General features: G+C 40.0%; 4 protein-coding genes across 9 annotated transcripts in view; 1 reads left to right on the forward strand and 3 right to left on the reverse strand.

Moving 5' to 3' along the window:
* The window catches only part of LOC120797645, an 11,224-nt gene extending 2,814 nt beyond the window's left edge, over positions 1-8,410 (reverse strand). The window contains exons 1-13 of one of the 2 annotated variants that reach the window (XM_040141486.1): positions 8,100-8,409; positions 6,786-6,866; positions 5,927-6,007; positions 4,804-4,884; positions 3,878-3,958; positions 2,779-2,859; positions 1,933-2,013; positions 1,580-1,699; positions 1,119-1,211; positions 913-951; positions 734-754; positions 352-396; positions 157-198 (exon numbers count right to left, since the gene is read on the reverse strand). In XM_040141486.1, the coding sequence (XP_039997420.1) occupies positions 157-198; positions 352-396; positions 734-754; positions 913-951; positions 1,119-1,211; positions 1,580-1,699; positions 1,933-2,013; positions 2,779-2,859; positions 3,878-3,958; positions 4,804-4,884; positions 5,927-6,007; positions 6,786-6,866; positions 8,100-8,160 (907 nt within the window). In that variant the 5' untranslated portion in view covers positions 8,161-8,409. Of the gene's footprint in view, positions 1-156; positions 199-351; positions 397-733; positions 755-912; positions 952-1,118; positions 1,212-1,579; positions 1,700-1,932; positions 2,014-2,778; positions 2,860-3,877; positions 3,959-4,803; positions 4,885-5,926; positions 6,008-6,785; positions 6,867-8,099 lie in introns of both variants that reach the window. The other variant, XM_040141487.1, reaches the window with a different exon arrangement.
* Positions 8,411-10,978: 2,568 nt separating this feature from the next.
* Positions 10,979-73,365, reverse strand: LOC120797395 (serine/threonine-protein phosphatase 2B catalytic subunit alpha isoform). Of its 2 annotated transcripts, XM_040141027.1 has the most exons (14): positions 73,052-73,365; positions 48,002-48,202; positions 38,019-38,143; positions 37,345-37,456; positions 36,768-36,913; positions 35,835-35,974; positions 32,218-32,295; positions 31,227-31,321; positions 23,093-23,218; positions 22,290-22,361; positions 20,505-20,531; positions 19,428-19,512; positions 18,534-18,631; positions 10,979-12,096 (listed from the first exon to the last, which is right to left on the reverse strand). In XM_040141027.1, the coding sequence occupies exons 1-14, from the start codon at positions 73,110-73,112 to the stop codon at positions 11,897-11,899; spliced, it is 1,566 nt and encodes a 521-aa protein (XP_039996961.1). In that variant the 5' UTR covers positions 73,113-73,365; the 3' UTR covers positions 10,979-11,896. The 2 variants fall into 2 exon arrangements, with proteins under 2 accessions (XP_039996961.1, XP_039996962.1); XM_040141028.1 differs by lacking the exon at positions 20,505-20,531.
* A 2,927-nt stretch (positions 73,366-76,292) lies between these two features.
* LOC120797697 (B-cell scaffold protein with ankyrin repeats-like) lies at positions 76,293-95,057 on the forward strand. The gene is made up of 15 exons (XM_040141546.1): positions 76,293-76,305; positions 76,853-77,248; positions 79,258-79,397; positions 79,497-79,635; positions 79,772-79,914; positions 81,678-81,792; positions 82,649-82,845; positions 88,210-88,273; positions 88,517-88,732; positions 90,633-90,703; positions 92,148-92,318; positions 94,244-94,307; positions 94,514-94,543; positions 94,785-94,864; positions 95,025-95,057. Exons 1-15 carry the CDS (start codon positions 76,293-76,295, stop codon positions 95,055-95,057), a joined length of 1,872 nt encoding a protein of 623 aa, XP_039997480.1.
* A 37,450-nt stretch (positions 95,058-132,507) lies between these two features.
* Positions 132,508-144,179, reverse strand: part of LOC120797052 (nuclear factor 1 B-type-like) — a 64,785-nt gene continuing 53,113 nt past the window's right edge. For 2 of the 4 annotated variants that reach the window (XM_040140303.1, XM_040140302.1), the window contains exons 9-12: positions 143,699-143,837; positions 143,111-143,193; positions 137,633-137,721; positions 133,663-133,795 (exon numbers count right to left, since the gene is read on the reverse strand). In XM_040140303.1, coding sequence (XP_039996237.1) covers positions 133,663-133,795; positions 137,633-137,721; positions 143,111-143,193; positions 143,699-143,837 — 444 coding nt within the window. Of the gene's footprint in view, positions 133,796-137,632; positions 137,722-143,110; positions 143,194-143,698; positions 143,838-144,179 lie in introns of all 4 variants that reach the window. The other 2 variants (XM_040140305.1, XM_040140304.1) reach the window with 2 other exon arrangements.

Genomic DNA, 144,179 nt, shown 5'->3' on the forward strand with positions numbered 1-144,179 from the left:
CTAAAAGGGCCGGTGCACAGAGCTGCCAGCACGGTTGTAGACCCCTTAGTCTTGTTAAACTTTGAGAGGCTGCGGCTGCAGCATCACTGATTTTTATTTGTGGGGTATGATCAACAAGTTCGGCCGAGTACAGTTCAGTAGAGTTCAGTACTTTACCTGATTGGGGGAATTTGGTTTTCTTATCATCCATCTGAGAATCTTTCAAAACAATGTCTTTGATTAGTTTCCTGCCCCTTTTATCGCCAATCAGCATGATTAAAAATGATATATTTTTTAACAACATTCATTCCTCAATCATGGCTTCATAAGCAGAAAAACCATAATCAGGTATGGTAGTACAGTATAACTTACCAGCACCATTATTTCCATTCTTTTCTGTATTGACTTGAGGTATCTCTGGAAGTGGAACGGTTTGACGGGTGATCATATTGAAATAAATTAATCAATTAATGACATAGGAAAACACAACAAGCCAATCAAGAGTTCTGTATTGAACTATCCACACAAATCAATGTATCGCAGATTTTATTCATCATTATGGATACCAGCTTGTGGTTATGATGTAGTTCAAAATTGACATTGTCATGGACATGTGAAGATGCTTGTTTGTAATTATATGGCATATTATGTTGGCATTTAATTTTTTTTTAATGACTGTTTATATACATATATATAAAGAATAAAAGAATAAGAAACATGTACAAACATAATGTATACAAATGATATACTGTACCTGGGACTGGAGTATTTGTGCCTGTGGACAATAAGGATCAGTACATCTTAATTTGATTAAAACCTTAAATGCTGTTTATGTCTACACTATTCTTAAATGAACTTTTTAACAATTCATTTGAAATGGTTTTGAGACAATCATGAAAACAAGAAGTGATCTTATTTTATGTTGGTACGTACCTTTGCTTTTTTTTGGTTTTTCAGTGCTCTCACTGTGTCCTAACAAAATTTAAAGTAGTTTAGATGCTGGTTTAAATACAGATGTCTTTTAAAAAAGATGACATCCAGGACCATCATGTCATGCTCTCATGCCAGGAAAACCGATAACATATTAAGTGTTACAAACATTAATCATCTCTCTTCTGCTATTACTGATGATGTACTACCTGGAGCAGATGAAGTCTTTATCCCTGTCTCAGAGTGGTTGCCTTGTTTTGGAGTGTGAGACAGTCTTGGTTGCCAAGTGTCATTTTTCAAAGCTAATAGACAAAAGAAAAAAAATCTCATTTTAATATAACAAATCTCAAATAGTACTTTGTTACTTTTTGTAATTTTGGCCAATATTTCCTAGTCTGCCACATTTTTTATTACTTAAACTTTTTATAATTCTGTCACACCGAGTAACAGGAAATAAGGCATAGTTCTTAAATAAAGGGAGCTTAGATTAACTAATTTTACATACATGATGGACCCAGACACACTTTAATCTGCTACCATCACACTAACTTTGCAAAAGCACATTTTGTTTGGGTTACAAATGGAGTTCGCTCATTTACATTTTCGTACAGCTGCATATCATCACCAAACAAATCTAAAAAATGCAAAATAAATTCAAGGAATGTCTAACTTTCATCGTCTGTCCGGGGAACAGCTGGAGATATAATGGTCACGTTTGTCCTGTGGTTTGTAGGCTTTTCTGTAGGTGGATGAGGCATCCCAGTGGTTGGTGCTGAAGGGTTAGTTTTTGCTAGGAAAAAAAAAAAGGGGGGGGGGGGTTGAGTACCCTCGCATCAGGTGCAGATTTTTTTATCTTCGGACTGAGTCCAGTCATTGTGCTAAGCTAAGCTGACAGGTTGCTGACTGTAGCCTTATATTTAATTTACAAACATCAGACTGGTATTGGTCTTCTCATCTTACTCTACGCCAGAAAGCAAACCAGCATGTTTCCGAAACGTAGAACTGTTGCTGCAATAGACTTACCTGTTGCCATTCCCGCCTCTGCCGTTGTAAGCACCTGTTCTGGCGTCTTGTTTCCTGCGTCGACTGACTCATCTGGTGAACCTATAACGCAGAAACACATCTGTGAGCTTACAGACATGTTACACTACGGTCGTGCAGCCAGTACCCACTTGCATGATGTGCGCTGTGTGAATATGAAAAGAGATTTTAGAATATCATGTCTTTTTGTGAACTATGTTCATTCACAGAGTGGTGTTAGACGTTTTATGAGCCCGTCTCGTGACATTTTATTAACTGCTGCTAACTTTTTGCTAGAGCTATTTTCAGAACTTTAAGGGGAGGTCCAGGTCAAGTCTCAAGTATTTTGGAGCAAGCATCTTAGAGGAAGTCCCAGGTGAAGTCTTGTGTCCCTTACGTCATTTGAAAGAAGCCCAAGCCAGGACTCCTGTATTTCAGAGCCAATCTCAAGTCATTTAATTTATTTGAAATTAGTCCAAGCAAGTCCGGAGTCCTTTACATCAATCAAAATATGTCCAAGTCAGGTTTCAAGTATTAAAGTGCAAACATCAAGTCAAAACTTAAGTCCAATAATTCATTTGAGACAAGTCCAAGTCAAGTGTTTTGGAGCAAGTCTCAAGTCTTTTAAGTCATTCGAGACGAGTCCAAGTAAAGTCTCAAGAGTTTTGGTGTAAGTGTTAATTAAAGTCTAAAGTCATATCTATAGTCCTTAGGGACGAGTCCTAGTCAAGTTGCAGGTTTTCACAAGCAAGGAACATCAGACTGGTATTGGTCTTCTCATCTTACTCTACGCCAGAAAGCAAACCAGCATGTTTCCAAAACGTAGAACTGTTGCTGCAATAGACTTACCTGTTGCCATTCCCGCCTCTGCCGTTGTAAGCACCTGTTCTGGCGTCTTGTTTCCTGCGTCGACTGACTCATCTGGTGAACCTATAACGCAGAAACACATCTGTGAGCTTACACACATGTTCCACCACGGTCGTGCAGCCGGTACCCACTTGCATGATGTGCGCTGTCTGAATATTTGAAAGAGATTTTAGAATATCATGTCTTTTTGTTTCAGGTGAAACCAGAATGAACTATGTTCATTCACAGAGCGGTGTTAAACGTTTTATGAGCCCGTCTCGTGACATTTTATTAACTGAAGAAGAGTTCATTTGTCACTGAAGAGTAATTTCAGTCACATGTCAGCAGCAATGAAGCTGAGTCCAGTTCTGTGCTTACAGTCACTGAGTACCACGATCACTAAACCACCCTACTTGCTCTTATGCCCTATTTCCTCACTGTCTGAAGTCAGAGGGCAATATTTAAAACCAATGTGTTATCTAGGAATTCAAATGCTTCATGAAAAAACACCAGCAAAACCCAGTCTGTCTGCGTAAAAACATTTCCTCAGACATCCTCTATTTTAGGTTCAAAGTTGTATGCATTTCATCATCAGCTAGGTTTCAAGTTTTACAAAGTGCCAGCTGGGGATCAAGTCAAAGTTCTTAGTGGGGGAGAGGCGACGGCGTTTTGAGGTGGATATCCTCTGCTCACAGTGCTGCGGCAGTGTGAAGCTGCATCCTGTCCCAGACACACTATTGTTGTCCCCCCTGACCTGTGCAGTCACGCTTCCTGTCTTCACTGTTGTCAGCTGGGGTCCTATTCAACATATTTCACACCAGGGAACTCACCGAAGGGCTGAAGTGCATGTTTGCGCTCTGACAACATGCAGCTCTGTCTGGCTCTGTGGTCCTCATCAGGAAAAGAAAAAGCAGCTCTTCTTGCCGGAGATGTTTCAAGTCAAGCTTCAGGTATTTTAGTCCTTAGGGACGAGTCCTAGTCAAGTTGCAGGTTTTCACAAGCAAGAAACATCAGAGTGGTATTGGTCTTCTCATCTTACTCTACGCCAGAAAGCAAACCAGCATGTTTCCGAAACGTAGAACTGTTGCTGCAATAGACTTACCTGTTGCCATTCTCGCCTCTGCCGTTGTAAGCACCTGTTCTGGCGTCTTGTTTCCTGCGTCGACTGACTCATCTGGTGAACCTATAACGCAGAAACACACCTGTGAGCTTACAGACATGTTCCACCACGGTCGTGCAGCCAGTACCCACTTGCATGATGTGCGCTGTCTGAATATTTAAAAGAGATTTTAGAATATCATGTCTTTTTGTTTCAGGTGAAACCAGAATGAACTATGTTCATTCAGTGTTAAACGTTTTATGAGCCCGTCTCGTGACATTTTATTAACTGCTGCTAACTTTTTTGCTATATAATTTCAGTCACATGTCAGCAGCACTGAAGCTGAGTCTCAGAAGTGCTTACAGTGAGAGCAATCTAAAACCAATTTAGCTCAAGTTCTTAGACTGTCTGAAGTCGAGGTGAAGTCTTGTGTCCTCTAGAATTCATTTGACAAATTAGTCAAAACACAAGCCAGGACTCCTGTATTTCAGACAATCTCAAGTCATTTGCATCATTCTTGTTTGGCAAAGTTTAGAAGTCCGGTCCTCACCCATCAATGTCAAAGTCAGGAGGTTTCAAGTATGATAGTGCAAACATCAAGGTAAAACTTAAGTCCAATAATTCATTTTGGGACCTGTCCAGTCACGGACTGTTGAGCAAGTCTGGGGTCCTAGTCAACATATTTCAAGTCACCGAAGGGCTGAAGTCCATGTCAGCGCCTCAAACATGCAGCCTGTTAAGCAGTTTTGCCGTAGTGTTAATTAAAGTCTAAAGTCATATCTATAGTCCTTAGGGACGAGTCCTAGTCAAGTTGCAGGTTTTCACAAGCAAGGAACATCAGACTGGTATTGGTCTTCTCATCTTACTCTACGCCAGAAAGCAAACCAGCATGTTTCCGAAACGTAGAACTGTTGCTGCAATAGACTTACCTGTTGCCATTCTCGCCTCTGCTGTTGTAAGCACCTGTTCTGGCGTCTTGTTTCCTGCGTCGACTGACTCATCTGGTGAACCTATAACGCAGAAACACACCTGTGAGCTTACAGACATGTTCCACCACGGTCGTGCAGCCAGTACCCACTTGCATGATGTGCGCTGTCTGAATATTTAAAAGAGATTTTAGAATATCATGTCTTTTTGTTTCAGGTGAAACCAGAATGAACTATGTTCATTCAGTGTTAAATGTTTTATGAGCCCGTCTCGTGACATTTTATTAACTGAAGAAGAGTTCATTTGTCACTGAAGAGTAATTTCAGTCACATGTCAGCAGCACTGAAGCTGAGTCCAGTTCTGTGCTTACAGTCACTGAGTACCACGATCACTAAACCACCCTACTTGCTCTTATGCCCTATTTCCTCACTGTCTGAAGTCAGAGGGCAATATTTAAAACCAATGTGTTATCTAGGAATTCAAAATGCTTCCATGACAAAAACACCAGCACCAGTCTGTCTGCGTAAAACATTTCCTCAGACATCCTCTATTTTAGGTTCAAAGTTGTATGCATTTGCATCATTCTTGTTTGGCACAGCTTTAAAGGCCAGCGTCTGAGACAAAGACGTGTCCTCACTCCAAGTGTCAGACTGGGGATGCAAAGTCAAGATAGTGGAGGAGGCGACGGCGTTTTGAGGTGGATATCCTCTGCTCACAGTGCTGCGGCAGTGTGAAGCTGCATCCTGTCCCAGACACACTATTGTTGTCCCCCCTGACCTGTGCAGTCACGCTTCCTGTCTTCACTGTTGTCAGCTGGGGTCCTATTCAACATATTTCACACCAGGGAACTCACCGAAGGGCTGAAGTGCATGTTTGCGCTCTGACAACATGCAGCTCTGTCTGGCTCTGTGGTCCTCATCAGGAAAAGAAAAAGCAGCTCTTCTTGCCGGAGATGTTTCAAGTCAAGCTTCAGGTATTTTAGTCCTTAGGGACGAGTCCTAGTCAAGTTGCAGGTTTTCACAAGCAAGAAACATCAGACTGGTATTGGTCTTCTCATCTTACTCTACGCCAGAAAGCAAACCAGCATGTTTCCGAAACGTAGAACTGTTGCTGCAATAGACTTACCCGTTGCCATTCTCGCCTCTGCCGTTGTAAGCACCTGTTCTGGCGTCTTGTTTCCTGCGTCGACTGACTCATCTGGTGAACCTATAATGCAGAAACACATCTGTGAGCTTACACACATGTTCCACCACGGTCGTGCAGCCGGTACCCACTTGAATGATGTGCGCTGTCTGAATATTTAAAAGAGATTTTAGAATATCATGTCTTTTTGTTTCAGGTGAAACCAGAATGAACTATGTTCATTCAGTGTTAAACGTTTTATGAGCCCGTCTCGTGACATTTTATTAACTGCTGCTAACTTTTTGCTAGAGCTATTTTCAGAACTTTAAGGGGAGGTCCAGGTCAAGTCTCAAGTATTTTGGAGCAAGCATCTTAGAGGAAGTCCCAGGTGAAGTCTTGTGTCCCTTACGTCATTTGAAAGAAGCCCAAGCCAGGACTCCTGTATTTCAGAGCCAATCTCAAGTCATTTAATTTATTTGAAATTAGTCCAAGGCAAGTCCGGAGTCCTTTACATCAATCAAAATATGTCCAAGTCAGGTTTCAAGTATTAAAGTGCAAACATCAAGTCAAAACTTAAGTCCAATAATTCATTTGAGACAAGTCCAAGTCAAGTGTTTTGGAGCAAGGCTCAAGTCTTTTAAGTCATTCGAGACGAGTCCAAGTCAAGTCTCAAGAGTTTTGGTGTAAGTGTTAATTAAAGTCTAAAGTCATATCTATAGTCCTTAGGGACGAGTCCTTGTCAAGTTGCAGGTTTTCACAAGCAAGAAACATCAGAGTGGTATTGGTCTTCTCATCTTACTCTACGCCAGAAAGCAAACCAGCATGTTTCCGAAACGTAGAACTGTTGCTGCAATAGACTTACCTGTTGCCATTCCCGCCTCTGCCGTTGTAAGCACCTGTTCTTGCGTCTTGTTTCCTGTGTCGACTGACTCATCTGATGAACCTATAACGCAGAAACACACCTGTGAGCTTACACACATGTTCCACTACGGTCGTGCAGCCGGTACCCACTTGAATGATGTGCGCTGTGTGAATATGAAAAGAGATTTTAGAGTATCATGTCTTTTTGTGAACTATGTTCATTCACAGAGTGGTGTTAGACGTTTCATGAGCCCGTCTCATGAGATTTTATGAACTGAAGAAGAGTTCATTTGTCACTGAAGAGTAATTTCAGTCACATGTAAGCAGCACTGAAGCTGAGTCTGGTTTTGTGCTCACAGTCACTGACTCTGCTTGGTGAGCAGTCGCCAGGGTGAGGGTGTTTCCTCCAGATGTTTACGGCTAAATGTTGGAAGTAGTTTTGTTGCCAGTTGGGACGTTTCGGTCCCCGGACAATACTCTGTTGTCTCTGTGAGAGAGGGGGCAGTTTGGTTCCCACTGGATATCAGCTGTTAGATCACCTATCTGCCCTGTGCAGAACAGTTAAGAGTTCTTTTGGCTCTGCGTAAGGAAAACAAACAAATCAAGAGCCACCCTCTTTTTCCTCTTCTTCAACCAAGAGACCCTCATTAGTCACTTGTGCACTTGAAGTTTTTCTTTCCTGATGTTTAGATGTGCGCTCAATAAAAAAATAAATTTTTCCTTCACTTTGATTAAATATGGCTGAATAATAAACTACTTGCAATCTTTTTTTCTTACTTGTTAGTACATAAGTCTATAATAAAAGTGGAGGACAGCTGAAGGAATGCACACACAAAGCTTATCTCTTCCTTGATAAATGGAAATAGACTCTTTGAGTGGATGTCTCCGAGGTAATGTTCAAAGTGTGAGTATCTTTTGAACAACACTGTGATCTTTATCTTTGCACATACCACAATAAAACTAAATTACATGAGAAAAACCACGAGTAAGGCATGTATCATATTCAATCTTGAACAATTCTTGCTGCGCGACACAGAACCAATACCAATAATTAGTCAAGTCAGCTCGATAGAAAACACCAAATGTGGAAATGTTTTAACACTATAAGATATTGGATTCAGTTTTTCTTTTATACACAGGGAGGGAGGCCATTTTTTAAAATAATCTTCCCTGTACCGTTTATGCGCAGACACAAGGCTGAAAGAAAATGATCTTAGTTAAGGAAAGCTGAAGAACCCCGAGAGCCCTCAGCTCTGTTTCTGTGGATCTCAAAAGCATGTATTCCGGCCAAAAGCAGTTTGAATGGTTTCCCTACCTGGCGTGAAGACATGGACAGATGCTAGCAGTAGGAGGACAAGAACCCTGGCAGTCTTCATGGTGATTCAGCAGCCGCGATCCCCTCTGACTTTGCCCTCAGACTCCAACTGTGTCGCCAGTGGAAAAGGTGTCCAAGCTCGGGCGCTCGGCTGCTGGTGCTTATTTTGGCACTTCCTTTAGATAAAGAAGGGGAGGAAATACACTGGCTTCCCTTCCTGACGTAAAGTGGGTGGCTATGGAGACACAGAACAAGGCAGCCAGTGTGTGAAAACCTAAGTCCATTTAATAGGAATTACATTTTTGAAATAATGTGTTTGACCGCATCGAAAAGTCCCATCACTTATTTTTCCTGCTCTGTGACTAGTTGACCAGTTGGGCAGAGACTGGGACGTACCAAAGACAGAGGAAAAACAAATTCATTTATTATCACTCAGATTAAAGATGTAAACAAAGAACAATTATATGACAAGAAAACATAAACAAGATGTGACATGATAAACTTTGTGACAGTAGCACTGACTCAGTAGCCTCATCCAGGGAAAACAGGAACCACTTGCACCATATGCAAACGCACGCACTGGCACACACACACACACACACACACTGTCACATGTTCAGGATTCATGCATCAACAAAACAAACCCAAAAATATAATCACAAAATGGCAGTTTGTTTTGTTAAAAGCGATTGGAACAGCCCAAGGGAGCTCCTCAAATTCCTGCCATGACGTTTCACTATTCTCCATTGTTTATGGAACAGTTTCTCCAGAGAGCATGGAGGTGACCTTAGATGGATCAAAATGCAGACTTTCTGAAAGGTTCAGTCTTATTTCCACTCATAAGTTAAATGGGTCCTTCAACTCTTGAATGTTTTTCAATAAAGGAAAAAAAAAACCAAAACAGGACAAAAAAAAAAAACACCCATTATTTTATATATGTCAGATGATCGTGGCTTTTAAGCAGTTGTGTGACACAAACATTAAACATTGGCTGCTCACTACTAGTCTCGCAGCTCATGGCATCGTCTCTCTGACATCGAACTCGCTTCGTCTTCATATTGTGGTCGTCTGGGGCCACAAAATCTAGATCTTGTTTTTTGCCGGTCCCAAAAAAAAAAAAAAAAAAAAAAAAGCAGGATGTCAGAGTTTACTTCCTTTCATTTTAGCATTGTTTGATTTCAGTTGAAGAGACCAAAGAAAGACACACCAGAAACCAGGGAAGAGAAAATGTAGGCTACTTTGTTAACGTATTAAGTTACTTCATGTTAGAGTATTTGATTTATTTGGTCAACTAGTTTAGAGAGTAGGGGTAGGTTGTAAATAAATAATGTAAATAAGTAACATGTAATAACATTCTTAGCTTAGTTGATATTTTAACATTCATGTATTTGGAAATTGGAGGTTTAATTCTACAAACTACATAATAAATAAATAAAAAACTATAACATTTTAGTTCTAATCCAGATTTGATCTTTGTATAAAGAGGAAGCCTGTAGATCTTTGTCTCTTTAGTATACAGGTACACTTGCACAATCTTGGCTCTGTCTTCCAAGTTTAATCAAAGAAGTCACTAAGGTTGATATAGAGGAAACACCTTTGTCGTGAATTTGCCAGGGAACAATTTCCTACATACTGGGCAGTCAACGCCAAGTTTTACAGTTGAGAGGAACTGTACACAATCTAGCAAAACACTGATTATTTTCCGGAAACCGAACTAATAACAATGTAAGGGTCTATATGGATTCACATGGAAGAGAGTTAAGACATGATGTGTAGTTTTGAAAATCCTTGAAAGCTCTCTCCCACCCCAGGCATCTTTTCACCTCTTTAACTCCGAGGTGTGAACGAAAAATTGTGAGTCTTCTATCTCTGTTGTCCCAGCCTTTGGTTTCCTTGCAGGTTTGAATTCTAAGTGTAAGTGTGTTTCCTGCAATCTTGTTGAAAAGCAGACCACCACGCAGCTCTATAACACAGTTTTATTGACTTGACTGACCGATGCAGAAAACGCCCAGAGGATTGTGTGTAATATGTACTTGGTTTTATTGTACATGGTTGCATATATATTGGCGGAGGACTGTAGGACAGCCTGAGTCGCACAAACACACACACACACACACACACACACACACACACACACACACACACACACACACACACACACACACACACACACACACACACACACATATATACAGGAGAAACAGGTTCCTTTTAAGTTGAAATTCATGCACATTTTTATTGAACAGTTATATAAAATACTTTTCATAGTTGCAAGTGCATGCCTCATCTGCCAACAGTTTTGAAGTTAAATTACAAAAGCAAGGCTTCATGTCGTGTAGTGAATTACTTGGGCACTTAAGCAGTTCTTAAAAAAGATTGAAGTATTTTTTGTTTCATCTTAAAGTATTGAGCAGTATCAAACCTGTAACTGATATACAAAGCAGAGTTCCAAATAATAATAGTAATCATAATCAAATTACACTCTCTGTGGCACATTTACAAAACAGAACAAAACCGATTTACCTGTTATATGACACAAACAGCTAATCATGCATTTTTGAGTTTCACATGTAACCACACACCTCACAAGAATTGTCAAACATGCTTAATTGGACTGTGTGCACTTACAAGCGCAGGTTAAAAATATGATTTCTCATCCATCTTCGATAATTAAATGCTTCAATTACAAAAAGAAGTTGAAGGCATAGAGCATCATGGTGTTAATTGAAAGTATGCAGGTATATGTTTCCAGTATATGTTCACTAAAGCGCAATATATTTCAAAACAGGCCTCCACAGCCATGGTATTCAGATTTTCTATTTCCTTTGTTTGATTTTTATAAAACATGCATAGGCAGACACTTTAAGTTTATTGTATTCTTTTTTTTTTTTTTTTTTTTTACACAATATAGGTTCTCTATTTTTACTTTGTTCGCAATACTTAAAAAGAGAAAAATTAACACTCAGTTCCAGCAAGCCACAATAAATCTGCCCCCCCCCCCTTCCAAATGAGACAAAAAATAAACATATTTGCAAATGATAGATAGGTAAATGTAAATTCCAGTTATGAAACTCAAGAAAATAGGTATTCATTACCGAGTTATTTAGCCATTATACAGAAAAATCAGGTCAAAGCACACACCAAAAGAACCTGAGGTAAGCATAATATGTACAAAACCATAAAACGTTCCATTATTTGGCATTTCGACAACATTGCAACATTCTTTTTAAGACTGCCTAATTAACTTCAGAGCTATTTTATAAGAGTAGCAAAAAAAAAAGTTATCAATAAATAGTCCTTATTTAGTTTGTACACCCTTATATGTTAAAAACATTATCTCATGTTCTGTCCTTTTTAGTGCTGTATTTTTGTAAACGTACAATAGTTAGTAAGAAGTTACACGACTTTCCATTTCGGTGTAAATGAGCAAGGGTCTTTCAAGAAATAAAAGAAAATAAATCACCTTTAGGATCTATCTATCCCTCTCTTTCTCTTTCTCTCCGACATACTGTGGTGTGGTGTAGCATCAAGCACAATAAAGGCCTGACTGTTCAGAAATGTGAACCGGCAATAACTTAGCAGATTTGACTATAAACTAATATTTTGAAGGCATATCCAAAGACTAGCAAGTGAGATGTCCCCCTAGTGTGAGCCATAGATGCCTCCTTCCCTCCACACTCCAACACTCCCCCTCCTTTCCGCTCCTTCACCCTTTACCCCTTTTCTGCGGTGGTGGGCCAAGATGAGGCATGGGGCGGGGCAGCCCCGTGGGCCAAGGTGACGCCTGCCGCTGGTCTTCACTGGATGTTGCTGCCGCTGGTGCTTCCCTTGGCGTCCGTGCCGTTGGTCTCTGAGGACAGGGCCTTGTTCAGGGAGTTGAGGCTGGCGTCGGAGGGCAAGGCATCTCGCCGTGGTGGCATCCTCTCATTGATGCGGTCCAGACCCTTTGCCTCCTCGAAGCTAGTGATCTTGTGCTGGGGTGAGAAGCCCTTGATGGCTGTTGAGATGCGAGAAGAAGGGGATAAGGGGAGGAATCAGGAGTGATTTTAGAGGGGAGAGATTAAACGATTAAAGGAATGGGCTCACGCTCACATTCACCCACACATCACCAGATCTGGCTTATCTTTGGTTTGATCTCGGTTCATGGAATTCTTGTAAGAAAAACTTGTTTTACTGAGAAAATGACAACATAAAGACAGCATCTGAGGAGCTATTGGCTAATTCAGCTGCAAGTCATCCATAAAAAATGAGTAACTGAAGAGCCTGATAACACTAATGATTACTGCATGATGCCGATCCCTAGAGACCTTGTTTTAAAAGGAATAGTTTGACACTTTAGGAATTATGCTTATTTACCTTCTTGTGCAGAGTTAATTCTCCACTCCACTCTCCCCTCAGTCGGTTCAATACAAGGTTACAGCCGGCAGCCAGTTAGCTTAGCTTAGCGTAAATATTGTAAAGCGGGAGAAACAGCTAGCCTGGCTATGTCTGAGGTAACAAAATCTCCCAACCAGCACTTTCAGTGTAAAGCTCACTAAATAACATATTTTTGTTTTCTTTTTACTTGTTTGTTTAATATGCACAAAAAAAAAACAATGTGTGAAAGAAAAAGTGTGATTTCATGTGTTTCATGATTTAAATGAGGGATTTGTTGGATGTTAGCTAAGCAGCTGATGACTTTGGCCTCATTTCGAACGGACATATACGAGAGTGGTATCGATCTTCTCATCCAACTGTACGCAAGGAAGTGAATAAGCGTATGTCCACCTATTCCTTCAACTGAACATAACAGCTGTATATATAATGTGACATGAATCTTATAATATTAATAAGGCTGAACTATTCAGCTTTAGATATAATTGTTCAAATATGTAATGTTTTTAATCAACACCAGCATATATTGTACAACAGGTTTACATATTGAACATTTTGAATGTTTAGTGGTTCAACAACAGATGAACAATCACTATAAAGGATGTAACTCATTTTTATGATATGACAACACATTAACACCATTTATCAGAGTCTCCAAATAATGTAACTTGACAGACAAAAGATGAAAAATGATCCTTCTAAATCTAAAAAGGCCACTCCTGGCATCAGGGTCGACAGGTTTTCACTGTGCCATCAATCCATGCTGTAATCAGTATCTGTGAAAAGACACCTACAATACTGGACCATCTAATGGCCTTCTTGTACTGCTACTTTGTAAATCTTAAACATTGTATGCACTATAAAATATGAGTTAAAAATATGGCTGATATTCAAGAATATCTTGACTCAGGCACATTCCAGAACACCTGAGGACCCCAAACATCCACATCAACCCAACGTCACGGCTTAAAACGACAAAAGGGAAGGGAAGGAGGAGAATGATCAAAGAGACAAAAAAGAACGAGGGGAGGAAAAAAAAAAAAAACACTAGAGTGGAGCCCACTAAGACATTCACTTCCACAAAATAGAACCACGCTGAGACTGAGCTCACGTACAAAGACACTACAAAGGTACTTGGGATGCTAACGACTTGTTTAGTCTGCTTGGAGCATGCAGCAATTAAGTGTTCACTGGAGGTTATGAGGGGTGGAGGTGACAATACGAAATAAACTGGAGTTAAATAAAAACAGGATCAAAATACATTGAACTGAATAGTGGAACCAGAATCAACAGATCATTAACTGTTGTGTTAAAATACCACTGAAATAAAAATAAAATAAAATCAGGCTAATTTGCTTTAATAGCATCTCATTTGTCAACTCAAGTCTGTTTTATTCAATTCAGTTGGGTAATCTTAATATTTAAATGCAGAATCATTCTCATATTCAGCTTGATTGAATTTCATTTCAGCCCATTTTTCCTAAAAAAAGTAAAAAAATTGTTACTTCCACCTTTCATAAAGGCTGGGGGTCTTGATGGTATTAAAAACTCTGATTGGAAATAAAATGACCCTTTACTAGAATGAGCGCAGGAGGGAAATGGGAGGGGTGGGCCGGGGAAGGCGTAATTTTAGAGGACAAATTGGGGTGCGTGGAGAGGGGCATGATGGGTAGCGTAGTTGTGTTGCTGCATAGCACAGGTCAGACACAGGTTATTAGCAGCTCACAGTAAAGAACACGACACAGCAGGGCCACAGAGGATCCACATGGAGAGAGAAGCAGAGAAGTGTCTCGACACTACAATGGACTGTCCTCTATGGGGCTAAAGAGGAAGTACTGGACAATTTTTTATGTAAATAGCAGCTAGCAAACTACTATTTAGCTCGCAGTTGAGGTTGTTCTTGCGCCAAAGGCGGTGTAAGAAAAAAAAAAAAAAAGAAAAAAAAAGAAAAAAAGATTTTAGGGAGAATCCAATTTGGATTACAAAGCCTCCTGTGGAGTGTTTGTCTCTACCAATTTAGATCCAACTCTAAGGAAAACTATATACTTACTATATTCAGAGAACTGCAACAACAATGCACAACTGCTTCAGCTGTTTCAAAGGGGAAATACCATTATAAGCTTTCATAGCAAGACTTCAGTGTTGTGTGAGGGTAGAGCAGCGGGTACACTATCTTGGAAAGTAGATTAACCACGGTAAAATTACGATGTTGAGTGATTTAAGTGCAATACTCGTTTGTTGAAGGGACTCCTTTCCTCTGGCAAACTTCAGACAGCTTTAGATACGAGAGCAAGTGCAAGCAACAACACAATGTAACACTATCTTTGTGGGTATATACTATTAGACACAACATCAGAGGTGTCTAGACATGATCTACCAAGCACTGTGTGACTTCTAGCTACATGTAGCCTGACCAATACTGGATTTTTGAATGCTGATAATCGATTATAAGAGTGGCACTGTTTCTAAATGACCTCAAACATATTTTGGCATTTCCGGGACACAACTTTTTGTTACTTATTACCTGAAATATACATCGATATGCACATACCTACAATGTCAAATATATGGGCCTGGATTGTCTGAATTTTCCGTTAAAGACGCATAACAGTGATATTTAAACTTCTAAAATGAAAAGGAAAGTAGAACTCATCTGGCATTATAACATGTTGTCTATACTATTAAAACATAGTCTTAGGATTTTTCAAGGAAATGTAAAAATACATTCTTGATACCTAATATTTATTTTGTAGTGCTAGCTAATAACAACACATAGTGTAGCATTTGCTTTGCACTCACTCAAAATCACAGTATGCTCTCTGTGATTAGGAAGTCTGTGCCATGAAATCCATTCCCCTTTAAAACAAGTGTGACCACAGGATTTCCTGATTACTTACTTCTTTTCCTCTGTTAATACTATGCCACATTTTGTTAGCCCAAACACCCAACACACTCTATTCAAGCACCAGCGAGATGGATGAAAACCCAGCGGAGCCCCCTGTCTATTGCCATGAAAAGCAACAGAAGAGGGCAGCCAGACCCATTTACCTTCGTCAGCCTCAATAGCTTCAATAGTAGCTGAAGAGAAGAAGAGGGGGGTTGCAAAACGAATGAGAGAAGTGAGCAGGAGAGTTCATTTTGTCCCAGGAACAAGTCAATGAGCAGCAAAGACAGCCAATGCCGACAAATAAGGTTAATGTCATCTCCACTTTTTATGACAAAGGACACATGGATGTTAGCAAAGAGGAGAAAAGGAGGAAGAAGAGGAGAGGGATGAGCCTAACTTTTTAATGGGTTCCAGATCTGTAAAGGGAAGGTGACATGTTTGCGGCAGCGAAAGACCTCATGGAGAGTAATGCATCTTTGAGGTACTTTGAAAAAGTCTGACAAGGTCTGACAAATGAGTCAATGTAGAGATAGAAAAAATGATTGCGGGGACGAAGAGTGATAGCAAACACAACACCATAAAGCTGGAAATATATTAGTTCTTTACTAATAAGAGCATACATGAAGTTCAAAATAGGACGAATGGAAACAGGGATAAGGTCTAAGTGCGTGTGTGGTTGTGGGTTTTATGGCGGTAGCTTCATTGCTAATGTAAAATTGAAGCGCTGTAGACATACAAAGCAGTGTTACTGTTGTGTTGTGTGCAGTATGAAGCAGTATGAAGCAACATCTGGAACTGCAAGATTAGCATCTTTTGATATGAAATATCAAAAGTGCTGGCTTTTTGGTGAAGTGTGAGGGGAGGAAAACATTGGCATTTTAACCACTTACCAATTTTTTACGGTCATCTTTCAGATTATAAATTAACATACAGTACAACTGCGTAAATGAGAAGGTGACAGCAAAGTAACGGCTATACAACACTGAAGACTACAGAACATAGTGCCATGAGGATGAGAATAAATTACAAAAAAAGGCACGAGAGCAACAGACAAACCTTAAACAGAATGGCTGATGGAGTCAACATTACAGTAGAAGCACACTAGCATCTACCTAAAGGAGGGGAGCAATGTGATTCTACCAATGTTGCAACAGGAATCTCCGAACATCACTCTGCCTCCATTGGGGTTCTCTTTAGTGTCAGCTGCTTCCAAATGGCTTAAAAACATATACTCTTCGCTGTCCATATCCATCTATGTTAATTCTTAGGACCGCTACTGTCATGCAGGTCATCAATACAAATCTAGAAATACCAGTGTGTTTAGTGCTTCCAATGCTCTTGAGGAACTCCAAAAATACAGTTAATGTTGGCTAAAAGGCTAAAAGCGTAATAGATGTTATTTGTGTCTACTGCTAATTTTGACTGGAGAATTTAGTGTTTAAATAATGTAAAAAAGGATGTAATAGTACCCATGTCTTTTCAGCCTTAATCAGTGAGGCAGCAACAGGGAAGAGCAGCAAGAGAGAAGAGCTCCCTAATCGAGATATGCAGAATTGCCAGCTTTGACCAGATTTTATTTCGTTCCAACTTGGTAACTTCTCCCTCCACAGGAGGTCACAAATCAAACTGGCCCAGTTCTCTTCTGCTGTCTGCAGCTAAGAATTCCCCATCATTCTATCTGCTGCCTGCGTCTTACAAAAGGATGTAAACTTCATCTTTTCGAGCTGAAACTAAACGGCATGCTCTGTTAAATTGAAACTGTGTAACACGTTCTTCATGTTAGAAATAATAATAAAATGCACTCTTGGTCAATTTCATAAACTCAGAGGTTTTGCAGCTGAAGCCTTACTTGGTCTGGTATGACTGGTGGATAATGTTAGCAAAACCTAGGTGGGTTTTTCCTATCTAACTGACTTTATCACTTTATGTGTACCAAAGTACACTTACTATACAATAGTTTAACATACTACATTTTAGTTTTTATCATCATCCTGTAATGGTTACTTGTAGTCACTGTTCAACAAACATTACATACACTTGCTTTAACAAAGAGAGATACCTATTCTTGAAATATAAGAAGTGGCTTTTTAATGTGAAAACTGTGAGTTTATGTGATATTTCTGTGTGCAATGTAACATCGTGTGTATTCAGGAAAGAGCTAGCTGATGTTTTGTGAGAACCTGTGAGAGGAGAGGGAAGTTACTTGGATTTCTGCTTCATTTTGTGAATGAAAAGGCAGAAAGCAGCCATCCCCCTTTCATTCACAGTTGGTTGTGTCAATTCCAATTCATCCTTTGAATCACAGAGAGTCCCATGTCTATCCTGACAGAGCATTGCCCAGATCCACTAGCACACAATTTTTGACAATAAAGTGGTCATTTCTCTCAGGAGTCCAACTAAATTTGAAGTGTCTGTAAAGGCTTTTCCAGAAAGCTTTTACATCCTTGCTACAGCAGCTTATTAATCTCATAGGGAGTGTTTGGAATTCAACATGAGAGGGTGAGCTGAACTCTAAACTCGTCTTACAGAAAGAAAAGAAAAGAAAATAAGACAACAGAATACTTGCACAACCGATTATACCTGCAGTTTCTAGGGAGAAAAGAGAAAGAAAAAGATACAGGTAATATTTGAGATAAAAACCAGTGGAATACAGAAAGAGACGGGGACGGGAAGACAGCCTATTAATGCGAGACATCAAGAGGGAGACACATTTGAGAAGACAAAGGGACAAAGAAAATCTGCTGAATGTATTGGACATTGTTTGGGAAGAGGGGACTGTGTGTAGGAAATATAACTTGATATTTTATAGTAATTTATCCAGGAAAAATTACTACATAAAAATTACTACATCAAACTATACTAAAGTTGAAGGAAAACTGCACAGAGCAGCTGTTTGCCTTGTAGTATTTAATTAAACATGTAGTATAGAAAGGATATTGACTGACACTGCCAAAAACATTTAACTACACTTACAGTATTACTCTGAGGCAGCGATTTGAAATTCCAGGACCATCGATGAGGTTAAAGGGAAGAATGTGGATATACAGTATACCCTAAACACTGAGCTATCACTTTATTCAGGTTACTGCTGTGTAAGGAGAATTTGTGTGTGTGTGAGAATCTGTTCTGGGGGCCATAGCATGGGGTCTTAGGGTACTTGTTTACAGTCTTACCATTCTGCAGCTTTTCTTTGCCACCGGACAGCACTCCGCTTGGTAGCATGCCTGTCGGGGTCAGTCCCTTCAGTGTCAGCACACTCTCACTCTCCTCTCTGAAATTGAACAAAGAAATATTGACATCATTTACTGTGCATCACTTCCCTAAAGCTCAATTTACTGTAAAATATTTAGAAACGTGAGTTTTGGACATTGTAATACTAAATGACTGAAACAAAAACTACTAATTTCTACATAATACTGCCAGATGTAATTTAAGCTTGCAAAACACACTTGGGTGCAATGTAACAAGCTGACAACACTGAGATACTGTCACCATAAAAAGTCGTTATGATGAATGAACAATTGCTTTATAACGCATCCACCAGACACATGGAAACATCAACATCATTTGGAGTCGTGTTTCTGGCAACCTGGTGAATGCAAGTCCAATATTGACTGCCCTTTTAGTTCTGTTTTTGGTCTCCACCAACTCCAGGGAAATATCTTGCTCTTTAGCTGCCAAATTCTCCACTGAGTTCACAAGCCAGTTGCTAACTTGGTCAGTCTGCCGTTAGGTGCTGGGCAGGCTGTGTATCTGGGGTTTATGAGGTTTTTGCTGAAAACAACTACACTCTGCACCTGGAGTTGATGACAATGGTGACAGTAATCCAAGACAGGAAAGCTGCAGGTTGTAAAACCAAAACAAAGAGCTGAAAGATGCTACAACGCTCCATAGAGCTGAGGGGACCTGCTGAGTCGGGTGGGAATTCGGCCCACTGTTCATATAAAAATATTGATTAGTGCAGCTTTAAATATTCAGTATAGTCTTTTGTAATACAGTAGTATTGAAGGTAACATGACAAATGTAGAACATACAGGACACAAGGGAGTTTTTCCACGTTAGAATACCTGAGCACAGAGAATACTCTGGCCATCTTTCCAATGGCACGGATCTTGTTGCGGATGACCTCCTTACGGGCAGAAGCAGTGGCACCTGAAAAGGTCATACAAAGTGTGACTCGTGTGTACAAAACCACATCCTTTGAAGTGTAATCTACACTGCATTGCCTGTGCGTAGGTGTGTGTGTTTTTGTGTTTGTGCGTTTGTCTATCTCCAAGCGCCTTTATTATTTAAGTATCATAAAATTTAGTAAATGTGCTGAGACAGAACATGGTTGTTGCACTATTAGTTTTATTCAGAGGTGCATCAGAAGACCAAGATGCAAACACAATTTGGTTATTGAAGCCCAAAGTTCAGATTATGCAAAATAGTTTAAATCCATCCACACATCACAACAACTGAGTAATGCTCAGCATTCACTGCATTCATGCTACTTGTATTACATCTCTAGAGGTATTGAACTGTAGACCCTTTAAATCATACATACCATTTTCCCCAGGCAGTACTTAAAAATCTTAGAATTTGTTACATCTTCTGTATATACCCTGTTTCTTGTCCAAACATGTCTTTTCAGCAAGTTTGATGAGCACACACAATATGAATTTTCCTGTTCTGTGTTTTTGTGGTGTTTTGCGGAGACTCAAACAGGACTTTTCCTGGACTGGAAAACAAAACTTTGCTTTAAGAGACCCTTTTGCAAAATAACAGTTTTAAGGCCCCAGGGAGCCAGTGTGGAAAATGCATGAGTATGAAGGATGGAAATGAAGTTGGTGTGTGGTGAAAGGTCGGGTAAAGGAACGAGTTGACCGTCTGAAGTCTTGTTTGAGACTCTTTGTATGTTTGCCCAGAGGACTGATCTCCTGTAGTAGTAGTAGTAGTGCTTATTTTAATGTGTACAGCAAATACATTCCTTTGGCTAATGAGAATGACCTCCCTGAAGTTGTTTTCTGTTGTTATGTCAGTTTTGGGCTCAGCTGAAGCAGGAGCATGTAACTGTGACATTAGTTAGTTGACAGATTGAAATGCAGCAAGCACAGGACAAAACTATCTACCATGGCACACACCGATATGGCTAGTGTTTGTACCTTTTTTGGGGGGATATATTAGCTGTCCTTCTCATGAAAACACCCCCAGAAGAGAAGACAAGAGAAAGGACAGAGAGAGATCAGTGGATGGCTGCAGAATGAAAGAGGAGGCGGTGGAGAGGTGGCGCATGGTGAAATAAGAGGCAACAAAGCAATTGTAAAGAAAAGCGATGCCTTGAACACAAAACTCTGGAAAACATAGAAAAGAGAAATTAGATGAGGTAAACCAAGGTAGGGACTACATCACAGCATGAGATAGAGAAACAGAGAGAGAGAGAGAGAGAGCAGAGGAGGATGCAAAAGAAATATTTGAAAAAGTAGTGAGGTTTGAAATCACTGAAAATATCAGCAGATAAAGAGCAGGGCAACAAAATGATTATCAGAGATTCAAAGGGCACAGAAAAGGAGATCATGAGCGAGAAAGACATAGGAAAGAACAATCCAAATGTCAACATAATGTACATTAACAAATGATATGAAAGTGGAGATGGCTGCAAAACCAAAAAAGAAAAAGAAATGAGCTCAAGAGGAGACACAAAAATGAAAGTTTGAGCAAAGAAAGGTGAAATTAAACCAAGTGGATCAACTAAAAGCAATGAGTGAATGAATCGGGTGAAAATGAGGAGATGTTAAAGGATGGCTTATTATTTGAATGACTATGAGTCTTGCCACTTTTATCTGCAATCAGCTGCCACTCCTAAAGACTTTGATGTTACTACAATGATAGAAGATTGATTTAAAATGATAGATTGTGAAGAAAAATTGGTTTCACTAATGAACCGACAGTATGAATTCATAACACAAAATTCAAATTCAGAGGACATTATTTAAAATCAATTATACAGGTTGTACAACTGTGACACGGTACATATGTGGACCTGAATTTACTTTTCACTTTTCTTTTTTCATATACTACCTATTTATATTCCCTGATGATGCATTAGCCAGTCATCTTCATTTAATTCAAATTAACCGAAGGAACAGGTTGCATTTAAAATATCTTTAAAAAGTGTAACATGTGGTTGAAATCTGGCCATATCCTGACACTCCACCCCTGGGTGCTGTTTACAGAGTCAAACCATGTGCATCAGTAAACACGAAGTGAGAAAGGGAGAGAGGAGGAGGAGGAGGAAGGGGAAGTACTGGTGAGATCATTTCCTGTTTGGCACTGAGGGCTGGGACAGGCAGAGGGAAAATGGTCATCTCATTGTAGATAAGATGTAACTTGGGATCAAACAGATGACTTGAACTTGCCACTATTATATGAGGATAAAAAGCATGAGCAGTGTATGGCTAACCGTGCTGTTTGAACTCATAGGCACGTGTAGTACAAAGCAATCTTGTGAAAATAATACATTCAACAATGATATTTAAGGCATTTCAACACCTTTAAAGGCCTTAAATTTAGATGCTTTTAGACTTTTTCAGAGTTTCTAAGGTTTCCCGGACATCCTGTATATCCTGGTTTATCTAACGAAGTACTTTCAAGTGGCTGAAGGCAATACAACAACGATTCATTCATTCAGCTGAGTCATGTGTCAAATAGATTGGATTGTTGACTGGATGGTTTCTCTGTTGACAAATACGTTTAAGAATGTTTAAAATTGAATATATTTAAACTGGATGTTAAGAAAATAGAGCAGCCCAGGAATGTATGAACACACAAAAACTGTGTATATGAGATTTTGAGTGTGTGTCTGGGACTCCTATTAGCAGAGGACTCCCTCTAGTGGATTTAGGGCAAACTGCAGTGAGAACTGTTGTGTGTCTGTCTGCTGTACTTACCATCCAGCTCCTCGTCAGTGGTCAGCTCATCATTGGAGCAGATGCTCAGTACGTTCACTAGCATCTCGGTCACTGCAAAATAAAATAAAATAAAATAAACCAAAAAAAAAACAAAACAAAAAAAAACCTTTTATTTTATAACATAGCACTTATTTTTTTACATACCACTTCATGAGTAATCTTGAGTCTGGGGAAGGTGTCCAGCCATAAGAAGTCATGTTAGTTAGACAGACAAAGGTTCACCTGATTGACCCCTCCACACACTCAGTGAGCAGTGACCTTGCAACACTGCTGGTAATGGCCCTGTACGGAAGGGTCACACCCAAAGTGGGCTTCCTGGAGTGAGTGCGTCACACATAGTTACTGTATGTGTGATGAATTGACGCCGATGTGTCACAGAAATGTCAGTGGGATACTTGAAATGCAACAACAAAACTAAAATTTCTGATACAAACCTCAAGACATCTAGAGAATGCAATCCTCTGCTCATGTTGGCATTTTTTAAACTGTCATTGACTTATTGATTTACAGTATATAGACCTTTTTAATTAGCACGCCTAACTTATTTGGTAACTTTGCACATTAGCGGGTTTCTGGCTCATTAATCATTTGCAGTAAGTATTGTATGTATGAACTGTAACTGACTATACCGCACTGAGTATCTGTGCTACATTTCTCGAGGCTGGGTCAGTTTCATTACTGACTCAGAAAACTGAATATTTGAACAACATTTGTTAAAACTGCTTGTAGTCAATGTTCTCATTTCATGTATATTACTACTGCATGTGTGTACTGGTGCTCACCCTTCTCGCCGACAAAGGGCAGGGACCAGGTGAAAACGTCCATGAAGTTGGGCAGCCAGTAAGGGTGAGGTGAACAGTTGAACTGTCGGATGTTCATCACATTGTTCTCGTATTTCAGCACTGCCGCTGGGGAGGGACAGAACAGACAAGGGAGGTGGTTGTTCAAATATGTCCAAATGTGTAAGGTTAGATATAATGAAACTCTGCTTTCTCTCTGGTCCTTGAACACATGAGATGAAATATGGTTACGGAAACCATCCTTACCACAACTTTAGCTGCTATAATGCGTCAGCATTCACATGTCCCACAGAACTTCACCACCTCTGCTACTTGATTGTGCAGCAAGTGCATCGAATGCATCACAATGAAAAATGCCCACAATTTTTAGGTTTCTTCTTATTTACTTATTATAAAGTCTCAGACAGTACGCAGCAGACTGAAATCATGACTTGAGTCCGTACTTCACCAGTCCAAGAAAAAGCACCACATCAAATTGAGGTCCAAGTTCATTACCAGCCTGCTTCCTGTTCCCAACTACCAATTAGAAATACTGTATCAAATATCAATAATTAATCAGGAATTTAATATCAAATAAATTAATAAAGACTCTGTGGCTTAGTCTGAAAAGTTCCTGGGTGTCCCTGTTTTCACCCCTCTGGAACATTTCCTCTGCGTATTGATTACGGCCCCCAGATGGTGAATCATTATCTGTCATTTATGGGATTGGACACATGACTAACATCACAGAAACACATGGCTCAGCATTTGGGCTCTTTCAGCCTGAGCACTTTTCATTACTTAACAGAAAACTATCAATTTCTGGTGAGTAGGTTAGGAGAGAGTTGGCAGAGACAGGAAGCTAAGCTAATGATTGGCAGAGCTCGCAACAGTAATACACACTATATGATGATCATTAGCATATTCTCATTTTCCAGGCAATCTGTCATGGAAATGGGGATCTGCTTTGTCAGCATTAAAGTGGTCCTACTTATGATGTTTCATAAGTTAAATTTAAAAAAATCTATGTGCTGCATCATTTCAGGAATTTCTACCAATACTTAAAGCCGAGAGCTTTAGAGGAATAGTTGTACATTTCGGGAAGTTTTCTTACCTTACTTTCTTACTTAGATTAGAGGATAGATAGTTAATTTAATTGTAAAACTACAGCTAGATCCCAGTACGCTAAGCTTAGCACAAAGATTGGACACGGGGAAATGGCTAACTAGCAGTGACTTCCTTGGAGAGTCCAGTGGTTGTCTGGCAACCTCACAATGACAAAAAAAGTCCACGAAATTAGTGCGTTAAGCCATGACATACCGTAGTTTGTAGACATACTGTAAAACCACAACTTTGGTTTGTTTAAGGATTAAATAAACGAAATAAAACATGCTGATTAGGGAACTTTAGAGGTGCTGGTTGGCGGCTTTTGTTACCTTTAGACAGAACCAGTCTAGCTGTTATTGCCTATTTCCAGTTTTCATGCTAAACTAAGTAACTAGCATCTGGCTGTAGCTTCATATTTAATGGAAAGATCAGAGATTGGAGATTGCTCTTGAGTTACAAGGAAAGTAAGTGTACTTCCCCAAATGCCCAACAATTTCTTCGATGTTTTTAAGACTTAACTTGTAGTTGAATTACATTTTTTTCTACAATTTAAAATTATTAATAATAATAATAGGATGCTACACTCACATAAAATTCCACACAGTGGAGATTCCAATTGGTGCGTTTAAGCTGCCGTTCACAGTAAGGGTGAAGAGGGAAGAGCAGAATAAAAGCAGCAAAGCATCCATTTGACAGCAGCTGAAGCACAAGACAGCTGGAATGGCAATTTACCCTCCATATGTACTTGCAGTCATGCTGGGATATTCATATAGTATTAAATCAGTCATAGGGACACATTATTTGGAACCACTTTCAACCCTCAGCATGCATATATATATCAGTGTACATCAGTTTATTTTATATGATGTCTTCTCATAATCACATGGTCTCTGTGCGCCATTGACATAGAAACCACCTCCCAAATAGTGACCACGGCATGACCATGTGACCTCACCCATGATCAAGGCACAGTGTGAACGTGCTTGTTGAGGAAAACATGAGAGCCGCCAAACACAAATAAATCCATGCTGTATATAGAGGCCCCTGCCTCTCTCGTACACAGGGCAAGTCTGGTGGCCTAGATCTGCGGAAAGCGGACACCTTGGCTGGGTCATCATGGGGGACTTTCCTGCCTTGGCCCCTCTCAGGGTCGGGAATAGCAAGTCATCAAACCTGGCATCCCAAGCAGCTGTAACATTGGTCGCAACACAAAGCGGGTCAAAAAACATCCCGCTACGGTAGGGTTTGCCTCAGTGTGTGTGTGTGTGTGTAAAATCAATGAGGCATGGCAATGCATATAGTGCAGTAACTATGCAATCCAAGTGGTCCCGTAAGTATTGCAAAGTATTACACTCCGTTGCCTTCACCTCTTTATACCGCGCTGCACAAATGAACACACACAGACATCCTCCAACACAAACAGAACATTCTCCTGCAGGGGAATATCTATATACTGTACAATTAATTTGCCATTGTTATCAATATCAGCAAAACACTACTACCCAGTCCAATAAGAAAATCACTGTGTTAGTCTGACACACTCCACTCAGAAAGGGCTGCGGTGTTTATGCATGTGTGTCGATGTGCATAAAAGCAATCGTACGCGTGGGCTGCCATTGCATGAACATCGCATACTGCATAAGCAGTGTCGAGGCACTTGATTGAATGTAGCCATGGAAGCCCAAGGGAAAAAGGCAGAGTGGGGGAAAAGGTCAGCTCCCCTGCCATCGCTCCTTCAAATCAGATTCCCTTTAAAGGAACAGAGACACCCACCAACCTCCCATGTACAAACACAACAAACATGTTTGTCGAGCTCTGGGTGCGAGCAGGTCAAGACCCACTTTTCAGGATATTTCATTAGACATGCAGAGGAGGGTAACAGGAGCAGGACCGTGCGTCCCTATTATCATAACACTCATTACTTAAAATGCACCATTATATTAGTTATTTCTCTGTGGTGACCAGCGGTGAGTTCTGTGAGACACTGCATGACAGCCACTAGATGTCTCTGCTGCTCTGATGGTGGTTAACAGGGTAGCTGAGGCCAAGGCCTGCTGCCACGGTAACACAGATACTTGCGAGGTGACGCCCACTCATTAATTATTCATAAGGGAGTGCCTCGAGCCGGTTTCCCTGGTAACGAGGACTGTTAAATCTGCTTTGAGATCAGGGGGAGATTCCCACTGTCCTGCCCTGACACTTAATGCTGACTGCATATCTGTCTCTGAGGCCTCTTGTATGAAGTTTCACCGGGTTAGTATTCCCCGCCAGATGTGTAGACATTCCCAGTCTATTAAAATCAGTGCTTTACTTTCATTTGATGTCAGGCATGTGAATGGTAGGGACTGAATGGTTTCTAATTCATTTTAAGTTAATGATACCATTTACAGAAGCACAGAAAACTGCAGCACCCATTATTCTGGTCTACTGTGTTCACACAATAATATACTGTAGTCCAGCGTCAACTCTTGGTTCTGAATTCGAACAAGTTTCTTATTTACAAGTCCTGGGGACTTGCTGTGAAACTTACTGGTTCCTGAAAGCAAAATGTCGACCTATTGCGCTTCCTTCCACACTGACACAATGACAATATGGTGACCTGGAGCTACTACACATGAGTGTGGATAAGTTTCTCAAGACAAAATGATATGGAAAAAAGCCGTCACTTTGTCAACATGATTTTGTGCGACAGTAGACGTCTTCCTAAATTGACAAAGAATTTACTGCAGAATGGTATAAGAATGCAGTACTTTTGATTTCTCCACTCCACATTGTCATTCTGTCCAACATCAGCTAATGCAAGTGTGAGTTTCTTAAGTAATACACTGCATGATAGGCAAAATTTATACCTTTCTAGATTTACCTAAAATAATCATTAAATATCTTGTTGTTTGTTTATGGTCCACTTACTAGCATTGTCTGGAGATTAAAAAACAAATTCCAAAGTCTTAATCAGTTTATGTAAGTGCTTCCTCAACTCAAGGTCAAATTGTTAGCTTTTTCTTGAGCTTTCCATGACATCTCATGGTCTTCCTCAGTGGATAAGGGGTCAAGCTTCTGATTTCAAAATATTTTGGTTTGAAGAAATGGTCCTCCTCAGTGGGTGATGGAAGTTTTTGATGTCAAATTATTTTGGGATGAAATTTTTTTTACTTTTTTGCTTTCCTATTAGCTTTTTCTAGTGCTTTCAACTGCATTCTAATGGTTTTCCTCGTTGTCATGGACATACTGTAGCTTAATATAAAGTATTTTTGGAAGTTTTCTTATTCAAAAATATGACAAAATGAAACCATGATACTAATCACTTAGAATCAGAATTGATAAAATTTTAATGTCCAACTGTAGACATGGATACTTTAACTAATGTTCCATAACTGATAATATAGTCTAATGAGTATATAATGGCCCATAACTGATAATATACTCTGAGGCTCTTCTTGTTACATACCATTTCACCATCCCTGTTAATATTTCTTGTTTGATGCAGCACAAGAAGTTCTGTAACTTGCACATGCTTACAGGAAACTTAGGGGAAGCCCAGTAATGACCAGAGTGATAGCATACTCTTCTCAGTGGCACTCGTGACGAGGGGGAAAAATGAATTCCCTGCTGCGCTGGCGTCATCACTGCCCTAGCTTCCCTCCTGCTATTTATTCCAGTGGCGGGGCCAGAAACCAGTCATGCCACTCCATTTCCCTTCTCTTCAAATCACCCACCTCTACTACCTACCAATAAGCGCATGACCGCTGGCAGGAAATGGTAAAAAAGTGCTCTCTGTCCAGTTTGACCTGTGAGTGAACCTGATTGATGTCCTGGCCCTCTCTCTTGGTAGCAGCCCATTCCTCTTAAAAAAAAAAAAAAAATTATTTAAGTTTCCACTTAATCCATTCCTTTTTTTTACCTCATCATGAAACAATAATTTGGTTATATAAGGTTTAGCAGGTGTGCAAACGATCTAAACCAACCAATCCTTCACTGTCTTAGATTAGCGTTGGCAACATCATTGTCATTCAGCTTTTATTCCAACCAAGCCACATAACCGTTAGGATTCAGTTGCTGGCTTTCAGGACCAGTCAATAATGATGCAGCAGAAAACATTCCATTAATACAAAACCGCAAGCAATCTGCAAAGTGTACAACTGCCAAATACACCCGCCCTCTCCGTCTCCCTCTCTCCACTGCAGTCACTTCAGGACTCAAACAGTGAAAGTTCAACAGTGCAAACTGCTAAATCACCGCTGCTGTGTTTTAATTTACCACAGCTTCCCTGCCAGCTCACAAGTGTCTGTGCCACTTCTCTGGCTTCTTTGAAGAGTTGCAGAGGTCAGAGCTGTGACGGACAACTGGTCAACGCCTGACCCTTAGTGCAAAACCAACAGTTTGACTTGAAAGAAAAAGGAAGGATGAATGGCATTTTAAAGCTGGACTTTATCTTTATAGAATTACATCATGAGCATCATTCATGTGTTAATTATCCTGACTCAGCTAAAAGTTCAATTTACTTCTAGTGGAGGTTTTCCTTGCCTGTTTGTGTTGCCTCATAGATATCCTCTGCCCCCTCCTCTCTGACAGGAGGTGCACTTATCAGTACTTTTTCCGCCCACGTGGAGAGGTCTCAGTGGTTAATCTGGCCAACTCCCAGCACTAGATTGATGGGACCTGCTGATGCCTCCTCCCTCCCCTTTGAGATTTATGTGCCCACTCGATTGGCCATCAATCACAGGACATGCTCAGTGGGCTGAGCTCCAGCAAGAAGCTAAGAACAGAGCAATTCATTACAGAAGCTTTGCCTTTACCAGTGAACCCCACCCACATGACTGATTAGAAGAGCATCAATGGGATTGATAGGACTGTATTGGTTAGCCCTGCCTGTTCCATGGAATTGTGTAACTGTGGGATGGTTGGAATGGGGGTCGGGATTGGGGGGTTAAATACATAACTACAATATGTTGAAGTTTTAAGAGCTTTAACATAAAATCTCTGGCAAGACCTTTAGCCTGAGGGATGTTTATTTGTTTGGAAATTGGTCTTTCCCTGCTATTATATTTGTATTTTAAGCCAATGATCTTGAATCTCGTCACCTTAAGACAGATTTAGCAAAAGAGAAAAGTGTGTCTTATTTTCAAACAGACAGTGAATGATGAGAGAAATAAAGAACATGTGGTCCTGCTGGATAAGATGTATCCGTGTGCCTAAATGAAGTCCCTTCTAAAAACAAACGCAGAGTAATCTTTTTCTTTCTGATAACCACAATTGCTCTCAAAGGATTTTAATAGTTTAGCTGCAGCAAAGACGAGGGTGCAAACCAAATCATTTTAGATGCTTTTACTGTTCCATAGTGAGCGCAAGAGGTCCAAATGATTTGCGATGCAAATGTTTGTCAAAACTAAAAACAACATACATTTGACATCACTTTGTTTGTTTGTAATGTGTTGTGTTGTGATGACTGTGAGCCCTAGGAAGATTAGTTGGCATGGAACAAATGGGGCCCTAATAATAAACAATGAACCAGACAGCAACACGGCTTTGCTGTTTCTTGACTATCTTTATTGTGCAGGGTAGACATGGAGGCAGCTCATGGGGAAAAAAGTAAACAAATACAACCTTATCTCAAATCAAAGAAAACACACCTCCAAATGGGCCAAAACAAAACAAAAAGGACAGCCCTTGCTCCCTTGTATTATGTGCTCACGCCAGCAACACTGCAGTATAAAGCTCGGTTATGGCATTTCCTCTCGAGAGGAATTGCAAAACAGCATGCACCAGCACCATCACTCTTTCCTTCCCATTTCCATTTCCTGTGGTTTGCCTAAAACCACCCCCATCCAAACATGCCCCCACAGCCAAAGCAGATACAGTCTGTTCTCCAAGGAAAAGTGCTGACTCACAGCCCAAAGGCGAGCCTATGTTGTTGTGTGGGTACCGTAGCGCAACATAGGGCGCCACCAGGTGCCAAGTGAACCAGCACCAGACCACTTCATTTCACACCAGCTCTGTCCCTGAATTGTCCCCTTGTTTTGATGTAGTTAAGTGCCAAACATGAAGCGATGCCTTATCAATGATTTTTATCAAATTTTGTAAGACTCCTGAAAACCTTTTAGATACCATATTCAATTAGATATAAACTATCTTCAGTACAGAACTATAGGTACAATGCAAATTGATCAATATCACTGCAAATGTGCCAGTGTTAGCCAAAAGGCTAATTTTCGACTGTTGCCGCTCATCCTCTGAACAAAAGACTTGATTTTGAGGGCTTTTAAAGCTCCATTCAGCAACATTTTGGATTTTGATAGTGACACAAAGGAGTTTCATAATGTAAAAAGGTTGTTAGTACTACCTATCTGACAACACTCCAGTTTGTAGCTTGCAATCACGTTCATATTACTTTTTGATTTGCTTGTTTTCTGTTTGAGTTCTCAAACTCTCATAATCCCACAAATATAAAACTATGTTTAACAATTCCCAACAAACTCCTGCAACCCAACTGTATGCTGCTTGACCAGTGCAATATGGCAAAGAGCTGAAGTAAACAAGTGACAAGAGAAGAGATTCAAACATTTAGCAACCCAAAGACCCAGACATTTTTCTCAGAACTGTACTATACCAGATATAAAACAGATAAAAAAGAGAACTCCATGGGTATTTTTTTTTTCAACAAATATTTTGACTTGTTACTGTCACAGGCTCCATTCTATTGTAGTGTCCCAGTACAACATGTCAGCCAGCACGCACAATACCTAGACCCTGAAGCTCTTCAATGGGATGAAGCCATTCATAATGTTATTAATTACATCTGAGCCCTTCCTGGTATGATATCAAAATGAAATGAAAAAAAGGCATTTTGGGATGTCCCAGTGCTGTAATTATATTTTTGCACAGATCTGAGACCAACTGTAATTCTCCAGCCTGGAACCAACTGTCGGTAAGTGTGATGTCGCCCTGAGGAAACTTGTGAATATGACACTGTGGTATTCATGTTACAAGCCACTGGAGATTGATACTGATACAGTATATTCTTACTACTTACCTTTGTTGTTGTAGACATCTAAATAGTTGGGTGCTGAGAAGATGGTGATAAGGGATGGGAAGCCAGTGGTCTGACTCTTTCTGTACATGCGATATCTGGTAAAATGTCCGAATGAGAAGTAAGAATTAGTAAACATTACAAAATTTAACTCATGGATTACTCATTGGTGTTCAACCTGTTTTCATTGTGACTGTGTGTTTGTCTTGTAAGCTGATGCATCAGCAAGAGGGGAACTTGGCATAGCCTCAGGAGAGCAAATCCCTGTGTTACAGGTGAAACGTGCCCTTAATTAAACATCATACTGAACAAACTTAGCATTCAAACCCAACTACACTTTGTTTCTTTGGTCTCCCAGTCTGTGCTGTGTTTGGTGGTTTGCATAGTTGGAATGGAGTAAGCTCTAGGTAAACAATGCACTAACTCAGGTGATTTATTTGCTACCCCACATCTTGCAGCAACTATCTACATTTACATTTACTAGTTACATAGCTTTAAAAAGAGGTACCAGCTACAAAGAAAACATAAAGTTTAACTCAATAACCTTATTACATTTGTGGTCTGAAGTGGCTTGGGGCTGCAACCTCATCTGAGACATAGCGAGGTGTCCCATGTGACCACGCTGTAGGAGTGCAATGGTAAACAACTGTGTGCTGTGCCTCCCACCGCCTTAACCTTGCTTAGAGGAAGATCAGCTTGACACATCCACCCACCTGCCTGTTTTAAAAAACTAACTTTTAAAAGAGGCTTTCCAGCACCTTTGTTAGAAATCTAAGGTGCACTGTTACTATACCTTCTGTTGCGCCCAAATTTCATTTTCATTTCTTGGATAAACACGACTTCTCTCAAAGTTCAGACTGCACTGAATCTGCTCTCCAGACAGCCTCAAGCAAACCCCAAGAGCAACCGGGAAGCTTTTCATTTAATACCCTGGTCTGAGTCACTCTGCTGTGTGACAGTGTGATGGAAGAAGATGAAGTGCCACAACACTCACCCAGCATCCTGTGCTTCATGGGCCCGGATGATAGATAATAAGTTATTGTGTTGTAGAAAGTCACAGACTGCAGGGTAGCTGTAAAGAGACAAACATTTGGTTTACGCGTACATCAAGAAAAATCCCAGAAAGATCAAGTAAAGCCATCAACAGACATAACTAAATGAGTATTACTGAGTGTGGTCAGAGAAACAGTGAATATAGAACACTGAGTTAAAGCTAAATTTGTTTTAAAACCAACTGTGGCTCATGAAGGGGTTTATTGCCTGAGACAGTTGGATGTAAATGAAGGTTTTCATATCGATTTTAACTTCCACCTGAAATTTAAAGCAAGCTCCTTAATTTCTAAAGAGCATACATTTTTGTGAGCAAAGGTATGATGACTCAATCTAAATAATAACCCATTATAAGCTTTTTTTTTTTAAAAGCTTTTAAACAAGCTTTCATATTGTAAGAGGAGTAGGTGTAATCCTTCTCAAATGGAGCATTTTATTTTAGAATGAACCACAAAAAATGTCAAGTATGACAGATGATTCATAGCAGACTGTTTCTTTAAGAAAAAAAAGAGTGATTCCTTGGGAGCGTATGCTCATGCTGATCTATTCGGTCTTTGAGCAGAGAAACTAAAAAAACTTAGAGCCAACAACCAAACTACGGAATGGCTTCAGTTTTTTCCATTCTACAGACTTTCATCTTCCAGCACCAGCCTCCACTCAAAATTTCTTTTGTTCAATTAAAAAGGTATAAAATAATTCACAAACGGCATTTCTTAACTAAAATGTCTTAATCTAAAAAAAAAAAAAGCTATGAAAACAGCATTATCATGTTACATTTGAGACTTGCTTCTAATAAAACATGATTGAAACTCCAATAGTTGTCAGGATCTATGAATCGTGGGATGCTGTATAATGAACAAATGGAGTGACAGCTCACAATGAATGAGTGACACCTTTGCATTACATCTGAAACACTTAGTGAATGTGGCAGGACTTCAACAATAACAGAGGCTAAATTCAGGTGTTTTTTGCTGGTTCATCTCAGATGTTCTGCCTGATTAACATACCAGTCACTTTACAGCTTTTGCAGCAATGGGGATAAAATTCTGCGACATCTCACAGCTCTCTTGAGACAGAGAGTAGATAAATCAATCGAGGGCAACTCCATTATAATTATGTTTTTTTTCCCTCCATGTTAAAAACAAAACAGCACAATTAAAATGCATAAACAACCCGAAAATAGCAAAAACCTTTGTGGTTCAATCAAGAAATGTGATTAATATTTTGTACTAAGTTCTGTAATCCTAGCTTAACGCCCCTACAAAAATCAGAGAACAATAATGAAAAACGCCCACATGCTCCATTCAAAACTAAACTATACATTTTGGCTTCCAACCTTTCAACAAAAGTACCAAGAGGTTGTTTTTTTTCAGCAGTTGTTGCACAACAAAACCAGTTGCAGAGTTTTGGTCAAGTTTGATACAGAGTAGACTATTATGGACGCTTTATTGAATCTCCGATTCTAATGTCCTTTGGGGCAGGCTTGTAATAAAGAGTTATATAAATAAATAAACTTTAATTTGACTGGCTTGTTTTTGTATGCATGTTTATCAGATACGGCGTTTGGTGCAGAGGTAAATCATTTTAAATTGAAATTGTGGTGCTTGTAGACATGAGAACACATGCAGTCCTGACAATCACAACAAACATCTGCTGGGAGGGATGTGACAAGTAGGGAGCGGTTGCCAAGAGGGAATTAAAAATGCAATGAGGTTTTTTGTTTTGTTTTTTTTTTACTTTGGAGGGTAGAAGAAATTAAGAATGATGTTTTATTTCTCACTTGATTTCCTGTAGCAGATGTAGATACGTGCCATATAGAGCCGTTCGGTACACAAGATACATTTTGGCCTAGTTTGTCTTTTCGCAGTTTGCATTTTGAGTTTAGAGCATCTCCCATCTTTCCAACAACAGGACACAGATGTTATTGAGCGGCTTGGACAACATCAAGAGTTGTGCAGGAAATGACTTCATAACGTGGAAACAAAATGGCACTTGGCATGTTCACTATGTTGAAACTGAAGCTTTAAAGTTGATTTAATAGCAGTAGCTTGAATTAACACCAGTGGTAAAAACAAAAAAACAAATCACTTTAGGTCGATTTATCTATGCTGCTTAGTGGAGGCCAAAATGAAAGCAACCATATTAGAAACGTGCAATTACATGCCTGAGTTGTGTTTGTAAGAGTGTTACGAGCATGCCTACGGCACAAGGGGAATATATTGGTTGCTGCAGACAGAAGCAACAAAAGAGTTGATGGTTTTTGGGGAGGGGTGTTGAGGAACGGCGCTCTCTCAGTCTGGCTTTAACTATCTCATAAATCCTGAATACCAGTGTGATGCCAATTAGCGACCATCTGACTAATGAAAACAAGACTCCAGAGGAATTCTGACCAACTGGCAGAAGGTTAACCAGGATGCTGGTACAACACAAACATGTGACAGTCAAATCAGTTGGTTGAGGTAAAAAGGCCACATACCTAACATTTCTGTTCGGCCTCTTGTCAGTAGTGACAACATTAGTGGGAAAACATTATTTTAACACAGAACCAGTAGTGGATCCTAAGTGTAATGTTGTGGATTTGCAGTGTAATAGCTCACATAAACTGACAATCAGGCAAAATATGCCCTCACAAATCCACAACAACAGCAGTGCTGGGAGTTCATTTCTAAGCATGGACATTAAAATACCATTAAGTCAGTAGTTATGAAACACTTGCTATTAAAAAACAAAACAAAACAAAACAAAACAAAAAACTAAAAGAGAAAATGCATATCATGAGCCTCAGGACATTTCTGACTACTTCAGCTGGCTTGCCCCAGGCATGCCGGAGCTGAGTAAGCATCGCTCAGGCCATAATGAGCGGAGGAACTGCAAACGCATTCAGAGGCTGGACTGTGCCTTGTGGTAATGCGACAGTCCATTACATTTTGTGACAGTGTGAGCTGCCTGCTCCGAGCATTTCCTCTGTTTGTTCAGTTACTCAGCTCCATTGAAGGTAATGCGGGTTACATAAATACTGGCAATGGACTAAGGAGTCATCTTTGGGACTACTCGAATGCACGCCATGTTCTCACAACTGTTGCTCTCCTCCTCACAGTTGAGGAGTTGCAGGGGTAAGAAAAAGTAGAGATGAGAAATGGAAATTTACCAGGAGGGTTTCTTGATTTATCATCTCTTTGACAAGATGATGGTTATTTTTTCCTTTTTTTGTTTTCCGACAATTGTTGATAATTACCTGTCTTTATGTTCAAATAATCTTGGAAAATTTCAACAGATTGTGCAGCCAAAACTAATTAGTGGATGATTTATTTTTCCTAAAAGTAGTCATGGGACCAAATGAGAATACAGGCTTTTTGAAATACAGCTACTAAGATCATGCTCTTAATTCCATGGTCCAATACAAAACAGTGTTGGTTTAATATGAAAACTGTCATATAGGCAGCGGTGAATAGCAGTAGTTATCTATTCAGTTGTTACCTGGAATCCTTTATGCAATTTTCCCAAAGTAAAAAGTAAAAAAACGTTACAGAAATTATAACATGTAAGAGAAAACATACTCACCTGTAGAAGTAGGAACAGCCTCGCACTGTGTTGTGTGTGAAATGCTCTTGGCTCTTCTCATTCCCAAAGTCCTCCAGGGGGTCGGACCACAGCAGATCGCACATTGGTCCGTATGCCGGAGGCTCTTTGAATCTGTCTAGCTGCGGAGGAAAATATGAGCATTCTTGTCAGCCTGTTTGACTGGAAAAATTGCACACGAAGTGTGCATACTCCTGCAGAGAAAAAATGTTGCTTCTTCTGTGAGAGTCATGTTGGCTGCTGCTGCCATGATTATTATTCAATCATGACTCCAACTAACACATTCGCTGAACAGATTTTAAGTTCTACTGAATGGAAAAAAGGGGTGGAATATAGGATATACAGTGTGGATGACGTGAAGCACTCATCTTTCAGTATCTGTAGGGCTTCTTTTTTTTTTTTGGAAAGATGTGAAAACTTGATGGCAGCCATTCCTTTGGAGCAATGAACATAAATGACTTTGCTTTCAGCCAAGGATAGCTCTTTCTCAAACAAAAGCTTGTGGATTACTGGATGGGTAGCATGACGGACACTTCAATAGACCAAATTCTATTATGCATGCCCTCTGATTGCAGCCACAAAATCCATTTGGAATTATTGAATTACTTTGAAAGCAGGATCCAGGATTTTTTTTTTTTAAAAGTGGGAGGACCAGACCAGTACTTACAATCCTCCATGTCCAAGTCCTGAGTAGTATTTGAGACAGATCTGGGAGAATCACTTCATAATTGCACATGATAAAATGAATATAGTTTTTTTTCCTAATTAAGTTTGAATGCAGAAATTACATGAAGCTCCAATTTCCAACAAATGATCTGTATTTTTTAAGCAATTAAAATTAAGCAATTAAACAACACACACACACAGACTGTAGCTTTATGAAATTATTGATAAATGGTCGCAAATCAGACATACTTTCCTGATGTCATCAAGATTTGTGATTTCTGGAGACAGTCCTCCGTGTACACACAGGAACTGCTGGTTCATAAGTGCAGCCAGGGGAAGGCAGTCGAAGGCGTCCATACATGCGTCATACACCCTCTCTGAATACTTAATTCTACCTGTCATGGGGGGAAACAGGGCAGGGAAAAGAGAGCATGCCAAGTCAAACAATGCAGCTCTCATACATTTGGCCAGTGTACTAGTCTGGGGCGGGAAGGCTTTTCAAAGTGCCAAAAAACTTCACAAACACATTTTTAAAAACAGCACAATTTCACAGCACTTTTGTGTTTTTTCCTACTCTGTCTGAGTCCAACAGAAATAGTTCTGACATGTGTAAATATCAAGAAGGACAAAAATCTGACTGAATATTGTACCAGGCTAGAGGGCACTTTTAAGTGAGCCTTTGAGGTCAGTGGCTTAGTTGGACATATAATAAACAGCTTTTGGAAAGCATAACTAAATTCTCCTTCCACTCTGTACAGATCATCACAGACTTAGACTCAATTTAAATCAAAGGTAAGAAAAAAACAAGTGCAAAAGCATTACTTACATTCCTGCTTAAATGTGAAATACTCTGTTAAATGTCTACATTCATGATTCCCACGCAGCAAAAACAGTGTTTTGGGGTACAGGATCTTTAAGGCCCACAAGTAGAGCACACACTGAAATAAAAAAGAACAAAAAGCAGTGGGGAACAGTTAGCTTGTCATCTTTTGATAACATTGGAAAAATAAAACAGCAAGTCAGACCTTGTGAATTTCAAAGTGTGGCATAATACAAGCAATTCTGTTTTTAATGAAACATTCATGCAGTACATTTTCTCACGTTAGCTCGCTGGAAGATATGACAAACCTTCAGAGGAACCATCGGAGGACAGTTACAGCACACTCCATTAAAATGTATTTTTAATAAAAGTATAATATTTCAAGACTGAGATGGCAGGAAACATATACAGTAAATTCTTAAATGCTGACACAGATTAATTACATGTATTTTGCTACATATTAAAATATCTCTTTCTACATAACCCTAAGCTACACCGTGAGATTTGCTATCCAGGCTACATTTGAAGTTATTACAAAGCCTATTACCACTCCAATATCTGCAGCCTGATTTGATCTACACTCAAAGAAAGCTATTAATAAAAACAGCTTCAGCTGGGCACATGGTGTGTGTCAGACTTGATTAGGCCCTCATGAGGACAAAACAAATACACAAACTCACTTCAATACTGAAATACCCTCTGTCAACGTAGTCCCCCAGGAAAAGGTAGCGTGTGGATGCTGGTGATCCTCCTACTTCAAAAAGCTTCATCAGGTCAAAGAACTGCCCATGGATGTCTCCACACACTGGAATGAGGTAGAAAGAGGAACAAAAGCACAACAGCTATTTTTACAGCTGAGAAACAACAGATGAAAGCCTCTATATAGGACGATGGAGCATGTCATGGTATTTTGTACCCTGGGAAAAACCTACTTCAGTGGCCATTCGTAATAATTTATCTGGCAGTTTACTATATAAACCTTAAGTGGTTATTATTAGTTTATTTTATTAAATAATGTAAAATTTACTTGTAACTGAAAAAGGCATTGTGATGGACCACTGTTGCTTGTCAGCTCTACAGCCCATACCTACTCCAGGAAATTATGTAAAGGATAGACCAGAAAAGAACATAAAAACAATACTGGTTTTTGCTATATAGGACAAATAACAGATGCTTTTCCCAACTCAAGCCAACAAAGATGGGAATATAATGGCAAATCAGAGTCTGTACCAGACATTTGGCCTTGCATTTCTATGGCAGGAACTACATGTCAGAAGTTAAAATAAATAAAATTAAATTCAGTTTGATGTCCTGTCATAAATGAAATTCCAAACAAGATCCGTCAAACTTGTTGTTAGAGTGCTATTGCCATCTTTCACAAGCACGACCTTGAATTCTTCAGCACACATTATTTTCTATATAAAGTCATTATCCCCTATGGAAGTTAATCACAAAAACTGGCTTCAGTGTCAATATCCATGCCTTGCTTTACCACCAAATCCTCTTCTAGCCTGTTTATTACCTTGACGTGTTTCAACTGGATAGTAAGGCTTAATTTGAACACCAATAAACAACCAAAAACTTTTTTGGCTCAAGCCACTGAAAAGCTTTCATTGGTATCTATTTCTAAACAATGTCCTGTTAAAAGTGATTACAAATCTGGCTTGTCATGGCAATCCCAAACAGATAATTGTGAAGAACATGTTTACCTCATCCTAATATTACTGACAGTCTGTTACTCCACTTGATTTCTCAGGAATCCCAGTACATTCGGCACAGTTACATTCACTATATCGCTTGACTTATTCAATCTAGTGTCATATCAATTCTGTACAGCACAGCAGGCAGCTCTTATATAGTGTCAGGGGAGTGTTCTGGGATAAACGCATCCACGTCAGAGATCAGCAACCGCAAATAACTCCACCTGGATTGGTTTCCTATCAACCTTTGTGACCCTATACATTATTACTCCATAGGCAGATCAGAGTAGCAGAGGCTACTGGAGACTTTCTGCTTAGCAGCCATAAAGTGCATATGAGGTCACCTGATTTAAAAGCCTTTAGGTCAGATTGTAGCTACTCTAAAGGTTGGTTCAATGGGTTGGTTACACCTGAACTTGTTATTTATTTCTGATAAATCAACTCATTAATGATTGCCAACTGCCGTGTCCACTTTTGGACAGAGGGTCCGTTCGGAGTGCATCATGAGCATTTTACTCAACTTTGTATTTCTCAGGATTTTAAGCACAAGCCAATAAAAAATTAGATTATAAAATCATTGCAATGAGGGCATTTCTTTTCTGATTCTGAAATTGCAATTTTCTTCCATAGTCATTACTTTATGTGGTAGTAGAACAGTAGACTATCTGTGGGGGGGGGGTCAATGGTCAGGTTTTCTCCTGAAAATCAACACATAAATTGTGGATTTAATTGGTGGATTCTGAACACATCTACACAAGATGGCCCCTCAAGCTGCAGCTGAAAAAAAATAAATAAATAAAAAAAAAAAATCAATCCAGTTATTATGCCCTAATAACTGCGTCTAATAACTGTTTAAGGTCAAAATGTAGCCGTGAAAGTTCCCGGGATCTCAATTATCGGCATTCAACCTTACTGTAGCGGCCTTTTCCTGAGGAGAACCCAGTTCACTCCACAACAGGTGAATGCAACTGACACTGAATATATTCAACTTTGTACTAGCATGTGTTGAAAACCGGCTTGGAAATAACTTTTCTTTGTTTTATTCATTTTCAGCACTGCAGCTTGTGTACTTTCCTGTTCTTTTTTTTGTCAAGCCAATTTACATGTTATGCTTTAAAGTTGTAACTGCTATTGTAACGCTTTGTACTTTTACTTGAGTTATTTTAGTTTTTAGCTTGCGGATTAAACTTGAAGAATCACAAAGTGGTTAGCTCTGTTTTCTCACAGCAAGAAAGTCCTGGGCTTGAATCCACTGACATTCTGAATAGATGGATGGAAATAAACTGAGTGGAACGTACCTAATCTGTACGGCAAAATTCGGACCCAGACACGAGACCAGCTGACAACCTCTGATCTAAATAATATTTTTTTTTAAAAATGAGGGTCATCACAATGTTAAAGGCTGTCAAATGATGCCTAATGGTATAAGGTTTACCCATTTCCTCTGATGCACTGATCCACTGTCACTGAGGGCTTTGGTTTCAACAAATACCAAGACATTAAACGTACAAAATTACATCTATACAGCCAGTGTGACCAAAACAGCAGTCAAACACTAACAAACGTATAATTCTTTCCTGAGAAATCAGCCTTTCAACTTCAGTGAACAAGTTTGAAAAGTCACCTTCTTCACCAAAGAGCTGTAACAAACAAACAACACAAGGATAACAATCAGCAATATTTACTGTGAACACTTCTTCAGTGACAGCAACGAAAAGCATGACATCTATATCTGTTGTCAAAGCAATTCATCTATTCTTCAAGCATTCAGATAATTAACTGATTAACAAAAGGACAGACATTCTTTCCGCAAGGGTGTTTGTCGTTTTATGTACTCTATCTGGCAGCAAGGATTACAATAAGAGCTGTTGAAAAAGTCTTTCAGAGAGATACCCAATTAGTGGGATCTGGAGGACAGCATTGGAGAGCAATTATCTCAAGTTACGAGTCTCGTGAGACAGCTCTGAGAATCAGCGCTCCTTGACTGTATCGTAAACCTCCGCTTTACCATTTGTCTTTTATTAAACCTAAACTGTTTAACGGTTTAAATTCACAGTAGGGACCAACTTCAAAAAGGAGCCTTGTTATTTGTGTCTGATTTCTAAAGATGTCCTTACTCCCTCTTGCAATCAAGCCATATCTACTACAAGCATTAAGAGCTGGTCTATTTTATCTTGGTTTTCCTTATTTCTGATAAAAAATAAATTAAAAAGGACAGTCTTTGCAGATATTTTTGTAACATCCTTTTTTGCATGCTGGCCACCATTACGTTATGGGTTAATGTACTAATTAAAGTAAAGATAAAATAAAATGTGAATAAAATTTTTTTTTATGACTTACAACAGGACAACACAACTGGGTAAACCTAGCGATTAATTTTGCTTTACCGAGTAGGGTCCGTGATGCTAAGGCTGGCTATTGCTATGGAAACATCTCAACTGCATCAAATTCTTTCAACAATGGAAGCTTATATCCCTTGAGGGAAAAAAACAAAAACAAATCTAAGCTGCTGCTGAACTGATTAAGGACCTCTAAGTACATCACCAGTGGTAACAATGAAATGCATCTATTGTATAGAAACAAACAGAAGGATGCTATAGGCAACCATCTCCTCATTCACATTGAACTGTGCCCTGGAGTACAATTATGTCCGAAAGGGATGACTACCAATAGAGCAATTACTGTGAAAACCTAGTGTTTACATTTTGCCACTGAAATGTAGGGGCTACATTCAAACCACAACAACGATTTTTTTAAAAACTCACAGCCCTCACAGGGAAATTAACAATATTTTCATGTTTTCAGAAGTCAGCGCAGCAGAAGGGAGTCCACTGAGGGAGTAAGAGCCTGCAATTTCACCTGAAGCACACGTCAAACACAGCGTTCGTGGGAGGACTACACCCCCAGCTGACCTTTTGGAAAGCTATCACTTGCTGGTGAAAACACTGGGGTGACACGGCAATGGCAAGGGTTCAATCATTGGCCGAAAAGACCCAATGTGATGATCATTGTGAATTGTAGTCACCTCATCCGTGCAAGCGGGGACGACGCGGGTCGATGCAAATCAAACAGAAATGCTACAACAGCCCTCTCCTCCAGCTCAGAGCTCTGCTTTATCACAGCAAACACACAATCTGCTCCAGTACACCTACAGACGTGCTTTGCCTCCCTCCCTCTTGTCACACCACACACAAAAACGAGGTGAGAACCAAAGCCCGTATAAGAAGAGCAGGTGGGAGTACACTATCTGGAGTGAGAAACAATTCGTTCTGGCCATCTCCTGCTTGTGTGCTAAAGTGATCTCCCTGAGTAGCAACATATCAGCGGGCAGCAGCTATTGAGTGGGTGGTGGGCATTACACAACCTGGCTTCAGAACCTACACAGGCCACTCCAAAGGCTGGGCTCATTGAGCGAGAGAAATTCACGCTGAGGCAGACTGTGCCGGATCATGTTTTGATTGAGACTAGATGATAACAATTCCCCAGGTTTTATGATGGCACTCTCTGAGAGCTAACATCCTGCAGAGCAGGCAGAGGTGGAGCTTGCAGTCTGTTTTCAACATCAATCTTTATGTAATTTTTTAGAAGCTTCTAATTTTTTAGAACAGTACAGCAGCAACAGAAAAGGTTAGAATGTCTGATTTATAGCTGGACGTCAAATTACTGTGTTCGTGTAAACCACTGGTTCCAACCCCTTAATAAATGGGACGTTTCGAGGTTGATACCAACTGATGTTTGAGAATTTAAAAAATATGCTAATGATAAATTGGCGCATGGTATTTTTTTTTTTGTTTACACACTAAAATGAAAAAATATTACAGAACTTGCCTTCATCATGGCAGTTCAACCCGAAAACATTTGGTTAGGTGGATAACGCATGGTGTATAGGAGAGCTGCGCAATGTCTTTGAACTTTGGTGTACTAGTTCACGGTTTTCAAAGTTAGAGAGTTACATAATTGCATTAACATAAATGCACTATTTGCAGCAGTGAGATAAAGTTGTAGGTGCTTTCCTATGTAATAATGACACTTTCTAAATCACCTCAAAAGCATTTTCTTGAATGTAATTTATTTACTTACCGGCCAACACATACACATATCTATTACATACACACATATAATGATATATCTGCAACAAGCTAGTATCAACCCAGCCAATTTATCAGTCTAACTTTAATATCCATGAGTGTATTTCTCACTGTAGGACGGTGGCATAAGAACCTGGAAAGGTTTAATGGCCTTGCAATGCTCCACAGAGCAAACACACTTCACATCAAATTTTATAAAACTGCCATAACCATCAAGGTCTGCGTAAGATCTTTTTAAAATGTGGAACAGAAATTCCACAACCAAGGTCTTAACATTTCCTCACTAAGTATACATCACAATTTCATTAAAAATATCTAATATTGTGAAATACAGATAGCTAAGGAAAAAACACTTAATCCTATAAACATTTCAGATTCTACTGTGCAGTTACCTCAACATCTCATGAAAAACATAATGTTTGGTTAAAATGAAACATGTTTTTAGTGTGTTTTAGTATGTTACAAACCAAGCTTCAAAAGGGTCGAGCACCCCCACACAAACCAGTGCTTGAATGGTGTAAAAACCCATTGTTGCCTGGTGATGTAGCTGTCGGAGCTCTACTGATGGGTGACTTGCGAAGGCCAGCAGCTTGAGCAGCTTGTACTCAGTAGCCTAAGCCAGCTCTGTTCGTCATACACACCCCTCCCTCCATGAAAACCCCACCTGCCATCTGGCCCAACCAGGCAGTGAATATGTGAGTGTGAGCAGCTGAAAGAGAGAGAGGGAGAGAGAGAAAGAGAGAGAGAGAGAGAGAGATAGCTGACATGTCATGGTGCTTTGCATCTATGATAAATATTTACATACTAATTTGCTGACCATGTGTCATGCTGGAATTGGAGGTGTGCTAATGGAGGCGAGAGAGAGAGAGAGAGAGAAAGAGAGAGAGAGAGAGAGAGAGAGAGAAACAGTACCTGAGCATGACACAGAAAGATAAACCATGGCAGACACAGGGAAGAGGAGTACTGAGAGAAACAAACAAATTTTTATAAAGAAAAGTGTATGAGTTTGGGAGTGTGCTTGAGAGGGAGACACAGCAGGATCACAAGCACGCGCAAAAGAGAAATCCTTGTTAAAAAGGGAGTGGGAGAGGGGTTGAGACAGGGGTGTTGCGTGGGAGGGAAAGAAGTGCTTCATTGCTGTGCTCGTGTACACTAGTACACTAGTGTACACACACACACACACACACACACACACACACACACACACACACACACACACACACACACACACACAGAGAGAGCTCCTCAGGATCCTCCACTTGCACACAGAACAGAAGCTGTCCACTGTTTCTATGTAACACAACACAGGAAGGTGGTTTAGTGGCCGATCTGTCTGAGAATTGAAATAAAAATCTGACTAATATGGAAGATCAACGTAAGAGCATGTTTACACACAAAAAACAAGAGTCTGATCAGATGTCCTTAGTCAGTAATCTGATCTCTGCCACGCACAACACCGCATTTTTGAATCAGCATTATCATATTTTAATCTTTTTAAGGTAATACTGTTTCACAGTCAAGTAGATAAGTATTTGGACGGTGACACAATTTTTGTGATTTTGCCTCTATACACCAACACAATGGATTTGTAACAACCCATCAAGGTGTGATTGAAGTGTAGACTTTCAGCTTTAATTCAAGGGGTTTAACAACGATATCACATTTACCATTTAGGAATTAAAGGCATTTTTATACATAGTCCCTCATTTTCAAAGGCTCAAATTGGATTGGAAAAACCGACATAATTATAAATATAAGGAATATTTTTGATACTTGGATGAAAAGCCTTTGCAGTCAATGACTGCCTGAAGTCTGGAACCGATGGACATCACCAAATGCTGAGTTTGCTCCCTTGAGATGCTTTGCCAGGCTTTTAATGCAGCGACTCTCAGCTGCTGCTTCTCTGTGAATTCTTTCTGCCCTCAGTTTTGTCTTCAGCAAGTGAAAAGAATGCTCAGTTGGATTGAGGTCAGGTGACTGACTTGGCCATTGAAGAATATTCCATTGCTTTGCCTTGCGAAGCTCTTGGGCTGCTTTCGCAGTATGTTTCGAGTCATTATCCATCTGTGTGAAGTGTCAAGTGTGACGCACCATCCATCAGTTTAGCAGCATTTGGCTGAATCTGAGCAGATAATATAACCCTATACACTTCAGAATTCATCCTGCTACTTCTATCAGCAGTCACATCATCAATAAACACCAATGACCCTGTTCCATTGGCAGCCATACATCATCCACCATGTTTAACAGATGATGGTGTATGCTTTGGATCATGAGCCGTTCCTTCTCCATACGCTTCTCTTCCCATCATTCTGGTACAAGTTAATCTTGGTTTCATCTGTCCAAAAGAATCATGTTCCAGAACAGGTCAGGCTTTTTTTAGATGTTTTCTGGCAAAGTCTAATCTGGCCTTTCTGTTCTTGTTTGTTACCAGTGGTTTGCAACTTGTAGTAAACCCTCTGTATTAACAGTCATGAAAGCATCTCTTGATAGTATACTTGAAAATGATAGACCTAAATCCTCGAAAGTATTCTTGAGCTGACCAGATTTTGTGAAGGGTTTTTCTTCACCAAGTAAAGAATTCTGCGATCATCCACTTTAGTTGTCTTCCATGGTCTTCCTGGCCTTTTGGTGCTGCTGAGCTCACCAGTGCATTCCTTCTTTTTAAGAATGTACCAAATTGTTGATTTTGCTACTCCTAAAGTTTCTGCTATCTGTCTGATAGGTTTGTTTTGTTTTTTCAGCCTAATAATGGCCCCCTTCGCTTGCATCAGCACCTCTTTGGACTGGATAATGAGATATTCCCATGGGCAGCTACCAAATGCAAATTCAACAATTGGAATTAACTTCAGACCTTTCATCTGCTTAATTTGTCATGAAAATAACAAGGGAAGTGGCCACACCTGGCCATGAAACTGATTTTCAGCCAACTGTCCAATTACTTTTGATTATCTGAAAATGAGAGATTGGCTGTAATTCCTAAACGGTTGATACAATATTTTTGTTAAATCCCTTGAATTAAAGCTGAAAGTTTACACTTCAATCACATCTTAATGGCTTCGTTTCAAATCCAACGATAGTGTGTACAGAAGCAAAATTACCGAAATTGTGTCACTGTCCAAATATTTATGTACCTAACTAAATAATAAACACTGTCACTTTAAGAGATTTTTTTTTTTGCCTGAGCACAGGCACAGCAAGGGTCTTAAAAATCCCAGCTTTTCCTTCATGTGCATATGGGATTTGTATAAACACCCCATTGCTTCACAGTGGAAATTTATTTAGTGGTGTTTAGTTAAAACTGGAGTATCAATTAAAGTTTCAGTCTGAGTTATAATTTAATTTGATACACTAGTGCACAGCCACAAGTGCTGATTTTATCTTTCATCCTTCAATGTTGTGTAATCAGTGATACTTTGTCATGTACACATATAGTTAAAACGTTTAAGAAAGCTGGTTATGTGTATAAATGGGTAAATAATCAGAAATCTAGGTTTGTTTATTAGGATTAGGATTTCTCTTAATCCCTTGCTTATGTGCGCGCAAACCCAAAGACAGACGTAGCACATAAGGCCTTTGATTGCCCAACCTGTTTGCATCTTTTTGTTAGGCTTTACTCTCTTTAATGGCTAGACAAAATATTCCCTTATCATAATGGCCTTTGTAAACATTTTAGATCAACACTTTTGTTGATCTAAAAAAGGGCCATGTATTCATGAATTTAAGTAAGAGCGAAGCCTGCCAAATATGAGTATGGGCCTCCCTGGACTATATTTTGCAAATTATCTCGTATTTTGAAATGATGGGTTGCCATAGATCCTTTGAGTAGGTGTCTGCCTCTGATTACAACAACATCAAAGACACCTCATCAGAAAGTCTAATGGAGGAACAGGGCACTTGACCAGGAAGAAAGACAACAATAGGTGGATTGAATCTGTGCATATGCATCAGTGAGTGAGCCTCCTACTATAGTATGTTCCTTCACAGAGGATGAGCTGAACTTCAGTTGCAGGGCGCTTCTGAGATAAAACAACTGAAAAATCTGTATCCAGAAACAAATTACAGAAAATGTTTCAACTTAATAGCTCTGATAAAAGGCAGGAAATGTGTCCTATTACCATTTTTCAATGTAAGCAGGTTTTTTAAATTCATCTCTCAGTATTATTAATAATATTTTTTTGAGCTTTTCTGTGGCAGAATTATGTTTTAATGCAACTAAGAGAGTGTAACCAAGCTTGTTAGTTTTGCCAGGCTGGATGGTCTAACCTTGGTTGTTTCCTGAAATACAATACACTGCTATGGCCAGCTACACGGAACATGTGTGGCCTGAAGGCACAATGACTCACTTAATTAAGAAAATTAAGTTTTCATATTGCTGTACTCTAGCTCTCCCCTCTTAGGAGAGCACAGTTTCTATTCTAACACGTGTATTTGCAAGTTGACTAGATATCTTAATACATAAAGCAGAGAGAGAAAGGGCTGCACAAGTTATTTTCAGTTAACATGTGATTTGGACTCATTTTCGGTGAATTCCTCTGGTAGTCCTTACAATGACTGTTTGTAGAAACAAACAGTGACACACAAGGTAGGTGTCATTTGTTACACTAACTGATAAAAACAAGCACAAATTCTGTTTTGCCTGTGATTTCTTAACCGCATTCTGAAGTAATAACTATTTGCCTTTTGGGAAAAAAGATACAAAGGATTACAGACACAAACCAGCAATCAATACACACGTTTGAGTGCAAATAAAATAATCAATAATCATGATAAAAATATAGCAAAATAACGGAATTCACAGTATCATAAATCCAAAAAAGTGGTGACTTCAAGCTGTGTGTGACCAAACACCATGTGCCATACTTGACTCCTGACCTGTCACAGGGGCCTCGATGTCCAGCAGGTTCTTCTCTGAACGCAAGATTGCTGCACCCTCTCCTATGAGCCTCAGAGCCACTGCTTCCTCCACGCGGCCCTCCTTGGTTAGGTGAGCTTTCAGCACGTCCACTTTGGGCTTCCCCTCACTGTCAAACACCTCTTTAGCCGTCAGCCGGTGACTGGGGGGGAATGGGACAGCTGCAAGGGTTTTAAAAAAAAAAAAAAAAAAAGAAAAGAATCATTACGGCTAATATACTTTCATAACACATTTACAGTGCTTTAATATACTTTTCATTGACAAAAGGCTTATGAGGAAACACAGTTAATTCCACATCACTGAGCAAACGGCATTTAAGCTGTTTGATTACCAGGTACTTTGTACCTTCCAGGGGATCGACTCCCAGCAGGAGAGGGAGTTAGTGTTCACTCCCTTGCTTCCAGCCCTCCCTCTGAGACAATTTACCAGATTGCTGCTATGATCTGTGAGTCATTAAATTTTCAATATTTATAACAGACCCACACACTTTCTAGTTTGCTTGGCAATACTCATAGCAAAAGAGATTACACTTTGAAAATGAAGCGGAGAACTGAGACACATTTATCTGTTGTTTTATTAACATAAAAAAGCCTTTCATATGAGGACAAAGTCTAAATAACATGAGTATATTATCTTGCAGGGTTTAATGTGTAACTCTATATCTCTGTATTTAAACATGCTTTGTTTCATGTGTATGATTAGAAGAATAGAGACATAATCTTCAGTCTGACATGCATCTACTTATTTTTTCACAGTTATTTAGAAGAGTAAAATTATGTATATTTCCAAGAGTCTTGAAGGCATAATGGAAATTACAATAACCAAATCCACAACAAATCTCTGTTACTGTCAATTTCCATAAGTAGTGGCTCATAAACGATAGATTTTCACAGCAATTCAATGTTCTCAAGTAATTTGGATACAACTGACGTGTTCAAAAGCCTGAATCCTGTTTGTATAATTTAAAACAGTGAACTTTCCAATCTAATCACATCATAAACATTAGATGGTGCACATTTTCTATGCAAATAGCCCAGTGAGTCAGACTTTAAATGAAAAGCATATTCTTGTAACAAAAGAAAATAAACCCCACAATGTAACTCCTTAAATTGGACCTTGTGTCTCTGCCAATTAGCGGGTGACATCAAACAAGTAAAAAAGAGCTTTTAGTTTTTGAATGAAACCATTATTATAGGTACTTTTAGTGGTCTCCTCCTAAGCAAAAGCCCAGCATGTTAATATTTCCTTTTTACAACCTCCTCATGAGCATACTGTATAACTTACCACCAGAAAAAGGTACAAAAAAAGACATAATTAAGACCACCTCCTGTGGACTTTTCAATTCAGCAGCTTCAAAGAATTTAAAAAATAAGACATGCTCTTAATTAACATCCACCTGCAGACTTGCACATAACACACAAGTGTGACTAATGCACTAAACCAGCAGCAAATACTGTTGAGCTGGTGGCTGTGTGTGTGTGTGTGTGTGTGTGCATGCGCACATGCACGTATGCGTTAAAATCCATCCATCCCAAACGCGATATCGGTGGTAATTAGACCTGCACTTTATCTGCGTCACACTGTGCTTAGTGACAAGACAATATTTGGGATCTCAACTGCAGGAGTTCAAGCTTTCTAACAGATGTATGTTGAAACTGCTGATTTACCGGATTTGCAGAGTTGTACCCTGAATATGTTCAGCATTACTAGTCATTAATAATCTAAATCACCAGGGTGCAAAAGGCCAGCTATCTAACTGACAGTAACTTTCACATTTCTCTACATTTGATCCAAAATGCTATACTCGATCCACTTAGAATAAACTCTAATAGTGCCTAAAGCCACCAATTGACATGGAAACCTATTTGTGATATCTGAAAGTCAACATTATAATGCTGGCAAGCTATAAGGAAACTAGAATTCTTCTACCTAGTTGTTAATTATTTTCTCCTGAACTGCTGTTTTAATACTCTGCAACACCACAGATGTATTGTGCTGTCAGTATAATATACTCATATTATGGCTCCTCATCTAAAAAAACTTTAATGTCCATTTTCCTCTTTCCTGCAACCATAAACCTTTGTGAATCTACACGCTTAAGACCAAAATGATCAAAATGTGACCTCAACACAAACGTTGTTAAAGCCAAATTAATACTCAATGTGCTTAAAGAAATCTTCTGAAACAATATATAAATCTAGTGTCTCCACTTAGATATCTGGGACATTCAGAAATCCCCATCTGAGATAGAATTACCCATGGCCCCAGGTGGCCTCCCTGAGCACCTGCTGTGCAACTGTAGCCCGAGGCAAGGGCCTTGGGGCTTGAACGACTACACCATCATCCTCAGATGTTTAAGAGTAATACTAGGAATCGCTAAATATAAAGGGTATTGATTTAGTTGGCTGTCATAATAAACTCCATGTAAATGTGTATAGCTGTGAGATAAGGGCAGAGGGTAAGGTTCTTACATTATTTTCCTTAGCCGCCACTGCCAATTAAGCTCTACTGCAATGACAGGCAAACTCCCAAGACAGTTTACCACAGTTATGCACTTCAAGCTAAACTTCATGAGACTAAACCAAGTTATTTACTTTCTGTGCAAATCTATATTCTGTTTGTGTTGAATGCTAGCTTGCAGCAGACCCACCCCATAGACGATAAATGATAAACAACATGCCTAAGTGTAAAACCAGTGAGGTTCATGAGAAAGATGCATTGGAAAACCCCATATCTAAGGGATATGATGTTTTTCTGATTATACTTCCATAGTCAGTCAGACATTTACTGAAATATGACCACTGCCATACTAGATACATACACTTCCAAAGGTTTGGGACACAATTTGAACCGTTGAGTTAACTGTGATTTTGTAGACGATTTGTGTTCCCACAATACAGCACTTGGTACTATCAGAGTATCTGTGGATGCTGACTGAGCCATATCTGCTCCCACTGAAGTGACAAAACATAAAAAATTTTAAAATTCAAAACACTAAAGAATAACATTATTCTTTAATAGAAATAACCTGCATGGAAGCTGTGGCAACCTCTCAACACATCATCCTTCCAATTCCTACAGCCATGACAATGGAAACACTGTGAACTTTCCCCCTTGTGGAATTTCTAACAGCCCCCTTATTAACCAGAGTAACACCCACCTCTGCCAAAACATTACATGGCACATTGTAATGGTAGGTTCCACACTCTAAAGAAAAAGGCGTAACTCACATGACAAAAATGAAAAGTCTCGAGAAGAAAAAAAGCTCAACATGGACTAACAACTCAGTCAAAGAAGAAAAATCTTCAAAATTTTGTTGTGTTCAGTTATTTGAACAAGAAAATAAATGGTGGTCTCAAATATTGGATTAAATAGTGGGCCACATCTTTCTCAGTTAGTGCAGCAATTAGCCATTCAAATACGAGGTACTGACAGTCAGAGTTGAACAGAAAAAAATCGCGAAATCTCAACCCTTTTCCGCCCAAACAACAGTGCCAGAACATTCCCACTAAGCAACTGTTGATTGTTGCGAATAACCCTGTGCATCTATCCATCCTTTCATACAGAGCTCATATAGCTGTGAGGGCATAAACTGACCCGGGGCGTTTTGGCCTGAACTCAAGTATGACACAAAAATGGTCTCCATTAGTTGGTCGCTTTTGCCCACATTAATTTGACCATTTCTCTGTTCCCTTCTGTTATGTAACTGGGAAATTACAATTTAGACTTGAATCTAGCCCAAGAGAGAAATGATGAGAGAATGAGAGAGGAATAGAGAGGATGAAGAAAAAAACAAAAAGAAAAAAAAAAAAAAAAAACAAACCTGGAGTGTGATTGAATTTTTCCTGGTAATTCATCTCATATTAGCATTGTAATTTCATAGCTACAAATTAAAACTATCCATAGCCATTAGGTTTAAACACTAATAGACCACTAAACCAAGAGATGTCTGGAGGACATGCTAAATCAGCTTTAAAGTTTATTAAGTAAAAGCATTCTATCCTGTGTTGGTCAGTAGGGTTTAAAGGTTTAAAGGTTTAGAGCAACATTTAATGATTTCCTTCTACAGTGGATTATCACTGAGTCTTAAGTCTTTAACTCACAAAGCTTTAGATCATCAACCATAGCCACCTTTGTTAATGCAGCAATGATGAATGGAATAATTACGTCAGATTATAGGAGACAATTGAGGTATGATTCCTGAAAATTTGCACCACCAGGCGCAGTACATCTAAAACTGCTGAGAAGCAGTGGGAAAATGGCATTTTGAAATGTTCAGGTTGGTGCAGTTCAGAGCTAATGCGATCTCTCTGAGGAATGAGACAGCGGGAGGTGCGCAGTCATATGGTGCTGGACAGATCAGCTTAATTGGAGAAAGTGAGACAGACTGTTTCAGAGCTCACCAAGCAGCCCCTGGCTTCATTTAGTGAAGAACACGGAGTGCAAGAGTGAATCTGGCCTCATCTAGAAGTTCAGATGTCTACAATTCCTGTACATCATTTTCAATCCTTGCCTTGTTAGCTGTCAGGAAGTTGTGTGCCCTAAACCTAACACTAAAAGCAGAGCAAACATAAGTCCAGTCACATACAGTGATATTGATAAGAAATGTTTAGAATTCAGAAAACTTCTACAGAGCAGACCTCCAAACTTCAAAACATGCCTGTACTTTGTAGCTATATAGCATAAAAACATTTTTAAGAAGTGCTTTTATTGAAATAATACAGTTCTACTCACACAATACGGTCAATCGATTGGTATCTAATTATTGCCACTACTGGTGCCAGTTTATTTTCATCAACTGCACAGCGATACCTATAGCAAACATTGACTCTGGTTGCCCCGGACGGTCAGGAAGAGCAAGGTATCTGCTACTAACTGCCTCTATCTGAAAAATATTAAGTCGGCATTGTCCAAGCTAGGTTGGGATTGTGGCCAGTGAGTGGGCAATGATAAAACAAATGAACTCATTTAAAATCATACAGATACAGCAGACTGCCTGGCAAGAAAAGCAACAACCTGTGAAAAATTCTTACAATTTCAGGTCCAGAAACCTAAGTCCTGCAATGCATGGCATCTCTCCATCAGATACTGAATTGCCCCAAAGAAACTGCTGACAGAGCATGATGCTGCGGGAGCCTTCGCTGAGTGTGGGCAAGACTCTGGTTGACACTGCCCACATCAAATCCTCCGCCCCCTTCCACCAGACAAGCCACCACACCAGCAATTTTCCTCCCCTTAGCCTCAGCATGACCATTGGAAATCTCAGCATGACCAACAGGGAGCTGAGGCAGAATAAAGACTCCAGAACTATGTGTGAGTGCAACAAAGGTCAGTTCATACAAAGCATAGAATACCAGAAGTAATCTGACTGTATGGTCAGATGTTATTATGCAAAGGCAGTTTAGTGTCTCATCTAAAGCGTGATACTGATCTATAACTTTGCTTCCTTACTCGCACATAACGGCAGTCACTATTCCCCTGATCCATTTGACTTTTCAAATGATGGTGCTGTGCTCTTTATCCTGAGGCAAGATAAGTGGCAAGATAGATCTCTTTTTAATGAATCAAGTGATCAACTATCTGATCAACTGGTATGTTAAAACCAGTGCCAAGTAAGATCATATGGCTATTTTTGCTGACATCAAAGAACTGCTACAGCTGAACCATATATCACATCATATTCATAAAGTGATAAATTATTTGCCATATGGTCTACCTCACACACTGGATACACCAGTGTGATGTGGATATGTCAGGAATGAAATTGGCGTTTCCGCCTCCCTCTCCAGCCTATCTAGAAAGCCATATATATCTCATACACAATATGTCAATCAATAATTGAGTCGGCACTCCCTAGAAATGATGCATTCCTTGCAAACAATTTACATAATATAAATAAATTTCAGTTACAGATTGACACACACAGTCCACATTACAAATGGTGTATTTTAATACCGAAAGGCTTAAAACAATATTTAAGAGGGAAATTATGGCTGCCAGCTTAATTTAGAGATGATTCTTAAGCAAAGAAATCATAAAACAGAAACGAATGGTTGGCTGTTGGATAATTCTACAAAAGTAAGTCTTAACAGGCTGTATCGTGTCGCTGAGCTGATGCAGTAGCTGAATCCGTACACTGGGTGTTTGCAATGTGATTCAGTACAGCAAAGAGGGAAACTACTCTGGTTTTCTAATATTATGTCATATGAAGATGTATTAAAGTGAAGTCAACCTACAGAACATATTGGGCTGCCATCTGGCCACCGAGGACAGACCAGAGATTCAAAAGGCCTGCAGGCTTTAGGGCTAACGGTAAAAAGGTCACTTCGAAATTGGCATGAACCTCTTTACCATGCATTAGGGATAGAAGCCAGTCCTGAACGAAACGCTTAACAGAGCGCGGCTTTGAAGCTCAGTGCTTTTGAGTCTGCCGATTATATCAGTGCGCAGAATGGGAATGGAGTAGTTACCTCTGTGGTTGAGGCAGGAAGGAGAGCAGAGCCAACAACACTCACCTTCTCAGTGACAGACAGCAGAGAGAAAAAGATAAAGGGGAAAAGTAGAAAAAGAGCCCTTGGCTGTGTCAGAGGAAATAAAAATGCAAAAGGGTACTGAGCAGAACTGTCAATAAAGACTCTGGAGGCCTGTATCGAGACAGAATTTGTGCCATGAAGACAAATAATGCTACAGAGCCCAGCAAGTATTAAGGATATCACATTTAATAATTTGTGTACACAAATTATCAATCATTCCCTTGAATAACATACTCTTGTACTACTTAATTTGCCCCCCTGTAATCAATAATTCATGCTCTAAAATTACTAAATTGTGCCTTCAAATTACTCAGTTCATTCCCCCAAATTTGTAGCAGCAGGAACAGAAGTTACATGTTGTTGTGGTTAGTCCAGCCAGGAAGGAAAACACACCCAGACTGTGTTTTAGTATATTCATTAGATGCCCTCAAACGACTGAATTTATTTGCGTTAAATTAATAGCATTAAATTTAAAACACTGATTCCATGTGTCCTTGTTTACTCAACACTCTCCTTATAATGTATAATTGTGAAGCACTGGATGTTGTTTCAGCACTCCTTGCACTGTTTGGTCAGTTAGTTTTTGCTACATGGTGCACAAATGGCACTGTGCAATGCATTGAAAAATACACAGTGAAGTTGTCAGATAAATAACAGTCTAAATAGCCCCCCTTTTTTTAAATTCTATTTTGCAAAAAAGATATGTGGATATATTTCAAGTTTTGGCATAACTGTTAACTGTTTGGCATAACATAACTGTTATCTTTAACCCACAATTTATTTTACAGAACAACCCATTGTTTCACTACTTTTGTCTATGGCCTGCAGTCAATCTCATAATTAATTGTAGCTTGATTAAATGCTACCAGTGCACCATTATTGTACTTTGAAGAGTTGTTGACCATCCTCATCCACTGCAGAGATATAAGCTTTTACATCACATCGACAAACAGGTGAAATATTAGATAAACGTGAACAAAAGAGGTTGCCAGGGAAACAGCCCTGTAGAGTCTCAGTCTAAATCTTTCATCAATCAAAATATTGGATTAAAAGTGAGTCGCCGGCAGCATGCTACGTTCTGCACTGACTTGATCCAAGGCTGGAAATCTGAGCAAAAGCCTTATTATACATATCCCACTGTTACATGCTTAAAAACTGATAGATTAGTAAAATGTAGTGACACACAAACAACGGGAGTGTGATAGTGCACCTGACAGCTGTTCACTGCAATAACACGTATGGCTGTCTGCACAGAGGTTCTCATCAACAACAGTTATCTAGGGATCCTCATTATTAAGATAGACAAGTTGTATACTACAAAAGGCCAGAATGCAACCAAGACCTGCATCCATCCTGCCATGGCTGGCAGGGTTATCAAAGACCATCAAGCCCTGACAGAAAATAGCCCATAGCAGTGTTTCAGATACCTTGGTGATAGCAATGTGCATCTGAGTGACAAGCAAACGTTAATCCTGCTGTTGGCTCAACAGATTCTAGTTGAGAATTGTAGAAAGCGTTGGCGGCAGCAGGTGATCAAAATGCACCGCTGCTCAGACAGGGCTCTAACTAAGTCCCTGATTAATTAGTAAGGTTAGGGCTGAGGCGTGGGAGGCTGTCATGGAGGGATGGATTAATGTATGTATGCATGTAATGATGGGTAGATGGGTGTAGGCGGCAGATGATGGGAGTAAGCGGCGGGTGATGTGGGGGGTGGAGGGGCATTTTCTAAGGGATGTCCTTGCACTGGTTTTCTGGTGGGGATTGGGTCTGTGGCGAGCCATCAATGTAGCAGCTGATCAATGACACTGTAAGAGGCCGCCAGGGACCTGGATCACGGCTAGCAAATGACTACAGTGATTTGGAGCTGGAACGGGGGAGGTGCATGAGTCAGGGAGAGAGAAATATTAGTCAATGAAATAAAAAGGCGTAAGGATGACAAAAAAAGCTAGCAGGGAGAAGAGCAGCTGCCAATCTATCGAAAACGATCCACTCACTGGCTCACAGTCCACTGATGGGATGTCCCTGCAAAATTACCAGCCTCACACAACTTGAAGTCTACAGCAAATTATAGACCATAAGACACTCAACGACATAGGTGGCTTTTGTTTCATACAGCAATTTAAGATCCAACTGTCTAACAGTCTAAAAATTATTATGGTAAAAGCAGAAATATAGCAGATGGGTGTTTTATCACGTTGCCTCCTTCTGTCTCAGCGCGTTTCAAATTTACACAGTCATAAATCCTGATAAAAACAAACTGCTGAAAACTAGAGATTCACCAATCCAATTAGCCAGATCGGTTTCAGTGCCAATACTGACCTTATTCAGCAGATCAAGTATTGGCTATGATTTGACTGATCAACATTAAATTCATATTCTTTGTAATTGTCATTATAAAATTCTGTGTTTCAACGATCAATTAAACTCACTCTGACATGTCAGGCAGCTGACTCAGTTTGTAGTGTGGCAGCCATCCCTGGCTTCATGTTACCTTAAAATAAAAATGACCTCAGTCAGTGAGGTGTGTAGATTTTAGATGTGGCAAAAAGAGAGCACTGGTATGAGCTAGATACTTAATAATGGAAGAGACGCAGAATTGAGATAATGACATTAGTATTGGGAGAGAAACGGTTGTCAATTCTGACATTCAGTTTTTGCCATACTAATTTCTACACAACTAAAAATATGTTTATAAAAGTTGCCACATACATCAGGACAAAACTCCCTATAAAGCTCTAGAGGACAAACCACTCTGTCACATCAGTGATAAATGAGGACTTTTGAAAATTCAAATGATTGCAAATAGGATGTGATTGAATTTTAACTTCATGGAACCAAAAGTTCATGGAACCAAAAAGCAATAAATGTGAGTGGTATGACTTTCAGGGCTGTTTTTCCTGACAAGTATGATGCCTATTCCTAGGCTAAAGCGATGTTTCAAGTAAATCACCTGAACCTAGACTTTGTATACTGTATGCTTTTTTTCAGTACAGATAAAGGAATGACAGAGGTCACAGGGACCTGAAGTGTAATAGACCGCTGGAGTAATTTTGACAAGTCGTTTCCATCAACTAGGAAGCTACAAAGAACGGCTGGACTGAACATAGTTGAATTACTGCAGGCCATTACAAGTTTGGGCAGCTCTTTGTAAGAGGTGTAAGGGCCACAGGCCATCACAAAAAAAAATCTCAGTTTTGATGTAAAACACTTTGCAGATTTCCAGGTTTGTGGGGAAGTTAACACTCTGGCATTTCCTTTGAAAGCCACTCTGACAGGCCCTGAAGAAGACATTCCCTGCTAGCTTTGCCGTGCTGAGGCTTGTCCCCCTCCTCCTCCACCACAATGCCGTGACACAGGATTAGCTTTCATTAGAGAAGGTGCTGTAATCAGCTTTAGAGCATAGCAGAGGCGGAACAATGGAGGAGGCTGAAAGGATCTGGAAGACAGGGCGCTATGGGTGCATGCTCGGGTGTATGCAAGCTATTCCCACAAATGGAACCTGTGGCACGTAACAGCCAGACAGTTTCATAGCCACTCTTATCTGCATATTCCCCAGTGTAAGGTACTACACCTTTAAGACTGCTATTGTGATGAATACAGCATAAATACAACACTATTTTCCTCACTTGTCATTTTAGGGCCCTCACACAAAAAGCTGCAAGGTACTATTCAGCTTTTGCTGAACATTTTATGGGTGAACAAAGCCTATAGATCTTGCTGCATTTGCCAGCACTTAGTTACAGTCTACTGACAATGAGAAAGAAAGCTATCTGACTGGCTTTTCATAACAGTCAATCTGTGATTTCAATTTTTAGTCCCGTTTTTCCTTAATTTCTCCTGTTCTTTGGTTCTTCAACAAGAAAGACCAAAAGCTAACACCAATGCAAAGCGAAGCAAAGCAAGGAAACATGCATAAGTGCAGAATGTATGTACATGTTGGAGGTCAACTGGCTGTTGGCTTTATTTTACGTGCTGTCATCAAGTGCAACTGTCAATAGAAGACATGACGTGAAGCTAAATATTCAATTTGTTAGTGTTTTTTTTATTTAATTGGTGGGTGTGTTTGGATTCTAGTCTGGACAAAAATCTGGCCCTGCATGTGCACAGAACCACCTTTGTGCGAGCCCTCCACCACTCTCCATCATGCTGTCAACTGGTGCTTGCATTGGGAAGGACTGACAATACAGGTCTATTGAGAACATATGTTCCAACTAACGTTGGAGAGCTCCACCAGTGCCCAGGCAGTCACTTCACAAAGCATTCTTGTCAGTGGCTTGTTCTATGAGTGTGGAGTGACATGCAGACAGGTGGCTGGACACAATACAGATCAGCTGTGTGAAGTTCAGCTGGGGCTGTAGCTGTTGTCACAAAACCACAAGTTTGAATTCAAAATCATTACTATCAAGTTAAACATGCAAAACCTAATACTATAATGATACCATGACAGACAAGTAAAAATAGAACACAGTATGCTTCAAAAATTAAACTGGACAGCTTTGTAGAACCTTTTTCAGAAGTGCTTTAAAATGTTAGTTGGTCATACAATGTCAGCTCTGTAAGCAAATTAGTTCTATATTTTTTACCTGGGATTAGTGTTTTTTTAATGTTGCTACAGTCAACTGTCAAGAGCCATATTATGGCTCCTTCTTTTCCTGCCTCTTTTAAATATTTCAATCCACACATTTAAACCCTCTATAGAGAACACTGAAAAGGAATTTTCGCTTGCAGAACACATTTGCTGAGAGTATCCAGACATATTATGTCGTGTTTAGGGAGTATAATACTCAATATAAGAAAATGTAGAATGGCATCAACATATGATACCTTTAACATTATGAATATGGCTGGCTGATTAGGGAATGCTCTATGTTCTTGCACTACCACATCTCAAATCCCTAATTGGGTATCTAGACAGACAATAGACTCCTAAAACAATCTAATTGATTACAGTATTATCTAATACGATACAATATGGTATGTAAATCAATGGAAAAAATGTTATGTTCCAGAAACTTCAGTGTTTTCTGTACTCATTCACAGCTTGCCTCTGAGATAATATGCCTCAACAGGCGTGATCGCACCTCCCAAGGAGGGCTCGTTGGCAGCTTAGATGTTGGCATTTCTAGAATGCAATTACTAGTTGCATACAGAGGGGATGAGGCCAGTGTATATTTGCACCAACACTTGGTAAACGGATCATACCAGACCTGAGGCTGACCCAAATAAAACACTGCCTGAACTGTAGACAACATTCCTCATCATTAATTAACCCCCCAATCCCCTCCTCATACTCCTCTGTACTGACAATGTTAATTTGAAAGTGAATACCACACAGCCAATATCAAAATGATCTGTGGACTGGGGAAAACCCTCCCAACCATACAAGAATAGCCTCATCACATATATAAAATGGCATTCCTCCATGCTGTGCCAAATGGACAAGGGAGGGTCAGAAATGGCAAGCAAAGTTTAATGTGTTCTAAATAAGTAAATACATAGATAAAGGTAAATATATAATTCCAAATAAAGGATTTGGATTCAAGTATAATAAGACACATCTAATATTGTAACAAGCATGTTTCTGGTATCAAATGTTTGTGTCCAAGACATCCATGAGTTTTCATATCTGGCAGACTAACTTTGGTTTTTCAGAGGACAGGTGGTGAGGCAATGGGATGGCACAGCCAGCCACCTCCTCCTACCTCTTGCCAAGACAACAAGGCCCCTCAGAGTCCCCTTCCTTTGCCATTGCTTCCTTTTCCCCCTTGCCCACGCCCACCTCTCAAACCCATCTCTGTATCTAGGCCATGACTGTGCGGGCGTGGTGGGTTCTCCTGCCAGCAGGTGTACCTGACTGCCAAGAAAGAAAAGCAAAAAAAGGCCCGGGCTGGGATAGGAGGGAGGGAGGGCAACAAAGGAATTATTTCTCTATACACCAAAGGAATTCTGAGTCAGCAACGGATATAACTCCACATCAACCACACACATCACGTCTAGCCATTCCCAGCCCCCTGGAGGAGTTCCATATATCAGGAGAGGCTGTGATGGAGCCCCTGAGGTAGCAGCTATTATGCAACCCTTCTGGGCTAAAAGTGACTATAAAGTAAATCATCCTTCTCTGCCGCCAGCCTGACCTCCATAGTGCAGAGAAAGCACTTTCAAAATTCACAAGCGGAGTATTATGCTGATGGCACCATCTGTGCAGGCTTTACTAGCAGCCGTGAGATTAAAGGCATTTAAAGCATCACATTCAAACGCCATCTCTGTAGTCAGGGTCCAATCAACGATGGGGAGCCTAAGTAAGAGCAAGGGCCTTTATAAGACTCTAGGCGTTGCTGGGTAGTGCGGATCAAGCAGAAGCGGGCTGCCTAGGTCATGCCCCCGATCCCCTTGTGCCAATCAGGCCTGCTCCAAGGGTCATGTATCCTTGAGGATCAGGTCAGTGAGCAAAGTCAGGACTCAGAAAGGAACACTTGACAGCTTGACTGCCTGAAGGGAGTCTTGACTCCCAGACTCTCTTCTCCAGCACTTCCTTAGAAGTGCATTCACATCTTTTCACATTTCAGACCAGATACAGTGGTTCAGCTTTTTTCAAATTCTTTACTTTGGAAAACTTTCAAAGACATTCCCATGTGGTATGTTTCCCAGCAGAGCTCTCCTGCAACATAAAGGTTCAATAATTTCAATGCTTATGTACCAAAAAGTGAATACAGAGGACTGAACAATTTTTAAAGAACATTTCCTTCATTAAAGCCAAAGAAAGACACACAAAATCAAACACTGCCATATACCCTGGCAGTTGTTACAAAAGGTATTGAAGTTAGCTAGCTGTCAAACATGCACTATATTTACTTTCAGCAGCAGTGCTGCACAGCCTAATACTGTGGAACTGCATAGCTTTGTACTGTATACACCATCTGTTAGGCTGAAAAGAAGTCCTTGCCCTCTTAACTGCCAGCCACAAAACAGACAGTACTCAGCGAATGTTTAATGCAGCTTACAGCCATTGTCTGACAACGTTCCTGTCATGAAGTGTTTGAGATAGAAAATAACCATGAATTTGGGCTGGTGGAGGGAAAAATCTAATTTGATTTCATTCTGCCAATTGCTGACAAAGTGCTGGCTTAAAATCACTTGGAGATACACTATCTGCCGGCCGACCAGCTGATTTGTACCTCGATTTGGCCATCCCAAGGCTTGCCACATTCCTCCAGGGGGATCAGATTACGGTCTATACAGGGAGATGGGCGTGAAGCATTATGGGTGTTTTGGTTTTACAACATGGGCCTGACACAGCTGAGCAGCAGCATGAGCAAAAGCAGTGCAAAAGGGAATGAAAAGAAATACTGAATGAATGGCAAATTGTGGCCCAGAGGAAGCATTGTAGTTATGGTTGAAAGCAGGAATGGCAGAACCACAGCGAAAACTGAAGAGAGTAAAAAAGGCACGAAAAATGTTGTTGGATGGTGGCTGGAATACATGACAAAGAGACAGAAAATAGTTGAGCCAGTGAAAAAGAAAATAATCGGCCTTGTACAGTATATCTCACATTTTCACAGGACAGAAAAAAAGACAGTTCTGACTGAAGTAACTGTCAAGCTTTGCTAGAAAAGCTGTCAAAAACACTGTACTCTTTACTATTCTTGTGACTGTGTGTCACAGACGGGGACATACTCAAACTTGTGTTCACAGCAGTAACTGTGCACCAGAGGGCTTCTGTGTCACTCAATAACCTTACCAGTTTTTGTGAGGGCTGGGCCACTATTAAAGGCTTGCATGATATAGCAGAGCAATGAACAAGGAGCCAAAGAACATGACAGTGAGTGAGCGTGTGCGTGTGTGTGAATATAGGACTGGGGTGTGACAACAGCAATAATTACCAACAATGGATCAGGAGTTCAAACAGAGTAAAGATTAGCTTGTTGGAGCAACATGTCTTCCACAGTTTTATGATTCCATTTTCTTATAAGTTTCACATAAAATCAGTGGAATGGGAGGTTCCCACTACTTCCTTGAGTTTAACATTCTTTAGAGTCATCATCGCAAAAATATGAAAACACACGTTCACATGTATGAACATGCACAACAATGACAGCTGACTAGTGCATCAGCCACAGTCTACTGAGAAACAGGACCTCTCTGCATGCAATTAATAGAGCAAAAGCCAACCATTCATAAGCAGCAGGCCCACTTGACAGCAAAAAGATACAGTAGTTCATGAGCCCTCCCTCTACTCCTAAAGGTCCGATAGGGAGTGGTACTGTTTTAACGTTTAAATGACTGGTCATTGTAATGTATGGCTCCCTGGCGGTGTTTGGACAGGCACAAAATCAATCTGAGCCATGGGACACACTAACCTCTCCACAATCTGACTAACGGAGGCACACTGTGAGCTCAGACTGACGAGATATCAGTTTGCACTATAATCGTGCTCGCCTAGGCCTGGCAACTGCAGAGGCCAACTCCAAGTCGGCTTTACTTCCACGGGGGCGTGACTGTCTCTTCTGCATTGTGTTGCTGGCCAGCTACAGTCTATCATGAACAAGCTGTTGTGTAAATTAAATCTAACAAGATAAATTGACCTTGAAATTACTAGCAGATTATTCCCAGAGAAAATTGATTGTTAAGAGCCAGCAGCTAGTAATGAAATTTCACCTAATGGTATCTTTTGAGCTGACCCTGGGGCCTGATTCAACAGACAAAACAGCAAGAGCAGGGTAACAAATACAAGCCAACTCTACAGTATGTCTAAGCCCTACCTCCCCACTATTACACACACATCTCACTCGGGACTCTGGCTCTGGTCAGCCTCTGTAGAGTGTGTTTTGAGTGAGTGGGCAAGGCAACTGTACTCCTCGTTCCCCTCTCTGTGTAGGAGGGAATGACTGATTGCCCTTTCAACATTAGTTTTGGGGCAACTTAACCCCTCTTTGCTTGGCATTTTCAGAGATCCATAAGCAGGTTATAGCCACGGCCCAAAATAAAACAGCTTTATGGTAAATTCATGCAAAATTCAAAAGCCTTAAACAAGTAATGAGCTTGACAACTTTCAAGTGCAAATTTTTTAAATGAAGTCCTGATATCAAAATTCTGGGAAAAAAAAGAAAAAATTATAATAAATATGTGGATGAGAAGCATGTCATCCATCATCAGGAAGTACTGTCATATCTTGTCACACAAATGCCAGTTTCACAAAACAACATCCTGTCAGGTCAATTATAGAACAAGTTGACATCCAATGAAAGATTTTTTTTTCCTATGGTAGACTAAGATAAGAAGACACAAAATTCACCACCACATGGAATAAGAGGGTTAATTTTCAGCCAGGTGGTCTATAATTAACGTGTGTGAATGAGTGTAAATAAACCTTGGGGCCTTGCTTCACCTCCAGCTGTATTTGTATAGCTGGAGTTTCTCTCTAGTCCACACTGGCTACTTTAGTTAGTTGGCTAGCGACACCTGAAAGAAAGAGAAAGTCCCCCCGGGGCTGTCATTTCACACAGCAGTCTCAACATTGAATGAACAGAGGAAAAACAACTTGGCATATAATGCGCTTATTTACCCATCTGTAATTAGGGATTTCCTCAATCAAGCAAATTTTTGTTGCCTTGCTTAATGGAACTGAGAAATAAAAATAAAAAAAACTTACTTTAAAAAGATCCATGTAGAACCTGAGCCTTTGCTTTGCACCACAGTGAGTGAAAATTAATGTATGTGTTTGTTTTCTAAATTTCCTAAAAGTACTAAATCATTTTACCAAAAACAGCCATGATAAAAAAGGAAAACTGGCTAAACTGCTCTTATTCTTATCCCCACTGTTACTCGAGGATTTAATTAAGTTTATCCTTAACACTTGGTTAAAAGTATTCATTGGTCTGTTAATTAAAAGGAAGTTTTTATACAATATATCTCTTTCTGGTCTGATAAAATCTGTTCCGCAGTAGATTCATTTCTCGAGCAGAAGCTGAAATGATGAAGTGGTAAATAAAAAGGCAAAGGAGTCAGGTAAATCCTATACCACGCCTTTTCATAATGTGACAAACAACTGGGAAGCTGGTACACACAACATTCAATATGAGTCCCAAACATTCTTCACTTAAAGGGTCTCCTGGTTTATAGTGAAAAGCAACCAGTGCTGAAAAAGCCCTGAAAAATGTCAAACTGGAATCTAAGGCCTGAAGCCGATCACTGGCCAAGAACCACCAGGCAACTTGTCTGAATGCGCAGTTCTTATGCCGTGTTGGCTGATGCTGTTCCTGGTGCCTATGCTTCAGGATTCGGCCAAACCAAACTCTGGTCAAAATAAACCTGCAGTGGTTTGCAGTGTTACACCATGAAGACAAATCTGAATACTGTGAAAAATCATGTTCTGCTCTCACAGCTGATATGCTTTATCAAACACCCTGGGGAAAAAATACCAATCTACAGTCATGATTGAACCACATTGGCTGAAATGAGAAAATTAGGCCTCACTGGCTATCATACCCAGTATTTTACCAAGTATATATGCAGATAAACCAGTGTCACTGTCCCTGTTTGAGATGTGCTAATATAGAAAGGCACATTAAGGACATCATAACAAACAACCTCATAGCTAAGGTTTGACTCTACCTGTCAAGCTATAATGTCAGATAAAGTACACAGGTTGTATGTTGCTTTCATTTCTTGTTCTGTGACACACAAATGTAGTGGAGATGGAAAAAAAAAACAAAATATATTTATATTCAGTTCTTCATAGAAATGGGATGCATTTGCATCAGCTTCAGTGTGTGTGTAGGTGTCAACAAGTACTGATGCCTACATGATAGCAGGGGAGAGGCAATCTCGACAAAACTGTTACCATTAGATACTGCGCACCCTTCCCATGTCATTCCCTGCTATACGTGCACTGAGTGGATGAGCCAACACAAGAGTTACAACGACCCTCCCCCTGCGCTGACTTTTCTCTGTTTACTAATCTACCATTTACAAGCAGCCCGCAGATGGCTTTACTCCTTTCACCCATATTTAAATACAAACGACCGCCTGGCATAACACAGGAGTGTGTGTCTATGTTGGCACCAGTCACACAGCAGCATGCAGAGGCCTGTCCCACTCCACGAAAACAAGTCTTCCATTTAGCATGCAGGTTTGTTTTCACCACAAGGAACCTCCTCCCTCTAATAAAGGCAAATACGACAGGGCATAGGGAAAACTGAGGCCAAAATACTGCTTGTTCACATGGAGGAGCTTTGTCCTTGATAAAAATGTTACTGTGGAGATCTTTTATTCTGAGACACAAAACATTATTCAGTGTTGCTAAAATGGTTTCTCATTTTGCACGCGGTTGGAGTTGGCTGTGTGTGTGCATACCTGTGGGCTGGGGTTAAATAAATATTCAGGCAAATCAAAATATAAACAGCCAGAAAATGATTTTGCTAATGATGAAGGGGTATAAGGATTCATGATGCATTGATTAGAAATTATCCAAATTGAACTGCATCAATCTGCTAAAAGAAAAAAGAATGAATCCTTCTGACTCCAGCAATCATACATATGAGATAAATCACAACAATCTCACATAGTGTAGGCTGAAAATGCAGCTAAATAAATCCGTTACTGGGTCAATGTCCTGGGTGTCACCACACCACCTTAATTAACATTACTAACACCATATTTGATAAACAAGCATTGCAGATGAACAAAGTGACCAAGAGGTCGCTAAGGTTAGAGATCCCTACACCTTTTTCACCCAAAAATTAACGGGACAGGAAAATCTGTTAAAAATTCACTCTTTAAAACTTTGAGAAAAATCTTCCACTGATCAATTTCTGAGGCAGCAGCAGCTCGTTCTGCTGACCAGACAATTTGAAACATCACTGCAAGGGCGAAAACCATTATGTCTTTTAAAATTTGTTTGAATGGATGTATGCCCTTGCATTGTAGTCAAAACTGCAGGATTCAGTGAAATATTAGACTATCTGAAGTGGTAGTCTCCCTTCATGCCCACATGCACATCAACAGCTCCCTTCAGCCACTTTCAATCGCTTTCACTCAGCATACTGCCCACTCCTACACACCACCTCCTCTGACAACTATTAACAAGTTGAAATCAGTACTGTCACTACCACTACTAGTGGTACTATTACCACATTATTATTCCTGTTGAGACTCAAGTGTGAGGTGAACATTGTTTGGATTAACGTAGCTGTAAAAGCATTTAGAAGTGTGTGGCAAATTAATTAATTTGCTTACTTTTTATTTAGAACAAAATAGATGACATCTTTGGATAGTTTTAAAAATTGTCTTTCATCTCAGCACTTTTATGGGAAAAAACATGTTTGAGTCCTTAGTGTTATTGTAAACCAATTTCCAAGTAACTGAAACACCCTTTTTCTCTTGAAGAATAATGTCTTAAATATAACTCTACTGTCTTCTTCTGATTAAACTTGCAGAAGACTAATGATAGCCTCACTTGTTCTAATGTGCATGTTTCTTTAAAAGATTCACAATGTTAGCTCCCACTTTCCAAATCAGACTGTGATTTACAAAACCAAATTATGAAAAAAACATAACAAAATAAAAAAAAAACACACACACGCAAATCACTCCTGACTCAAATAATCCTCCACTTAGTTGTTAATTGAACTGAGTTTCTGTTGAGCCAATGATTCACAGCTCTTGACAAAGCATTTGCTCTCAATTTTTGCTAAACAGCATTTGGCAACAAGCCAGTGTTTCCCATACATTGATTTATTTGTGGCATCCCGCCAAAGTATCAACACTGACCACCACATATCGAATTTTTTTTTTTTTTTACTATTTCAATGGATAAAATTTTGCTTCATTGTAGAGCCGCATGCAGCACATCAATTCTCTCTCTCTCCCTCCCTCACTCTCTCTAACTCTCTCTCATCATTATTTTTGTTTTTTCCCCGCAGAGAAGACGGCAGAGAAGACGGCTGGCCGAATAACAGACCCAACTCTTTAAATAAGTTATTAGCAAGAATGTAGGAGTCTAGCTAGTAGGGATAGCTATAAGTTAATGTTAGAATAAAGGTGGGTTGTTGAGTTTAGGATGCTGTACATAGCTATTAGTCAATACTGACTGCTCCTGCAAGTGGATAACATTAATGTTAATTCTTTAACTCTGATTCTGAATGTTTGCTTCCTGAATTCAGATGAATATTGGAAAAGACTCAAAAGGGCTCGTCCTGAGGAGGTACCAAGACAGTCTGGACCAGAGGACCAACTGAATTCTTAAGAAAATCTGCTTCCTCAAATAACTAAAAATGACCAATGTTGCATATAATGTGCATGTATATACACAAGTGTGTACAGGATTACATTCTGAATCTATCCCAACAAAGTCCCACTTCTTTCACTGCCTGTTCATACTATGTCCTCTGAGTGGGAGTTGAGGTGAGAAAGCAGATTTACTACTCTACTGGCCTCTAATATAACCCAGCCATCCATTTGCTCCCAGTTCACTGGGTTAGCTTCTCCTCCCCCACACTCTCCGTGCTGGATGCCCAACTTGTAGTTACATGTGTTGTAGACACTGTATTGATTGATTTGTGACTGTGCTGCGACCAGCTCCAGACAGGGATCTAATGACACACGACTTTCGTCTCTGCTCCAAATGGTTTTTGTTAGCTACTGTAGCTCACAAAAGGACAATGTGCTGGTTTCTGCCAGCCATGAAATGGGAAATGCTGAGGATTTGTTTATACGGAGGCTGATTTTTACCAAACACAATAGCGTAACATTATGATCTATGGTGCATGGATGCCACTGTGGGTACAGGCAACGAAGAGCAGATTTTTTTCTACTTTGTCCTCTGCAAAATGGTATTTTGGTGGTTGAAGAGGAAATGTGGTGCATGTGGTGCATGTAAGGTACAAAGCCAGAGTAAAACGCCACAGCAAAACGCCATCCATCAACATAGAAGCTATAAAACTACTGATTCAAATGAATCAACACTGTAAATTCAAAGGCTTGCAAATCCCCAAACTGTACTCATAGGCTTAGCAACAATCTAAAAACTACAAAGTAGGTAAACAGTTTCCGTCCCCCTATTGCTTTATTTAGACCCAACATCCATTTGTTCACATGAATTAGCAAGAGCAGCAGCTAATGCATGGAGTCAGATTACAATCTCTGAGCAGAGCCGCCTTTATCCCCCTATATGGAGTTTAATCTGTCCAAATCCGCTGCTTTGCTGTGCCCTAAATCCAAAACAGAGCCTAATTCCTCATTAATCTAATGAGCAGTAAAGGTGCACATACTCAGGTTCAGGATACCACAGACTGTGTGTCTGAGCATCACATTACAACACAGATGGCTCAGGTCTTCCCTACTATGCCATGATGAAATGTATTGTTATCAAAAACCACCAAAAGTTCATGGCAGACTAGACAAGCAGCTAGATGACAGGCTTTGATTGCTAGTTTGGTTATGTTCTTGTCACTCATAGTTTCTGCTTTCCAGGTCGAGCTGTGTGAGTGGACTCCTGTCAAAAGAAGCAAGAAATGCTGCGCATCTACCATGAATGGATCAAATTCTCAGGCAACTCTCACAGAGATAAATTCTAATCATTAAAGGAAAACCACCCTCATAGACTGAATGAATATCATTGTTCAGTATCTTCATATCATCATAAAAACATTAAGAGCCAAAGTACATTGCAACCACCCAAGAATACTGTAACCCCAAATGCATAAGGACAGTTTGATGTCATCTAGTTTGCTTCGTCTCCAACCCACAGAGCAGCAAACGTACGTCATTATTCGCACTTGATTAAAAACGACTGTCTAGCAGAAGAAGAATTGACAGTAATTGCCAAAAGCAAACTATGGATGAAGTTACTGACAGTTTGATTTGCACAATTATACCAATACCAAGGGACCTGTGACTTCATAAAAATAAAGCAGACTATTATTATATAGACTATTTCTACTGAAACTTTAACTTAACAAATTATAGACACAGCAGACAGGCACAGGATTAAAATCACAAACAGCCTCAAAAGTTATTATAAATCACTTAACTTTCCCATAGCAATTTTATTACCATGCTAATAAAGCTAATGACAAAGTTTACACTTGCTAATGGGGAAATATTACTCCAAATGAAAATATCTCAAGGAATACCTAACAAATGGTAATTTTATATCTCTGTATTATTACACTATGTTTATACCTGATAAGAAAGAAACACCGTGATGGCACATATTTTAGCTTATGAACATGAAGCAGAATCGTATGCAGGTGATCACACGTAAGGCGAAGATCAAGTATGTGGCATTACTTAATGTTCTGTTCTATAAATGACTTGGCTATCCAGCTGGGATCAGTGGCTGGCATTGCGCCGCTGTCACCACCACCATCTCTCCAACCCACGAATGTCTGAGCATGGGGGCCTCTCCTCAAAAGTCAAATGTCAGATGTTATCCATCCCTACTCATAGAGAAGGACCAGGCACACCATCGGGGGCTCAGAGGCCCTGCTTCTCAGCTGGTGACGGAAAAACACCATTACTGAATTTGTTTTGCTTTGGAGAGCAGTGGTTGTCAAGAGTGAACCATGACAACCATATTTATTTTATATTTAACTGAGGGTAGCACTAGTAATTTCTATCATGCAGTATATAACTGTAGAGAAAGATTCTGTTTCCACATTCAATCTTACAGAGTTAGTTTCTGGCAATAATTATATATTCAAAAGTCTTTAGTATCTGCAAGAAATGAGTATGTTGATTTAAGATACAAATCCAATAAATGCAGCATAATGGTGGTTGATTGGAGCTAAAACATTATTAGCCCATGAATATATTAGTCGCTCAACAGAAAATTAATCAGCAACTACTCTAATTGTCGATTAGATTATTTGAATAATTTTTTAATCAAAAATACCCTAAATTTTAGGTTCTTTAATGCAGATATTTGCCGGTTTTCTTCCTGGGCTGTGGAAAATTTTGATATACTGTTTTCTGACATTTTAAAGACCATTTTAAATGACAATTGTTAGGTTAATCAAAATAATGAAAACAGCCATGAGCTGCAGCTAAATGGCTTACAGTTGCAGCAAAAAATCATAACCACAAACTTTGACAAAATAACCAGGATTATCATGTGTCACAACATAATCCTTACTTAACTGCTTCTTAACCAGGTAAGCTTTTAAAAAGTTAAAGCAAAACATTTGCAATGGTCAACTAACCAGCAGGAACAACATCATCACACAACTGACTGATCTTCTGACTAACATACAGGTGATGGAGCTCATTGCATTCATGGTTATATACTGGAAATCGCTCACGATTCCAGTTTATTTATGTTAGAGATGAAAACATGATGAAAATAATGCAACTTCTGCTGCCTCAGCTAATTAAACTCTCATAAGTAATTACTATGGGGCAGTTGCTTGCAGAGGCATTAAGATAATGCATCTTGAAAACAGGTGGATGCAAAGCACTTATGATAAGTTGGCCTGACACCTTGTAGCAGGGCAAACTAGGCAGCTGAAAACAAATTACTTCACACATATAGCCTGCAGTTATTTTGGAGAGGTGCTTTGTACACAGCCAGCCTCTGTGTTGTCATAATACTGATGCATTACCAAAACACTGACTTTTCAAAACTTGATGAATGAATAATGAGTTAAATTACTTTGTTGATCTCAGCATCATGTTTAGAAATGAGCCCCAGAAACTCGCCTCACAGATTCCCTGGCAGACTGTCTAATGACTAATCAATACATTTTAACCTGATTAAGACCATAGCAAACCTTCACTGAGCTGAGCAGGGAGGTACTGGAAATTCAGTATTGAGACTTGCAATGCCATGGTATCTCCTCAGCATAAAAACAGCCATGTTACAAACGGAAAAGTAGCTCCAGATCCATATAACATGACCGGCCAAGTGTCTCAGTGATATTGTTAATCTCTTCAAAACCCATACTTGTCATATCTATTTTTCATTACCTTTCAAGTTGGTTGAGACTGTAGGGGGATGATCTCTTGAAATATTCATTACAAAAGCACCCAAGACATGCTGGGACTCTCTTTCACCACTCAACCCCATTTTCTGTGTACGATGTGGCCATAACACAACTGGTTAGCTTTGTACTTGCTATGGAAAAGAAATTGCTGCAGTTATCATTTTGATAAACATTTTTCCGTTTCAAATGGGACAAGCTAAGCCTAAGAAAGCACTGAAGTGGAACTATATTTGCCATAGAGCTCAGTGAGGCAGAACTCAGGCTTGCCTTTAATATAGTGTATAGTCAATGATTCCAGTCACGGTCTTTTGAACACTGCAGCGTTGCCTTTTCTCCTTTTTAAACAATATCATAATGTTTAATGGTCACTGGTTATCTAATCATTTCAACCGGTTGAACCCTAGGAACTAAGCCTGAATAAAATTACTCAACAATTCTTTCCTGTGCTTGTGCACACTGTGATCGCTGCACATGCCTGTTGTGATGTACTTGAGCTGGGGAGGATAATGGTTGCAACTAGCGCTGGATCAAAATCAGTCAGCACAAATAAACACATTCTCTCCTCTTACGTCTGAGGAAAGGCTATGCATTTGTCTTCCAACATGCAAAATTTCACTTAGAATGACACAAAGTGTTCATATTCAAAAGCAGAATTAGGCTTAATACTGCATCTTAAGTGGAGAACTGCCTTTAAGATGCCAACTGGCATGAAACTGGGCAGGCTGCACTGCCCCTATTCCGTGTTCACGGGGTAGTTCGACTCGATTATGATCTTTATTGCATTCTTATGGTAGACTGCAAAGGTGGAATGCCAGACCTGTAAACACAGAGGGAAAGGAGAACCAGCCTATATGCTATGAACATTAAAAGCACACGATGAACACCCCCAAATATGAGATTACAAAACAAAGGCGACACCAAGTAGTATTATGCAATGCTGAAAAAGAAGAACCTTTAGGAAACTATGCTTGGTGATGCATGCAAAATGAGGGAAAATCGCCCTTGGGTTGAATGCGATGGTTGTGCAATATCTGTATGCATACTGTAAAGCTGTGCACTGTATATATATATATATATATATATATATATATATATATAAAAAAAATAAAATAAAATATATATATACATATATATATGAATCAAAATGACCATGCATCTGTCACAATGCTGGCTGTATTCGTGGCAAATGAAAACAATGTATATACAGACAACTGGCTATATCACGCCTCACGGGCAGAATGTGACACATTTCTAGCTAAATTCTTGCTCTGGCTCAACAACTGGAGTTACCCTCACTTCCTAGTTAAATGCTGCTGTCACTGCTCGGCTAACACCCTTCTTCCTCCATAGCCAGCACACAATTTTCGACTACATTTGCTGCTGCCGCTGCTGGTGTTGCCGCCGCTCCGACCGTGAATTCTTCAAGCCTGCTTCTGCTGGTCAGAGGCAGGGCTGCGGTGGCGTCTCACTTCGGTGTGCCATGAAAAATTACACTTACATTTCACCACCCTGTCCGTCGTAGATAACTTCGGTTCATCATTCGGCTTGTTTTCGGACATTTCCAGTGTGATATAATATTGAGATATAGCAGAAATGAGACAGTAAACGCTCCCTGCGTTGCTCTTGCCGAACAACTCTTGAGTCTATCCGAGGAAATAGACCGCAGTGATCTCACTCGATCCTATCTGCGGCCAAAAATACTTGCAACAGGGTTACAATTTCACTGCTTGTGCCGTAGGAGCTGCTCTGTCTGATTTACTGTTACTCTGTATCAAGTTGTCTCAGCGCAGTGTGCAGTCAAACATGCTAATCCCGAGGACCCGCCCCCAATTCACACTTCCTTCTACTATTGGCGGAGAGCGGCAGGCTGCAACTGAAGCGTACATTCACTTTCATCAAAGGGCTGTTCCTATGTCAGTACGGCCTGGTGTGAATAACGTATGAATTACTTCAACTTTTAATAAATTTGTAGCTGGAAATGCGCACTAAATAGGTGGATAAACAGATATAGAACAAGTGAACCTTTCACCTAAAATATGTTCACAAATGCACACAGAATATATATTGAATTTAGCACAAAAAAAGATCACTACACAGGTTTGGCTTTGACTGAAAATGTGTCTGGGGCCGGGAATTACTCTCTCAGTCTGGAAGCCCATTATCTGCCAGAATTTATTTTTTTTCTTAAATCATAAAAAGCTAAAGACGCACTGCACATTTAAACAAGGTTCTTTTGAGCTGTAAACTAAATGAATTGACTGTACTGTGATGAAACACACCAATGCTCATGTTGATATTGAGATTTCTAAACAAAGTTAAAAATCGGCATTTAATGGGTCTAAAATGGCTCAACACACCATCTACTGTTTTAAATCATCCTGAACCTCAGAAGGCCAATGCTGACATAAAGTCAACCCTTTGGGACTTCCTTACGTCATGAAATGTATTCTCTTTATTCTCTTTTTTGCTAACATTTTACTTAGTATTTTTCAATTTTGGCATAATGGTTCAGAATTGTGCTTTTCACAGATGTAGATGCACCACTTCTTTCCCTTCAGACCCTCATATGGCTCGGGAATGGTCGCAGATGGCAGCAGGTCTCACAATAGCAACACACTGCTATGTGCATTTGCAAAAAGCATTTTTCACGTCAGTGTAATTCTAACTACATATGTGGCCCCGAGAGGTCTGGCTTCAGAACCAACAGCTCGAATTGAGGCGCTTCAGGACCACCGTGGCGTTCTACAACACTAAATTCCACTTCACGGGACTCTGGAGGGGAAAAGACCTCCGACTCAAAAGAGTCATGATCTACATTATTTTCATTTTCCCTCACTTTATAGTGAAACACAGTAACAGTAAAAAGATATCTTGAATTCTAACTAAAGGCAAGCTTTTCATGAAATTTGTTCTGGATATTCATAGTTCCCTCAGGATGAATCCTGATAGTCTTAGTGACCTTTTCAGATTGGATTTTCCAAGGGCTCTCTTCTAGTGCCACCCTCGGGACAAAATGTCAGCAATGCAAACATGATATTTCACAATTTAATAGGCATGTTTCCATAAAAATTCCAAAGAATATTCATGCTCCATTGGAGATAAACCATTTTGATTTCAATGGCCCCATGTCCTTTCCTCCAGCACCACCCTCAGGACAAGATTTGCAGCTTGAATCTTTTTGTTTACGTTTTGATCACGTTATCAATGTTTCATTTGAGTTCATAGTTAACGTGTCTCTTTATTTGTCTCCATTTCACTAGTTATGGAATAGTAGTTGGTTTTGATAGCTTTAAAGTTTTCTATAGCGGCCTTGTTTTGTTCAGTTGAACTCACTATAGATTCAGATGAGGATTTTTTTGTGCTGTCGCCGCGGTTAGATCAGAGTAGTCACTGAGTGAGTGAATGAGTGAGCTAGTGAGTGTGTGGATCTGCATGCATGGGAACAGCATGATCTGTCACTGGTGAGTGGCCAGGTACACAGCACCGGCAATTTGCATGAAGGAGACTTCAGCTTTCACTCACTAATTTTTCTAACAGTTTAACAGTTGTGCTTTTCAGTTACCCCACTGCTGCTCGAATTAAATAAATAAATAAATGTTGGCATACTGCTATTGGTGATACACTGGTGTGCTATGAGTCAGTTGTTTGGCAGGTGGAATGAAGCTCTGAGTTTTATTTCTCTCTGTATTTCTCTCAGTTTGTGTGTGTGTGTGTGTGTGTGTGTGTGTGTGTGTGTGTGTGTGTGTGTGTGTGTGTGTGTGTGTGTGTGTGTGTGTGTGTGTGTGTGTGTGTGTGTGTGTGTGTGTGTGTGTGTGGGCATGGTAGGCCAGAACATCCCACAGCCTTTTTATCTCTGCCTATAGTGGAGACATTCACACCAGATCATTAGTTTCTGGTTCCAGCCTCAGCTTCCAGTCCTCTGCCTTACACTGATGGCTCTGCAGACTTAATTAAACTCTGGTCAAATCTGTGACTCATGTTTTTCACTTTCCATTCACCTGTTGTCAGCTTGACAGTGACCTCTGTGTTTGTTATTTGCTGTTTGGTTTTGTTTGTTTGTTTGTTTGCTTACACATAGACCTAGTGTGTCTTTTTTATGGGGTATAATAAAATACCAAGCATGACTATCAGATTAATAGTTTGTGATTTTTCATTATTTTGTATGTTTTTCTGTTTCTTTTTCAGTTTCAGTTTAGACTACTTCCCCTGCAGCTTGGGTAGTTTTTAAAACTTCTCCTCTCAAAGTTAATCTTTCAAGCTGAAAAAATCTATAATTTTTCATCTAACTTTGCCGCTCTCTATGCTGAATTAACATAATCGAGACATTGGCCTTTTATAACTTCACGTTTTATTACTACACAATTATAACTACCCGTTTTGTGTATTAGGTTTTTTGGTACCAGTACCAGTGATATATTGACAAAAAAATAATCTTGGATGACAAACTTTGAATTTCCAAACTACATAGTCAGTTTTTTAGAATTTCATGTTAAAATTGCAACATTTTTGTTTTTTTGTTTTTTTGTTTTTTTTTGGGAAATCAAAACCTCAGGTCCAAGCTTGTTCCTTTTCACTAGGAAAGAGAACAGGCTTTTTGTTTTATCAAAAAAATGGTCTAATTTCTTTGTTCTTTTTTGTGTAGCAGGAAACTCCCTCTTATCTGAGCTCCTCCCAACAACAGCAGTGCTGTTTTCCATGTCACTGTGAAGTAAGACCTGCAGACAAACTGCACTGTAGCCATGAGCCAGACAGGTAAGCTGTCCGTTTGCTTTATTTTTTTATTAATTCATTAATACATACATTTTTACTGCGATAATGAAAATGATTAATTGTTTTAATATATGAGTCTTGATGATTTATGATTATTTGCAATGCTCAGAGCAACATTTTGTCATTAATATTGGCACATTATATCTTGGAACTATATTCAAAATGATCAGTTTCATTTCATTTCATGTTTGGCTTATTTTTGTATTTATTGCATTTAAATTGTTTTGTATTGTCATTAAATTTTATTTAATTTAATGATAAAGCAGCATCAACAGAAAGATGTACTCTGGGAGTTAAGCCACTTCACTGCATCTTCTACATACAGTTTGTTGTATTTTCTTTATATGCTGAACTGACAGTGACAGGAGAGAAAAGTAAGAAAAAAGCCTAAATGCAGCCTAAATATGTTTAAATGAAATAAGGGGGATGTGATGTTTTTTCATAGAACGCTAAAAACCGCAATCATAGAACTTTATTGTGTTGTATATGTTTTGCACATTTTTATGCGGAATATGCCCTTTTCTTGTAGCCGAGGAGCTGCTAATCATCTATGAGACCGAGGCAGAGCAATGGGCAACCTACCTGAAGTCAGTCTTCACTGGTCCCATCTCAGAGGCTGGGATCTACTGCTATGACATCACTACAGTGTCCAGCCGGCGGGACGACTTCCTCAGGCTGGCCCGATATACCTGCAAGCTCCTGATCCTTTCAAAAGGGATGCTGGAGGGTCTTTGCCAAATGTGGCGCTTCTTTCTGGCCCGTGTGTTGAGTCCTGCGGCTCATGTGGTGGTGCTGCTGTGTGGGGTGGAGAGTCTGACCCCACTGCTGGAGCTGGTGCCTCTGAACGGCGAGGAGTGCCTGCAGATCTCCAGTGAACAAGATGCTCATGAATACCTGTCCACTGTGACTGATATTGTGAGAAAAGGTATGGCATTGGCTCCAAAATGTTTATTATTTTCACTTTTCTGAGGACCCTGAAAGATCACTGACCCAGATGGTCATATAATTTTGTCTTGAGCCCCCTGTGATATCATTTTGGCCAGAGATCTGTCATGCATGATCCCACCTCTAATTAATTTGAAAATTATATTAGCATTTTTTACTGGGGACCTCCTAGGATGCACACAAAGGCCCCTGGAGGTCTCCTACCTTATGTCAAGAACCAGTGAGGTATGAAATTCCACCTTAGTTTCCTTTTCACTCTAACATTTGATATTTTGCACTTACATTCAACATTTTAAAATTTGAGTGTTATTCCTAACCAAACACTGCTGAATGTTTGCAACATCTCCATAATCTTGCTAATAACATGAATTAGGCATATAGACTGAAACAGTGTATAAAAATATAAAAACCATTACAAGAAAGTGGGATCAGATTTATGAGTGTGGAATTATGAATTTAGAGTCAAGCAACTTGAATCAAAGTCATCAGATAAGAGCTGGATAACAGTGACTGACCACCTGTTCCACCACACTGACAAGCATTCTAATACATGAAGAGTAAAACAGACTGAAATTTAGACACAGTGTGCATCCCAGTCCTGAAAACCCAGAACACAATCACACGCTTCAACGTGCCCTTCCTTCTGGAAACATTTCACATGGCCGTGCTGTTCCCCTGCCATAAATGTGGGGGTAAAGAATGTTCATTACTTGTGAAAATGCCTGAGCAGCAGCTTGGAAACCTGTTTACTGACTTTTTTTCTCAAGAATTGCGTATGATGGAGATTGACATTTGACATTGTTAGCGCCAGATGCAGAGAGATTTTTGGTAGAGCTCTGCATCTGGCATGTCCTTATCTGCCCTGCCATTATCCTCTGCCTCCTTCCCTGTTTTTCCTAATTGCGCCATTTGTATAAAATCATAAAGCAGAGGAGAGGGCTTGTATTTAAACAGCTGTGTGCGCAGGAGGAACATCTGATGCAAATAAGTAGTCTTTCCTCTTTGGCCACCACTGATTGCTGATCGCGAGCCATGCAAATTCAAGTGCACTCTGCATCACTTCATCGCACTGGTTCAGGCCAGGATCCCACGAAACGGTTATATTTAACCCAGAAGTGCCTTCTTCTCTGATCATACAGAATGATTATTTTTGTTTGATAGCACATGGAACAGGTGTTCGATGAGTTTTAGCATACAGCCCAGGAGAAGAAAGTACACTTAATGATTGGTTTCTCTGATGACTGCCATAAAAACTAAATCAACACTGAGCCACTGCTAATATAAATTAGAATTACAAGAGTTTTCACATTTCTATTTGAATCATTTGAAATGCTGGTAATAACAATATATACCACAGAGTTTTTAATTTAATATAATTTAGCCTTATTCAATTTTAAATAACAATACATATATTCTGTAGTCATGCTAGCGCCTCTGAGGCAACTGAAGCAAAGTGATTTTTTGAGCTAAAACACTGTAATACCTTTGTCACCGTGTTACTTTAGTGTGTTGGCATGCTAATATTTGCTAATTAGTGCTAAACACTGATGACAATTTCAGGTATTTAGTCATGAACCATAAAAATTTTGAACTGATGATAGCTCTAGATGAAAAGTTAAGGGATCACCAAGTGATAACACTTCATCCTGAGAGGCACGTGAATGGTTGTACCAAATTTATAGCAATTTCATTGCAGTTATCAAAACATTTTACTCAAAAACATAAATGAGAACCTCATGTTGGTACTAGAGAAAAAGTCAGAGGATCGCCAAAGTCTGTAGAATTTATCCTCTGGGGACCATGAATGCCTGTAAAAAATTTCTTGGCAATGCATCTAATAGTTGGGGATAAACCAACATTGCCATCACTGTATCCTTGATACTAGCATGACTAAAAATGCACCTAGCTAGCTTATGGTATCTGAAACCCTTTTTGGAGACATTACTGGTGCATAATTCAGTGCAATGTTCAATGTCTCATCTTTTATAGGTGTGCCAGCCACAGCAGCAAACGTCAATCCCTTGACATGTAAACTATCAGGATCAGAGCAAAAGGTGGAACAAATGCAGTCAACTGGAGCCAGTGTTAGATGCAGAACTATAGTTGTTCCTTCCAGAGTTCCCTGCGGGGTGAGACACTCATCTAGTCAGTAGCAAACCATTTCGATTTTTCATAAAGCACCCGTAACATTGGCTACACTGCAGTTCACTGTACTGTCTCTTTGGCAGACCTCTATTGAGGTGTTCATTCTTTTGAAAAATGAGGCGGCTGGCAGCGATGCTGAGGTTGAGTTTACTGGTGAAAATCAGATGCTGAGAGTGAAGCCTGTCCATTGGAATGACCGAATCCTGTGTGTCAATGCACCAGGTGAGCAAAATGATAACAAATGATGATTGTATTATTGAAGAAATGCTACTCGAGATGAAAAAATAAGATTAAAAGATTTTTAAAAAATCTGTTTCGGCCCTGCCTGTGTATAGTTTCTGTATGTTTTCTATTGCAGATTTTCCAGCAGGGAATGTAAGCGTGACCGTGTATAGTAATGGAGTGCCACTGAGCAAGGCACAGTTGCAGTACTACAGCAGCATGGAGGAGATCACCTGCCTTCTGTCCAGGGTAGCAGACCCTGTAGATTTCATGTGTCAGGTAGAGCTATTAAAGGGCCGTTTCACTTCAAAGAATATCCACTTTTTATTTGTTGTACCCTACCTGAGTATTATGATTAAAGGGGAATACCAACATTTTTACACCCAAGGGTCAGTGGTTACTACTCACAGGGAGTTCAACAGCCCAATCTGTGAAAATGGTTCTGTGATGTTTTCTGTGGCTCTGTAAGAGCTTTGACAAGTCTGAGAAAAATAACCCTGATTATGTCTACAATTGTACACAATGACCACAGTTGTTTTAAACAAAGTCCGCATTACAAAGAAAAAATACTATTGTTACCGTAATGGAAAATTTGGGAGCCATTGTTTTTGGAGCTTGACTTCTACTAGCAATCAAAGTCAGGACATCTCAGCGTATGCTGACCTTTTGCCCATTCTGCTCTCTTTTGAGCCTCCCAGTTTTATAAAATTGCAATACTAAATTGCTGGAGTAACCCTGTATAAGTTAATTGACCCTTGGGTAGGAAAATGTCTGAAGTTCACTTATGAAAACAAAACAAAATCAAAGACATATAATTATATATGTTATGCATATGTAATTACAAATTTAAAGGGCTACTTCAGCAATTTAGTATTGAGTTTAAAAAGAGAATGGTCAAAATGAAGCAGCAGAGAAGGAATTATCCTGATCTTTAGTTTCTAGTTTGGGATAATCTCCTGAAACACTGGTTCCCACTGATGATGTCATCAGGGTTATTTTTCCAAACTTCAGACAGCCCCCCCAAGAGGCACAGAAAACATTAGACGGCTGCTTCCTCAGGCTAACAGTATTCGTTGTGATGAGTGAACCGAACTTCATGCGTAAAATCAGTTGAGTGACTATTTATTAAATGCATCTGTCTAAGGAGTTTTATTTGTAGTTGTCAGGACCGTCTAGCAACATCGTGACACAAACTTTCCAAAAATCGCAAAGCTACATTGTATCATACAGGTAGATTAATGTTTCTAAACTCTATCTAGTTGATGGAGGTTGATTTGTAAAAACAAAAGTAAATGTAACATTACACAGTATTCATTTGTTTGAAGAGAACAAGCTGTGGGCAGACCACGGACTTTGAACTTCTAACATTTGCAAATATATTCAAATAATTCTAGTCAATCATTGATTTAGTAATGTAGGAAACCCATATGAATGCTGTTCTATTCACTTGCTCCACAAAAAAATTTAACTCTTCCTTGGCACTTTAAATGTGTTTTGACTCATGTGACTCATTGTTATGTGACTCAGTTACAGAAATTAGTCTATCGCTGTCCCAAAACACTACTTATAATCAATCCACTTCAAGCCATTCGAAAGACGTGGAAAAACAGAAGATAAGTTGAATCAGCGTATTTCTACTGATGTTTACTGTCTCCATTCTGAAATTGAAGGGATGGCAGTTTCAGCCCTCTTTCAGTCATGAACCCTTGATTTGATTAGGTCTCTTTTGCTGAAGAGGCAAACTTGAGCGAAGCCGAAAGAAGAATTTGCCAAGAGAATTACTAACTAAAAGTCTGGACAGGTAATGCATGACTTTGATGTGTGTGTGGTTATATTAAACGTGGCATTTTTATTGTGCCTCTATATACTTCGCCATCCTGTCCAAAATGCTCCTACTGTTTGTAGGAGCTGCTTTTGGTTTTTCATCAAATTCAAATCTCAGTTAATAATTTGTTTGTGTTGTTGGTGAAAAAAGGGGTTCACTGATTTCTAAATTTCAAAACGTGGTCTGCCTGTGAACTGCCTGTCCTTCTGGGTTTCAGGCTCTTCAGGTGTCCTCTGTGGACAAGTTGGATGAGAAGTTGTCGTCCATGCTGCTGGAGGGGATGCCCACTGGAGGCTTCCGGGCGCTGCAGTGTGAAAACACACCTGAAAGAGGTACAGCACTGTAGGATGCTTACTCTGGACTTGACACTGAAAAACATCTGCTGACGAATCACACTGAGAAAAAAACGTGGTGCAACTTCCTTTAAATTTTATTTGGACTTTCAAGGAGCAAAGTCTAAACTAAAACTGTCTAAAACTATTTGCTGACTTCATATTTTATCTTACATTATCTGTATTTGACAGGAAAACTGTATAATTTTTTTTTTTTTTTGTAGTATGAATGGATGCAAGGTATACTCAAAAACACAAGATTTGTACACTTCCTAACAGTGTGGAAAATGCTTGGAAGCGAAATGTCACTTTTACATGTTTTAACAGCTGATGATTAATGGAAATGGTGTCTTGTTTTAAATACAAGACATTAGCAACATTTATGCTAATGCCTCACCAAAACAGAAAGTGCATTTAATTCACTGCTTTCCCTCTGACCATGTGCTCACAATTGGAATGCGTTCCTGTTGCATGATGCACATTATCCACTACAAAAAGAAAAAAAGTCTTCCATTATTTCTTGGCTCAATATGTGGCAGATTGATGGCTTCATCAGCTATTGAGATTGATCCCTAACTCTGCTGAAAAGGGCACAGGGAAATGATTCCATGACAAAGAGGTCAATAAGTGCCTCAAAGCTGTCTTTCTTCGACTCTCCTGGATGTGTTAAATTGCTCACGTTGCATCGGGTCAACTTCAAGTTATCACTGGTGGAGGAAGTAATATAAGTGGTGTAATCTTTGCCTTCAAGGAACATAATGTGTACAAATACACAGCTGCTCATTTTCAGGCCATTTCTTTAGTACTGTTAATTTCTAAAAATCCCTTTTCCTGCCCAAACAAATGTTCACATCAGAGATCCACCATGCCGATGTACCATCACTCCTCCACTTTGCTGCCCAGTATGGATTCAAGAGTGTGTCCAGCCTGCTCCTGCAGTGTCCAGGCGCTGAGCGAGCACTGCACACAGCCAATCGGCACGGTCAGACTCCCACAGAGATTGCCAAGAGTCACTGCCATACAGAGCTTCACGTCTTATTGAAGGAAACACTGGTAAATACTTCCTCATCAGCTATTTGCAAATCTCACCCTGTCTACAGTATTTTCTGGTTTTTTGTAACGTTAAATCTTCTTTTTGATCTTCTTACTTCGAGGTGGAATTTATCCTTGCGACATACTAGATAATATTGTTTTAGCATTATTGACCCTCCATACAGTGAAGACATTTCTCATAATACCAATATCTGATGACAGCTCCTCATGTTCGGTGATTTGTGAGCTAATTAAAACCACCCAGAGGCATTATTATTCTATATAGAGCTGGCTGGATGTAATGTCAGCTGAATGGAATTCCATAGTTTCCACTTACCCGCTGATGCCTGAGGAAAACAACACAATGCACCTCAGCTATTGAGATTTCACGGCCAGGGGACGCAGTGGAGCACTCTGGAATGCTCTTACTAACACCAATAAAGCATCGGGACTATGAGTGAGTGGTGCTTTATCAATAATGAACAGGATGGAGAGGATAGAAAGGTAGAAAGCAGGGAGAGTGACCTGTATGTCAGGGTTGACCTCACTCCCTCCTAACCAGCGTCTTTACATCCAGCTCATGGCTCAGTTAGCGGATTGATGTTAACCCTCCCTTCTCCCACCCTGACTATGTTTGCCTCCGAGGTTCCTAATGGAACACCCCCACAGAGACTAGAAATGCGGTGTTTGTTCATGCATGCACAATGGTTCACAGTGCAGGTTGTCGGCATACATTCAGACACTTAATGCAGCCACTAATGTTGAGATTTCCTCACATAATGGCTGCCATTTTCTCATGTTAATATCGAGAGCCTCCTCCTGCTCAACCTCCCCTTTCACTGTGTAGATACAGTAACACAAGAGCAGCATGTTTGCCACTCACTCGCTAATGAGTGGCAATTCAAATTTAATAGATCCTGTACATGCATGCACATCCCTTTATCTAAAACCTGGAGGACACTAGCATCATAATGTTCTTTCCAATGCTAATTTCAAAGGGCAGTGAGGACATTATCATTAAAAGAAACATGATGCACCAAGGGGTGTAGCTAGGATGACAGGTTGAAAACACCACATCCTTTCTGTTGTGTTCTGCAAAAACTAAACCAAATTAAATGTTACAGATTGTGCCTCTGATCCTGCTTGTATTTATTCATTATTGACTTGGATTGTGTAAAAAAAGATGATACTGTGTAGATACTTACAAGTATTTCTTCTGTCACTGCACCTTACCAGTATTTCAAAAAATATTTTGGCTCCAGTTTCATATTGAACGGACATACATAAGAGTGGTGTCAATCTTCTCATCTAACTCTATTATTATTATTAATATTTTTTTAAAATAATCATGTGTTTTGTGTATAGAATCTTATTCTGCAAAGTAACTAGTAACTATACCTGTCATAAAAAGGTAGTGGAGTTAAAAGTATCCCTGAGATGTTTGGAAGTAGAAGTACAAAATAACATATAAAGGAAAATTGCACTTAAGTACAGAACTTGAGTAAATGTACTTTTTTAGTTTAATTTTTCACTGTTGTGAACAAAAACTAAATTCCATTCACCTCCACTGTATTGGGGTGGAGACAGAAAACTCAGATGAATACCTCAAAACCCGGATAAATAAAACCAATTATTATTATAATTGTTATTATTATAATAATTATCATTATTAATATTTTGTAATTTGGGAGAACTGATCCTTTAAAACTTGCATCAGCTTGTATCAGTATCACCTTCTGTCCATTTGTAACAAACAGCAGCATATAGTAATGCTCATCATTCATATGAAAATATCTGCTCTTATTGCCTGACTTCCCTTATAATACTGAAAACTTTCGACATTCTCTGATGCCTTGGATCAACCTATAGAGAATTCCCTCTCGAGGGAAATTTAGACATTCCAACAACTGTTGCAAATGTATTTATCCACCTAGCAACACTGCTAATTGAGAGTGACTGCCGATGGAGCAAGGATTGATCAGATTGCTCTCGCAAGCTGAAGTGCTCTCTGTGAACCCTTAGTGCGTTGGCTGAGCTGACAGGGAGCAGTAGAGTCAAACAGAGGTCTCCCCACGGGGACTTCAAAAACCCTATAGATGTAACATGACAGACAGATTCGACATCCACAAGGAATTGGCATTTCTTTGCAGTTTTTCTTGGATGCTAATTAAAATGCATCTTGACAGCTGAAAACTATATACATACTGTGCTTGTGTGTTAGAGGAAGTGTGTATGAGAGTCATCATTGCAGGGTGGGGTTTTTGTTCTTGTTCCCTTTTTGCACGGGAGTTTCATTAACTCATCTGCAGTGTTTCTCCCACCTCCAATTAATCAACCCATGATTCATCAGTGATTTGGGCACCAGTTCAGCAGCACTCTGTCAATAAATCCTAGATGGATCGGTCCCTTGCTTCATACACAGGCTGAATCACTCACAGGGCCTTCGTCAGATCCACTACTCTGCCCTGGCACCGCACTTCTTTGTTAATTAGCTGTGAACTGCTCCAGAGGGGAAAGCTGAATTATTCAGGGAGAGCATAACTAGAATACAAATATAGAAAAGGTTCCACTGTTATCTATGATGTTTATGTCTTCAGACTGCAATATTGTGGTTATTCATAGTAATTACTAACACACACACATTGTCCCCTATTTAACATTTTAATATTGGGTCACAAATTTGGCTGCGTGTCATTTGGCATTTAGATTGACGCTGCGCTCATACTAAGATTTCACTGTGTCCTCTCAGATGTAGAACAGAGCTCGATAAATACAAATTAGGCCCACCAAATACCTCAAAGAGCTATTTACGTGTTTGCGTACAGTATACTCCTATCCAAATGCAGAGGAGCCAAATTTGGTGACATCCTAACCCCTCGTCCAGGGATTTGTTGGGTCCCCTGATCTTGTCTTACATGTTATGTTTTCTTAGTCAGTAACTATACAATCATTAGCAGCGAACTCCAGAGGTTTGTTTATCATTTGAATGAAACAGTCATCCTCGTACTGAAAATGAAACTGTTTTCATCCTTCAGATTGTACGTTGCATGTGTATAGCCGGACTGTCGACATATTTTACATTTAACCAAGCACTTGGAGTCAGTTTTTAGCCACGCCAGCGGGGTTGCTGCAGGGATGTCAGCCCACTGACTTTAATGATGCCCTGACATCTCATCTGGGGCCACCAGCTGAGCAAAAGATTTTCACTTATTTCCAGTAAAATATCTCAACGTCTACTCGACCAGTTGTCACTAATAATTTTTTAACAGGCATTCATGGTGCCTTTTCCTCTAGTGTCATCATGAGGTTGAGATTTGTGGTTAAGCAGTACTAGCAAATGTTAGCATGCTACGATGCGAAAAAACATTAGTCAACATGGTAAATATTATACCTGCTAAACATTAGTTTGTTCGCATTTCCATTGTGGGCATACTGACATTAGCACTTAGCTTACAGCACCATTGTGTTTAAGTACAGCCTCACAGATCATGGCTGCAGATTCTTAGTCTTGTTACAATAGCATACTATAACACATTTGATGCATAAAGAAAACTATGAAGATAACACTTTGCTGAGTAAATATAGTTTGAAGTGGGAAATATTTCTTTGCCTGCTGAGCTGACCACTTCTTATTTTCCTATGCCAGAAAACATGTTGGCCAGATTTTGATGGCATGTTACTTAAGCGATGGGTTCAGTGTTACACTCAGCGATCGGCCATGTTTCAAACACTCTTATCCTGAAACCACTATGTCAGAAGACAGCAAGCATGCTGGCACTAAGACCAGCCAGCATGTGAACTGACCATCTCAGCTGCCGAAAACAGATTTATACTCCTCATCCTATACCAGATTCACTTGAGATTTGTTCCCCCTCTGATGAAAACCCTGCCTGGTGCTTTGCCTGAAGCACTGCTGCTTGGATTGCAGCGGTGAAAGTGAATTTCTGGAATGCCTGGGGCTCCTGTAGTTTCAGACATCTGTAAAATGAGTTAGCATTTGTGGTTAGTAAATAAATACCCCTCCCTTATCCAGAAATTACCTCTGAAAATACCACGCTGTGCTTAAGCACAGTATTCGACCATTATGATTCAGTGTTCAAGCTGCGTTGGTAATTAACCCGTCTTTTCTACCTGTTGGGTCTGTTCCGACCCTCTACTGTTAAGCAATGCACTCATGGCACCCAGCAAGTAATTTACAGTACTAGAAACAGTGTAATATTGTAATTGAGTCATGAGTGCATGTGTTGCTTGGAAACTGCACACAATGCGTGGCAGGTTATATGAAGGATATTTTGATCAAAGTGAGCTCTATCTCTAATATTCTAATATTATAAGATTTATATTATTAACTGGCATCTTATTGAAATCAGAATATATCCTCTTAAACTGACACTGTAAATATTATGTAATCCTGAAGCATTATCATCTGTGTTAGGATAGAGTCTTCTGGAGTCTGTTGTTATAATCTGTTTGGATGCAAAATCTACAGTACAGTTCAACAGCTCGGCAGCTGTGTTCAGTTGATTTGATATAAATTACATAATGTTTAATGCAAATTTTCTTACTCTTTCTTTTCGTGTTTCTCTGTCAAAATAAATACTTAGAAAGTAGCTTTTCAATGTAAATCATTTCAAAATAAATGATGCAACTCTTCACTTCTTCAAATCTCTATCAGTAGTAGAAATGTGGCAGTAGGTTAATATCTGTATCTCGTTCTAATTATGGATGCAGACTAAATATCAAGCCAATGGGTCTTGATTTGCTCAGTAAATGATATGTTTGGACTGAAAGAGGAAGATTGTCTGATTTCATAATTACCCTGATCACACCCTGGTCTGTCCCTCAGCATGCTATTAGCAAATAGGCCGACTCGGCAGCAGCTTTGCTGTCAGAGGGAAAACTGCTTTGTTTTAGTCAGAAGGCAGGGTTACAGCACACCTCTCTAATTCCTGTTATAGTCCTGAAATTGCTTTTCCACAAGCAAAGTCCTAACAGATGCGGTGAAAAACCTCAATTAATAGTCTGGACGATATCAACCTATAGTGTGACAGAGCTTAGAGAGTGGTTAGTGGGTAGTCACCTCGGCTATTATGGTTCATTTTTATGTCTTGGAAAGAAGATACAGGCGACAAAATGCTGACAGAAGGGATATAGTGAGGCCACCGAGGAGAGATCCACATTCGTACCTAAAATACAGGCTTGCATTGTATCAAGATTTGTCAAATGCATGAATACTGAAACAAAAGAAATCTCTGTTACATATCAAATGTCCAGCTTCAGCATTTCAGATTATGCTTCCTTGAATTTGCTATTGCCTCTTGTAAACTGTTTCTTTTTGATTTGGAGGAGGCATAAAACACGTCTCTTCATGCTCTGTTGTTGCAGAATATGTTCAGCTCCAGTGAGGACAATGGTGATGCCAGTGTGTATGAAGTGATGTGCACTGCAGGTGAGTGAAGGACTGATGGGAAGAGGAAGGAGGACAAAGGAAACCTGGATGAAATAATGGAACAGATTTTTTCCAGCATATCATTATGCTCGGTTGCTGTTCATTTCCGACCACCGAATATTTTCCTTGTGCTGATGGGCACACCATGTAGCGCTGCTTCCGATTAGCTTTGAAATAACAGTAGCAAAAACAGTATGAAGAACTTCATCATGATATTCAAGCAGTAAACACTTTGTCCATTAGGGAATCCTTCCACCACAGATGTACATAAAGAGCAACAAGGAGAGGATGAAGGGGAGGAGGTAGAGGATCTCTATGCTCCACTGGGGATGAATGATGAATATGACACCATCCTGAACTCAACAAAGGCAGTGGTTATTGCAAATCGCCCACCAGCACCCACACCTCGGCCTGAGAGCACCCAGGTGAAGGAGGACAGAACCCCTTACATTGCTCAAGGTAACTTAGGGTGCATTGTAATTCTTTTGTGCCGTCCTTTCTCCCCTTTTCTTCCAAATTACACATATGATCGATCTGATTTGCAATAAAAACTGCTCTGAGTTATGCAGAGTATGTGAAGGGGAGTTTGGTAGATCATGTGGGAGGGAGGAAGTGCCTGGAATGTGCATTGCCGTTGTCATTGGAGTACTGCGGAATAGAGTGGGGAGGCTTTTTAGTGATGCAGTTTGTTTTGATCCCATAAACCACAAGAACATAGTCGCTCCCCACTCCAAAACAAACAAAAGCGAGGAGAGAGGAAGACCCATTTGCCTGTATCAACAGCCGACACTCCCTAACTGTTCAATTTCAGCGGTGTGAATATTTCATGAAGATGAAACATCCAAAAGTGACTAGTATTATTAAGGCTTCTAAATGATTAAAACGACTTTGACTTCTCTTTTTCATCTTGCAAATGCGAACATGAACAAATGCAGCTTAAATGAATTGTTATTCCCGTAGACAATATTACACCCGTCCCTCACTAACTATCGCTTGTGCATTCAAAACACACAAAAAATGATTATAATTGCACAATGACCCCATTATGCAGCTTTTTATTGAGCTTGTTTGTATCCAGTGAGCCAGCTCTCTTCCCAATGGGAATCACAGAGCAAAAAAGAAATTGAGTGCACCGCTGAACTCTCTGCATCCCAACCATCCCCTCAGTAACAGAGAGGGAACTACTGGGCTGCCATCTGCAACCAATCTTGGCCAGACCAAGGCCAAGTCAGCCAAAATAAGTCATTACACATGTTTTCCATCGTCCTTGTCCCCAGAGCGCACAAGAGAAAAGAGAGGGATTTTGAGGTTTCCATCTATTGAGACAGTGGAGCTTCAAACCACACAAGGATCACATTTTGCTCCTCACTCCCACTGCCGCAGTGAAAGATGTGAGAGGAGTGATGAAGCTTGGTGGAGGATTAGGCAAGGATCCAGTTATTGGAGAACACTGCACAAGTGGAAATAATGAGTTTTCTTTTGTTAGCGGCAACATCCACAGCTCAGTGAGGCTGAAATGCTAAAATGTGAATCAAATTCAATCCTACAGGGAGGAATGACTTGGCATGTAAACTACATGGAGAGCAGTGCACACATTCTAAGGCCAGGTAAAATAATAGCTACAGTCATGTGACAGATCCGCAGCCTTACTCCACTCACAGTTTCACTCTGAATTAAGCCATAAAGCCAGACTTGTTGTATGAGCAAGGTAGAAAAGAGAAGCTGTGTTGAACATGAAGTGGTAAAGAGAGATGCTGTCATGGAGGAAGAAGTCAGAGGCAGGATTATCTTGCAGGGTGTGGATGTTGAATTTTAATCCAACATTGGTGACACAGCCGCAGCTCAACTGCCTCTGACAGCTAACAGTGTCGCCTTTCATTCTGAATGCTCACTACCAAACCAAAAGCATCATTCAGGGCTTCTAATTTGATCCAGAACTGAATGTGTTTGTCTTTCTCTGAGAGAAACCTAGATTTTAGCTCTGGAATATCACACTAGGATACCGGTTATTTCATACATATTCAGACTACATTATATTGATAAATTCTGGATGAGTACTGGTAGGTTTTTCTTTTTAATATACTGGCTTTTAGCAATTAGCTTGCAGCACAATCCCCTCAGAAGTTAATGCTTTTACATTTAGAGTATGGCTCCATCTTGTGCAGGAATAGTTACAGTACAGGAGCACAGACTGTTTTTAGAAATCCATAGCATTAACTCTGGTTTACAGCAGCCTTGTAATGTTTTCAGTGAGGGTAAAGTCATGAAAATAGTCAAGAAGATATACATGTAATTTCAATAAATTAATATTGTTATTATATATAATAGTAGGTTACTGTAATCTGAACTATGTTTACAGTGTTCCAGAAAAAGAAGACAACACAGGGTGATGATCTATATTCACTTCCAACTAAACAAGGTAAGTGTGAGGTAATATCCTGAAATTTGGTCTCTAAAACTGATCAAGCTCCAACAACACTCACAACTCTGCCCAGTAAACACCCATGTCTTTCAAAGTTCACATCCCCAGGCATCTTGTTATACATTTGCAGTCTAGGAGAGTCAGATTTGCTTCAAGAAGATCCGAGTGGAATTAAAATATTGTCCACTTAAATAAATTTGTGGCTTGGAGTAAGTGTGAAGGTGTGCAATTTCTCATCAATACTTTTTTATGTACATATAATCATGCGCCTTCAATGTATTTGTGCAGTAGTCTCCAAGCCCACACTGAGATTATCCTCTTAAAAACATGAGAAGGATTTTCTAAGACTTTAAAAAATGTTTGGCATTTAGAGATTTTTTGGCATATATATATAATATATATATATATATATAAATAAAATAACTATATATAAATAAAAATAACTTATTAGATAGGGTACAGTAGGAAACAAACCTGGGACACTGAGATAATATTGTATACACCTTCACAAAGTCACCAGAATGCCCTTATTTTGTCAGACTTTTCATCTGAATATTAATGCAAGGAAGTTTTTAATCATCACTTTCAACTCTAGTTGGGTCTGGTTTTATCATTCGTTCACAAAGAGACAATCAATCAAAAATGCTCCAAATGCTCCAAAATCAATGTCGGATAATGTGTCAAAAATAAAAAAAAATCTGAGGTACACTTCCTGGACAAGAATAGTATCATCCCTTTGAGATCTGCAGATTGTAAGTTTTTTTTAGTCAAAACAGCAGGACTTGAGCCAATGATTTTTGCTGACTCCTCTCTTATGATTTCCTTTTGAAATTACCTTCTGGGTGGCAGCAGTTAATGGTGGCACTCTTAAATAATCTGTGGTGTTTTATTAAATTAATTAAAATTGAAATGATCACCATGGGGAACCGAGTCATTACAGAAGCAAAGTAATGGGCACACAAACGGTAAAAAAAAAGCTATAAAAAGACTAGGTAGAACATTTAAACACAGTTGGGTGCCAAGAAGAAAAATTAAAAATTCAGTGAGAAAGAGAAAGAGCTGCTACACTGAGCACCAACGGAGATACAAAGCCATTTGTCTGCTTTGCTGTATGGCTGGTGACACTGAGTGACAGGTCTGTAGATCATTACAGTCACCCAGAAAATGACTTACCATCCTCAATACTCACTGGCACTGGTGCTGGGAAAAACCACATTACCAGCCAGTCCCCTCTATGAATGCCATCTGGATTGGGTTTACACTCTGTCTTTTCTTATTTCTGTCTTACAGTTTCATTTGTGATATTATAAATGAAATCTAGCTTGTTAACTTGTTGCCGCATGTGTGGTGATTATTTGTGCTGCCTGGCTCTAAAAGTGTCAGATTTGCTGATTGCTCAAGGCGGCAGATGTTTTTATAGAGTTGTTGCTCCTCGCAGCATGCAGGCGAGAGGACAGCGTCTCTTCCACCTATGACACCTTTGTGCCAAACCGGATACACGGACTTCAGCAGCTCATTGAGCTCCAGCAGAGGGTGAAGGCGGGCTCACTCACCGTGGATGAGGCCTTGGAGCATTTCAGTGACTGGCAGAGAGTTCAGAAGGGCATGGATGCCATCCAGCAAGTAGGACTATCACACATTGCGATCGCACGCACACTAGACTTGGAATGAATGAGCACGCGGGACAAAACCCTAATAAAACTATTAGCCTCTGTTGCTCATGCAATCTTAACCTACAGAAATATCCCACAATAGAAAACAATCTCACATATAGGAAGCCATTTACCTAAGAGTGCAGGACATTACTTTTCAGTAATAGCCTCAAATTTTTGGATGGGCCCCACAGAGAGCAGAGACAGTGAAGGGCCACTTACCACTCTCTGTCTTGCCTTGTCTGCAAATCAGGGCACTTGCACACATTACCTTCACAGTAAATGTAATTGCAGGTGTGAGTGGTTTGGCACTGTTTCAGGCTTCTGTTTAACAGCCAAATAAACTGATCAGTGATTGGTCAACTCATTTTCTTGTTAAACTTGTGAGCCATCGACTTGATTTTATTACCTTTACTACTAACTGATTGATGGAAGCAGGTTGTTTTTGAGTGGAAAAAGTTCAAGGAAAAATGTCTTGCAGATTCAAAAAACAACATATTATTATTATCGGCATTTACATAGGTATTTTTGAACATGCTTTATAAATAAACCTTACCAATGCAAAGTGAACTTGTAAAGTGTAGGTAAGACTGGGCAGAGCAGTTAAGATTAAAAGGAGATTTACCTGGTTCTTGTCTAAAATCAAGATCAAATTTTAGTTTTAGTTTGGGGAATGAGGGACAGGTGTGCAGGCTGTCGATTATCACGTGACTCTGGAATGGAGGGAAGAGCAGTAGGCTACTTTTTTTTCATATGAACGTTAATTTGCACTGGATTCCTGGGCCTCCAACAGTCCAACAGAAAACATTTTTGAAGTTTTTCACGGGTGGAAAAGCACAAATGAATGATGGCTGAAATCCATTTAGCTGCTTCAGTTCCAGCGCCCTGGTATTGTGAAAGCTGGCTCGCTGTCACTAGTTACTGGCACACTTGAATAGATCTAAACCATCATAAATGTAACATCTTTGTTTTTCCTACTGTGACATGTAACATGGGTATATGTTTTTTTCCCTAAAATATAAATTAAGTAAAAGTACCAATACAACAATGTAAAAATACTCCATCATGAGAGTGATTCTTGTGTTCAAGCTTCTTGTAAGTAAAAGGTACTTAAGTATTATCACCAACATGTTTTTAAAACATAAAAAGTAACCGTTCTCATTATGTAAAAATTTGAACCCTGTCATTGTATATTAATGTATATGACATTATTAGTGTCAATACTGATGCATCAGTGTGTTAGCAGAATTTGACTGTTGTAGGTGGTTGAGGTGGAGCTAGTTTGAACTACTTTATTTACAGTTTGGTAGTGTAGTCCAGTGGTTCCAGGACTACACTACAGGGGGGTTTGATCCCCTCCAAAGGGTCTTAAGATAAATCTGGAGGGGTTGTGAGATCGTTACTGGGATAGGAAAGAAGAAAAAACTAAATTCTGCAAAACAAATTTGTCTTGTTTTTGTGGACTTTTTCTCTCGTCGTTGAATCTTTTCGTGCAATTTTGATCTCTTTACCTCTTTGGATCAGTTATTTAAATGAAACAATCTGAGAATTTCAGAAGAAAAGTGACAAGAGGTTAAGAGCAGACACTGGCTTTTTAAAAGGGTACTGGTTTATTCTTCAACAGCGCAATACATATTATAAGCTTATCACATGCAGTTTTAAAATAAAACCTGAATCTGAAAAAGTAACTACAAACTATTGCTGTCAGATACAAGTAGTGGAGTAAAGGTGCAGTAATTTTCTGTAAAAAGTGGTGGAGTTTAAGTATAAAATTATATAAAATGGAACACAAGTAAAGTACAAGTACCTCAAAATTGCAGTACATGAGTAAATGTTCTAGTTAATGGATGCTTGTATGTTGGTCTAATATTAAAGGACTGATATTCGTCTCTGCAGGAGAAGTTGAGTCAGCTGAGAGCCAGTATCATCAACAACAGAGAGGACGATGACAGTGTCTATGGTAAATATTCCTCCATCCTGGATATGTGGGCTAAACCTCTGTCATCACAGAGAGGCTCTGCAGAGCTCAGATTTCCTGGAACCATTAACATAAAAATAAATAATATGCAGTGCAGTCAACGTTAAACTGAAACAAGCATCCGGTTTACAAATGACTTTATTAAACTGTTTACTGTAAATGGCTAAGCAAGTCTTCTCGCTCCCCAGATAAAATCAACATCGTTCATCACACGCCAAGTGAGTCTTTAAAAACTTATCTCAGTGTGCACAGAGAAAACGTGCGCTTGCATGCCTTTGTAGTCTCTGCGGTCCCACTTGCAGTGGTGGGGAATTAATCCTCAGGGAAGTGTTATTTAATCAAATCCCAGGTGCCGTGTTTTGATCTAGTGAGTTTCACTTGCACTAAACGGGGGTCTTTTATTTTCTTTTACTAAGCAATCCTCTGTTCAGCTGTGCATATTGGATAATTTCCCACCAGGTGTTACAGTGAATGAAAGTCGAAGCAGAAGCCAAGCAATGGAGTCTGATTTTTACAGCAAGCCACTTAAAGGACAGCACGTAAGTTTATTTGACTTGCCTAAGGAAAACTTGGCAGAAGTTAGCATGAACGTATTAATATAAAGTTTACATGATACTGTATATTGTTGGAATTGAAATAGACATACACACATGACGGGCTAACAAAACCAATGACAAATCTCTCTGAATTATTTTGCAGTCAAATTTCTTTTGGAGAGCTGACAAACGGTGAAGGAAAAACTGAAGATAGTTGGTGAATATGAAGTTCAGTTAATAGAATATGAATTCGTTTTAAAAAAAATAGTTTCTACTGAAATAAATGTAATCTTTAGGTTTATTCAAACTCATCAATTACATCACATTTTCCACATTTACAGGCTCCATCACTCCACAAGGATTCAGTTCTTCCAGCAATTATGGTTTAATCTGTTTAAATACATAAATATATGTTTAAAATTGTATTGTTTTCCTTGTTTTGTATTTTAAAGTAAAAAGACAGATTTTTAATATATTGCCTAGTGCTTGTTCAGCTCCAACTGTCTCTTTTGAAATAATATGGATGTAAATTCTGGTTTAAGGAAAGAATCTGATAAAGTACAAAATGTGTTACTTTACCTGTGAATGCAAACTGACACTTTCAGTATCATTTTAATCTTAATTTATAAATTGATGTCATTTAAGTTTTCCTTTTCAACAAATACCTTGTTCATTTGGAAAAATAATCTACCAGAATAAAAGTTATTTCTTACTCTACACTGAACTTAACTCGTCCTTTTCACCCATAGTTGACACTTGTAAATCATATTGTTGATAAAACTTTGAGTAAAAATAAATCACCATTTGAAAAAAAAAAACAAGTGGAATAAACACTGTGTTTTTTTAATGGCAAGAAGCTGTGTTCCGGGGAAGCTCTTGGCCTGAAAAAGCCTTCCCATCGTTGCCTCTAGAGGGCGATGTATCTCTGATTCAAATCCATCGCACTTTACTGTTTGAGGCAACCAAAGACATCTGGTGAGCACAGAAGCACCTGCTGACCTCTTGGTGGCTGGGAGGCAAGCTATGGAAAACACGTATCCATGCATACACTTTTCACTCTGCCTAGTTACAGACAGGAAACATGTCTAATCTCAGTTTGCATCTGCCAAGACATGTCAAATGAGTCTCTAAATGAGGCACAATGGAAATTGTTAAAATAAATATATTCATATTTAGTAGGATGAATAGAAAATGATCACAGAGGGGTGCTATAATAGCAAGTGAGAGTGAAATAAAAGTCAAAGGCTTTATTTTCCTGGGAAACTTATTCAGTTCAGCTGCCAGAGTGCAGGCATCTCTGTGTGAAAGACAGCTTTACAATAATTCAATGAGTAAAGCTTAAAGAGGCCTTTCTAAATCACATCCGTTGCATTTCTGAATAATAAACATTTACTGTATAGACTTGTTAAAAATCAGAATTTGCTGCGATATACAAAACTATTCAGGAACTGGCACAAATGCACACACTCAATCTCACACACACAAATACCAGTTTGTTGGTACAGACCAGCCTGTGCCTCAATGAATGAATAAGAGCTGCATGGGGAATTCAGTGAATGCATGGCTAAATCCAAGCTCAGTCTTGAAACCCAGGCAGAGGCTGAGCTGTGTGCCAACAAAGCAGCTGGGTACACGCCGGGCACATTTTTCTGTTCAATCATGCTCTTTGTGAATAATATGTATTAATGCCGTCCCTACTTAGACCTGCCAGTTAGCCTTTGGAGATGATCCGGCTTCAGGACCCCATGGCATTCGAGGCATATGGTTGCCTGTCACCTGCTGAGTATATTTCAGTCCGTGCGTCAAGCATGGCCACCGAGATAGGCCTCGATTCATCATGTATGCAAATTTCTGAGCGCCGCCACAAGAGATGATTCCCCTGTCACAGAGAGACAGATAGAGAACTTCAGTCATGCGTCGCCCACACCAAACATGCTTGTATATGTGGGCAGCGCTACTTCAAAGACAAGGGATCAAAGATTCACTGTTTTTCAAAACCCCATGCTGTATATCCACTGAGAGAAAAAACAATGATATACATAAAATGTGCATGACCCAAACTCCAATTATGATTGAACTTATTTGACCAAACTGACACTTTATATCCTGTAAATTGTTTTTCCGTGTCGATCTTACAGTGAGAATCTTGAAAACTGTACTAATCAGTATTTTTATATGACCGTAACATCGATTGACTATGTGCAATGTGAAAGGTTCATTACACTCTAAACTTATGCTTAAGTCAATTTTTGATTGCTATATGTGGGTTGATTCCACTTTTATCTTAAGTTTTTAGACACTTTCTACATACAAATATATACGAACCGATATGGAAAACACAAACTTCTTTAAAGCAGCGTTAATTGATTTTTTTGGCCACTAGAGGGCAGTGAAACAAGCTGTAAACAAAACACTCACATGTCATTTCACCTTATAACAGCCTATAAGGTAGATGTGGCGAGCGAGTTGGCAAACAGTTGCCTAATTACACATCTATAAATCATGTGTGTCGAGCAACTTTATCATCCATTTGGAGTTGTTTTTCTGTCCACCTGGTGAATGTGAGTCCAATATTCACTCTCCTTTTAGCCATGGTCTGTCTGCCTCCCACTTGGTAGCATAAAATGTAACTATAAGCGCTTTTTTTTCCCCTCAAATAGCTGCCTGCTGCGTCTGTAAAGGAGGTTAATGAGCGAGGTGAGACTGAACTGAAATCTGGGGTCAGAAAACCGAAACAAAAGGACCTTAAAGACACGCTTCATAGAGCTAAGGGGAAATGCAAAGATGGGTGATAATTGTCTGCGGGTTTGTCACTATGAGTGACCTCTTTCCCATTAGGGCAGCTTTAAGTTTGCTTTCAGCAGTGACTAGAAGACTAAGTTTTGTGTATTCACTAATATGCAGCATAAATTGAAAATATTATAAAAAACTTGACAGACTTCCCAGTGGGATTTTTTCTCTTCCTCTCTATTCCAGCATCAGGCTTGGTCAGATCATGGAGAGACAGGATTATACAGTCAATGCATCAATAATATTGTTATGACACAGCTCTTAACTGGTGATGGACTCTACCAATTGAAACATGAAAAGCCAAGCTGCCGCCTCAGTCGTCTGCTGAACCCCTCCTGCATCCCAGCACCACCACTGGTTCCGCACTGCTGCAGATACACTCATGAGAGTACAGACGCTGGGATAACTTATCGGGGATAACTAGTCTGCTGAAGGGGCATGCATAAACACAAACATTCAGAACTTCCCCATTATACAGCTTGGCATGTATGCGACACACACAGGGAGGCAAAAGCACACATACACACCTCACCCTCCTTGCTCGGTCCTCTCTCCGGCCCCAGGATTAGGGCAGAGGATTGTGCACAGCTGCTCCCCAACATCCCTGATAAAAATCAGGCAATTTCACAGTCAGTGGCATTCTTTCATCCCCTAATCCACACCCCACATACAGTATAGATGAACCTCACTGCGATGAGAACAAGCTGTTCTGAGCTGAACCCCCTTGTCAATGTGGACGCCTTCGGTTGGCTATAGAGACAATGAGCGTCCAAACTGTAGGGTGCAGGAGAAAGAAAGAAGGGTCCCGTTCAATGCTGCATATTGACCTTCACTTCCTTTTTAGCCACTAATTTGATGTCTTTGAGTCCGACCAGCAGCCATTAGTCTTGCAAGCATGAATTAGAGGTTTTAAAGAAGTAAAACAAGAAAAAAAAATGTCTGTGAAAAATGGTTTCTAAGATTTAACTAATAGGTTGGTTTTTCTAAGTTGCAACTTAAACTAAATTTGGAGTCTTATCACCAATTGTTACAGATTCAAATAATGTTAAAGCACTTTAAGTGGTTGATAAGAGTTGATAAGAGCTCAATTCCCAGTAAAAGTCTTGACAGCAGTAGCCATCATTTACAGAGACTTTATTTAATGCATTTCCTTTATAACTACATGCCATTATTCTTTATAGTTTTTTTCCCCTTCTCAAGTCATTCACTTTACCCATTTGTCTGACCCCAACCTCCATTTGCAGAGTGATTCTTCACCCAAGTTCAAACAGGGGACAAAAAGGTACTTCACAGAAAAAACGAGAAGGAAAAACAGTATGAATCAAAAGGCAAGGAAATGGAATTCACTGTACAAATGTCAGGGGAATTTCAATGTCCATTGAGGCACAGTAGAGCTCTGTTCAGTCTTTGCAGCCTGTGGGGTGAAGAGAGCAGCAGCCACAGCAGGGTACAGCTATTCTGACAAGTCCTTACGCACACTGAAAAGCACGAGCGAGGTAGTGGCAGTAGACCCAGCCGAAGGATGCTGAAGCTTTAACGCGATAACAGGATCATTTTATGGTTTTGCTTTTGGATGATTTGATGGCAAATAAAGGAAATGGAATATTTCCTGCCTAAACATTTCAGGAAACTTTATATTATTATTTTTGGTTCAAAAAAGCCCAACTTGTGTCAAAAACACCTCTTAAACACAAACTTTTCAAGACTATACAAGTCAAATTTCCCTGGGAATAAAGGTCATCTGACCAGACTATAAATAGACATGAATCTGTACATGAATGACAAAAGTATTCTTGAGAGACAGCAGCACGCCGCATATTGTAAAATATTAAAGCACGAGAAAACCACAGTTCTCGGTTGATAAATGACTTGAGAGCACAGAGTTGCCATCTTCTCCCTTCTTTTAATTCTGATTTATGCAGAGAGTTTGGAAGTTCCTCTCAAAGAGGGCAGCACCTTGCCTATAATTTCAACAGCGACTCCTTTTTGCACACATTACTTTGAAATAGTTGATGGATATTGATAATATTAACAATGTGATTTTTTTTTTTTTTTAATCTCGGAGGTGAAATTCTGGTTTTTCCCCTTAAACTCAAGGACAAAGGTCAAAGGTCTCACAAAGCCCTTGGGACTGGTAGAGAACTAGTCTTACTTGAAGTCGCCTCATAAAAAATGCTTGCCAATACCAGGGATTTATAAATAATCAGATTACATTAGTCTTATGTTACTGATTATAAAACATGCAGCCTACTGGGTTTATTTGATACAATAATAAAATACCCTTTCCACCATTCATATAGTATAGATTTATTGCATACAGTAAAAAAATTATTAAACAGTATTAGGAATTAGAATTAAGGCTCATTTGGTGTCTGCTTTTGTGGAGCCTCCCATAGTTTTGTATTTTACTGTATTCTGTGTGAATTGTGCCTCTGTGGTGTTGCCATGCTTTAAGTAAAGCAGAAGAATGTCTCTCTGTTACTAATGTTGTGTACCTGTGTAAGAAACCGAAAAGATCATTTTGTTGACTGCTGTTACATCAATTCATTGCTTCTATAATGTTGTGGGACTGAGTCAAAATAAACTGCAGCGCCCCTATTCATCATAATGAAGAAACCCAGTCCAATAGTGTGGCTCATCGATGTGTTTTTAATAGTTTTTGAAGAGGAACACAGAGGAAGAAGCTACGTAAGGCAATACAACATAAGGCTAGATGAGGCGCACCACCAACACTTGTCAGTAGGGTCAATTCATCGTTTGTTTTAGTCTTTTCATGAGATTTGTTGACAGTAAAAATATGGAATATCGTGTGAAGCAGATAAACAGAAAGAATATCACATTATGTTCCTCAAATTATCCTTAAGATGGTGATAAAGGAATGATAATAAAAATTCTGCCCAAAAAGCCAAAGGGTTTTTCATTTCATTAGATTTATGTATTTCTGTATTTGGAAAAACATGCACTGTTGGGAAGCAATAATTTTGCCCTATCGAGCCCCCACAAAAGACAAAAGGAAATTGCTTACCAAGCCTACTGTTCTTCAAAATTTGCTCAGACCACAAGAAAGCATTATTATAACACCTACAATGTACATGTTGTGTTGTCAGGTATTATCAATTCATATATCCAGAAATCAAATACTAAAATGCTAAAACTATGTCTTTACATGACAATTGGAACAACAAAGACAACATTGAAGGCAGTGAAGTGAAAGTGGTGCCACAGGTGTTGCTTATTCATTCATGGCTCCACGTTGGGTGTTGAACACCAGAGAGAGATGCTGTGCTTTCAGATTACCTTCCATCTATCTCCTCTTTAATGATGGAGAACCAGCAGCTACATCCTGATTGATTGGTTGTTGAAGGCCAGCAGCACCAGGACTGATCCTCTCACCTCTCCCCGGAACACGCCTCCGCCTGGCATCTGATAAAGGGCACAGGTACACCGTCCTGTGCCCTTGTCCCGCACCCTACTAATTGATCGGGGGCCAGTCGGAGCCCATGGCGCCAGCCAAGGACCCCTGTCTGTGGGTCCCAGGCACCAGACGCAGGGGCCCACACTGACTCCTCTGCTTTTTGAGGCTTTGGGAAGATTAATAGGCCTCCTCTGTCGAGCGCCTTTGAGAGGCAGCGCCCAGGCGTGTTCAAGCTGTCGGGTTTTTGCAGGAGACGAAAGGAGCAGCAGATAATTCCTCTGCAGGTCAGTTTGTCTGTTGCTACTCTGCATTTTCAATCACTCGGAAAGGTCACATCCGCACTGGATAAGCCAGTGCAAGAGGCCCACAAACAGCGCCGATTTAAGACATACGTCCTGATATCACAACAGTTAACATTTCTGCTTTCTCTGGTAGAGCTAAGAATTCCACGTCGGCAATTGCAGACATACTAAATTTCATCTTGATTGAAGCTGCAATCTCGACCCATAGCTCCTTTTTGCACATATTAACCCACTTTATGATCCTGCAACCACAGCTGAACAATCAAACACACATCCACACAATGCTGTTTACCACCAGTTTAGTTTGGATTAAGGATTAATGGGCAAATGAATGACAACAAATATGCAAATGTACATATCATATTTACACAGCCGTTTTCAGCAGGGGGTGCTAATCATACGCAAATACATGGGTCACTATGACGAGTTTTGGGTGTCACCGCGGCTTTGTGTCTCACACACAAACTCGAGTCCCGCAGATTTCCGACAGGCAGGTTTTTCTCCTCACATATTCCTTCACACACCTGCTGCAAATACCAAAACCCAAGCCAAGAATTTTCTTGAATGTACTTTGACCTTTGAATTTCACACCAGGAGAAAATGTTTTTTTAAACTAAAAGTTTCTGGATTTTATGCAAAGGCTTTTGGCCTGAAACCATTTTAATGATTTTTCTTCTCACTTGGTTGCAGGTGAGGACCTTTGATTCTCGTCATGTCACGCCTCCAATAGTGCAGCCACCAAAAGCAGCCTCACTCGCCCTCTCCCTCTCTCTCACCCACACACACATACATACACACACACACACTTCTGGTTGCTCCAGGTGCCAGGGTGTGAAGGGATCAGCCAATCCCAGCACTCGTCTGAAGCTGGATGGAGGCCATCATGTTATTAAAAGCTACGGGTGAGCTTTGCTGCTCGCCTCTCCTCTGCACTCCAAACACTTTATGAAAAAATACCTCATGAAACAAAACAGCGTTGGGTAGTGGGTAAGCTTCCCAAAGGGGGAAAAATTTTTTGAGTTTTCTGTTACTTGTTTAATAAGCCAATGCACTGAATCACTCTTACCATCCATTTGAATGAGCTGATAAGGAATCAATCTATGGGTCATCATTACATGATTGATGTCTCCATCTCGTTGTTCTCTGTATCCAGTGATAATCTTCAGTGATATTATTTCCATAAACATCATTATCAGATTGAGGTGTACTATCTCCTCACTCAGGACTACTGGGAGAGCTGAAGTGCCTTTGATGAGATGAGATCACATTGTAGAGGGAGCTGCCTGCTCTTTGCCTGTAGCCAAAAACAGCCTAATTGTGTTTTGTCCCATATGTGAATTATTATTAACGACGATTCATTTACTACACTTCCTTTGCCAATTTCCTAAATTAAAAAAATACCATGTTGAGATTTACCACGCACCCCCCCCCCCCCCCCCCCCATTTGCAGTACTGGCTTCCAGCGTCACCATAGCAACTTCCAATCAGCAAGGATGGTAGAGCCTGCCGGCCGTGTGTTTGGCGCGAGGCTCTGAGAGGCGCAGGTGGAGCACATATGGAACAATGGCCTAGTGATAAAAAAAAAGAAACACCCTGCCCGCTTGTATGTGCCAGCAGTGCCCATTTTAATCCCACCGTTACCTTCTAGTGCTCTCTGATGGAGACGTTCTGCTGCAATCACAACCTCAGACTGCTGCTGGGCCCATGCCAGACTTCACTTGACAAAGCCAGACCCAGTGTGCTTTTGTAAAACAATGTCTCCAAGAGTCGTGGATCCGACAACTCTTGATCATTTAGTGTAATTGTTCCTCGCTGTTCTTCATTGAAACATCGCTGACCTTGGCTGATCTTGATGTAGAGAGATTTTCTTCCAGATTCCAGTTTCATGAAGCTTGGTCATGTTTTTGGAAGCTAATACGCACCATTGTAGATGTTTGAGTGTATGTTGGTACATTAATGGTCATACATACATCGAGGCTGACTGTTAATGACTTTTGTGCCTCATATGGCTAGTAATTGGGGTAGTAATGTTATGGAAATCACTAGCATGTGCAGTAAATAAATCAATCATCCAGGGGGCCTTATCTATCACTGCACATTTAAGCAGTCAGCTCCTATGTAGGTTAATTAAAGCACAATGGCCGAGGAGAAGACCTGGCACCCGTCCTGCTTATGTTTAAGCCTTCTCTAGGCCCGCTGGGCTGGAGCTTTCTACAGCCAGATGAAATTTGCCCATTTTATCCACCCCCATTCCCAGCTGAATACATAAATCATCTGTAAGGGCCTCAGCTTCGACCCTAAATTCCATGAACAATGAAGTTTGTCCGCAAATACCACACATAATTGCTGGATACTCTTCAAAGCAGAAATCGTGTTTCTTTGCACTTATCTAGGGGCATATAGCGCAGATTTTTGTGAGTCACTTCATCTGGTTTTGGAACAAATCAATTAAGATGTTGTGCTACATCCAGCATGATTATTGGGTAAAGTGTGCCACCACTGATTTGCTTTTATGTTTTGTCTGAGCTGCGAGATAAAAATGAATGGCATATGTGTGTAGGGGGAGGTTGGTTGGGAAACATATACATGTCAAAGTTCAAACAAAGGTATATTTCAGATCAATACTTCTTATCCTCAGTGCTGGGAAATAACACTTTTTTTCAGCAACGAGTAGGGAAAGTGATTACAATTTGAAATTCACTAATGACATCACATTCACTTACCCCAGGGTAATGCTTCGTTACTTCGACATTTGGGGGTTTAATGGAAGTTTGATATGAATTTCACATCTGTGCTTTCAGAAGACAGACTGCTGCGAGACGCGATAACTTGGCTCAGTGGCTCGAGGTCTAGTAAAGGGGAAATACCCCTCCTTGTAGCCAAAAAATGGTCTTACGCAACACCTTTTGAGTTACCTACTTGCGAGGCACTACTAGCTTTACCTACAAGCGGCTGGCGAGTCTTAAGTCAAGAATTACCTGGTTTTGTTCAGAGTTGAAAGGCACTGAACACAGCAATAATGTCACCAGGGCTACGCTAACATTTTGCTGTTGATGGTGAATAAGTACCTCCAATACGTAGGCTGATTTCTTCTCAAACCACAGTGTCTTGTTTTTTATTTCTTTCTGTGTTAAATAGAGTTGTGTGGGTGTGGAGACTTTGGAGTAGTTTTAAAACTTCTTTTGATGACTTTTTCTTATTTACTTTTTCAACCCTGCTTATACTCTACATTTAACAGTTAACTGGTGCTATGAGCGTTATTGTAGGCCCTTTATTTAGCAAACAAGTCAGAAGGGAGAGTCCCAGAGGGCTTCTCACCTCTTCCTTGACCAACTGGACCAGCTGATAAATTACAATCTGAAATTCATGTCATATCTCCTGCACATTTTTATATAAGACACAGTTAAGTCAAAGTGTATGTGGTTTCTAGTAAAACACAATTAGAAAAGGTTTCAAGTCAACACTAGCATCAACCCAACCTCTCACCCTGGGAGGATCAGAGCGGAGTCACAGGGGCGATACAACTCCTTGTGGCCCTCGGCTGTCACTGATAACAACTGTATCTCATTATCCTCCTTGTGGGGGCCACGGAGGTAGCGGCGACCATAAACACCATCCTCCTGTCCTTCCACAATGGGCTGTTTGCTGACAAAAGGCCCTCTCGAAAGCTTGAACTCAAGCCAACAGCTCTATGCATATTGCCATGAACGGCAGATGTCTCGGTAAGCCTATGGAAGGTTACACATCTATGTCGCTCATGCGGACAACTGCAACACAAGTTGGTATCTTGAGGCATCTGCAGTGTGAGGAGTGGAGGTATTTTATTTTTTGGTGTTGATATGGTTGGTTTTCCGTTTGTTTGATTAGCAGAGATCTTTTTTGAGTAGTAGTTGGAAGAGAGTTTGTGACAGTAAAAACCTAGGCCTCGGTAAGAAAATCAATTTACCTCTCAGTCTATAATATCTGTCTTTGGCTGACCACACACTTTTGGAGGGGCATGTAGTACGTTCACGTCATTAATTGTCCTTCATTTTATGCGTCCCATTTATTTCCTCAGCACATTACGTGGTGACTCTTTAGTCAAAGACAAATTGTAAGATCACCATAGATCTTTGTTTCCAGCTAAATACTTTGTTGAAAATGAAAAGTGAAGCTGATGTGATAAGTTGAGTAATCGATTGGTTGATTGAAAGAAAAACAATCAAGAACAAGTTTGATAATTGACTTCTCATTTATGTCTTTTATTAGGCAAATATGTCAAATATTTGCTTAATCCAGCTTCTCAGTTGTGAAGATATTCTGCTTTTCTCTGTATTATGCATTTTCTGTAAATTTAATATCTTTAGGTTCTGAACTGTTGGTCTGACCAGACAAGCGATCTAAAAGGATGTCATCTTCGGATCTGTCAAATTATGAAAGGTATTTCTGGTTTGGTAGATGGGTGCTAGAGAGGATGTTGTGTGGCTCAGACCTTTCCAATGCTTGGTGCTGCCTGGAAGTTGCTCCACATCTCTCTGGTTTCATATTCATATATATTTTGCACTCTATTCACCTAATATTGCCATTATTTTTCCCCTGACTGTAACTATACTGTTTTTACTTCTGCATATACAATATTCTCTGCTGCTTAACCTAAAGTTTCTTCCTTTTTACCCCATTAAAGTTTTTTGGGAGGGAGATTCCTAAAATTAAGAGTCTTGCGTTAGAGGGTGTTGTTTGTAAAGCTTGATTTTGAGCTATATTAAGAAAAAATGACTTGATTTGACTTGACTATGCTTCAGTCTTATTTGATATTTCATAGATTACATAGATAATTAACTAATTCTAATAATAAAATAATCAAAAGACTAACTGATATTGCAAATAATCATAATTGTTTTTTAAAGATTTAAAAAAAAAAAGAATTGTTTGAATCTGTGATGAAGTGCACATGCTATATATTTGTCCAAACAAACAATGTAGAGTTTCTAACCCGCATGTTTTTTTCACTGTTCAGAGCACCTGAAGAAACCCGCACACACAGAGAGGACCAGAAAACTATATGCCACAATGATTCTTGCCAAACCAATTGAGAAATTTGCAAAGACCGGGTTTATCTACTGGTCATATCAAAGTAGCATCACTTATAGTTGAGTGACAGTGTTTTCATCCTCCATACAGTGTATACGACTACAGTAGGAAAAACACTGCGGGGAAATTTATATTAAGAAGTGGCACAATAACATCATGATCAGCGCACAGTTAAACATCTCTGTCAGCAACCCGAGCCATTATTGAAAAAACGAACAAATCAATCATTACTGAGAGTGGTACCCCTGCTTTCATTAGAAAATCATATAGATTAAATGTTAATCATAGCTAACTCTATACCAGTGGGCTTCTGCCAAGATGACAGATGGACCATTAATGAGAATAATGAGGGGATCTTAGTCTATACACGGATATGGAGATGCAACAACAAGCATAACACCACACTTGGCTTCTAAAAAACTGTTATTTAGACAGAAATACAGGACTATAATCAGTATGCACAGAACTGCCTGTTTCCCAAAGTCAAAGACTATGTGTTAAAAATGTGTGAGATCACTACAGTGTGGATGCACATGTGTTTTAAGATGTTTTCATAGTGGGCGCTGCCACAGGAGACTGGGGAAAATTGGTGGTAACACCTGTCACACACATTCAGCATCAGATATTAGCATCCGTGTCTTTTACTGGTCTGTGAACGATGAATAATTACTCTTGTTTAAAAATCTGCCTATTAGCACTAACCAGGTTATATTGGACATCTGTCTCAGAAAGCTGACTGATATAATTGGCTGCCATCATATCAGGCTTCACTATAGCAAAGCACACCGGTATGACAGGCATTGAGAAGCGATGCTGCTGTTCACTCTGGCTTCGTGACGTAGCTTCCCACATGTCAGTTTCAGCAGTGAGTCAAATTAAATTGTACGAGATGAAAGTTGCAGAAAAAACAGAACACATATGTCCATGCGTGGCGCTCAGTGGCATGTTATTGGCACTGTGTTTTCATCAGGTCTGATAACATATGTTTAGAACTCAGGAGGCTTTGGGCAGGAGGGAATTGCGTGGCGTTTGAAGTCAACTGCCGCATTAAGCAGAGAAGCAGCACAGTAGTGTCGAGATGCTCTCTTGTTCAAAGGGATGGAAGGAACCGCTCCGGGGAGCGTCCAACATCAAGAGCTGACCCCGGCACTGTTTCCCGCTACCTTCTGCCATGCGTCCCGCCGCCGTATGCTGTGATTCCCAAAGACCGGCAGGCCTGTGCCATCTGGCCTCACTTCGGATTCCCTGGACACATATTGGGAATCCAAACTATGCCACCTCCCCGTCTCTCCCTTCCCTCTGCGTTCTCTCCCTCTGCGTCGTCTCTGCACCTCCACTTCATCCCTGCTTGAGTGTTGGCTCAAGTGGAAGGGGTCTGCTCTCCAAGTGATCCCAGTTGCCCTTGTCCTCTTTAATCCCCTTCTGATGGGATCCAGTAGGAGCCCTTTAAATTTAGAGGGAAACGGTCGATAGTTTTTAAGATGAAGGAAAATCCCCTGAGGGATATCCACCTGGTTTAGTTTGTCTCTGTCGCAGGGTGCTTTGTTCATTACATGACCTTCAGAGACTGCTTTTTCCTGAACTGCTGCTCTTTAAACAAGCCTAAAATTTCACTCCGCCTTAGTCAAAAAGCCAAGATTCATAAACTTTAACACCTCAGAGTAAGAATCTTATGCTGCTACAAATCTTTTGCAACTTTTCCATTTGACAGCACAGATTGGGGTGTAAACGTGTTTATAGGCATACACAAAGAAAGAAGAGGCTCCAGGAAGAGAGCAGTGGTGGGCTGTACAGTATGTTCTGTAGCACTGCCACAGATTTCACACTCTTTTTGTTTGTCTCTTTCTCTTCCTCTTCTCTGGGCGTCACCTCAGTGGGGAATTCGATTCCCTAATAACTGGGGAATCAAAGTTGGACAGCACCACTGCTGAGAATCATAAAGGAAGCAGTGGAGTGGCTGGCCATTCATTCATCCAAGCCCTTTACAACATATACCAGATGGACGCTGCACGTCACTGGGTGACATCTCAAGACAGCCGCGGCCGCCTGCCTGCCCAGCTTGGAAAAGATGAAAGTTATGAGGGAGACGGGAGGCAGGCTGCGTCAAACAGATCCAGATCTGATCAACAACTGCACGGAGATGAAATCAAAGTGGTTGAAGCATGTGGCGTGAGGCATCTGGTATTCTAGCAAACAGAAGCTAGTGTAGCTGCCAACGTTTTTCGGGGGACAGCTCCCTCCCCCATTCAGCGGCCTCAAACCAGTGGAAATGCTACTGGCTTGTGTTTTAAATCCACAAGAGGTGTATTGTTTGGCTTTGTTACCCTAAGGTTATTACTTTGGAGGGGAAAGGAATTTTTGCAGGTGGAGACACGAGACAGACGTGTAACAAAGGTCCGGGGCTGAATTCAAACCAGGAAGTCATGTTTGCATGGTAAACACATTTAAGACCACAATGCCGCCAGGACGCCCCCAATGCCAAGTTACTAACACAACAAGTCTAAACAGTAGCTTATTTGCTCAAAGTCAATCAGTGGCAAAGGTGACATTAGGAATCTGGGCCTGCCAGAAAGACGCCAATACATCTACTCAAATCCTGGGCCACTTTTCTTGTCTGCAGAAGGAGCCAGAATCTGATGACAGTTTTTTAAATGCTCTTTTGATTTGTTTTAATCAGCAAATATAACATTTTCATTAGAGATACTGGATTCTTACAAAAAGCTAATTTTGGTATTCCCACAAAGTATCCCACACAGAGTTGATGTAATGTGGGTTTATGTGCTGTGTAACATTATATGTGGTGTATCTGTATACATCTGTGTAAAGCACATGTCAGGCCCTCCTGGCATTGATTTTACATTTCATACTACTTCCTGCAAAGAGCGCTGTGAGCATCTGATCCCCTAATCTCAGAATGCCAGCTTTCACTCAATGTCATCTGCCAATGAGCTGCAACCAGGCGCCCATCCTGCCTCTGGCACCAGAACTGCACCCATCTAGCTTGTGTGCGCTAATACCCACCGTTGCTAGGCTACAACGAGAGGAATCAAATTTAGGTGGCTTCTACAGCTGCGCTGTACTGTTGTGCACCGAGGGATATACATGGCAGCGTTCCCAGTATGCACCTGGATGGAATGAAACAGGAAGAAGTGGAGAAGTCTAATCTACTAGGCACAGTAGTGGCAGTCTAACCTGCGTTTTTCCCAAAAGTATGTCCGGAAACAAGAGGAAATCACATTTCACATTATGGATTTGCAGATTTTTTTAAGAAGTCGTGCACTATTGACTAGGTAAATGTGTGCCATGACAGCAGGAGACTCAGCAGGGGGACTTAAAGTATTGTGAAAAGTGAGATTTTATCTGAAAATTGTTAGCTTCTGATCTTGTTGCAAGCACTTTCTAAAACTGTGCCACAAGTTGCTTAACTGAGCTGTGTGATAAACAGACACATATGTTTTTTGGTAAAAGTTGGAGGAATTTTGTGATAACACACATATCTAAAACAGTTAAATTTTCTCTATGGAGTCATAATACTATTTTCAAGGTTTCACTTATCGTACTTTACAAATGCTGTGATCTCGGCCTCTTTTAATCAGTTCATTGCATCACTGAACGCTCTTTGCTCGGATCTGTGAAACAACAGAGTTTTGAACATTTGGCTGCAAACAGTCTCTCCACCATGCCAAAACCCATAAAGGGCTTCTCCACAGCTGACTGCCTGCATCTTACTTACAATGAAATCAGCGAGCCGCGCTGCTCAGACATTGTTAATTTCACAGGGTTCATGCAACTATTACAACATCTCAACAATCATGTTTCGAAAGAGTTGTGTGCCAAACACTGAATTATTAGATCTTGGGAAACATGCCGGGCTAACATTAACAAGACACTTAGGAAACAGTCATTTAAAAAGCAGGCCTTAGTTGTTTAGTGACCTGGAGAAAGTATTAACTTTCCATTGGCAATATTGGACGCATCCATTAGATTACGCAACTTGAAATTTCTCTGCAGCTCAAAAACTTGTACTTAAAGGAATACCTCTACAAATTGGCATATGGTTTTCTTGACAAGAGTTAGGTGTGAAAATTGATACCACTTCCATGTTAATGTGATAAATACGGAGCTACAGGCATCTCCCTTCCTCATGGTAATAACAAGACTCAACAAGTAGTCTGACACATAACCCCCCATAAACACCAGGGTTTTTGTACAAATTAATCAAACAGCACATAACATGTTAGTTAATTACCTTAACAGGTGCTTGTTTTTGGCTTTTGTTAACTTAGGACAGAACCAGGCTAGCGGTTTCCCCCAGACATCTGATAGACATATGGTAATGTGATATCGGGGTGATATCAATCCTCTAATCTACCTGTAACTCGCACAAAGAAAGTGAAAAAGCGAATTTCCTAAAATGTTGAACGATTCCTTTAACAAAAAGGCTTGTAAATGCAAAAATTGTGATCAAAAGATAACTCTGGACATACATCTAACTTAAGGAAGGTCAACATAATTTAATTGAAGTCTAATGCACCAACTCTGTTTACGTACCACAAACTAACAACAACAAACCAACATTACTCAAGTTGCTTGTTTGACTCACAGAAAGAATGAAAGTGACTGCAATCAGCCAGAGTGTATTCAGTTTTGTCTCTTACTCTGCCTTGGCATATATGGACATGGTTGGTAATCTTTTCACGTGTGACTTCAAAGCTGGACTTAACCAGTGGGTGGAGAGCAATCGTTTAACACAGCCTATCAATGCACACTAATAAATGCACAGATACACTTTCATTTGAAAAAGGGCCAAGTTTCTGGACTTTGGCATCCACCCACTCTTTGATAGATGTATGCCTCCTATGCTGCATTTTCGACGCCCCCATACACAAACCAAAGACCTCGTCTTGGAGCTGCACTGTGGTACCAAACAAGGCACAATAATTATCTTTGCCATCATCTCCAAAGTATATCAGGGTCCAGTAGAAGCACCATATCTAATCAATATTTTGTCCCGAAAGTGCTAAGTACATCCTTTACCCTCCTTGCCACTGTGAGCCAGAAACAGATGCCGGTGCCACCATGTTGCCAACTCTCCCAATGGCAGAGAGGCTGACAGGAGCTGCCAAAAAATTCATGCTTCTTCAGTAGAGGAGGCTTAGTAATGTTCAAATGCATCCTCTCAAGGAAGTGCTTCATATGTTAAAGGACTGGAATGTTAAGGTGGACATATATGAAATAATACTTCTACATTTTTTGGCATTCTCATCAAACAAATATCATCAGTTTGAAAAGAAGGCACAGATGTGATTCATTTCCTGTTCTAACTTTGAGTCTTGAGTTGTCAGGACTGAGGAGGGGAAAGTAAGAAATTATTTCAGACACGTGTGACCTTTTCTCTCATCTGCGCTTTTAAGTAGGAGTGGGTTCTTTTTTAGTGTTTTTGGATGGGATGGGTGAAATGGGCAGGTGAGGGAGAGCTGGCAGAGGGAGGCTGTGGGCTGATGTTTGCTCCATTGAAATGTGGCAAAAAAAATGTGATTTCTGTTAGGTGCTATGAAATCAGTTACTTGAAATTACTTGAACTCATAAATGTCTATGCATATTTTTTTTCCACGTACATTAATGCAAACAGTGGGGGAACAGGAAAAAAGCTATGTATAACCGGACTTAATCACCTGAGGAAAAGTGGTGGCCAGTAACTAAGTACTTTTACTCAAGCACTGCACTTTATTTGACTACATGTATCTCCATTTTATACTACTTTATACTTACATTCTGCTACATTTCAGAGCACAATATTGTTGTTTTTACTACATTACATTTACATGACAACCTTAGTTGCTAGTTACTTTGAAGATTAACATTTTACATAAAAGGCACATGATCAGCTTATAAAATATTATGTATTATTATAGATTCAAATCTCCAACAATTTATAAAGCTGCAGCATAAAAATACATCTGACAATCTGATGCATCAGCACTAACAATCTAATATAAAATATACTGTCTAATGAGTACTTTGATACAAATACATTTGCTCCTTACACTTTTTAACTACTACCAGAGTATAATTATTAATGCAGGGTTTTTACTTGTAATTGAGTATCTCTGCATTGTGATATTGATATTTTTACTTAAGGAAAACATTTCTATATTTCCAAAGCTGTAAAAGACTCAGATCATCCAGGTAGGTGCCACAGACAGTAACTGTGTGCTCAGGCCAACAAGACGGGAGGAGATGGCAGCTGACTCATTCCTGCCAATTTTCTTCGCTTTTTTTCCCTCTGCTTTAAGATGTGCTGGTGACACTTAAATTAAGAAAAAACCTGAACGTATTATGTGTCTGTAGTTTTAAAAAAACTGCATTGTTTCAACTTCCTAATTGAAAATCTAGAGCCAGCACTGATTGTAGGAAACTGCAGAGTTTCTCACCACACAGTTTTACAATAAGTCACAAGTTGTTCCCTGTTGGTCTTTTAAATGAAACATTAACAAACACTCAGCTTTAGTTTTAAACTACTCTAAGGCTGTAATACAAAACAAAACAAAAAATTCAATCGCGTCAAGCTATTGAAAGGAAAGAAAAAATGTAGAAATCCAATTTAGTGTTAAATATTGATGCATTTCGCCCATGTCATGTCTCCCAGTTGCATTTCCATTGCTAGTCATGTCTTGTAATGAAAAGCAGAGATTGACATTTGTTTCAGATATTTAATTAAAACTTTGATGAAACTGGTATTTTAGGGATCACTATCCTGATTTTAAAAAATAACAAAATTGATCTAAATCGGAAAAATGAGGCAAAGACAAGTTGAAAGTACTGTAAAGGCCTTAATAGAAGAAAATCAAACAGGAGTGAATATTGTTTAGACGGTGGAGGCATCTTTAATATACACCGACTGCTGTTGGAGGGCTTATGAAATCAAATAGCTGTATATTGCCTGTGGGAACTGGCAAAGCTGAGGACCTACAAGCTTCCCTTTCTCCCACACACACACATGCTTACACACACTCTGTCTCACGCCCCATGTGAACACTCATCTTTAACGAGGGGAGAGCTGAAACCATGCGTGATTGTTTTAGAGAGGCTGCCCTAAAGGCACGTTATCACTCAATGTGGGACTGCTTCTCCCAGTCATACATCCTCTCTTGTTGATTGTGCAGTGCAGATCAGCAGCAACAAAGGCATCATTAGTGGGGCTTTGGTCCCCACCAGGCCCTGGCTAATTATGAATGGGGGGCCCGGTAATAATTCAAGGGCCCATCGGTGCAGCTTGAAACTGAAGAGAGAACTTCACAGATTCAGTGGTGGCGTACTTGGCCCATCTGCCTCCATTTCCCAGCCACCTGCTTGAAGATCTGACCCACGTCAGCCATGAGGATGGAGCACCATTTCACACAAGAGAGAGGCAGAGGAAACATATGGGATTTATACATTGCTTTAATGAATGATTTGCAGTGGTCCTGGTTCGAGCCTGATGGCCTGCCTGGTAAACCGTCTAGAAATAGTTAATTTTGCATTTATTTCAGGCTATAGAGTGGAATTATCTCCCTCCTCTCACATGCTGGCACTAGGAAAAATAGTATCCACTGTTCATTTAGTAGTTTCTCCCATGCACACACACACAAACATTCAACCACATCTGCAATTAAAATGATAGATTTGGGGAACACAATATAGATAGAAGCAAAGGAGAAGTCAATTTTCTGTATAAATCTGTACTTGTACTACCTGTGAAAATTCTTGTTAAAAATAAGATTTGCTTTTGATTTGTAATGCTCTCATTACTGTAGGAATTGTGTAATTGTTATGGACTCATAGGGAAATGATCATTGTTTCTGCCAGAAGAGGGCAGTATCCATTTTCTTAATCACATCTCAAGTGATTTCCCCCTTGGCCAAATCAAGCACAAACATTGCTCCAACTTCAAACCCACAAAAGGGGGAATTTGAAAGTAAACAAAACGAGCCCGATGGGATGATCAGCATTCTCAGATTCGCAGCATAAACTCTTTTCCCATGGAGCTGTCTCATAATTTCAACACAGGCCTTGGATTTATCTCTCAGCGCGTGATGCATTCGGTGTCGAAGCTCTGATTTATAACAGGTCTCAGATTTGACATCTTTTTTTTTTTTAAAAAAACCCAAAGAGGAGATGGGGAGAGATTAAAATGCAACTAATGAAGTGTCTGCAAGGCTGCGAGGAGCCACAGTCGCTCACATTATTTATAGATGCTGAAGTGTATATTGTATCATTTTACTGTCAGGTCAGATACTTAGGAAGTTAAACTAATTTGAAATGTGAGTCATTTGGACAAACTGAAGCCATAAAGTATTCATGAGAATCATGAGGTGTAGCATAAAGTGGGGTGGCTAGAATGCAAATCAAGGATATGCTTTTCCTTCCAGATGCTGATGAATAACATGGTCAAGCATACAGTATGTTCAGTCACTCTGTAGCATGTTGATATGGGACCTGATAAAAATCAAAATGTCATTTTTATAAAGTTATCATCCACTGAATTTACCAAAATTAACCAGTGTGCCATGGAGTTTGATTATAGACAATGATGGAAAGGCATCCATCTCAGTTTTAACAATATGCACTAAATCGAAAGTGAGTATGTTAAGTATTACCAGTCTGTCCAGGTCAGTCATTAATATGCAAGCTTTAATTTGGGCCTCCACATGCAGAAGTCCTTTCTGAATGGAGCAGCTAATTTGAAAATAATCTAGAGTGGCACACAGCTTTTGTTGGAGATGACATCACCCTGTGGATTATTCACGCATCTTGCAAAGAAAGTTTCCCAACGATGGGTTCACTATCGGTTATAAGTGCTTGCCTTGGGGCAATGAGCCCTGTCTCTAATGGATTTTTTTTTTAAATCCAAAATTCCTACACGAAACCGCATGGTCTGGGATTTTCTGTAACTTCCCCTCCATGCATTTTACTGGCATGGCAACAAAATATTTAATATTTAAGTTTAAGTCACTCTTTTGGGGATCTCATTTTCTGTACAAGACTGGCAGCGGCTCACAAGAGCTGGTCATATTTGTGGTTTATAATGCAGCGTTGCAGTGAGGATTTGCCTCCCATCTCAGTTCCAGAGGCAGTTAAGGGACTGATTGTGAGGAAAAGGGGAGCTGAACACTGAGTAACAAAAACACAGGGCTGGTTTTGATCTGGATTCAATGGCTTGGAATAACTGGCCCCTGAAGAGCTCTTGTGTCAAATGCTATTTGTGACAGGGAACAGAGAAGGGGGATAAATATGCTGCATTTAACATGTGGACATAACACCTCCCCCTCACACCATCTGGAAGAAAACAACCTCATCTTCAACTACTAAAGAAAATCTTGTTTTGGTTGCATTTCATAAACCTCAAGGTTTGATAAACCTTGCCACTAATTCTGATGCAACAACTGGTACTCACATGGCTTTTGAATCAGACTAATCTTCTGAGGGAACTGTTGCAAAAAAGCTGCCCATGCTACAATATGAGCATCAAAATCATCCGTTTTAACAACAAACATACTATCATGCTAGCAGTAAAGATGCATCGACAAGTTGGCTGACTTCCCTCTCCCTTTGAATCGTCCTCGGCTTTGTAATGTGAGGGCGTTTGGAGGCAGGTCAAAAGGCCCTTTCAACCCAAGGCCTCACCTACTTCCTAATGAATTCCCAGGGTCCATCAACCTGCAGGCGCTCCCATACAAGCTAACCAATGATTACACCTTGAGGGGGAGAGGAGGGAGGGTGGAGGAGGAGGAGGAGAGGCTGGTGAAATAGAGCATCCCCAGTACACAAACACAAACGCACACTCACACACACACACACACACACACATGCAATCTCACAGACAACCACCACCACCACTACCATCACCCCCCAGATTGGAGGCAGGTGCAGCAGCAAATCAAGCCTCATTAGCTGCACCTTCTGCTAGCGTATACCGTGGACAGATGGAAGCTCGCCCTCACATGTTACCTCACATCAGATGGCAGTTGGAAGAGGGTGGCTAGGGGGTAACAGGGAGGTACACTCGCCCCCTTCTGCCGGCACTGCTTCCTCTGAGTTACAAGATTCCCCTAAGTGCAGACCTAGCACCAGGATGCTCCTTAACCTATCCTGTTGGCAACTACTAGTTTCCAGAGAATATCTGACATCGTATTAGTTTTAACTTATTCCCCGTCAAGCCTGGCCCGGGTTAGAGAGGTGCATTCCTGGCCCAAGGAGGAATCGAGCACCTACAGTAAGGCCCCTGTGGCTGCGTTTCTGCCGAATCCATGTAAAAAGAACTAGGAGTGTGCATTCATTAGCATGCTCAAGCATATGATATGTGAAGACACACTACGGGGCCGCCAGGTAAGCAACAGAGCCTCACCTGCAGGGTATCACATCACCCCCTTGTCCAGAGAAAGGCTGTCAGAACTGGATGGGGTTTAGAACGCTGGAATTTCCTGTTGGGCCCCTGGAGGTGTGGATCTAATTCAGAAACATCTGTAAAGAAAGATGTCCACGTGATAACAGACAGCAACTGAATGTAACACTTGATTTCCTCAAATATCAAGTGACAGGGTCTCTGCTTAAAAAAAAAGTCCAAAAATAGCTGAATAGACGGAAAAAAGAAAAGCATCGTCTACGGACACTGCAACTGAAGGTTGAAGGAGAAAGAAGTCACAGGACTGGACTCCTGAATTGATTGGAAAGTGCAATGCATTACCACCACAGGTTAGTTTTAAGTGCTTTATCCAGATAATGAGGTCAGGCACAGTTTTATGACTCAGATAAGTGGTGTTTTGGCAGCTCATTATGTACAATTAATAAAAAATATGTATTCTCAAATTGGGTCTATATGGCTAAATTTAGGTTTAGGTTCGAAGGGCTGGGGATAGGGAAATTTTTAAAAGACTGTTGGTGGTGTTACAAGGAGAATAAGGACAGTGGTACAATGGGTACTCTGTCTAGACTTGGAAGCTAGTAGAGGGAGGGTTCACCGTGGTGGGAATAGAGCTATGGCATTAATGGACTGAACCTAAGTGGTTGGCTTGGAAGTACATGCAAACCTCAAGTTTGGGGTTTCTAGCATGCAAACCACAGCAGGGTATTTATCCCTTAAAATCCAGAGAATCATGTATGGCAGAATTACATTTTAAAATGCTACATGTCCTGGAAGGTAATCTACCTTAAAGTTGCTCTCATCAATATTTTTGTGTGTGTATATATACACAATGGATCAAATTAGTGTGTGAATTGTAATAGATGTTACTTGTGATGACAACCCAACATAAAACTTCCAACTCTGCAGTTCCCCTCAGCTGTACATATATACTATGTCGTTGTGTCTTTCAGCTCACTTTACCGAATGCGTTCACTCTCCCCTCTCTCCTCGGCATTGTTTCCAGACATAGAAGGCAGCAGTTTTAAGCAAGAAAGCTCTAATACACCCACTGTACACTAGCTGCCCAGCACCAAACACACAAAGGTAGCAGTTAGCTAGTACATACAGGGGAACATTTAGCTAACGAAGAGCCAGAAATTTCCCTTACAAGTTAGTGGTGACCAAAACTGAGCTACATAGAGTGTTTTTTTGGGCTTACAGTCATCAGGTGGACACAAATATGAGTCCAAGTGAATGCTAATTTCTAACATGTTTGCCATATCAACTTTATAAGGTAATAATATGTCGGTGTTGTGATCACAGCTTATTGTGCTGCCCCCAAAAGGCAAAAAATATCAATGAATATAGGTTTAAGTTTGCATTAAAAAAAAGGGGAATAACCAAATGAATTCTGTTCAAAGTAGACATAAATGCCAGGAATAAACTGTTCCAAGCTGTATCTTGCAGTAAATCTCTCAAGGTCATGTTGGGTTAGCTCTGTATAGTGCTCACTTTCAGTATGACTGGAAGCCATGGACTGGTCTTAACACGCCCTCCTTCATCTTTTACCAAAAGCAATTTTAGATAGAATATACATGAAGGTGAATCTTTCCACTGCAACTTAAAAATCACATATACTTTATAAATGTAAGCTTTTTTTTCAAGACAATGTCAAAATCTCTGTGAACATTTATGCTTGTGATGTCAAGTCTTCGTGTAAATGAGCTGCGTCCGTCTTGACATTTTTAACATTAATTTCAATCAAGCTGCTGAGGAGGTACTTCTGTTTTGCTGGGAGCTAATGAAGAGAAATAGACACACATATGGGACTTTTTTTTTGTCTCATCCTTCGATCCACACCCAGATCCATATGCCATATGGGAAATGTGAATGATAAGATCCGAGAGCTCAGTGCATGTTCAGACTCTCACCAAATGCAGCTGAGAGAATCAAAAAGTCTCCCTCTCTTGTCTTGTTCAATCCCCTGGGCACATGAAAATGAAGGTTACACTTGCAGCCCTTTTAATGATGGTCCTTTTTTGAGGGGTTTTGTTTCATTTAAAGGAAATCTTCTTTGTTAATCCATTGCCTATTGCCAGGCTTGAACAAGCAACGCCATATGTTGTATGCTGTCTCGCTACCTTACTTCTAAACCAAGGATTTCAAATTTGTCATTTTGATATGCTTCACAACCAGACAGTTTGTTTCCGGTGGGCTTTCTTAATGTTAAGTCACTAACAGTTGCAGCACTAATACATTTTGAAACTAAAATGTAAACCTCAAACATACAAACATTTCTCAGTAGAAGTTGGACACAGTTTTGAGCTCAGGAGGAGATGATGTGCGTCAGCCAAGATGAAGTCTGGAAACCATTAACAGAGTATAGCAGTGCTTCAGCAGAAAGTACAGTAAATGTTAAGCAGGTGAGGGATTTGAAAGCTATAATGATGTGAATTTTACTCATCAGTCTTTTGCAAAGATTTTGTAAAGTCTGCAACTTTACTTTCACGCTTGGCACCATTTACATTTTTTTTTAATCTCACACACTGGAAAATATCTGTTGACACTCTTTAAATGTTAACTGAAACATGCTGCAGGAATGCTATCCTTGCGGGATACATACACAACAGCAGTACCTTCTGGCAGTATGTGGGTATGTATATGGGGCCTTGCATGAGGCAGATGTTTATGGATACCATGCTTAAGATACTAACACAGCAATGCCTGCATTATATAAATAAAGCAGCCTTCCCCCAACATAAATAATTATTCCAGCTAGTATTTTCACAGGTGGGCATGCAATATTACTGTGCCAGAGTCTATACATTGCACCATTCATCACATAATTAGATTTTCATGAAGTAGATTGCCTCCTTATTGGCTGTCACTTCGACTCTATACTGTCAATGAGAGCCCCTCCTGTGGTCTGCTCCATCAGCCCATCTTTACTTTGCATACCTGCCAACACAGCTATAAAGAAATTACCCTAATCATCATGGTAATGAACATCAATAATTATTGACAGTGCCACAGACGGGAAGGAATGAGGGACAAAAGAGTTGGTCTCTCTGTTGAGTGCTTTGATGCCAGTTTCCTGGAAGAAGCGTTGGTTCCGCTGTTAAAAAAAAAAAAAGAAAAAAGTCCAGTGATTGTGTTGCATTGTGCGAGGTGTAGGGGTGAGGTTGATATCATACACTTGCTAGCGTAGGGTGCCAACTGGCAACAGCAGGTGAACCCCCCCCCCCCAGAAAATACACACATACACACAAAAGCTCCAGTACTGCCACCCCCCCCCCCTGCATCTCCTCTCTGTTTGCCAAGAGTGCACCTGCAGCTTATTATCCCAGCCTTTAGGTTTATAATCTAGCGCAGGTGCCAAAGTGCCACAGCACTACTGTAACACACGCACAAGTCAACAAACATAACAGGCACCAAAATGGGCATACACACTTACAGATGTGCAATGATTAATTAATACTGTGGTAGGTAAATCCTAAACATTGTTTCCTCCCAGTGTTGGGAAACACAGGGAGCACATACGGGAAAAGAGTAAGCTTAAAGGGGAGGACCACTCACTTCAAGAATTTATGTATAATACTCCAGTAGCCTCAACACAAAATTTGCCGTTGGAATAACATCATGTCAAATTAAGAGATTCAACACAAAGACGTCAATGCTGAATTTGGTGTTATTACCCTTTATCTGCTTTTCAGGAAAGTGCATAAAGAATCCCAGTTGATTCCTGTTCATTTCCTGAGGGAAATGTACTGTTTTGACATTGACTGACATGAGTGTTGTGTGACAGACCCGGGACAAAATTTGACCATGAGAGGAAAAGGGCAGAAGGGATTTTTGCACAATGTGTTATGACGGTAATTCGTTCATCATTTGTGAGTAGTAGAGACTTACTCACATAAAGTCCAAAGCTGTGTCAACAATGAGAATATCATACTACAACTTCAGTCCATCATGACGCGATATGACACGATTAAATGTTATAGGATCTGATGTGATGATATTTAATCTGATAATTCACAGTGCAGTGATTTCCATTAGAGGAAATGATACCAATTAAGCCCAAAACACATGAAAACACACTGTGACAGGTTTATACTGCCTGTCCTTTCCAACCTCTTAGCACCATCTAGCAGATAGGCCCCGTTCCCGTCCCTCTCTGTGCCTCTGTTGTCTACTTTCACCTCTAAATTTGTTTGTGCACACTACTTACAAACTGGTGAATTAATGTAGCTCAATGTGATATATGCTAATATAATATGGGGTGATGTGATTTAAAAAAAAAAAGCAAACAAGCACAAACTGGCAAAAAGGACAAAAGTCAAAATAGAAAACACCACAGTCATGACTGCACAGCGCTCCATTGTCTTTCTTTTTTGTGTTTATGAAGTGATTTGATAAAAGAATTTGCTCTGCTTCACAAGGAGTTGAAAGATCAGACTCATGTCCAGACCAGCAGCCCCAGAGCTGGCAGGGATGCAGTGTGTTGCTCAAGGACACTTCAGCATTGTGGATGGTTATACCACCACAGCCCTACTGAACTCACAGAAATTGCAACTTGGCTCCTTGTCCAGCAGATATTTTCAATTTACTGCAAAATTTTCATGCCAGGCGACATTACTGTGCAGTGGAGAACATCTGTCTATCTGTTTGAAGTCTTTTAATTTCTAGCATACTGTTTATTGGTATTGTATATGTTCGGGGAAATAGAAGCATACAGTGATTTTACAGAAAAAACCGCAGGGAGCTACAGGCGGGCTGAGACACTGACCACAAGCACCCTGATCCAGGCTCAGTGACAGACTTTGTGGTGACATCTGCTTTTACTCAGGCAGAGCACTTCAGCACTTAATAAAGCATGTAATCACACTGTTGTAACTTGGAGGCAGACAAAGCAATGCAGGTGCATAGTGAGCGCTTCATATACCGATTTTTCCTTTTTCAGAAATGTCTGTTTCTTCTTATCTGATTTTAGTTTATCTGCAATTTAAATTAAGACCCAAATGAAGACAAACAGCTACTTAAAGCCTTTATGATTGATTACAGGTCTTTACTGCACAAGCAAGAAAGCCATTAACAACCAAAATTCTACTGAAAAGGTGTTGGTCTCTTTTCCTGCATACACCTGCATGGAATTTTATACATGTAAGTGGACAGGAAAGAGGAAGAAGTTGTAGTTTTTAATCCCAGTGTAATTTGGGAGTGTAAAAGCTGCATGTCACAACCAACAAAAGCGGGTTTTATGGGCTTCATGACAGCTGGGTTACAGTTTTTTATTGTTAACACCCGACAGGATATGCTTATGAGGCAGCAAGACCACATTGCTGAAATATTTTTGCCATCTAAAGATTAAAAAAGAAAAAAAAAAAAATCTCCCGGGTTGTCTCTCAGGGTTTGCACAGACAAAATTTTAAGGCTGCACCAGCTTTGCAGTGCACAGGCAGGGTAAACTGAAACTCACTTTGAGTGTGTTCTCTGCATCTCTTCTCATATTTCAGCTAAACTGCCTCCTCGCCAGGGCCAAGGAATGCATCAAGAGCCATAAATCAGGGGCTTGATAGGATCTTGGCGGCCGGACAGCAGTGCAGAGAGCTGTGTTATGTAGCTACAGTACAGTAAAGATGTTTTAAGGTGAGCATTACCATCTTGGAGGAAGAGAAAAACGAGGGGGAGGATACTTTGATTCAGGGGAGTTTTGTCCAAATGACAGAGCAATGAAAGCCCTTCTCACCTCCTTCAGCCCTTTGCATTCCTTTACTTGTGAATCACTATGATCACCGGGAGGAATACAGGCCTCAAACCCCAATCTGGCGCTGCCTTTAAATTTATTTATACTGTACAGCTTGGACTCAGGAAACCGGTCATTTATGGTGAAAACTGTGCACAGGTGGGTTTTCTTAAGCTCTATGTTGTCTCTCTTTCCTGTCATGGCGAGAAAGAGGGAAAGAGTTCATGTAAAGGAGGCAGCCGGCGCTGTGTGTGCCAGGTTTGTTTGTCACATCTCCGCCTGTCTGCGCCATATGCAAATGGGCAGGGGGCTGGGAGGGACGGCTCCATGGGAAACTGCTGGTGCTAATCCAGCATGTTGAACAGGGGAGGAGAGGACTACTTTTCAATAAAGCACCCCCACCCCTCTGTCAAGTCATACACACACACAAACACACACGTACACACACGCACACACATGAACGGCGTGTTCTCATCCCATGTGCGTGCATGCTTTCGAACAAACATCGCAAGGAAAACACAAAGACAGACACATGAGTTCACTCTCTCTCTCTGTCTCTCTCTCTCAAACACACACGCACACACACACACACACACACACACACACACACACACACACACACAGAACACCTGTTTCTTTTCTGCGCATCCAAACAGACATGCTTTAATATGTGAACAAATCCCACGATCTTAAGACCTACTCTCAATCCGCTGGGTGTAATACCAGGGTGCTTTCAATGAGATAACAACAACCCTCAGTGTGATCAGCCCTGTACTACCACGAAAGATAGACTAATAACACGCTCCAGCCACAGTCCATGACTTAGACTATGAAATTTATGCAAATTTGTGTGGGAATACACAGAGCTGAGAGTACTATTTAAGACTAGTGCATTTTCAGACAGCCCTTTTATTCCCCAAGCTCTCTTCAACAACATTTTTGCAAACAGACGCAGCCTGTTGTCTGAGATCTTGCATGTCCCTTCATGAAAGCTGAAGTTCTTCATCGAAAGAAAGTTCTTGCCCATTAGAAATGTCTAAATACATTTCGGGAAAGCACTCTACCGTCGTTACTTTGATTACCTGGGTTAAACGAATAGTTTGAAATTTTGGTAAACACACTTATTCACTTGGATTAAACAAATAACATATTGCATTTATTACTGATCTTCAGAGGAGCCAGTAGGTTGACTTTGTTGCCAATGGACAGGGCCTGGACTTTATGCTAAGCTAAGGTCTCCCGGCTGTAGCTTTATATTTATGGGACAGGTAGAGTAACAGCTCAGCAAGAAAACACATTAAGTGTATTACCCAAAATGTCAAACTATTCAGTTAAAGAAAGTCCTTGTTACTGAAGCGTCTCTCCTTGTAAATTTATTTTCAAAGCGATAAATATGACTGATTTGATCAATTTCAAAGAAGTTTATGTTTTGGTTCCTTTTTGTATTGAAATCATGAGCTCCAAATTTTCTGCACCAAACACTAACAATAAATAGTGCATTCAGAAAGTGTTCAGACTCCTTCACTTTTTTCACATTTTGTTCTGTTGCAGCCTAATGCTAAAGTCATTTTCTCCTTCATCAATTTACACTCAATGCCCCATAATGACAAAGCAAAAACAGAATTTTTGAAATTTTTGCAAATTAAAATGGAAAAACTGAAATATCACATTGATATAATTATTCAGAGCCTTTACTCAGTACTTAGCTGAAGCACCTTTGGCAGTGATTACAGCCTCAAGTCTTCTTGGGTGTGACGAGACAAGCTTTGCACACCTGGATTTGGGGATTTTCTGCCGTTCTTCTCTGCAGATCCTCTCAAGCTCAGTCAGGTTGGATGGGGACCATCGATGGACAGCTGTTTTCAGGTCTCTCCAGAGATGTTCGATTGGGTTCAGTTCAGAGCTCTGGCTGGGCCACTCAAGGACATTCACAGAATTGTCCCTATACCACATTATATGGTGTCTTGACTGTGTGCTAAGGGTCATTGTCCTGTTGGAAGGTGAACCTTCAGTCCAGTTTGAGGTCCTGAGCGCTCTGGACCAGGTTTTCATTAAGGATATCTCTGTACTTTTTCTCCATTCAGCTTTCCCTCAAGCCTGACCAGTCTCACTGTCCCTGCCGCTGAAAAACACCCCCGCAGCATGATGCTGCTACCACCCTATTTCACAGATGGGGCGGTACTGGGCAGGTGATGAGCAGTGCCTGGTTTCCTCCAGACATGAAACTTAGAATTCAGGCCAAACATTTCAATCTTGGTTTCTCACAGTCTGAGAGTCCTTTAGTCCATTGAAGAAAGGAGGCCACTGTGTTCTTGGGAACCTTCAATGCAGCAGAAAGTTTATTTGTAGCCTTCCCCAGATCAGTGCCTCAACACATTCCTGTCTCTGAGCTCTGCAGGCAGCTCCTTGAACCTCATGGCTTGGTTTATGCTCTGATATGCGTTGTCACCTGTGAGACCTTATAGAGACAGGCGTGTGCCTCTCCAAATCATGTCCAATTAATTGAATTTACCACAGGTGGACTCCAGTCCAGGTGTAGAAAAATCTCAAAGATGATCAAGAGAAATGGGAGGCACCTGAATTAAATTTTAAGGGTCATAGCAGAAGGTCTGAACACTTATGTCAGTGTGATATTTCAGTTTTTCCTTTTTAATAAATTTGCAAAAATTTCAAAACTTCTGTTTTTGCTGTGCCATTATGGGGCATTGTGTGTAGACTTATGAGGGGAAAAATGAATTTAAACGACTTTAGCATGAGGCTGCAACAGAACAAAATGTGAAAAAAGGGAGCGGGTCTGAATACTTTCTGAATGCACTGTAAATCTTTCCCTTAGTCGTAAACCAATAAAGAATCTGCACAAATTCTGCTTTAACAACTTCCTGCTAGATAAAATGCATTACACTCATACTTTGATGTCAAAAGACCAAAGGATCAGATTAATTCATTACCTGATTCCAACAGCATACAAGATGAATATTATATTCCTCCCATAAAACTTGGGGATGTGACAGAGTTCTTTGTGCTGGCATTGGCTCGTGTCCAGCAGCCCAGTCCAGACTCTGCAGTCACAGGTTTGTGTGAGAGTGCTCACTGTGCTTTCCCACTCTCCATCCTCTCTGTGGTATACAGTCAGACACACGTCAGAGAACCACAAGGCGCCGTTACCTCTCCTGGATCCATACGGGTAGAAAAAAAATGGACAAACACAAAGGCAATCAACAAATCCCCTTTACTTGAGCCCTGCGAAACATAATAGGGCCAAATCATCATCTATTTAGCTTCGTCAAATCACTGACAGCAGGCCTTGATAAAAGAGAGTGGAAAATATGTAGGGTACAAGACGCTGCCAAGACCCTCACCGACCAGAGCCCCCTATTGAAGCCAGATGTTGACTCAACTGGCCAATTTGGATAAATGGCATAATGATTACCATTATAGATCGGGTAATTTTATATCAGCGTGCGACATTGTTGGTCCTCCTTAATGATAGCCAAACGAACTCTGGTTTGTGCCTGAGGCCAGGTGGGCCTTTCTGTGCATATGCAGCATGCAGTGCCTCAATCGGCCATTAGTTGGGCACCCCTGCCGTAGACAGGGCACCTGGTCTTGCGGGCACCACTGATGATGCCCGTTGTTGTCATCAAGTGTCCAGCTGAGCCCTGAGCCCTGAGCCCATCACACAGGTCCATAATGAGACTTAATTGGCGCTTTAGCCTGACTTTTGCCTCTTTCAATGTCCTCAATCCCATTAGAAAGGCTTACTGGATCAGAGCTTCATGTACTTGACACAGTGACCCAGATGGATGTTACCTTGTATGACCCTCCGAGGTCCCAGAAGACTGAGTGTGCTGTGTCCAAACACTGTAGTCTGTCTCCCATTCCTCAGGGATTGGGGTATTACAGTAGATTAGCTGGAGTAATACCACGATGGAGCACGGGTATGTGGGGTCATGGGATCGCTCCAGGACATGAAAATTAATGTTTGCTTTCAGGGAAAACTGTCACAGACACACTTCTGAGAATCAATGAAATCCAATTAGTTTAATACTTAAAGTCAAATAGTTGTCTTTCCTCTGATCTGACACTGTCCTTATTCCACCCCTGCAGCAGTTACCCACTTTTTTTTCCGCCTGGTTTCAGAGAATCTCCTGAGTGAGGTGATCCTGGATGTTGCAAGTTATTTTTGCACTTTAATACATAAGGCACTGTGTAATTATTGTGTGAAAGGAACAGTGCAATCTTATATATTATTTTGTAAAAAAGAAAAAAGCAACACCCCCTATAGCGTTATTCAAATTTTCTGTGGAACCCACCCTTTAAAACATGTCCAAACAATGTATTTATAGTGAACATAATAAAATAGTGACTCTTCATTTCCATACTCCCGAATAAAGAGCTGCTCGGTAAATTGTTATTACAGCGACAGAATGAGTTACACAGGCCGGTTGGAATTTCTGTGACCACTGAGCACTGCAGTATTTCCCCCCCACCCTTGCATTGCACTTACTAAAAATACATATGAATTATATCAGACGATGCTATAGCCTGATCAGATGTCATTAATTACTTGATGCTCAATTTGCATGGCCGTGTGTGGTCAAGATGTTCTTTTCCAGTCAGCTTCCAAAGAGCGCACCGTTAAATACCAAATTGAAAGGCATCTTTGTGATGTAACTATCTGACGTTTTTGAATTTTCTGACAATAAATCTCACAAGAGAAGAATCTAAGATGAGAAAGCGTTGAAGGACCTTCTCCCTCGCACCCAAAAAAATTCAAACACTTCTCCCTTCGATGCAAAGAACAATACACAACCCTTCCTCTTCTCTGACCCCCTACTAATTTTCATAGTCCCTAAATGACCAAAGGACATTTTTTGTATTTCCCTGCAATTCCCAGTCAGCTGACTTCAATACAGAAGTCAGATGCGGCAGTTTACCTGAGCATCAACAAACAGACAAACAGACAAAATCTCATACAGGAACTCAAACAGGAACTTTTATATTTAGGTCTCAAATTGTAATCATTCAAAGTCAAATACAAAAAAAAGTCAACACAAGAAAGAGCCATAACATAAAAATTCTTTTTGTAGCATAGCTCATTTTATTGTTTAAACAGTTTTGCATAGGAAATATATCCACTTCCAGTAATTGACTGCAGTAAAAACAGCTGCTAGCAGTATAGGCTGGATATAACAGTAACAATCACAAAAAGTTGAGCCTTTATTTACACTGATTTTAATCTTGTGGCAATTTTAGCCCCTGCACCAAATGTAACCAGCTTGAAGGCATCGCCTAATGCTTGGCGTTTCTAAATCAATAAAAGAAGGGATATCAAGGCCTTCGCTATACAGTTCACAATGGACACCTGTGACTCCTAAACTGTAAATGAAAAGATAAAAAACAAAAAAGGTTCCAAAAGTCCTCTAAAACGTACATTCAGATACATACATAGACCTTTGCACACACTTGCAGTGTAACTACGATCACTACTGGAGACTGTTTACATATTGTTTTGTTGGTGTTGTTGTTGTTGTTCGTTATATAGTAATTCCACCACGATTCATAAAGTAGAAATGTGTGCGCAGAGGGAAGTAAAAGTGCCACAAGACCCGAAAAAAAAAAAAAAAAAAAAAATCAGCCCTGCAGATAAAACTGGTGACTAATTTTAAGAAAAGACATTATTTCAACCTTTCACTGCGCTTATTGTAGCACTGACCCCCCCCCGCCCCACTCCCCCTCCCAGGAAAAAAGAAAAGAAAAAGAAGAATTAACCTCAAACCTTTCTTCTCAAATTTTGAACAAGCTTGATGTGGGCATTGTGTGCTGACATAATTAGAAAATTAATAAATCACAAAAAAAAGCTTCAAAAACATCAAAGAAGTGATAAAGAGCATATTTCCAGATGAGTTTGCCACATTCTGTTCTGTGTGATGCTGTTTTCTCTCGTCACATATGAAAGTAAGTCTATCACATTTTACAACTATGTACAACAGACACTTGGACAGCTTGAACAGGCACTGCATTGCTATCTTTTTGTCTTCTTTTGGTGAATGTTACATCCTGTAGAAATGCTGGTTTTCATGTTTTATAACAACCTGATGCCAAGTGACTAGCAGCTAGCCAAAGTATGAAAGGTGTGTATTGCTCATGTAGGATGAAAATGAAGTTTTAATGTTTCCTTTAAGTCTGCATGTATACGCCCTCTCAGTCCCTACAGAATGTGTGACATTGAGTTACAAAGGAAAATCACACATATTGCATGAGTGCCACAGGTCCTCCTTGCATAAAGTTGTCCTGTCTCTCAATGATCGTAGTGATGAATGACATAATACTTCCTAAAATAAGGTTGGTGTGAGTGTCAAAACCTGCCTTTAAATGAGGCTCTTGAAGCTGCTGATGGGTGGAATACTTTTTCAAACTTCATGAGGTTTCAAGAGCTTTTTGACAGGCTGCATCCACACCATATGTAGCGATAGAAACACGTAACCATGCCCAAATACAAGACCCATTATCAGCTGGAAGGTACAGGACCCTATTCTGAAGCACCTGCAAAATAATAGTGTGAATAGTGTGTAGTGTGAACTGAGGGTTTCCTATATTACATCAGGCATAGACAGCATGTGGAAAGTGCAAAATGAATGATGCCTTGATGCTTTTACTGATCTTTCAAGAGATTCCAAGAAGAACAATGTAGACGGCTCAACATTGGCCAGTTGAATCAGAATTAGAGCAAGATGTAGCACCAATCGTCTTGCAACATTTCCTCTGAAAAGAAAAAAAAAAAAAAAAACAGGAAAAAAAAAAAAAAAGAAACGATCTGGTAGATCCATTGAGGACGTTTGTCACTGCAGATTTTTTCCCTGCTTCTCACTTAAGGTCAGGTGCAATCCGGGGCCTTTTCTACTGGTTGAGTGACATCACCTCCCAGCTGCTACAAGAAACACTCACACCACGATCTTGTTGGACAAGAATTCACACCCATTTCCAAAAAAAATGAGATAAATCACATCACACTCGCTATGGCCACACTAATGAAAGAACAACAATTCAAATAGTCATGAAGTGTTTCCCAAATGGAAATATCTAAGCACTAACCAAGTTCAGAAATAATAATATTAATAATAAAAAAAGCCTTCATGGTTGTTGTTATTATATTTATGGATCTGTATAGAACATTTCCCCCCTTTTTTGACTTTACATACAGGCATACAACAACTGATGAAAACACTTTAGATTCTACTAATTGGAGAAACCTGGAGAGTTCTAACTCAAATCCAGCTTCCGAAACAGAAAAAAAAAAAAACCCAAATTCAATTTGTTTTTCCTAAAATGGAACTGACTTATTTTCCCAAAAATTGAAGATTTACAAATACGGGCTTCAGAGAAGAACTCTCGACAAAGTTTACAGTGTACAAACTCCTGTCCTACGGCAGGCTTTTTTTTTTTTTTTTCTCGATAGAAAGACCCTCATCTTCTCTCATTGTGTAGTGTCAGAGGCACTCGATCACAAATTCACACACACACGCGCGCGCATGCACACGAAAACTCAAGCTGCCAAAGCAGAGTTCAACCCCACAGACTACTGCTATCGACGCAATCAGGATATTTACCTTTATGTACAGTCTCCTATTCAAATAAACACCAACAGCACAGTGACCCTGACACATTTTTTTTTATCACACTCACACACATACATACACACACACACACACACACACACACACACACACACACTTGGGGACAATGCACTTCAGTGGGGTTTCCAATGGCCAAAGGCTGCAAAGCACTTATAGTTTTCTTTTAAAGAAAAAAAAAAAAAAAAGAATAAAACAACAACAAAAAAGACAGAACAGTGCACATAGAACGGGGTGACTTTTTCATTTTTTTTCCTGCATAAGAAATCTGGGTGAAGACGGAGAGATTGAGCTTGACTTGAGGATTATTTTTCAAAAATGTTCTCTGCTTCTTAGCCCTCTGCTTGCGCCGGAGAGAGCTTTCGTCCGTACCGTCTCTCCGAGGGAAACGTTTCTTTCACGATTGTGGGGAAAGAGTGCAAAAGGTGTCATAGCAGCATCGGAGGCGCTGCTCTCTCCGTGAGAAAAAGTCTTATTTTTTATATCACAAATTATAAGATAATGATTGATATAAATAATGCCCTGTAATACGCCTGAGAGATTTAGTTTGAGACTAGGGTCAGAACACTGTATGGGGAAGAAGACGATTGCCTATGTGCTATTTAAGTGCTATATTTTTTTCGTGGTGGATTCTATTTGAGCCTCTACTGGACCACTGGACATGAAGTTAAGGAAACACCATGCTTTTGTGGTTTCATATTTACTTCAGCATACTCTATGGGGCTTTCTGCCGGGGAAGTATCTCAGGAATCAACATATGTGCATATCATATATACATTTATACAAATCTACTACCTATAAAATACTTTCTAAAGGCTTGCTTGAGCCTGTCTGGAACTGATTTGGACAGGTCTCACGAGCATTAGTCGGTGTGTGATTGTTGCGCAGGTCACAGGCCACTTCACTGATGTGTTTAAGGCATCTACTTGGGAATTGCATTCGGTGACGTCTAGAATAGTACGGCATAGGATTCTGTCCTCGATTGCGGCTTTAGTTGATCTACGACAGGGTTGGGAATCTACGCAAAACAATTTCTTAAAATGATTGTCACACTCAAGTCAAGCCGTCTCTCCTTTGAAAAATGAGCTCCTTCAAGGTCACATGCTAGCACCCCAAGTGGAAAGTTGAAAGTAAGAGTCACAGTAGACCAATCAGTGACTTTGCAGCCGTAGAAAGACCAAGGGTGCATTTTTTTATAAGTACATCTAGAAAAATACCGCCCCTCCCCCTAAAACTCCCAAATTCAAAATACACTGGAACATGTCTCACTGTCATTCGGTAGGCCTATAAGCTAAAGAAAGAGAAAAAAAAAGACCTTGTCATACACTGCATAGAAAGCAGTCCCCACTTTGGTCAATAAAAAAGGAAAACACCCACAACAACAACAACATCATCAACAACAACAACGACAAACAACGATATCAACAAAATAAATGCATTACAATATTATCTATCTCCAAACTAGCCTCTAATATTTGACGCATCTATAAGCACTACCTACATAGGCAAAACTTGGTATTGCATAATTTTCATAATTCTGAATGCCACCCTCCACAATAGTAACTGGAAGATGAACAAAATGAGCATTGAAAAGTAAGGAAAACAAAAGATGACAGGTTATTTGAAAAACCACCAAAATACTGGGAAAAAAAAAATGCTGGTTGATTACAAACTTTAAAACGGCAACTATACACAGCCTTGATATGCAATGTAACTGTGAGATAGAGTAGTACATGAAGTTAAAAATCAACAATTTCATTCAGAGTACAAAACAATTCTTATCATAAAAATGTTAATTTTTTTTCTATATTGATAAATGCAGCAAAAACAAGTGTAGTGATGTCTCTATATTCAAAGGCAAGGCACGTAATGTGGACTATATGTCATCGTGCAAATTAAGAGTATTGGAGAGATTTTCCTTGTATAAATATGTATGGACTGGAGAGGCAATGGCTGTGAACACGCCACGCACAATTCTAGATTTCAGGGATCTGCCACCACCTGGATTCATAATTTCAGTTTTCGACCTCTTCCACTGCAGTTAACCTTGCACAAACTGTAGCTTTACACATAAGCCTACTGTACATTTCCATGAATTAACACTATAAATTCCATATTTTTTTTCTGTAAACATAAGCTTTAGAAGCTGATGGCCAAATGCATACGATCTTGATCTTATCGTGAACATTTTATGACATGAACTGCCATTTTTACACACTATGTGCGTCTCATTTCTTTACTTATGTTCGGTTATTTTTTTTTCCCCCAAATAAATTAAAAAAAAAAAAAAAAACTCCCCATAATGATGGGAAGGGCTCAAAAGAAGTGCTGGTTTTGCTCAGCGCTGCACAGGTAGCTTAGTGCTTGCCTTCAAATGCCTTTTACGCTTGATGTTTTTCTCATGTGAGGAGACGGATATATGACTGAAATCAAATTGAAATGTTTCCTTAAACATTTTACCCATAAAACAATTTAATATTTATCCCCCTTCCTTTAGAGTCTTAGGGCTGACAGACTGATAACTTCCCTTCAAAAATTCAATTGCACTTGCCTCTATCGAGATTTTCTTATTCTCCGTCTTTTTAAATCCTTTTGTAAAGGAGTTGCAAATTCTTTAATGAGGGGTCCAATCTCAAGCCATTTAGTGTTTTTTGAAAACCGCATTAAGAGTTCTCAACTCTTACTGAAAGTGTTTAGATTAATTCTTGAAGTAAGTAGCAGTAAAGAATAAACAAAGTCAACATATTTTATGAACAAAGAGTCTTATCACAGTAAACTGAAATCAAACGGAAGAAGACACACTCTGAATTCACAATTTTTTGTTCCTATGGTGTACACAGTGAATCGTTTGACATGGGAAAGCCTCTTTTCAAGAGGTCTGAGTTGAAGAGCTTAAAGTCTCGGAGCCATCCACCAGGCAGAGGTTGTTGATACGCAGACCTCTTCACGCTTGTGTGTGTGTGTGGGTGAGTGTGTGTATATGTGTGTGTGGGTGCGTGAGTGAGTGTCTGTGTGTGAGTAAATCAAGATTTTCCATCTTCCCCCAACTATGAAAAATAGTAGGAACTGCCGCTAACAGACTAGAGTGTCATGCAATAACACATTAAGGCATCTATACATCACAGTATTTGAATGGATTGAATTGAAGTTTTGCAAACACAACAACTGACTGGTGGGTGGTGGATGTGTGGGCTGGGCTGGGCTTTTTCTTTTTTTCTTTCCTCTGAACCAACCCTCGTCTTCACTTCACGGCCAAGGTCCATCATGGGGAGGGATGGGAGTGGGGAGGGACATGGAAGGGGCGAGACTGGGATTTGGGGAGGACAGGGGGGGGAGGGCGATTATACAGCTTGTGCTGCTTTGCTGGTTTCATCCATGGCTGCGGACGCCTGTAGTGCTAGCTCTGCACCACCAACACCCCCACCCACCCATTCACCCTGGGGGTCATCCGGCCTCTGTGTGTTCAGTTCCCCGTCTCAGCTGGGACCAGGGGCTCACCAATGATGTTTATGCTGTAGTTCTGGTGGACATTTGTTGGCAGAATCGGAGTCCCGTTCGACACTTGGAATGGAACTAAGCTCGCCCAGGTACCAGGACTGTGGAGAGAAAAAAAAAAAAGACACAGAGACGGAGAGATTAGTCACATGCCATTAAGTTGTTTGTGCAGCATGCAGTCAAAATCAGATTCTTTCTTTCAATTATCCTGAACACTAATGACCAGCATCACTGCTCTGCTGACAGTCATCAGGGTTCAGGGTCTTATTTTTGATTAGTTCAGACAGAGAGGGGCAAACAAAAAGAAAAAATAGCAGCACTAGGTTGTTAATCTAAGCTGAGGTTATTCCACTTGATTCCCAGTGAAGGACATCATGTGAGAGGGCCATGACGCAGACCCTCTTCTCTGCATTGATGGCAGTATAGAAAACCATGAGGGGAAGAATGTGATTGGTGGTGATGGTGGTGGAGGAGGGTGGGTTGTGGGTAAAAAGTGGTTGTGTGTGTGTGTGTGTCTGTGTGTGTGTGTTGGGGAGGGGGAGGTCCGTACACAAAGCTGTCCCATCCCTATTCATCTCACGCTAATGGCAAAACAACACAGTGATTGTTCCTGGGGAGCAACGGTGCTAACTGAAAACGCGAGCAGGAACAAACAGCATGTTGTTCCCGTGGGGTCCTGCGCTACGTAGATGTCAGATAATTAGCCCCCCCCCCCCCTTTCTCCCCCACAGGCCCCCAGTGTGCACTCATCTAACACACTCCCACCGCTCACATCACCCCCGCTAAGTCTGAGAATACCTGTGTCGCACATTTGCTATCCGAGTTTTTACGATGTGCTCGAGTGTGGTGTTGCAGCAGCTAAAAGCTGGACCGATGAAAAGCAGCAAAGAGGGATGACTCTGAGACAAATGAAGCGAGGACAAATGTAGAGAAAAGTCGACAAGAAATGCTGAGGGAGAAAATTAATGACGAGAGGAAGAGCTGTTTTTAAGAGAAACAAAACACAAACACGGCTTAAGTCTGAGGATGCTGTTTGGTGAGGTGGAAGACAGACTCGATTCTTTGTGAAGCTTCGCATTTAGACAACAATGTCTGCGTTCATGAAAGCAACTCATCAGCCAGTCTGAATATTATACAAATCACTAGTCACTGCTCTGTTACTTAAAACAATGGAAGTGCAAATTAAATTCACCCCGTGGCCTAAAATAGCCAGACTCTTTAAGAAAGAGTGAAAGAAAGAAAGACAGAGAAGATGTGTTCAAAATAAAAACAAACATCATTCAAGTTTTAGATTTCAGTCTGCAAAGAGTTAAAAAGGCTAAGCCTCTTTTGCAGTTTTTTTCCTGTCCAATCTGTCCTCATGCTATCCTCTCTCCTGCTTTCTTCCCTCCCTCCTTCTCTCTTTCACCCTGCCAAAAATCATCGGACAGGAAACGGGGGATTAAGTTTTTCCTACCTTGCTGAACAAAGAGCGCACAGAGCGGCCAAGGGCTGCAGCTTTCTCTTTTTCCCCCCATTCGCTTTCTGTCTTTCTTCCACCCGCCCTCCTTCCATTGCTCCATGTTTGTCTTTGCTTATGAAACTCCTCTCAGGTAATGGCTTACATTAGGGGGACCACACAACTACAAGAGTGGGCTCGCGGGCCTTTGTGCGCACTAAACCGGCAGATCGGTTTTAATCTTGTTAAAATCGATGGCTGTCAGTCCGTATCTGCATCCTATAAACTAAAGCTGCGCTTGGCTGGAGTTTTATGTAAAGAATACTTCTCCGCTCAGGCTAAAGCACAAAGTGGGGAGACTGAAATCATCGCATCACTGCTAATTAAGACTTGCAGATTAATATGACTGAACTGAAAATACAAACTGTATCTGAGTGAGGGCCCAATTCAAAGACAGTTACAGATAAATATTTGGCTCCTTGTACTTTTTAAATTAGTTGTACTTGTAATTAGGCAAGCACATACAGGCCGTGCTGAAATCCAATTTTTTAATGCCATATTACAGGGATTCTGGGTATTGTTTTTCTAAATTTGTCGAACAGTTCCCCTTTGCTACAGTGTGGAGCTGCCAAATGTTAGCAAGGCTTCAAAATCCCACTATTTCTCTATGTATTTTCTCTCCATACAAGTTTTGGCTTTATGTTTTTGCACTCAAAGCAGCTGCGGACAGAACTAAAAACCTGACCTCCATCGCTGTATTTCCTTAGGTAACCTTCAAGATGGCCTCCCCTTACCCTGTCCGGCTCCCAAACCTCACTAATTCTACTCCCTGCAAGCGCAGCCCGGGCATACAGCGTGCTTCGTTTAAGGATTAGCTCCCTAAATTAGATTATCTAATGGCATCTTAATGGATTGCTGACCCATTTCCTGCACAATGGCAACATGCGAGTCTGGCAGCGTTTTAATTTGGGGCTAGTACTGAAGAGGCATAGTGGAGCGCTCCGTTTAAAGGGCAAGCGAGATAAAAGAGAAATCCGACCAATTTCATCTATAAGTCGAAGAGTTTTGTGTGTATAATGCATCAAAGAGGAAAAAATATAATAGAATTACCATCCCATCCTTGTAACAAAATTAACTAAATTCAGTTGGGGTCTATTTTATCTGTGCTCATTACTGTACACTCACATGGAGAACAGTGGAGGCGTTAGCTGCTGTGTGAATGGAATGAGAGACCTCGAGCTGCTGCAGGGGACATTTTTCTCTGCTACCTCCACTGGCCTATTAGGAGGCCTGTTGAAGGGGCTTCTGCTGTGTGCATGTTTGTAAAAAAGTCTGTAACTTCAGCGGGCCCAAAATGAGCTGCGAAAACACACACACACACACACACACACGCGCGCGCGCGCCTGCCCGCACACACACGCTCTACACTTCCAGGGAAAAGGGAAAAGGGAGACGTAACAGGAAAAGGCGAAAAGGCTTAGCTCAGCTTGCTCCATAGTGAAATGGTTTAGATTTTTCCCCCCAGAGAGGAGGAGATACAGTATGGAGGCAATAAAGGGGTCACTTTCTGTAACTTTAAGTTAAAGAGTAAAGCATGACTTCAGCATAAAATCAAATAAAGCCAAGATTGTTCAAATGTGGAAAGTAAATGGCTACAAATCTGGCCTGAACTGACTTTTATTCTTTATGGTTTGACTTCATTTGTTTAGATCAGCTTAATTGAAGTTTGTATTATGAAATACGAATATTGTGTTTTTGTTAGGTGTGAATCAGTGAGGAGAGCTATGTTTCCAAAGCTGAATCCTTTTGCAATATTTGTCATCTTGTGTTGACGAATAACAGAGCAGTGAAATACAGTCATCGCAAATTTGACTGAAATTAAGTTCTAATATTTTTAGCTTTAGTTTGGTTTTTAAAAAACTGCAATTCACACAAAAATATCTCCTGAATATAAATACAAAGACCTATTCTGGGGAAAACTTTTAGCTGAAAAAATTCTGTAACAGGATAGAGACAGATCAATCCTAAAATACAGCTCAACCAAATCTACTGCTCTCTTAAGGTGCAGTTTGTTTTTTTTAAATCTACCAAACTAAGAACTCTCGAAATTACTGGGAAAGGTGGAAAACCATTACAGAGAGGATAAGACATGAGGAACAGAAAGGGGGGGGGGGAGAATACACCAGGGTGACATAAGGAAATGTGTGTTACTTTTACCAAAGAAATGCATGACCTCATTTCAAAAGTCCAAAAGGTTAACTTGTGTGACAGACTTTCCCACTACAGTAACAACAGTCAGAGCTACTGACCAGATAATTACATTTATGTACATTATAAAATTACATTTTATGTCATTTATATGTGAATTTATGAAATGTGAGAAGTAGACAATCAAGAAAATCACACATTATATGGCATCATCAATATTTAGAGGGTGTGCGTGTGTGTATGTGTGGTGTAAGAGAGGCAGAGAGACGGCATGAAAGAATGAAAAGGTTACCTTTGCCAAGTAATCCCCAAAGTGTCGTCAGTGGCACTGGGGCCATAATGCCTGCCGTTTTGAGTCACGCTCCAGTCACACTTCCTCAGCTGTCAATTGAAACCTAGCAGTCAGATCACTGGGCCAAGACAACTTCCACTTCAGATTACACTACAACTCAACACTGTATACACAAATGCATGCAGAAGAGCCTAGAGCAAGAGCAGCACAAATAAAAATGACTCCAAAATGAGTCCTAGCTGTTACTGGCAATATGGAAATAGTGAATGGAATCAGTACATTCATTACTTGTTGGGTAAAATAACAGTTAAATCAAAGCTATGGCTAAAACAGACATAAAGAAAAAGCATGCAATCACAGTTAGTGGTAACAGCTAACCTGGAAGTAAAAAAAAATGGAGTTAGTTAGTTACAAAATGTGAGTGGCATCATATTGGTAGTTCATCTGTGAGTGGTTACTGCTTCTGTAGCTGGTTAGCCAATGAAGCCATGCAATCCACTGGATGCATGCACCCTGTCGATAATCATTGCTTCAATGTAAGTGCACGTTCAGATTCAGGATGGAGTACGCATGCCCTCAAGCATGCAGACTTTTTTTTCATTAGCTAACTGTTTTTATTGATTAGGGGTCAAAATTACAATGCAGTTAAACAGCACGCACACGCACACACACACACACACACACAAACACACACGCACACACGCACACACACAAACGCACAAACACACACACACACACACACACACATGCACACAAACCCTTTTCCCCGGTCTTAAGACATGCCAACCTTACATACAGATTACAAATTACTGCAACATAACAGCCACACACAAACGGTGTCTCCTTTGCATGCATTATGCGAGCGCACGTGTCGGCAATCCAGCTGAGAGCTATCTCTGCCAATACCAACCTAACCTTGCCCTGTGGTCAACACATTCATTTAGTAATGCATCAGGATAAAACTGCACTGTTAGCACTCTGCGTGCGGTGGCAGACGTTTTGCAGAGGCTCTTAAGAGGGATTTAATCAGATATACGCATACGCTGAATATTCAAAACCGTTTGCAGCAGTCAAGAAATGTGTTCTTTTTCCTCCGAGCGCCTGGATGAACACATCAAAAGATGATGATGGCTTCCTACTAAAGCCACATTTAAATTAAGTGATACATTTTTGTTATACTCCTTGATTTTTTCTGGAACAAATGTGAAGTAGTGGCAAGAAACAGAGAATTTTAGCTCAAAAGCTTTACAATGATGTAATAACCTTCTATTATGTTACAACTTGATACATTAGTTTTATTTGATCAATTGCTCTGTATAGCTGCTGAACAAAACTGAATAAGAAGCAATGCATCTTGTTCCATCCAGTGTGTTTTCTCTGTATTAATCAAAGGTTGGGAGACTAAATCCCCCATGCCGCTCCCGCACTCTCCAGCCTGACAAAAGATTGGAGAGAATGTGCGGGCTGGGCCAGACGCTCGGTGCCACCGCTTCTCAAGGGGCTCGCCATCTGTCCGCTGGCACCGGCACATCAGAGTGGCACAGGCAGCGGGGAAAAGGGGGACGGAGCCGGGGAACGTTAGCAAACAGATGCGGGCAGATTGTGGATTAGGATCCTTCCTTAGATAATACCAAATGACATCTGATCATGGATCTTTCCCTGCGGAATGCTAGATGGTGGCATTCCCTCGAGGGGTTAACCAAGGAGAGAGATGAATGGAGGGTTTTCACACATTCACTGCCTGGGAATCGTAGAGCAGGTGTGGGAGCGTGTGGTGGTGTTGTTTTGTGTTTTTCATTTCTGAAGCCTACTGTGTCTGTGTGTGTGTGTGTGTGTGTGTGTGTGTGTGTGTGTGTACTTGTGCTTATATCTTTGTGAGGACCTGTTTGAGTTTTAGATATTTCGGGAAAGTGAGGACATTTTGGCTGCTCCTCACAACTTTAAAAGGCTGTTTGAGGGTTAAGACTTTTAGGTTTCAGGTTAGAATTAGGGTTTAGATTTTATGGTTAGGGTAAGGATTGGGGTTAGGGATTTAGTTGTGATGGTTAAGGTTAGGGTAAGGGGCTAGGGAATGCTTTATGTCAATGAGTGTCCTCACAAAGATGAAAGTACAGACGTGTGTGTGTGTGTCTTTCCAGGGACCTCTATTTTAGTGGTGCCACATCTTTAAAAAGGCTCTGCTCTGAAAAGCAGGATCTTTTAAGCTTTACTACCATGTTATCAAGTGACTATCAAGTTATTTTATAAGAATGAAAAATATACTTATCATGCATAGTTTGGAACACTGTGGTAGCATTTTGAACCAGGGGATCTATGAATATGCTGTATTATTAAAACAATTATTCCAGTATTTGAATTTTCCAAAAATGAAATATCTTTCTGAATCTTCTGTCTTTCCTCTGTTTAAAAGAAATCAAAGGTAGCTCTGACAGCAGCAGAGGCAGATGCAGAGCAAGTCATGGCCTTTATCCGTCACACAGACAGACAGACAAAGAACAGTGCACCTCCATGGTCCAGCCCCAATGCTGACTGTATTTAGAAAACCTCGGCATTAGAGAATTTCACACAACTCTCTAGGCATGTGTGTGTGATGTGTTTCCCTTTCCTACCCAGCCAGGTGACAAACGGCTACAATTAAACAAGTAAAAGTGTCAGCAAAGCTTCATGGATCCCACATGATAAACATCCCATCGCCAGTTGAGGACAATGACAGGGTATTCAGTGAAAGCGCTTAGTCCTGAGGGGCTTGGCTCAGTGTCGGTCCCACTCCACAAGGCCAGATCCCAGGCCGTTTAATCATATCACAGAAAACAAAAACAACTGTGACAAGCAGAAGTATGATGAATCAATGTGGAGACTGTTTAGAGTTCCTTAAGCCGGCAAGAACATTTGTTCATCTAGATATAGCATGTAATACCTTTTAGAGGGGTGTCACTGTTGTGCTTACAAATCTTTAATTTTAATTTCACATTTTTCAACCTTGTCTTTTTGATAAAACTCTTTCCAAACCAAGTAAGTCCAAAGATATCTGAGTGGATGCGTTGGTCTTTGCTAGTTTTAGGAACATTATAAATATATGCATATACACATGTACACACACACACACACACACACACACACACACACACACACACACACACACACACACACATATATATATATATATATATATATATATACATATATATATATATATATATATATATATATATACATATATATATATACATACATATATATATATATATATATATATATATACATATATATATATACATATATATATATATATATATATATATATATACATATATATATATATATATATATATATATATATATATATATATATATATATATATATATATATATATACATATATATATATATATATATATACATATATATATATACATATACATATATACATATATATATACATATATATATACACACATATATATACACACACATATACAGACACACACACACACACACACACACACACACACACACACACACACACATATATAGATACACATATACACACATATATATAAATACACATTCACACACACACACACACACACACACACACACACACATATATACACATACACACACACACACACACACATATATACACGTACATATATATATATATACATACACACATATCATACACATACACACATATACATATATACATATACACACACACACACACACACACATATACATATACATACATATATATGTATATATGTGTGTATATATATATATTTATATATATATATGTATATATGTGTATAAATGGTATATATGTGTATATATATATATATGTATAGAAGGATATTTATAAATCTGGCTGATTTACACTTTAAAATATGGAATAAAAAGTCCTTATTGCCTCTGAAGGCCAAGCTGCGGACAAAATTCAGCGGTCATGCAGCTACGCTCAGACTGCTGCTGTCTTGTGTAGTCACTTTGTGCCCCACTGAAAGAAGTAGCAGGGCTACTAGAGAATGTGGAAAACAAACTGTGTGACATCATGTGAATCCTCCCTCTCCTCCTCCTTCTCCTCTTGAGGGGCGAAAAAGCATCCCACAACTGCTGACAAACATTTCCTTTTTTTTTTTTTTCTGCCTGGTCTGATTTTAAGAAAATGGAGAAAATGAAAGGCAGACAGAGAAAAAGAAAGTCAGAAAGAGGCGCGAGGAAACAGAGGCCAGCTTTGTCATTTTTACGAAACAGAAAAAAAAGCGAGATGAGGAGAAACCCAGCAATCATTATGTAGCCGCGTGCAGATGCATTCAATTATCTGTGGTTGGAAAAGCCTTGGCCTCAGACCAGTGCTTTCAATAAGATAGGGTGGGGGAGAGCAATCCCTCCCGTCCGACAACACCGCAACACTCCTAACCTGGCAGACACATACAAACACACCCATACACACACATACAGACACACACAGGGTCACCACATCTGTCCTAGGACTGCTGCCGGAGCAACCGCGTGACGCCAAAGCTAAATATTCAGCTTGTGTTATATGAGGGAGTGTACTGATTACACGGCGTGTGTGTGTGTGTGTGTGTGTGAGCGTTTCTAAAGTAATGTGCGAAGGAAATACAGTTGAGCACATTACACTCTCAAAGACACCCACATGTCCCATGCATCTTCTGAGTTGTGGCCACACAATGACAGTGAATTTCCTGACACGTTCATTTTTTCTTTAAAGTGACCTCAGGAAATACATGCCTTTTCCTACTCTAGACTGTGTCATTTAAACTCAAACACACTCACTCATAATGATATCCTACATTTTTATGAAGACTAAAAATTCAAGAGAAAATGTAGTAGCACGGTTGTTTTGAGATACATCCTTTTTATCTTACTTTTATCTTTATTTTATGCATGTGTGACTTGTGGTTTATTCTCCTTACAAAGCATATTTTTCAGAACATTTTTTCTATTTAAAATGGATATAATCTAGTCAAATTCAGTTAATGGACACACTGAAAATATTAAATTGTAGGTCATTTAAGGACCTTTAAACATAAAGGCTTCTTTTCAAAACTGATTCAGAAGTGTTAGTAACACTAAAAGTTTTGCTAAAATTAACAGCAGCTAAAAGAGAACAGCATGGTAGAATTTAAAGCAAGTAAGATTTGATTATCAGTATGACTTGCTATATTTAGCCATGTTAAGCCTCAGTCCTTTTGAGGTCTGAAAAAAAAAAAACTTGATTTGTTGCTATTTATGTTTTACCAACAGTGAGTGCTATGCTTGACCTCAGCCTACCAGTACTCAAATCTGATCTAGAAGCTCTCAGATCTAACGGGACAGTTCAAATTCGGAGTGTGACTAGCTTTTGCAGGGGGCAGGGACTGTACATCTGATGTGTGGGGAGATGGGTTGACAGAAAAGGAAAGGACAAGAGGAGCAAGTGAACTGAGTGCTGGGGGGGGGGGGGGGTCTCACCTGTTGCTGGTGGAGGAAGGTGGGATCTCTAGGGCTCAGGCCTACAAAACGATTAGCCGTCGGGGTGCCAGGGGCTGAGTAGCCTGGGTAACACACCATCACAAAAACAGAAAATCATGCTTGCGTTGTAATTAGCATTTCAGGAATTTACATATAGCTGATGCCCTATCCACAGTGAGTTACATTGAGTGGACTATAAATATAAAGTAATTTATCAGCAGTACAAACAACCTCTAGTAAAAAGTACATATGGAGTCCTACACGGTTCTATTTTGGGTCCACTACCATTTTTCAGTCATTTCGACATTTTGTCAACAATCATGGCCTAATTTTCCACGGATACCATTTTGCTATATGTGTCATGTTTTTCATTGATGTTTTTTAGACTGCAGATATTAGGGAACAAGGCACAAAATGTTGGACACACAAAAATTCACAGAGCAAACAAATCATGTAAAAAAAAAAATACTTGGTTCCCGACTTAAACTTTTATAAGATGTAGAACTGCAGCGTGCTTGTTGTTTTGTGGATTGGGAGTGGTGGATGACTGGTAATGGGTGTCAGGGGTCGTGAGGTACTGGGACTCACCTTCTGTGGATGTGGTGATGGGCTTGGTGTCTGGCATGGAGAGCGAGACAGGTCGCACAGCGCTGTGGTGTGGGGAGGGAGCCAGGACTGGGGTGAAGTGGCCCGGAACCTTTCCTACTACCTGACCACTGCTGTTAGGCTGCAGGTGGGGTACAGACAAGCAGAAAACACAAAGTATTTTATTTCAGAGAATCATTTATTTTGTCCAGATTTAAGGGATGTTCATGACAAATGTGTGGAATAGTTTACTCCATTTCTGGAGTTGATCAGCTTTTGTTTGGTAAGATGAGAACAATGTCTTGGCTATGTTTTAAATCAACTGCAATGCGGTGTGCTAGAAATGAAAACAAAATCCAAACTATGTGCAGGGAAGAGCCCTGAAATGTAATTTTTAATTGACAGTTTTTTAATAACTGATAAATATTGATATCTGCCAGTAACTTATTCTTGGAAAAAATAACATAAGAACACAGAAAAGCTC

Source organism: Xiphias gladius, chromosome 12 (assembly GCF_016859285.1).
Source record: "Xiphias gladius isolate SHS-SW01 ecotype Sanya breed wild chromosome 12, ASM1685928v1, whole genome shotgun sequence".
NCBI classification, from domain to species: Eukaryota; Metazoa; Chordata; class Actinopteri; order Istiophoriformes; family Xiphiidae; genus Xiphias; species Xiphias gladius.

Coding starts and splice junctions, on each gene's coding strand:
- LOC120797697 (XM_040141546.1), top strand. Junction 79,915..81,677: donor CTGTAGATTTCATGTGTCAG/GTAGAGCTATTA, acceptor TCTGGGTTTCAG/GCTCTTCAGGTGTCCTCTGT. Junction 94,865..95,024: donor AGCCACTTAAAGGACAGCAC/GTAAGTTTATTT, acceptor ATTATTTTGCAG/TCAAATTTCTTTTGGAGAGC.
- LOC120797395 (XM_040141027.1), bottom strand. CDS start 73,112: ATGTCCGAAAACAAGCCGAATGATGAACCGAAGTTATCTACGACGGAC. Junction 36,914..37,344: donor TTTCACATTTAAGCAGGAAT/GTAAGTAATGCT, acceptor CCCCCATGACAG/GTAGAATTAAGTATTCAGAG. Junction 20,532..22,289: donor CACTGACGAGGAGCTGGATG/GTAAGTACAGCA, acceptor TTTCATGAGAAG/GACAGCTAATATATCCCCCC.